Source organism: Gallinula chloropus (genome assembly GCF_964237585.1).
Source record: "Gallinula chloropus genome assembly, chromosome: 15".
NCBI classification, from domain to species: Eukaryota; Metazoa; Chordata; class Aves; order Gruiformes; family Rallidae; genus Gallinula; species Gallinula chloropus.
Genome location: NC_140100.1, coordinates 15119652 through 15249017, shown reverse-complemented (window position 1 = coordinate 15249017; position 129366 = coordinate 15119652). Strand labels below are relative to the sequence as shown.

The 129366-nt window shown below is 48.7% G+C and overlaps 3 protein-coding genes across 3 annotated transcripts in view; 1 reads left to right on the top strand and 2 right to left on the bottom strand.

The window, feature by feature from the left end:
- Window positions 1-4107: 4107 nt before the first annotated feature.
- Window positions 4108-15135, bottom strand: LOC311197438 (ankyrin repeat and SAM domain-containing protein 3-like; the record flags this gene model as incomplete). Its single annotated transcript, XM_084271198.1, has 15 exons — window positions 4108-4291; window positions 4761-4844; window positions 5646-5761; window positions 6916-7088; window positions 7674-7815; window positions 8056-8180; window positions 8703-8870; window positions 10161-10276; window positions 10875-11000; window positions 12150-12308; window positions 12619-12754; window positions 13324-13405; window positions 14124-14245; window positions 14447-14645; window positions 14966-15135. 15 exons carry the CDS (start codon window positions 15133-15135, stop codon window positions 4218-4220), a joined length of 1992 nt encoding a protein of 663 aa, XP_084127324.1. The 3' UTR covers window positions 4108-4217.
- A 7328-nt stretch (window positions 15136-22463) lies between these two features.
- DNAAF8 (dynein axonemal assembly factor 8) lies at window positions 22464-115547 on the top strand (the record flags this gene model as incomplete). Its single annotated transcript, XM_084271211.1, has 31 exons — window positions 22464-22610; window positions 24733-24846; window positions 25639-26124; window positions 28111-28207; window positions 29213-29351; window positions 30289-30435; window positions 31220-31282; window positions 33150-33518; window positions 35334-35484; window positions 50789-50980; window positions 53497-53652; window positions 58032-58226; window positions 67223-67339; window positions 70070-70214; window positions 73792-74092; window positions 76491-76597; window positions 79233-79387; window positions 80573-80720; window positions 83386-83517; window positions 84980-85174; window positions 86469-86795; window positions 88352-88414; window positions 90448-90501; window positions 92613-92782; window positions 98685-98880; window positions 102439-102533; window positions 103649-103769; window positions 106031-106248; window positions 107806-107891; window positions 112282-112351; window positions 115470-115547. The coding sequence occupies 31 exons, from the start codon at window positions 22464-22466 to the stop codon at window positions 115545-115547; spliced, it is 5034 nt and encodes a 1677-aa protein (XP_084127337.1).
- A 10420-nt stretch (window positions 115548-125967) lies between these two features.
- Window positions 125968-129366, bottom strand: part of SBK1 (SH3 domain binding kinase 1) — a 10278-nt gene continuing 6879 nt past the window's right edge. Inside the window, exons 3-4 of the mRNA XM_084271056.1 lie at window positions 129146-129348; window positions 125968-128614 (exon numbers count right to left, since the gene is read on the bottom strand). Coding sequence (XP_084127182.1) covers window positions 127832-128614; window positions 129146-129348 — 986 coding nt within the window. The 3' untranslated portion in view covers window positions 125968-127831. The remainder of the gene's footprint in view (window positions 128615-129145; window positions 129349-129366) is intronic.

The following is a 129366-nucleotide window of genomic DNA, read 5'->3' as shown; positions in this document are numbered from 1 at the left end:
GCGGGAGCGGGGGGAAGCCAGGGCCTCCTTCGCCCCGAAGGAGAGGCTGAGCCCGAACCCCGCTGGCAGCCGGAGCGAGGGAAGCCGGAACGTCCACCGCGCCGCCGGCTCAGAACCTCCCGCCGCTTCCGCGAGGCGCCACCCGAGCGCGGCGCGCAGGGACCCGTCACTCACTGCTTCTGATCACCTCCATCCCGCGCCCGCACCAGCCCGCCCAGAGCTCGGCCCAGCCCGGCCCGGCCCGGCTCGGCTCGCCACCACCCGCAACGGCCGCCGAGCGCTTCCGGAAGCCGCCCCGCCCACTCCACTGCACGTGAGCGCCCACGTGAGCGCCGGGAGGCGGCGGGTAAGGCGGCTGCCATTTTCTGCTGGGCGGTGCCTGGCCTGGGGCGCATGCGCAGTTTGCGGTGCGCCGCTTTCCCCGGCCTGGCGCGGTCGCGGGGCTGAGGGAAGCGCCCGGTCGGGAGCTGACCCGGCGCTACTGCCGGGGACCGTTAGGCCTGGAGAGCGTGTGCCAGCTGCCTGCCGCGCCATCGCGCTGCTGGGCTCGGCCCGTAGCTTCGCTATCCCCCCCCTCACCTTGCAGGGTCTGTGAAGGGTACGACACGGCCAGGAAAAAGCCCCCACGCTCTCCCTCAACGCCGCAGGTGAAGTCGGAGATGAAGAAGAAGCGGCAGCTCGACCACCCGGTGCTCTGCTGCGCCCAGCGATGCCGTGAGCGGCCCCGCAGCGCCGGAGGAGAGGGGCTGCTGGCCGCGGCAGGGGCCTGGGGCAGCCGTGCCGGGGCAGCAGCCACACAGAATGGCTGTGCTGGCACCCGGATCTCGGCTGTGCCCCACCTGAGAGCACTGGAACTGCTGGGGGGTCTGAGGGACACCCGCGCCCCTGCACTGCGGTCCGAGGGGGAGGCGGCACCCCGGGTTGGTACCAGCCACCACCCCCTCGGAAGAGCCTCCCCTTGCTTGGGCTCGGGGAGCTGCAGCTGCTTGTGCTGCTGCCCGCACGCCCTCAGCTACCTCTGCACATCCGCCAGCTCTCGGGAACCTTATCCGCACCGACCCCGGCATCTGCAGGAGGGGGCGCCGGGGCTGGGGAGGGGTCTGGGTGTCCCCAGCAGCAGAGGAGCGGGGAAGGGGTGATGCTGCTCAGCCCGGCTCCGCTGCCCAGACAAACAGGCACGTCCTGCTGCGCCCTGGGCCGTGCCAGCACCGCTCCCATCCAGGGCTTGGCCTTCACGCTCCTCTCTTCTCAGCAAGGACCTTCTCAGCAACGCCCCGAGGGCTGAGACATCCCTCCCGGCACCGTCCTGCAACGCGAGGTGCCGCTTCTGCGCCTCCTCAGCTCCCTCATCACCACAGAGAACGTGGCTTCCCTCCTCCCTCCTCGCTGCTTTCCAGCCGCACACACCCCCGGCTCTCCCCTCCGAGCTCCTCCCGCAGCAGCTGTCCCCCAGCGCGGCTGCCGGGGAGCAGAGCCAAGGCAGCGCACACAGAGACACACACACAAACCCCTTCACAGCAGCGCTCCAGCACTCTGACTCCTGTACTTTCTCTGCGTGTCAAGGGCAGCAGCGCTTCTCCTTGGGTGGCAAGGGAGTAAGAATCACGAGGGAGAGTGAAGGATGGAGATCATCAGCCAGCTCAGAGCCAAGCTGGGAGCTGAGCTCCACCTCACATCCCAGGCCCTGTGCAGAGCCCAGCAGCTCCCTCGCCACAGCCCAGACAGCCATGAAATCCTGGGGGGGAAGCACCCTCAGCTCAGGAAGCCTGGTGCCCACAGGAGATTGGGGGTTTCTGGAGTTCACACCGTTTCCTTTCTGGTGTGGTACCAGGGCACCAGCTGCCCACTCTGGCCAGGTAGCCTGGAGAACTCAGGGAAGCCCAGGAACATCACCACACCTTGGGCTTCACAAGCAGAGAGCGTGAGGCTGTGCAGCGCCCCCAGGCCTGACCTCAGTTCTGCCTCAGCAGAGACACCTTGTGTCAGGCAGCAACAGCGTTTTACAGCCAAGGCAGGCACAGAGCCGACCCCGCGAGGAAGGAGCACAGACTGGGTTACTCACAGACCCTCTTCTTCCGCAGCCGTGGCCCTGCCCAACTGGAGCTCTCCCCTCTCCCATCCCTGCTGGGAGGGCAGCTGCGTCAGGAGCCGGGCAGGGCCACCCCTGGGAGAGGGTGTTGGAGAGGCACCGCTCTGTTCCCCGTTAAAGCACGGGACACAGCCCCAGCTGTCCTGAGATAAAGCAGGGAGCTTATTCCTGAGTCCACGGCCCAGTCCCCCCCCCACCCAGAGAAACTCAGGCAGCAGAAAGAGGGGTTCAGGTTTTATTGTGGGATGGGGACAGCTCACCTTGGCGGAGCACCAGGCTCGCTGCTGCCCTCAGGCAGAGCTGTTGAAGGTCTTGTGTTGAAGGGATTGCCTCCTCAAGGAAACACTGCTCCACGCGCCCCCCTCCCCTCCTGGGCTACTCCAGCACCCTGCAGCCTTTCCATCCAGGCTCTTGCAGCCCCTTTCCTGGGGGGCTGTTTTGCTTCACCCAGGCACTGCCGCCTCCCTCCCAGGCCCCCAAGCATTACAAATCAGGTGTATTTAACCTTACCCCCCCAAAAAACCCACCCCTTTTCACTCTCTGACCCAGCAAGCCAGACCCAGGTCCGTGTGGTCTCTCCTCGCAGCCACTGGCTCCCTGGCACAGCCAGCCCAGCGCTGAAGGTGTTGCTGCCGCGCTGCCCTGCTGCGCCCGGGGCTTTGGGGGAGTTGATTCTTCTACAAACACTTCTCCAGACTCAAGGCCAACGCTCACAGACATCAGGTTGTCATTTGTGTTTTCCTCCTGCCCAGGCCTCAGTGATATACAGGAATGGTCACTGGAAACCATTTTACATCAACCTAGAATCACCAGAGCACTATGGCTGCTCACCCTGCTCCAAGACAGAGCAGTCAGGCTGGGAAGGAAGCCTCTTGCCCACTCTTTGAACACACCCACACCCCCAGCACAAGAATGCCTCAGAAGAATTATTTCCGAACACTAAAGCCCCCCCAAAAGGCAGGCAGTGATTGAGCACCAAAGCTTTGCACTGCAGATTCATCTGGGCTGCAATTTCTTTCACCCATCTCCCACATGGGACGGATCTATCCCCCAGCTCTTGCTCTGCCTTGGCACCGTGCTGCCTGCCAGAGGCACAGGAGGCTCAGGCTCGAGCTCTTCCTTCCCTCTCATGTCCTTCCAGGGGAACATCTGCCTCACAACCTCTGTTGCCATCAGGATCTTGGCACTGACAAACCAGACTGAGTCTCTGCCACAAAAAAACGAGTTCCTGGGGACTGAATAATGCAGTCACAAACAACCCCTGAAGGGAGTGAGACTGACCTGAGCCAGGGTGGGCTGGTTGGAGGGAGAGGTTCTGAAGCACAGATCCAGGATGGCAGAAGGGCAGACATTCCAGCTACAGCCCAGGGCTGCTTGGGGAAGCAAACATCTCAAGCTCTGTGTGCTTTACCCATCCACAACAAGCCAGCCTGCCTTACCACCTCACAGACATCTTCTGGATCAGCTCCTGAGCAGCCAGGAATCTGCAGGGCATCGCAGGAGCTGAGGAGGGTGTCAGGGGCCTCGTAGAGGACAGGATGTGGAAAAGGACAATCAATGGCTGTGGGTAACCTGTGTCTGTCTCACCACCACACAGCCCCTGATGGGCTGCAGGAAGCACAAGGCAGACAAACTTCTTGGGCTCAGCGCTCCTAACCTAACCTTCTGCTGTGAACAACCGCCCTGGGAGCCCAGACAACAGTCAGGCTCAAAGAGCTGCTGGGTGGTTGTTGTCTTCTGGTAAGCCCTCATTCTCCCAGGCATGTTCTCTGGTGGCTGAGACCTTCTTCCAGGTACCCAGCAGCTGCTGTGGCACTTGGCAGCACCGTGCTCCTGCCAGCACAGCCCTCACGCTCATTCTCCCAGGCACACTCAGCTTCCGGGTGGAACAGTCACCCGACGTCAGTCTCCCTGCAGCCAACAGGGAAAAACAACATAAGCAGGACAGTCGCCCTTTCAGTGGGACATGGGGACTATGGATTTTCCAATGGAAAACCTGCCAGACACATAAGGACTGGTTAGAGAAGAGCCTCAGTGCTCGGGACGTGAGGGAACACACAGAAGGATGTCGCCCTCAGTGCCACAGCCCTCTGTAGCATCACCGGGTCCCACTCACCCTCCTGCTCTGCTATGGCTCTGGCCAGCTCTGCCCTGGGGCCTGGAGCCTCTGGAGGTTGTGTGTCACAGTCTGCAGAGCTTTTCCTGAGGATAAGGACAAAGGAACAAAACCCAAGTCAGTGTTATCAACAGGCCAGCAAGCAGCAAGGACCAGGCTGCACACAGCCACCTCTGCCCTCTCCCCTGCAGCTTCCAGTGCCCTGAGCCTGCAGCGTCTCTGCTCTCTGTCTGCCTGTTGCTGGGGCAAGTTCCTGTCAGCAGGACAGGACACAGGCTTTGGGAACCACCTCACAAGTGGCTCTGACCACTGAGAAGGAGAGATGCAAAAGGTGGCCCATACCCACTTCAGCTGGGACCTGTCAGCATAAAATGAGGCAGAAACAAAGATCTGCAGTGAGATGATGTGCAAGAAAATGCCAGCACAGACTTCAGAGCCTGGAGTCTTCCCTGAATGAGGGGTCCCTCCAACCCACCCCTGCCAAATCATCAAAAACCTGCCCAGCCATGCCTCCCCTCCTTCACTTCACCCGTCCAGAATCCTCCCCCACCTTACCCATTTCTCCCACACACTCCTCTAGGACAGCTGACAGCTCAGGCAAGCTCAGGGACTTCAAGGAAGGTGGCCATCCTTCCAGCACTGCAAGAAAGAGGAACCCCACATTTAATCAATCGGCATCCTCCCTGTGACACGAGCAGAGGCAAGGGCTTGGTGCTGCTGTGAAGCATCCACACCCAAAGCGGCTGCAGTTCAGTGTTCTCAGTCACATGCAAAGAGAGCTGGACCTGCTTCCAGAAAACTGAGGGTTTTTTCTGGGAATTCTACCACTTAAGAATGTATTATTTTTTTATACTGGCTGGATCATGTATTAGGAGAATCTCAAAGCATGCAGCAGACAAATCAACAGGATCTCTGTTGGTCTTGATTTTAAAACACAAGGAGCAAAAGTCCATCTCTGGGAGCATGTCATGGGCAGCAGGTCACTAACTCCTCGTGCTCAGGAGCTGGTGGGTCAAGCCTGCCCTGCCACGTGCAGCAGTTTGCTCTGGGGATGGCACAGCACAACCCCCCAGACTGGGGCAGGGAACACACCAGGGCTTGAGTCAGACCTTGCTCCAGCACACAGCGGGATAACACACCCGAGGTGCCCCCATGCTGCAGTGTGGGATGGGGAACCCCCACACCACCTCCAGCTTTGTGTTTTTAGCTACAAACACCTGCCAGGCCCCAAACCTTCCCCCTGCTGAGAAACTCTACTCCAGGTAAAGTCCAAACGTCCCAAACACAAGACTTATTTTACATGAAATTTAAGGGTTTGGGTGCTCATCTGTTGCCAAATCACTTCTAACTTCAGCCTTCCAGGGGTGAAGGCGAGCACAGGGCTTGCTCCAGGGCCTCCTGCTGTTACCCCCGCCCCTCAGGCCCCTTTCTCTTCCTCACCTGGACGCTCCCCAGGCCGCAAGCTCTCCCCAGGCCCCAGCTGTGCCTCTGTGCCCAGCACTCTGCCAGCCGCCTGCTCTCGGGTCAGCCGTGAGGACAGCTCTGCTTGACAGGACCTGCCAGACAAGACAAACACATCAGAGGTGCCCAGGGACACCCATGGAGCAACATGCCGGGCCGTGCGCTCCTGTGTCCTGCAGGTACCTGCTTGGGGTGCCCAGGGACCGCACTTTATGGCCTGGGTTACAGACTGCTCCTTGTGCCTTCCCAGGAAGAGGAAGATGGACCCCAGACAAAGCTCAGGGCACTCTCCACTGTGCCCCATCCCCACAGCAATCTCTGCCCCTGTCCACAGAGGAGCTGTGGGGGGAGAAGAGAAGGAAGGGGTGGGGTAAGCAGGAGAAAGCCCAAGCCAGGGGCAGCACCCGGTTCATCCAAGAATCAAGCCTGAGCCAAGGTTTCTAATGAGCAAACAGAGCTACCTCAGGGCAGGCAGCAGGTTAAAGCTAGAGAGGCACCCCAAGTTCTCCACCTAAGATCATCACACCATCGGCTGGGGGGAAGAGACAAGCACTGGGCCCCTCACAGCAGGGGTACTGCTCCAATCCCAGTTCTCATGGGCTCGGTGGAGACCAGGCCCCATTCCCTGCTGGGCCAGGAACCGCAGCAGTGGGTCCTTCAAGGACAGAACAGCACCCGTGAAAGGAGCTCAATGTAGGGCAGGGAGAAAAGCACCACAAAGGCAACAGAAGATGCATTAGGAGGTGGGGAAGACAGAACTCAAAGGCTGTGGTGTGAATGAGCAGGGCAGGTTTTTCTGTTGAGTGTCAGAGCTGCAAGAAAAGTATTCTTCACTAGTCAGGGCAAGACATTGTGAGTCCTTTGATACCACTTGGAAGTTAGAAACTCTTGCATTCACCTCATCACCAGGTTATACCCTGGTCACTGGCTCTCCTGCAAACACAAAGCACTTAACCTTTTGGTTCCAGAGGAGCAGAGCACCTTTGTCTTTTAGGTGAAACAAGAACACTCAGCATCTCTGAGAAGTCAGGCCATTTGCAGCTCACACATACAATTAAGGCTTCACATCTGCTCATGTGGCTGTGGCTTCCCACTAGAGAGAGTCAGGCAGGATCCCAAATGGGTTCAGATGCCTGGTGAGCTCTCCTGCCATACCTAAGCACCCCCTGCACTGCTGCCAGTATGACCTGTGAACCACCAAAATCCTGTTTCCCAGTAGCCTCAGTGCTGTTTCCTAGGAATGACTTACTTGATCTGATCCAGCAGGACTCCAGCATCCTTGGTGATGGCCTGTGCCTCTCTGAGCTGGCACTGGACAGCGTTCCAGGTCTCATCCCGCTCCATCAAACAGCTCTCAGCCACTGCCCGCAGCTTCTGCTCCTGGCACACCTGGCCCTTCATCACCTCCACCTCTTCACACCTCTACAGCAGAGTGGAACAGAGTGTTAGGATGGGAGAACTGTATGTTACTCTCACGTGTGCCTGCTCCATGATCCTGCAGTTTCATTGGCCTGGGCTGCCAGAGGGTTCCTGCAAAAACACACCCAAGCAAGCAGAAAAGGAAGCTGGATAAGGCCTGTGCACCAAATACAGCTTCTCTCCACTCCAAGACCAGCCCTGTAGTTACAATCCCCCTTTCCTCCCACCTTGCAAAGGTATGCAGCAGCCTCGGGTTCCCAAATCAGCAGAAGTCTGTTCACTAACAGGTGCACAGCTTCACCATAACAATGACACTACCAAAAGAGGGGGTCAGGAATTCCTCCCACTCACACTTGTAACTCTCAGGCAGATGGGAAATGGAGAGACGAAGGCTTCACAAGCACAGAGCACCCACAAGGAGCAGACAAGCTGCACTTCTGGTGTTAGCTATCTGCCTGGCATGACATGTGTGTGCTGGAAGTTAAGTCTTTTTCTTTACCCCAGGCCATTAAGGCACAGCACAGAAATAGCTACTGATGACTTGCTGTGGTCCACCAAGGCACTGAGCAGCTCACAGAGACTTCTTACTTTGTGCAGCTGAATGGCCAGTTCCTGCATCTCAGCCTCCAGCCGGTCGGCATAGGCCAGCTCCAGGGCATCGCTGGGCGGCCGGGCGTTGCTGTGCCAGCGGGCAATGGCAGAAGTCATCTTCCTCTTGGGCCCAAAGAGACTGGGGGGAGAATGAGAAACCCTCAGGGAACAGACACTGCACCACCTGTCCTGAGACCCTCATGACCTCTGCAGTCTGCCTTCCTCCAAGGCAGCCCCAAAACCAGGAGCCTGCTGCAGCCAAGGACTAGGGGACACTGAAAGCGTGGGGGAAACAGGCACAAGAGAAAAGCCCTCACCAGCTAAAGCTGCCCGAGCAGGCTGTGCCTGTGGTTTGTCAGGGGACAGGTGAGACACTCACGTGATGCCTATTTCCTTCAGGTCACTCTCCGTGAGCGTCAGGAAGATCCGAAGGTCAACATCTTGCTCCTCAAACACTTGGAGATACTTCAGACACCCAATCTGCTCAAGGAATGTTGCCAGGTCCTGCAGCCCAACCAAAAAACCACAAACAACCAACAAGCCAAACTTATGTGTGCCCTCCCAAAGAAAAGCACTGCCATGCCTCTTCATCACAAGCATCAGCTTCCTCATGCTGCTGTTACCCCATCATGGGCTCTAGCTGCCATCTGACTTCCCTGGGATAACTGTCCTCTGTAGTCACACAACATGACTGTAGCCATTGCCTCTTCTAACAAGTGCAGGGAAAGCAGACACACCAACATCTAACCAGCACCCTCCACAGCCATGTTTTGTAGCACACCCTCACATTTGAGGGTCTGGAATACCCCTGTGAGCAACAGCAACACCCAAGTAGACATTTCTTCTTATAATAAGTTGCTGTTTCACAAGCATTTAAGGTTGGGCAGATGTTTGGAATCAAAGCAACAACTTCACTTCTATCAAAGAAGGCCATGAAAGCAGCTTAGGTAACCCTGGACAAGCTGCCCAAGGTTGACACAGTGACATGAGCTGCATTACTTCAGAGACAACTTTGTGTGCAGTTACCTGGGGCCCCGTATAGGCAGGGGGCTCAGGAAGGATTAGGTGCTGACCAGCTCCCCCAGCTTGCCCTGGGCAGTGGCTCCACTGGCTGTCACTGCTGCTGTAGCGGTTCTTGATCTTAAAGCTCTTGGCTTGTTTCCTGCTCGGAGGAGTGTTTGCATGGTCAGAGTCCTGAGAGAGAAACAAAAAGCCCCATGAAATGCAAAGGTGAAGGATGACCACACAAATGTGTGTGTGGTTTGCCAGGGTCACTAGAGCTAACAAGTGCAGGATCCAAGTCATAGAATCCCAGACTGGTCTGGGTTGGAAGGGACCCCAAGGATCACAGAGCTCCAACCCCCCTGACACAGGCAGGGCCACCAACCTCCAGGACTGGAGCTACACAAGGTTGCCCAGGGCCCCATCCAACCTGACCTTGAACACCCCAGGGATGGGGCACCCACCCCCTCTCTGGGCAGCCCCTTCCAGCCCCTCACCACTCTCTCCGGAAAGAACTTCCCCCTAATATCCAATTTAAGCCTTCCTTCCTTCAGCTTTAATCCATCCCCCTTGTCCTGCCAGTCTCTGCCCTTTGAACAAGCTGATTCCCTCCTGTTCCTCTGCTCCCTTCAGGGACTGGAAGGCTGCAATGAGGTCCCCCCACAGCCTTCTCTTCTCCAGGGTGAACAAGCCCAGCTCCCTCAGTCTCTCTTCAAGGCTGTCCCAAGCTCCAACTCCAGGCAGCGATCCACAAACCCAGGCAATGACCAAAGCAGCCCTTTTTAGGAAGGGCTGAGTCAAGTGCCTCCCAAGGCAGCAGCTTGGTACCAGGGAACAGCATCAGGCTCTTGCAATCCCGGTTTAGGAAGCAACATGCCAGAGCAATGGGCAATGTTGAATCCTCCCTGAGCCAACACTGAGGTCTCACCTGAAGACAGACCCCTCCCCAAGACAGAGGGCTGTGCCCACCTTCAGCTCTATCACTCTTCTGTACATCAGCCCCAGAGCTGTGTCACAGACCACACAAGCTGTGACTTGCACTGCTGAGTAACCCTCAACCTCTTCCCCAATCCGTGCACCTCAGAAATGCCACTACAGCACTGCTGTACTTCTCTGAACACTACCACATTGCCTGCTGTCTCACCAAGCTCAGGGACAGACCCAGTTCTAACAAGATGTAGCCTTTCTCGATCACCACCTAGCTACAAGTCAGTCTCAAAGAGTTGAGAAGGTGGAGAGAACCTCAAAATCACTGACTTAGCTATCAACACCCTGTTCTAAAGTGAATGTGCTCAGTCAGCTACTAGCCAGAGTTTAAACAAGCAAATCCACATTCTTCAGCTATGGAAATCGGTCTGTGTGGTCCTTTCTTCAGCCAGCCTCATACTACAGCCTCCTGTGGAGGTGGACATGTAGCAGGCTGTAGAAGGGTGACAGCCCTGGCTGAGCTGAAGGCAGAGAAAGGAAAAGTGAAAACCCCACCTCATTGCTCTCCAAGGAGCCTTCACTGCTGACCCCCAGGGCTTTGGTCAGGCACTCACTGCTGCTGCTGCTACTCCTGACGGTTGCCAAGTTATTGGTGAAGAAAACATTATCCTCTAGAAAGGAAAATGAAAACAGAAGTTTGAGGTTGAACTTCCCTACAATCAGTGTTGGCTCTGCTACACAACTATGAGCACAACCTGCTGGAGGTACAAGGGAAGAACCCAGAGACAGGCTTCAAACACAGCACTAATGACAGACAGAAACACCCCACATCTGATCCCAGGCAGTACTCTTTCTCCAGGTGGGTTTAGCACCACAGAGAGCAGGAAGGCAGAGTGTGTTTCTGTGAGGCTCTTCATTACAAGGTGGAAAAGTGGGTCACCTACAGCAGGCTGCCCAGGAGCATGTCCTGTGCCAGAGACTGCAAGCTCTGACACCCTGTCTCAGTGTGCAGTCACCCTCACAGTTAGAAGAACAAAAAGCCCATTTCCTTATGTTCAGAGGGAACCTCCTGTCTTTGAGTTTGTGTCCTGTCACTGCACCCCACTGGGAACAGCCCTGCTCAGTCTGCTTTACACCCTCCCTTCAGATTGTTTGTACAGGTTGGTATGATCCCCACTGAACTCTCTCATCTGCAGGTGAAGCCAAGGGGTCCCTCCCACATCCAGATGTCCACAGCAAGCCAGACTCTTTCCTGAGACAGTGACCTACCCCTACTGCTGCTGCTCTCCACATCCTGCTCGTTAATCGGGGAGGTAACATCCCTGTTCCGGATACCGTCGGCTTCACAGCTGCCATCATCCTTGAAGGTAACGTAGCCCTGAGGAGGGACCTGCTCTGTGTGCAAGAGGAAGGGAGAACCAAGAAAGATTAGGATGCAAGTTACCAGGGAGGCTCCAGCAGGAAGAGCAAGCACTCAGGGATGTGATCGAGTCGGCAGGACAGTCTCTAGAAAGCAGAGAGAAGAGCTGGGCAATGCATACACTACAGCCTCCCTCGTGTCACACATCACCTGTGCTGGATTTAGATGGGTGCACTGGGGAAGAGTCACCTGTGTGGCCTGTCCTAAGGACCCTGCCTTGACAGGGGGGCTGGACTCAATGATCTCTGGAGGTCCCTTCCAACCCCTACAACTCAATTCTGTGAAATACAACTAGGTTTACAATTTGCCCAAATTATGAAAGGGGGAAAATATCTGCTTAGGAGAGCAAGGTGCCAGCTGTGCCTCATCCCCAGCCAAGCACAGCCTGCAAAGCCAACCCCTCTGCATTAACACACCAGTGACCTCCCAGTACTGTTTCAGGAGCTGACAGTACCATTTCAATACAGCCACTGCCTGTGGGATGGGATATGTCTGTATGAAGAGAATGAGCCGACCTTTGAACATGCTTTGAAGTCCATATTCTTGGCTATTCTAGGCAACTAGGTCAGCCTGAGAAATACCTAAGGCTGTGACACACAAAGGAAACAAAAACCATACCACAGGGACAATCTTTCTCTTGGCTTACTGCAAGGGCTTTATAATCTCATTTTCAGTAGTGTTTTGAGCAGCAAAAAACTGAGGTCTAAAAGGTCTAAAGGTCTAAAAGCAGCAAGTTCGCTTTCATGGTCAGTGATTTCTTGGCCTGTGTGACCATTTCCTCTGTCATCAGCTTGAGGAGGGACCTCAAGCCTTTGAGGCTATGTCAAAGGGAAGCTGGGCTGTTCTCAAGAGTCAGGGGAACAGCAATCAAGGCAAGAACAGTGTTCCCTCCACAGAAATGTTCTGCTCAACAACATCACAAGACAATTCCAGAGATTTTGCTTTTAACCCAGAGCTTGGATAGCTTTGCATGATGCTGTTCACTATCTTTGTTTCTGTACAAGCCACACACAAAGCCCCAGTCAAAAGAGGGAGGGAAGAGGAAAAAGCAAAAGGCTGGCACATAAACAGCTGCAAAGCATTTGAGAGATGTCAAAGGACTTCAGGTTTCTGACTATGCTCACCATAGTGAGACTGCTTCTTTCCCCCAATTCCAACTGCTGTTATCTTAGCCAAAGCCTGGGGCCCATCGTGGATGCTGGGACCCTTGGTCCTACGAACAGGTCTCTGTCTCTGGGGAGCAGAACACGACTCGTCTGAGGAACTCAGCTCTTCGTATTTTCCTGCAGTCCAAACAAAGACTGTTAGCAGCACAGTAACTCACCTACTTGATTTGCTATTGGTCCTACAAAGGCAGCAGAAAATAAAATGTTAAAAGAGGAAGGACAAAACAGTTTAACTAGGGAACCTTTTAAAAAAGGGCCAACAGACAAAAGAAGCTGGATCCATGCCTCTTCCACCCTCAGAAACACTGGAATTTCCAGGACAGACCAGCTAGTGCTACTCCATATACAGAGGAATGTACTGTCAAAATACCAAGCACCTTTCTCCAGGTTCTATCTTAAAATGAAGCAGCTAAACCATCTCTGTTACCTGGACCCCTGCAGAAGACCTTAGGGACTGGGGCTGTGTGCAAATCTATCAGCCCCACGATCTTCATATGCCCGTACTTCATGGCCAGTGTCCGTGCTGTGGCTCCAGTGTTATCTCTGACATCTGCCTTCACTCCCTAGAAAAAAACAAAAGCAAACCATGTTTAAAGTGTACATAGCAGAGGGCAGCACATACAGAAATTCAAGGAAGCTGAAGAACCGTTTCAGCTCACCAGAAATACAGGCTAACCTTTGGTAGGCAGTCCAGACTCCATTAATCCCTTGTTGCCTTTCTAATTAGCCCCAGTGTCTCCAATCCCTGAATGCCAGGTAGCCCAGGTACTCTCCTGCATTGCCACAGGGAGCTAGTTTGTTTTATCTGAGGAACGTTTTACATTGCTGCCTCCTTCTGGAAGCTGGAGGCAGATGCTGGGTGGGCCAAGCGTGCAAAACAAGCTGGAGATTTCTGTGATACCTGTTTTTTATTTCAGTCATTATTCAGTTCCATCTGGACAGGAAAAATCAGAGTCCTAGCCTTCAGAGAGCAGAGACTGAGAACACTCCTGGAAGTCTGGGATTTCAGAGGTGACTGTCACCAACGACCAAACATAACACTATAAGGTCTGGTGTCAGACTCGTGGTCCTTCCCCTCCAAGGGCTGGAACCACAGATTCTCAGCTTTGCAGGGACCCATCCAGACACTTACATGATTGAGAAGGTACTGAACAATTATCTCATGGCCAGAAGCAGCTGCTTCCATCAGAGGTGTATATCCATACACAGGCTCCCTAGAGAGAGAACAAACACACACACACATAACCAAAGCTGAAACACGCTGCAGCCTTCACCATCCCCTACTAGAGCATCTCCAGCTTCTACCCTCAGAGGATCCCAAATGGCACCATGCCTCATGTGTTTTACTGCACTCCTCTCTGCCTCAGTAAGACTCACAACAGAGGTTCAGCAAGCATTTCTCTGCTGGCTGCACAGCAACAGATTTCTCTTCCAGTTGCTGATCTGCCTTTCAATAGCAAAATCAGTTCTGCAGGACCTAACACCACAAGAACCCCTTGTTGACCTCTGGCAATTCAATATGCACAAAGGTACCAGCAGGTCCCCAGGCAGGGGAACGTGCTGCACACTTCAGAGAAACACAGGCTGAACTCCAAGCACACAGATATCTCCACAGAAAGACTTGCAAAGCACACTTGAGTTTAGAAGGTGCTGCACCTGCTTGCTTTCAGAGCTTAGCCCATAATTACACAAGTAGTAAATCTACTTCCTCTTGATCTTAGTTAAACAAACAGTGACAACACAGGCAGACTTCACTGTTTAGTTTGCAAGTCACCTGTCCTTGTATTAGCTAGTGCGTGCACCGTGCCTCCTGAGGCACAGGAGGAGAGACACAGGCAGGCATCTTTTCACTGTCTGTGTTCAAACACGTCCAGAAGCAAATTAACTGCTGCTTCCACATCCCAAGAAATTAAACAACAGACTCCTCCGTACTTGCAGTTGGCATTTGCTCCATTGTCCAGTAAGAACTTGACCATCTGCTGATGTCCAGCGCTGGTGCAGTGAAATAAGGCAGTCCACCCATGGATGTCCTTCATCTCCAGCTCTGCACCTTGCTTCAACAGAACAGACAATGTTCTTTACTGCCCCCTCTCTGCCGGATCACTCAGCCACTGCCCTTCCCCACTGTGATCCCAGAAGTTTAAATCTCTGTCAGGAAGCTGAACTTAGGATGTAAATTGCACACTATGGTGTGCAACTGGTGGAGAATTTAAACCATGTAGTGTGGCTTTACCTACTTATTGTGGGATACACACCTGTAGAAGAAAATAAGCAACACTTTCATTGCCACAGCTGGAGGCCAGCATGAGAGGCGTCTGCCCTTCTGGTGTGGGGATGTTCACATTCACTCCTGCTTCCAGCAGCAGGTGCACGATGGTGTCGTGGCCAATGTAGGAGGCATACATCAGTGGAGTCCAGCCACCACAGTTCCTCTTATTTAAGTCCAGGTCTCCACTAAATAACAGAGAAAAGAATTCAGATGAACTACTGTCCCAGACCTGTGGGTTCAGAGCTGCAGACACTGTACCAAAAGGCTGAAGAGTTCTAGCACAAAAGCAGGAACTGGTACCAGCTCAAGAACAACTTCCAGCAAATTACTACAGAGATAAAAACAAACAGCAGATTTTTGCTTTGAAACTTGGCATTTAAGAACCTTTTGGGAGCTGCAGTAATGTCCCCATTGCAACATTAGACCGACCTGTACACCAGCCAGTGGAAAACCATAACTGGCAGTAAATAACTGTAGCCCCGTGCCCTCCCCAGCCCCTCCTTACCGCTGGATACACTCCTGCACCACCTCATACTGCCCGACAGAGGAGGCCGTGTGCAAGTCCAGGGGCACATCCAGCTCTTCCCGACAGATGATCTGACCGACCCCGTGCCACATGGAGAGGCTGCGGCTCAGCAGCTCCGACTCGCTGGCTTCATCGCTCAGCTCCGACATCCCGCCCTGAGCAGCGACAGCAAAGCACAACTTCCAGCTGCTGCTCTCTGCTCTGCTCAGGCCACACCTGGAGTGTTGTGTCCAGTTCTGGGCTCCCTGGGATAAAAAAAAAAGACAGGGTTCTCCTAGAGAGAGTCCAGAGGAGGCTGCGGAGATGCTGAAGGGCCTGGAGCATCTCCCCTGTGAGGAAAGGCTGAGTGAGCTGGGGCTGTTCAGCCTGGAAAAAAGAAGACTAAGGGGGGACCTTGTTAATGTTTATCAATATCTGAAGGATGGGATGCAGGGGAAATGGGCAGCCCCTTTTCAGTGTCTGTGGGGACAGGACAAGGGGCAATGGCTGCAGGTTGGAGCATAGGAAGTTCCACAGCAACATGGGGAAGAACTTTTCCCCAGTGAGGGTGAGGGAGGCCTGGGACAGGCTGCCCAGGGGGTGTGGAGTCTCCATCTCTGGAGAGATTCCAGCCCCGTCTGGACGCCGCCCTGTGCAATATGAGCTGGGGAGCTGCTTTGGCAGGGGGTTGGACCCGATGAGCTCTCCAGGTCCCTTCCAACCCCTGTGATTCTGTGATCTCCATTTCCTATAAATCACCCTACAGTTCCACATTGCCACTGGCTTGGAAGGAGAGGTCATCTCAGAGGTATAGCTTTCAAATTCCTACCTCTGCTTTGATTGCCTCTGTAGCCTGGAGCAAGATGATGTGCTGAAGTGTTTTTGCTGGCGGTTCTTTCTTGCTGCAGTGGACTCCGGGATTCAAATACACTGGAAAAATAAAAGCCAATAATGCTAAAAAAACCCCCATCTTTCAAATCTAATTTTAAGACTTCAGAAGCACTGGCTTTATTTTCCCCCCTTTTAATCAAAATGTGCCTAAGGCAGCTTTGGATACTCTCCTAAGAGACCAGACACCTACTGAAGCACTGATGGCCTGCTTAGTGTTATACAAAAGGATGAAATTCTTGGTCTGCATGTTTTATACTTCAGAGAGAGAATTAAGATTCTCCTGGTCTTTCTCCACCTGTCTTATATTACAGGATGGTCATTGCTTAAATTAAGACACAGTCATTAATAATGACCAACTGCCCACTGCTTTGGAAAGCAGTTCGTATCACCTGAATAGGGCACACACACTCTCCATTATGCCACCAGGTTGTAAGTAGTTTGTTTCTCCCATTTCTTGTTTCAGCACCTCAGAAGCATCCCAGTCCTGTCCCAACACATCCCAGAAGCTGCTGAGACACTTGGAGCAGCAGTGCACCTGCCCATTCATTATCTGGGCATATCCACCATCCTGCAGACAGTAACTTCATTACACAGCTCCTACGGTTTCATGACTGGCTGAAAGGTTTGTTTCCCATGCCTGGCCTTAGGGGGCAATTGCATATTAATCATTTTAACCATTCACAGGAGACCACTCTTGTTCAGCACTTCATAAAAGGCTGTTCCACACAGCTGCAGCTGTCACCTGAGGTCTTCAGCTGCAGTTTTAGGCTACATCCACGTCAACCCAATGGGAAGAGTATTCCCCTCCCTGCAGCCTCATTGCCCACCATCGATCTCCAAAGCACTTCTGGGCTTTGCCTGGTCCCACTACATATTATACTGGGCATCTAAGCCAACAGAAAGTATTCTTTCTTCATCCTGGTAATTTCTGGCCAGTTTAATTCCTCAGAATGACTCATTCTGAGGTCATGCAAATGCCAAATTTGCCATTGGTGAAGAATAAAAGAGAGCAGGGATGTGTTTTTCAGCAGCACTTATTCTTTACATTGCTTCAGTTGTAACATTTCAAAACACTACTTACATTTTCTAAAGAACTGGGAGCCTTTATCTTGCAGGCACCAGCCTCTCTTCCTACAACATAAGCAAAACGCCTTGAATTCCTCCCTCTTCACTCCCCAGCTGGATCCTTTCTCCCACACCTTGCTACTCCTTCTGCACTTTGTTAAGGCTACAAAAGCATCATCCATTCTACCTAATCAGCATGTGCTGGTAATAAATGATTCCTTTCTTTAGATATCTGAAAAAGCACCTATTTTACCTAATAGCAGCAATTTGTATTACACTGGCAACCCAGAGGCCTCAGGCAAGAAGAATATGCTGGGCAGGAAGCAAATGAAAGACCTGAACACCTCACAAGCAAAATACAAGGAGATATAATTGGATTTGAGTGGATTGTAACAAGAAGAAGTAGGAGTGTTTCTCACTACAACAGATTAAAGCTGCCCCTGGAAGGCAAAAAGACACATTCACAGTTAGAGGAGATCAAGTCCAGGGCAGTTTGTAGAAAAACGTTCAGATGTGTGGGCTTCTTTGGTTTGGGTGGGTTTGGGGGGGTTTTATCTCTGAAATTTCACCCCAGCCTGAACTGGACCATAGCCTGAGAAAATGCAGAGGACTGCTGAAGAGAATCTACAGCACAACAATAAGTGATCAGAGCCCTAAGCCTGAAATGGAAAGACTGGATGCAATGAAACCAGGGCTGCCTGGGCCAAAGAGGAGATGCCTGGAGGGGACATTTGATAACAGCCTTCAAAGAGCTTTTCCTTGCTGCAGAGAGGAGGACAGAAATTACCTGTGGTGAACAGGACAGGAGGTAACAGGCTTACGTTGTAGCATGGGAGACTTTGGTTTAAGGCCACAAAAATCCTTATAAAAGGAAAACGAAATGTACTAGGATGGATTACTAGCAGAGGCTGGGGTGCTGTGAAGAAGCTGGACAAACACCTCCTGAACACTTACAGGCTGCTTGTGCTTTGAGGCACAGCAGTTCAGTTGATGTTTGTTAGAGACCTTCCTCAGCCCCATGAGACTGTTACATAGCTAGGTGTTGATGGATTAAAGAGAATTACCAGGATCAGAACTCTGCTGTGCTGGGACTCTGAGCAGGTAGAAAATACCACACTACCCTGGATTCAGAGAGTTTACTGTCTGAGCCGTTGAGAAAACCAGAAGCCAGGAAAGAAAGAAACATGCTATGAGAACTCTGTATGCAAGCTGCAGCAAAAGAGCACCTTGGGAGGTACCTTTGGGAGGCTAAGCCTAAGGAACAAGCAGCAGCAGATGCAAGAGTGGCAGAAGAGCCAATCTAAAAATAAAGGGAAGGTGATTTGAGAAGCAGCCAAGAGAAAAAGGTGCCAACACAGAACAAATTCAACACTGCTCATTAATCCCCACTTGTCAGGCACCATTCAGTGGCACTAGCTAGATTCATTCTCTCACTATCTCTTCCAGAAGCACAAGTCACATCCACACGGGTCCTTCTGGTCCCAGAAGAGATGAGACGCCCAAGATAGCAAGAGTGGGGAGGTGGCTGGAGTTTTCCAGCTGAGCCATCAAGCTGACAACACGCTCCTGACTTAGATCCATCTCCACTACATTCAGCAGTGACCCACTGGGGGAAGTAAGAAGCCTTGTTACATCCTCATACAGGAACAAGTAGCTGTTCCCAGCTCAGTCACAACAAGCATTCCCAGAGCCAGAACATCTCACCCTCATTGACTGTCACCTGCTGACTGTCCAGAGGTGGTTACAGGCACTACAGCTGTTGGAACCACAGCAGTGCTCGCAGGGGACTGGTGTGAGCAAGCATTCCTGCAGCATGAGTCCAGCTGCAGACATCCATGTTTAACCCTATGTATGCCCATGGAAGAGACATCAAGCTCTCCCCCTCTACCACGAGCCTGGCACTCTCAGGAATGTTAAAGCACATAATGTGCTCCCAAAACGACAAGTTTAGAAGGACAAAAGCACCTCGGTGGCCTCACAAGCGAGCACGCTTCCCAGCTGCCGTGGTTTTACCCCAGCTGAGAGCCAAGATCCACACTGCTGCCTGCTCTTTAGAAGAAAAGGAGGGGGTGGGGGGTGGTGAGGCAAGGGAAGGGAAAAGGAAGGGGCAAGTAACAACCCCAAAACCAAGAAACCAAAAGGCCCGTGGGTTGGGATAAGGATAGTTTACTAAAATAACAGAAAGATAAAATATAACAATGCTGACAGGACTTTAGAGCAAAAACTGTATGAAACTGTTGGTACAGGATGCAGTTTCTCACCGAACCCCCAGCTCAGGCCGAGCCACCCAGAGCCGTCCCGGAACCCGACCGTCCCCCAAGAACCGCGCGTCCTGGAGCTGCCCTCCCTCCTCCTCCTGCCATCAGCCCCCTTTATACTGAGCAGGACAGAATTGGCACGGAATACTCTCTCTGGCTGGTTTGGGTCACCTGTCCTGGCTTCACCTCTCCTTTCTCATGAATAGAGAAATATGAAGAGCTGAGAAAGTCCTTGACTGTCTGACAGCAACTAAACCCATCAGGGTGTTACCAGCACTGCTTTCATTTTAACTCCCAAACACAGCATCCCATCCGCTGCTACAGGAGAAGTTAACTCCATCCTGACCGAAACCAGGACCCCAGCAGAGGAGCTGGTCACGGCAGCGGGACACCGCAGCCCCACGACCCAGCGTGGGACCAGCTCCCCAAGCCCGGCGATAGCTGCCAAGCCCGTAACTACCCGTGCGTTACCAGACGTCCCGCAGCTGAACGGCTCCCAGACACGCCGTCCCCGCGCCTCACCGGGCCGCGGCCCCCCGAGGGCCGCCCGGGAACTCGGCCTCAGCCTCCGCGCCGGGGTAGGCCGGGACACCCCAGCGGCGCGGAAGCTCCGCTGACCCCGCCGAGAAGAGTGCAGGCTAACGGCCGGGAACGGCTCTCGGCCACAGACCACCGACCCCAAACCGACCCTCCCCAGAAGCACCGACCCACCGCAGACCACCCCACCCCACACCTGTGCTCCCGGTATGTCCCGCTGCCGGAAGCCGCCCCCTCGCGCAAGGAACGCTGGGAAGCACCCCGCCACTCCAGACTACAGAACCCAAGAGCCTCCGCGGCCGAAAGGGAAAAACCGCCCCTCGCGCCGCTGAGCCAATAGAATTGCGGGGAGAAGACCAGCCAATGGGGTCCGGGTCCCGCGGGAGGGCGGGCGGTTCTAGCGAGCGGGGTGTAGCCGAGTCGGTGGCTGAGGTACGGGGGAAAGCATCAAACTCCCGGAGCGGCTGGGCGGGCGGAGCGGCGGCCGGGGCGGTCTCCGAGCTGATCGTTCCCGCTGACCGTTCCCTCCTGTTTGGGGTGGTGTTTTTTTTTCCTTCAGAAGTCCCACCGGCTCGCACTGCCCCGCTGACAGGGCCCCAGCGCTGAGGCGGTGGGTGCTGTGAGCGAGGGGAAGGGGCGGCTCAAGGGGAGCTGTCGGGTGGAGGCCCCGCGGCGGGGGAGCAGCGCCGGGAACCGCTGGCCGCGTTGCCACGGTGACGGGCGGGCGCGAGGGCCCCTGGCGCAGCTGCGCGTGCGCCGCCCGCGCCGCCATTTCGGTGCCCGCCGGGGTCTTCCCGCGACCGGTCGCCTCGGGGCGTCCGTGCCCGGCCCCGCCGGCACCGAGACCGGGCGGTGTGGCGCGGCGGGCGCTGGGGGCAGCCGTTAGCTCGCCCCCCGCTCCGCGGCGGGCTGCGTGCTCGTCAGGGCCGCCCCGAAGCTGAGGGGAGTTTCCCGCCGTTGCCTTGGCAGCCCAGGCCGCGAGGCGCCCCAGGCGGGCCCGGCGGGAAATGTCAGCCCTGGCTCGGGATGGCACGTCCCGGCTGGCCCGGGCTCTCCAGTCTGCGCTGCAGAGTCCGGAGAGGATGCTGGGTTAGGTGACTGATAAGGCAGCTCTGGTACAACATCCTTTACGTTGGGAGGCTGCCCTTGCCTGAAGGTGGCAGAGCAAGCCGCAGGATATGGCTTGGTGTGGTCCTGTGGGGCTCCTCTCGCCTTCACCAGCGTTCGCTTAACTGTCAGACCGTAGTGCCTCTGCCTCGGGGGTTGCTCTTCACTGCACCTAAATGATGTCGGGGATTCCGCCACATGGCATATAAAGTAGGCATAAAGGCGCTTGCTGAGTCGTGAACTCCCAGGGCATAAGTTGATTTTCCCTTCAGGTTCAGCACAGTGTTAGTGGCCTGTCCTGATGCAAATAAAAGGGGCAGTGTTATACCAACAGGCTGTTCAGTGCCAAACAGCATACAGTTACAAACCTCTTAACTTTCCCAGCCAAACAAAGATGATTTACTCCCACATTTGATTCCCCAGGAAACGATGCAACTGTAGCGTGAAATTTAAAAAGCCAAAGTTTTCCATGAGGCAGGTCACAGGAGGGGATCCTCCCCCTCTGCTCTGCCCTGCTCAGGCCACACCTGGAGTGTTGTGTCCAGTTCTGGGCTTCCTGGGATAAAAAAGACAGGGATCTCCTGGAGAGAGTCCAGAGGAGGCTACGGAGAGGATGAAGGGGCTGGAGCATCTCCCCTGTGAGGAAAGGCTGAGTGAGCTGGGGCTGTTCAGCCTGGAGAAAAGAAGACTAAGGGGGGACCTTGTTAATGTTTATCAATATCTGAAGGATGGGATGCAGGGGGAAATGGGCAGCCCCTTTTCAGTGTCTGTGGGGACAGGAAAAGGGGCAATGGGTGCAAGTTGGAGCATAGGAAGTTCCACAGCAACATGGGGAAGAACTTTTGCCCAGTGAGGGTGAGGGAGCCCTGGGACAGGCTGTCCAGGGGGTGTGGAGTCTCCATCTCTGGAGAGATTCCAGCCCCATCTGGACGCCGCCCTGTGCAATATGAGCTGGGGAGCTGCTTTGGCAGGGGGTTGGACCCCATGGGCTCTCCAGGTCCCTTCCAACCCCTGGGATTCTGTGATTCTGTGAACTTGTTAGTCCCACAGGCCCTGCTGTTTTGTCTCAACTCCTCATGCACACCAAGGAACTGAGGAAAGAGGACGCTTTATAAACACTTCAAGAGGTCAAGATCCCAGAGTGTGCCTGCTCTCAACTGTTTTTATACAAATCCAGTGGGGAAAAAAAAGCAAACATAAATCATTTTATCTACCCTTTGAGCAGTGAAGAGGGGACTGTGAGGGAAATAGGGAAGAGGAATAAGCCCCAGCTGAGAGCAGAGGTGTCAGCCTTGCCTTCGCTGTGTTTCTTCTCTCTCCCTGCAGGCAGTGTGGACGTGGTTTTCTGAGAACACAGATACAAGTCAGCTTGGCTCAGAAAAATGTTCTTTATAGTTGAGGGGCTAAAGTGCAGCCCCTCATAATGGGTGTGCAGGGTGAGCAGGGCAGAAAGCTTCCAATCCTCTGAACTCAGGTGGGAAAGAATGACTCCAAAAAATGCAAATTCTATCATCCACTGCTGACAGTGAAACCCTGAGTGCACATGCTCTGTTCTTGCTTTGTACTGATGTTACCCCTTGTGTTCTATTGTGAGATGTACTTAAGCTCATCTTTCATTTGATTGAAGGGAAGCTGTTGGAATGGCCTCAGAAGGGCAAAGTGAGGATACAGAGCATCCATCTGAGCCTCCTGCAGCTTCTCTGTGGAGTAACAGAACATTTCAATGGGGAGCCATTCTCGCTGCAGTGAAAGACCAGCTCCCATCTCTGGACTCTGATGCCTCCACAGTAAGCACTGGAACACGCCTTTCTTCCTCACTGTCTTTTAGGAAAACCTCTCAAGAGCAAGAGAAGGTCACCTTAGCCAGGTTTTTCTGAGTAGCTCATGTGGCACCCTCGATGGGCTGCCTGTTCTGACTGTTATAACACTGCATGAATCCACAGCCATCTGTAATATCTCTAATTGTCAAAGTGTAACTGCTGTCTCCTCTCCCTCTATTCTTTGGAACCTGAAAATGGGACCAATTTCTCCACACAATAAGTATTTCTAGGTTGGGAAGAGGAGGGTAGTGGCATCTTGCAGAATGAGCCTGTGTTTCCTCTTAGCTTGTTCAGTCAAAAATACAGTATGAAAGAAGCACACTGCTGATTTTAAAGGAAATTACAAGGTTTTGTGCTTGAGAGTGTTATGCTGTTCATTCCAATAATGTACTTGCCAGACAGTAGGTCAGTTAGTATGTTTTGCTATGTATGAGGACCACAGGAAAGTGATATTCCTGAAGACTTTGTGGTCCTATGGAAAACACATTTGGCAGATACTTCAATCCTGGATTCTACTGCTTTTCCCTGCCCATAATTCCTCACAATCTGTTACCTTTTTGTGCTTCAGTTCTACCTGCACAGAAGCATAATGCCACTAACCTTTTAATATAAAGCGTAAGATTGATAGGCATTGTGTAGTATTCTTCACTCTTACAGGTTTTCCACTTGCTGGGTCTTCGTGTCTGGGACAGGCTGCCTCTTGGCTGCTGAAGAACTCTGTTCACAGGACAGCAGCAATGCAGTAGAAATAATATGACTGCCTGCCTCTCTAGTCCAAGATGCTGGCTCTGGCAGTGACTGTAAGAAGGACACAGAACTCCTTGGAAGAGCCCAGCACGGGGCCACCAAAATGACTGAAGGGAGTGGAACACTTTCCTTATGAGGAGAGGCTAAGGGGGGCTGGGCCTTTTTAGTTTGGAGAAGATGAGACTGAGGGGTGACCTCATCAATGTCTATAAATATGTAAAGGGTAAGAGTGAGGAGGACAGAGCCAGGCTCTGCTCAGGGATGGCAGTGACAGGACAAGGGGCAGCGGGTGAAGCTGGAGCAGAGGAGGTTCCATGTGAATAGAAGGAGGAACTTTTTCACTGTGAAGGTGGCAGAGCCCTGGGACAGGCTGCCCAGAGAGGCTGGGGAGTCTCCCCTGGAGACATCCTTGGGGTCCCTTGCCATTCTATGATTAGTTAAACCAGATGGAGAGAATTCTCCAAAGTGGGAGTTCCTGAAAATTTACACTTGGAAGACAAAGGGGCAAGTGGGAAATCTTGGTCCTGACTGCTGAGGGGTTGCTTCATCTCACTTTGGTGTCTGTGCATAAGGATTCATTTCAAATGCATATGTTGTGTGTAGAGACAGATCTTCAAAGATGTTTCAACTCTGCCCAAGCAAACATAGATACAGCTTTGCATTCAGAATGGTGAGTGTCAGGGTCCTGATTGCAGTAAGCCCTGAGCAGCCTCCCCTGCAGCTCCCACACACACATCCAGCAGCTGCATTTAAGCCCAGCTCTGGGTCTTTACCTGGAGTTTGAGCAATGTTGGAAGGGTGTTGGTTTCCAGCTATAGGCCTGCTTGCTCCAGGCTTTCAGCTGTGCAATGACTCTCTGACCTGCCTCACCACCACAATGCTGCCTTATGATCTGGGGTTTTGTCTCAGTCTGTTCACTACACTGGTCTGTCCTGCTGACTCCTCTTGGGTGCTGTAGGACTGGCTTTGGCCTGATGAGGCCTTTCCCTCTTTGGTTACATGCTCCCCTTCCCTTAGGGAGCAGCCCTGCCCCTTGGTACTCTGTAATAGACTTGTGGAACTTGCTTGCTCTTGTCATTGGTTAGTACAGAGGGATGTTGATCATCACCTTCCATGGCAATTCAGTGTTTTACATGGTTTTTATAACTGTAGCTTGCTCAAATGTGAGGCTGCTGTAAGACCCCTGAGTGTTGGGCTATCAGTCTGTCTAGTGAAGGTGGAACTGCAGAAAAAATTGTCATCTCTGAACTTCAGTCAAGTAGTGATCATGTAGGATTTGTCACTGCAGAATAGCTGTTTAGGGGAGTGTTACAGTGTCTCATGTAGTTTTGTTTGTTTGCAGTCTGACTGTGAGAACGATGGGGAGCTCTTCATCTTCCAGCGGGAACAGCCAAACTTAATTCCTGACCTGTCAGAAGAACTGATGGAGTTTTCCCTGGAAGACTCAAACATGCAGGTTGTTGACTGTTGTGTGCAGGCTGTACTACTGTAACCCCACCTTCTGGCTGTCTCTAGTGTGGTAGCTGCTGTTATTTCACCTGGTAGATGGAACTGGGTGATAGGAGAGCAATCGAGAACTCCCCAGTACTTCCCCCTGCCCCAGAGACTAAATCCTTTTCTTTATATAATGACCCTTTCAAGCTTGATCTGCTCTTTGAGATTTTTTTTTGTCCTATCTCTTTGCAGGTTTCTATTACTGTTTCTGGGGCTTTTTCTCCTTTGCACTAACAGGAACACTGTGCAACGACTCCTGATTTTTTTCAGGGTGAGAAATAGTTTCAGCCCCCATTTTATGTATGTAGAAAACACAGGGTTAGCTGGAACAGTGTAGTAAGGAGTTTATCCCTCATACAGCTTTTCTGACATAAAATGATTATATTGTGCCTGCAGAGATGAAGATTAGCCATCACAGGAAGCTGGCAGAGAAGCCAGCTGACCTTACTGTTTCATCATGGGAAGACTAACTTCCTGCACTGCTTTCCCATGTGTTTAGCTCTGTGTAAGAGATGTCATACAGTGAGCAGATGTAAGGCAACTTCATTTCAAGGATGTTTTAATACTTCCTGAAGTTAGACTTTGAAAAGTAAACAGTCTTACTGTTTCCATAATGGATATGGTGTGTGCTGTTACCAGATGGTGCCTGAGTTGGAGCTGCTATCTGCCAATCACTTTGTTTTGGTCTGCTGTCAGCTTCTAAGGCTTAGGGAGGTGTGACTTTCTGCATGCAAGTTATTTTCTCTACCTGTAGCAAACCCAGGAAGCAGAAAGAGACCTATGGAAGATCTGGAATGAAGACCTAGACAGTTCTGGCATCCAGAAAAAAACAGATGGTGCCCAAGTCATTGCAAAAGAAGAGGTACAAATGATTAGAGATGTAACTTCCCATCTTGCCAGCCGTGCTGAAGACATTTTGAGTCAAAAGGGAGCTGTTCTTGAAGAGTCTCTTGCAGATTCCACACATCACGTTGAAGAGAAAGAATCAAGCAGGGAACAGGCCAGGGAAAGAGGGAACTCTTGGTGTAATACTGTATTGTCTGTGGAAGAGCTGAGCAATCACAAAGAGAGAAGAAAGCTGATAGAGACCAAGATACTCTCCAAGATAATCCTGGAGCCGTCACCAGGCCACCCAGAGCTAGATGTCAAATCTCCCTCACGTGGTGTTAGCAACACAGTAGAAAGAATTGCTAAGAAAGAAACCTCAGATCTTCAAGAACTAACCCACTTGTCACTGCAGGTAAGTGGTCCTAATAAATGGTCTTGGGGAGTGCTGCTTGTGGGGTAGAGGGCACAGCACACTGCTCGCAGACTCCTACTAAAGAACTGAGATGCCATACTTTGCATCAACAGCCTTCCAGAATCTTGGAAGCCATGCACTGTGGTGTAATGCTGGAGGTGAGAAGAGAAGGTGGTTAGGGTTGTTCCTGAACTCTGGAATCACTTCTGCTTAAAGCAGGTCCTTATGTCTGTGGGATGATGTGTGCTTATCTGGTATGTGGCCCCATCATGGAAAGGTGGTTCACTTCAATGCTGCAATAGCAGATCTCTGCTGACTGTAGTGATTTATAATGTCATTTGGACTTAATCAGCAGAGAACATGAACTTGCTGTTTCTGTTCAGAGCCTTCTGTAGAATCAGAGTACAGAAGTACTTCCCCTTCCATCTATACTCACAGAAATAAACTTTTTGGTGTCAGAGTGGTTCTAGTGTAGGCAGAGAATGCAGAAGCTTGACTGTCATGGTGGGCTTTGAAATTGTGCTGCATCATTTAATCATGCCATTTTTGGAGGGCATCGCTTTCAAGTGGTTCTAAGTTTAATTTCCATCTTGCCTTGTTTAAGTCAGTTGCTCCATTAGTTCAGGAGGCCTGATTTTCCTCTCAGAACCTTTGATATCGCTGGCTTCAATGAGCTGAAGTCTGCTGCGTTTGAGTGAGTGCTGAGACCAGGCTCAGTGTATTGTCCCTTCCCTAAAGGGGGAGCAAAGCTGTGCCCTTTGTATGCACGGTGTGTGTTTGGATTTGGGCTGGTTGTCGCTTCCCAGCCCAGCAAGTACCTCAGATGATGTCAAATAAAGCTGCTAAACTTAGTACAGTATCTTCTTGATTCTAACCATATCAGTTTGAAAGCTATTTTTTCAAGTATGTTTAGGTTCCTTTTTGTGTTAGGAATGGAATTGTACAGAGCTTTGTTCCTCCTTCTTCTGAACCCTGTACTGTACCTCACAACAGTGCTGTTCCTGTCCAGGATTAGGAGGAGAGAGCCTTACTGCAGCAGATTACATGGTAGTTTGATCTTTTTATTATACTGGTTTGTATTTATGTACTATTCTTGGGGAAAAAAGCTTTTCCTAACTGCATCTTAATTAAAGTAACTACATACCTTGTCATTCTTTTCAGGCCGTTTGATAAAACGGTGCCTGTACTGACCTGTGAATTAGTGCTCAGTTGTCAGGGTCTTCACTCTTCCAGACCAACACACCTCAGTCACGTTGTTGAACCAGTATTAGCTTTGTGTTGGTGTGAAAGGCTTCAGCTTGTGACTCTTGTCAGGCTTTTACCTTTCATCAGCCGCAGCTTGTAATATTAGAAGAGATCTAATCATGGTTCAGGTATGTGTGAAGATTTAATGATCTGCAAAGGGTATTAAATGGGAGGGGAAGGTGACAGGCTTTTACTAAGTGAAACTGCATGTTTTGGAGGTTGCTTCTGGTTTTATAAAGCTCTTGAGTGGTCATATGAAATGCATGTTAGTTGTAGTTGTGACATAATTGACAGCCACCTTTTCCTTTAAAAAAATCATGAGTACTTCTAAGTTCTGGTGATTGTTTTTTTAGGTGGGGAATGAGGAAATACTCTTACTTTTTATATATTTCAGTGAGCATCAGTCAATCCTTCACTGGTTTCTCTTAGTAATTGTACTGCACTTGCCTATGCTAGATGTGCAGAGCCTTGGCAATGATGGGAGGCAGAGTTCAAACACTCAGGATCCTTTTGTCAGTCATGCTGATTGAGGCTCCTGCTGAAGCAACTGTGTCCAGAGTGACACACTGGTTCATCTACTCACAGGTGATGGTGGCCTAGTACTAGAGATAAGTATGCCATTTGTATGTTTAAATGTGCCAGAGGAGTCTGGAGTTCCTTCAAGTCACATGAGTCAAAGGGGCTTTTGAGATGGAACATTCACTCCCAAAAGACTGCTACATTTCAGCTGTCTTCTTTCAGAATATTGAGAAATGGGATCAACACAAGAGTCTTGAGGAGCTGAAGCAGCAGAAGGATAACACTCATGCAGAAGTTGCTTTCTCCTCAACAAATCATGGTAACATTGCTAAATTAATACCAAATTTGAAAGTTGTCGTGGTTTCACCCCGGCTGGGAGCCAAGATCCACACAGCTGCCTGCTCTTTAGAGGAAAAGAGCAGGGGAAGGGGAGTGGATGTGTGAGGCAAGGGAAGGGAAAAGGAAGGGGCAAGTAACAACCCCAAAACCAAGAAACCAAAAGCCCGTGGGTTGGGATAAGGATAGTTTACTAAAATAGCAGAAGGATAAAATATAACAATGCTGACAGGACTTTAGAGCAAAAAATCTATGAAGCCGTTGCTACAGGATGCAGTTTCTCACCGAACCCACAGCTCAGGCCAAGCCACCCAGAGCCGTCCTGGAACCCAACCGTCCCCCAAAAACTGTGTGTCCGGGAGCTGCCCCCCCTCCTCCTCCCATCAGCCCCCTTTATACTGAGCAGGACAGAATTGGCATGGAATACTCTCTCTGGCTGGTTTGGGTCACCTGTTCTGGCTTCACCCCTCCTTTCTCATGAATAGAGAAACATGAAGAGCTGAGAAAGTCCTTGACTGTCTGACAGCAACTAAACCCATCAGGGTGTTATCAGCACTGCTTTCATTTTAACTCTCAAAAACAGCGTCCCATCCGCTGCTACAAAAGGAGTTAACTCCATCCTGACCAAAACAAGGACAAAAGTATATCAAAAGAAATAAAGCTCAGGCTCCTGTGGTTATTCCCTGCAGCATCATCTTGAATGTTGAAATCATATTGGGTTTTTTGATGCTTTTGTACAACTGTTTTAATTTGCTTCCCCCCAAGGTTTCATCTTGCTTTCATAGCTTGAAACCAGTGCTTTGTGGTCTGTGATTTGGGTGAGATGGATGGGGGGTTGAAGTGAGTTAGAGCCAGATAACAGGATCTTTATCATTCTCCTTCTGACAGGCTGTAGAGTAAGGGACAGTGTGAAAATGAGGAAGGATGTATTGGATAATCCCATGGCAGAAGAACACAACTGGTGATTATTTTTGTTGCTCTTCCATAGAGACCTTCAGGAGTAGGTCTGAAAACGAGCTAATGGAAAAGCTAGAAGAGCTGTGTGCCAGACAGTCCAGGACAGTATCTCCACACTGCAGGTGGCCATCACTCAAGCTCTCCTCCTTTACACAACAGCAAGAGAACAAGTAGGTCCTTTTATGTCCTATACACTAGGCAATCTTGATTGCCAGTGGGGATACCTGGAAACTCATGGTGGTCTAGAGGTGCTTTTCTCTGTAGCCTCTGCAGGAAGCTGATAAATGGTTGGAATATGCTATGGGGTTGTTAAAAGAAAAATTAAGACTTGGTCATTCCTATACATTTGATGATAAGCAATCAGTATCTTGCTACACTAGCATCAGCATAGTGTCTAGATCTTATGAGACACTTGAGGCAAATGGGAAAGGCAGGAAAACAAGGCTAAGCAGAATATTGTGGCCACCTATTTTGTCATCTAAGTGTACTGGTGTCTCTTACTGGTACCTCAATTTAGCTAAAGCATACAGGATAATTTTCATGTAGGTATCAGTGGAACTGTCTGTGCATCGTCAAGGGTTCTGTGTGGAGGACGTGGATTTCCAAACTGTTTGGAGGAAACAAAGGTCAATGGTGGCAGCACAGAGGAAGCAGAAGTGAAACAAGCCTGTGAAGGGGAAGGAGCGATGAGGTTACTTTTCCAGAGCAGGGAGAGCCATGAAGGGGACCTGCATTTTGTAGCTCTGGAAGGTAGAATGGAATTGCAAAAAAAAGTCAAGAGGAAAAGGGGACCCATTTTTACTGACTGACACTGAGATCTTAAAACTTGTAAGCTCTTTGGTACCATAACTGCTTACTTTTGTTCTAGAGAGTGATTTGACATTATCAGTTGTAAGAATCATGCTGCCTGTGATCTGTATTCCTTGGGGGAAGCTGAATCTTTGAGTTCAGGTTTGTAAGGTGGTGGAGAGTACGCAGAAGTAGAGTTTGAATCTGCCAAGAACAAAGTTCCTTTCACAATCCAATTTTGATCATAATCCACACCCTGCAGGACTTCTTGTCTGGCTAAGGCAGAGGACATGCTGAAACAGTGTTTTCTGTACTTAGGAACGTTGCCTTCCCATCATCTTCACAAAGTTCTCCAAGGATGGACGTGGTGAGATTACAGTGCCTGCCAGAGCCTGTAACTGTTTACATGGATTTGAGAGATGCTAAACCACAGAAGCCAGCAACATCCCCCGATGAGAAACAAAGGTAAACCCTGGCTTTATTGGTAGTGAGAAGTAAGTAACAAAAAGTAGGAAACTGAAACCTTTTCTCTGAATCTCATACTTGTGAAATACAAATTTAAAAGTGCTTTCTTCCACCCCTGTGACCTTAGCAGGAAGACTTGGCCTCTCACAGAGCATAGACGGATTCTCAGGAGAGAACAACTTCTCTCAGAACAAGTAAACTCGTGGAGATTCAGGCAGCACAGAAAGGACATGCAAATCATCCAGGAAATAACATTTAGAAAGCTTCCATCTATAAGGGAGTAGGCAGTGACTGCAAATCAGTGCTTGGAGCTGTCTGAGTTGGGCTAGCATTCTGACAGCACTATGTACAAAATGGACATCCTTGACTACATTCCTGGCAAGCAACTGTGGTGCTGATTTCTGTCTCCTGTGTGATAAGATGACCTTATATAGTCAGTTATGGGATGCCAAATTCTTCTCAATCTGCAACAGATTTTGGCAAACGTCCTTTCCCCTAGAGTTAATGGTGTCTGAGGTAGATGTTTGCTCCCTTGCTGCAGCAAGGGGTTGAAGAAAACGGTCACCAGAATAAACCTTGCAACTAATTAACAGCTAATAGTTAATAAATGACTAATGCATCTTGATGGAGTTGCTTGTATTTGTTTTGCTAGAATAGTGTGAAGAACTGGCTTTAACACCTGGAAATCTTTCCTGAAAGTATTTTTCCCTTTTTGATAATGGTGATGAAAAGCCAACACCCAGTTGGAACAGAGTTACCTAATATGATCTAATCTGCTTCACAGTGCAAGTGACAGCTCCGATGAAGAAGAGGCTATGATGATTAAGGAGCAAGCAGAAGAGAGAATGTAAGAGTTCAAATGCTACAATGCTTACTTTTTATCTTAAACTACTTGTTCTAACAGCAATTAGAGTGAGACCTTCTCTAATGAAATATCTTCATTCCTGGTCTTCATAGCAAAAAAGTCCTGTAAAGAAAGCGCTTCAGCCTGGTACCAGGAGATCACTCTTTCCTGTTGCATGATAAAGATACCAAAGGTAGAAAAAGAGCTGTTGGTGCTTGAGGCAGTAGAGCACCTCACTCCTGTGTAGCTGCATGGAGGAGGCTCAAAAGACAAATGGAGTAGACCTGGGTGGCTGGGAAACCTGACTGGTTCTCCAGACATGTTTGAGTGATGTGAGAACTGTTTTTAAATGACTCAGAACTAAGCTTTGAAAACGTTGTTGTAGGGAGTTGACTCAGACAAACCTTTATTTTTAGAAGTAATGAAATAGGCTAGAATGGATGTTGATCTAAAGAGAATATTCAATACAATGTGTGGGCAGGGATGCTCTCAATTCTCCTTAATTGGAGAGGGAGGAAGGGGAAGAGGAGACAGAATGATGGATGGAATCCTGAACTGTAAATTCTTCAAGAGGCACAGATGTCAGCCTTTTCCTGTTGCTAAACTCAGATCTGATTCATACCCATAGGTTCTTAGACACCTTTTTAACGTGGAACAGATATGTCAAGCTTCAAACATCTTCCTGCATTTAGGCTCTGGATTACATTTAGAAGTCTGGTGTGTGTGAGTTCACATTACAGCAGTGCAAGAGGACAAGCAGAACATTTGTATTGTGCCAGCCAATTACTCTTTTTTGAGTAATTTGAAAAAATAAATGATAATAAATGAATGATTTGACAAGGAATGGAGCCTGAACACTCAATATAATTTAGAACATCTAACACAAAACCAGCATAAATCAGGGACAAGATGATGTTTGGGGAACTCTCACTGGCACTGATGCAAACACCGAAGTTGCATCACTGTAAATCTGGAGTGATGGAGACCAGAGTTTAGTTGATTAGATTTTGATTTGCTTTAATGTTGTTAAAGAGCATATGCAAATGAAATGCCTGGTAAATGTTACTCAGTTCTGTTTCTAAATAAGAAAGACTCCTGGTCTCAGCAGGGTAAGATTCTCATCTCATGAGGGGTCTATATCAGTTTTTATGGGCTTATTAATCCCATATTCTGTAGTACAAGATGCTTACCCATTAGGGCGTTGGAGGGCTAGTTGTCATGGTCTCCAGACACTTAGCCTAGAAAATATGCTGGGGTTTTTTTTCCCTGGAGTATGCAGGTAGTGTTGCATCTCTAGCACTGTGTCATAAGGCTGCTCTCCAATACAGGGAGCTCTCCCAGAATTGCCACCACTTAGGCATACTTCCTTCATAGTCCAGCCATTGATGTCAGATGTTGATTTGATGGCCCCCTAATATCCAATTTAAACCTTCCTTCCTTTAGCTTTAATCCATCCCCCTTGTCCTGCCATTGTCTACCCTTTTAAAAAGTTGATTCCCCATCAATCTCATTAACTTGGAGGAGATGGATGAAATGAAGTCAAATGCTCAAAAATCCTAAGAATTATTAGAAGAACTTTTCTTCTGTATGTATTTGAATCCTAACCCCTGTATCCAAAGGGGACAAAGACTCTAATTTCTATGACATTACATTTGTTCAGGGTTCTTCTAATAGGTGTTTGTTATGCCTGAAATTGCAGAAGGGGTAACTAAATTGCCTGTGTGCTGGTGCTACTATTACTGATAACTATTATTTTTGTAGACACACAGACCTTGTTTAGAGCTGTCACTCAAAGTGAAGTTCCTTAGAGTTTAAATTTACTCATATAACACTTTACCTTGATTAAATCAGGTTTTTATTTTCTTTGCAGGAGGAATTGCTCAGGGAAAAGCTGGCTGCTGCAGCAGCTCCGTGCAGCCCGAAAAGAAGCCTCAGAGCTTCTTCGTAAAACGTCCACCCAGGCTGAAAAATGTGAAGACCTAAAACAGGATCCAGAAAGTCTGGAAGAGAAAAGTTCCTCTAAGATCAGGCAAAACCAAGACTTTAATGTGAGGCAAGAGACAAATCAGGTGACTGCTGGGACACTGGTGAGAATGAAACCAGAGAAACAAAATACCTCTTCATCAAGCCATGGGGGCAATGGAGTTGGCATAGAAGAAGAAAACAAAATACAAGCTGAGAAGGTTCCACATTCAGAAAATGCTCCAAACTCTCTTCTAATTGCAACAGAATTGCCAAGGTATTGCACAAGAAAAGAGATTGGTGGTTTTGATTATGATTTATGTAATTGTCTAAGATTAAAGAATGTTACTTATCCCATCTGTAAGGTGGAGCAAAAGGATGTGCCTGGTTTTGTTACCTGGGAAGACAGCCCAGCATGGCCACTATTACTTAAAGTTTTAGCAGCAGCCAGACTTAGCAGATCAGAGAACTGGCCTGGGATTGGTACTTCTGACATGATAAATTTAGCTATTTAGGTTTTCCTCTATGTAAGAAGAAGATGACATGGTGTTGATATCCTTTATGAAGGATGGTAATGGTATGTACTAAGCATAGCCTCTTAGGTCTGGATGGGTCTGTCTCCCTGTACCAATAGAGAGTAAAGTAAAATCTTACCCTTTCCTGCAGAATTTATATATAGCTTGGTCTTGAAATTCTCAATGGTGAGGATTTCTTGACTCCCCAGGTAGTACATTTTGCTGCTTAATTATCCTTACAATTGTAAAGCTTTTCCTTAAGTTTAAATTAAATTATTCTATCTCAAATTTAAGCTTATTTCTTGTCATATTCCCAGGACATATGGAAAATTGTTGATTCTGTTTCTTGGTATAAAATGCCTTTTACAAACTGGAAGATGATCTTGTTTCACTTTTTAACTTTTTCCCCAAACAAAGCAATTCTGACTCTGACATCAAGGGAAGTGCAAGAACTTAGAGTGACAAAGTATACTCATGAGGAACAGGTTATACCACAGGAATATCTTGGAAAGCTTTTAAAAAACCACCAGGTATTGGTTGAGGGAATAGCAGAGTTATTTGGGCCTCTGCCCCTTTGGGCTTGGTTTCACATAGTGTATTCTGCATAAGGTCTAATTTTAAAGTGAAATGAGGTGGTTGCCTTATGCACCTGCCCAGCTATTTGGGGGAGTTCCATTATCCTGACTTCTCAAAGGTTATATTCTGCCTGCTATTTTCAGAGTGAAATTTAACATTTTGACTTTGACATATGAGCCCTTAAAAGAATTAGAATCTGCCTGCTCCAGAGACTATTACTTTTTCAGTGTTAAACAGTTGCCTACCCTGCCTCTTAGACACTTCAGCTACTGTGTACATGGTTTAAATGGCAGATGGTTGGTTGCAGGGGTTTTTTTTCTCCTCTGTGGGATTCCTGACATTAAAGCTCATTGCTTCCATCAGTTCTATAAAAGTCCATTTTGTCTACCTGTTAGCCTGCAGATAGATGGCTTGGCAAGAGTCTGTGTTATTTATTGTTGCTGAGTAATAGCTGGCAATGATTTTAATGAATTTCAGGTTTCTTTCTTGCTATTCTAATTATTGTCAGGGCACCCAGGGCTTGAAGGATTCAGAAGTAATTGAACTTAATATCTGCCATGGAAATGGCAGATGAAATTTTTCTGCAGATGTCAAAATATAGAAAGATGGAAGCCTGTGGTTCAGGGGAAACTTGTCCCTGTATTGTAGCAGATAGGAAAGGAAATGGAGTTACACTGAGAGTGTTGGAGGGGAGATGGGGAGTGAAACATCACAAACACGCCTCTGCTTAATGGAGTGCTGGTCTCCAAATAGATTGTTGCCACTTTGAGGTTTGAGGTCTGCTCCTTTTCTTTGGACCTTTTTTTTTTGACAGATGATTTTCTCCAATGACAAGTTCTTGTGTCCCCCCACAAACACTTTCTAGGTCTATTTTAGCCTATCTTGTCATGATTCACTCTCAAGTGTGTGGTATAAGGAAAAATAAATGCAAACAGATGAACAAGAGTGCTTTTTCTCCCAAGTGGAAAGCTCAAGCAAAGCAGAATCTGTGTATTTTTCAGGACAGAAGAAAGTAAGAGAGAGCTATCCCAAAAAGAAGAACAGATGAAAGAGAGACACAGATTCCAGGAGCAGCTGGAGAGACTGCGGCCTCAGCAGTCAGTAACTGGAATGCAGCCCATGGCAGAGAGAACCCCTGTTCTGTTCCATGTGGTTAGTAGTTCAGTGTGGGACTGTCCTCACCATGGCTTCCTGGCCAAGTGCAAGTGTGATCCTAGAACCAGAGAGTCCTTTTCATTGTGTTATTTGGAACCCATTTGTTACAGAGCACCATCACCTGATGAGATAAGCAGCCCAACAGCTCTTCTCTCATGCTAATAATGTTTTTCTCATCTTTCCTGTATGGGGGTGCTGCCCACCAGGCCTGATGTCTCAGGGGATGGCAGGAGTCCTGGCTTGCTGAAGTCGCTTGGCTCAGTGTATTCTGCTTCACAGGAGCCAGGCTTTCACATGTGATTTTTCCCTAACTTTTTTCTAAGAAGTTAATTATATTTACTGACATACTTCTCAAGCAAAGCCTTTATTGAGTCCTGTCTGGTTGTCAGTCCCTACCAGTGTTGTATTTCAGTTTTGTGGGTGTGTTTGAAGGACTGTGGGTTTAGGAATAGGTTTTGCTGTTGACTGATGCCATGATTAATTCGGTATGAAATTATCCTGATTATTTTTTTTTTTACACAGAGCCTAAAATATGGCTCAGAGGACAGGGCTGGTTTTTCTCCTGAGGAGATTTGTGTATGTAGCTCTAATCTGTCCTTGCATTGGTTTCACTAAACATGAGGCCCGCTGAGAGAAGGTAAGAAGAGATGGGAAACTCTGGAATTTGAGTCCACCATAACGATTTACTTATGCAAATAGAAATAATAAAGGTCCTCAGTCAGTACAAAAGTTAGAAGACCTTACAGCACTAACCAGAGGATGGATCATTCTGATTTCTTTGGCCAGTAGGTCTGGAGAAGTGATTGTGCCCCTGTACTGGGCACTGGTGAGGCTGCACCTCGAGTGCTGGGTCCAGTTCTGGGCTCCTCACCATGAGAAGGACATTGAGGTCCTGGAGCGAGTCCAGAGAAGGGCAACCAGGCTGGGGAAGGGGCTGGAGGGCAAATCCTCTGAGGAGCAGCTGAGGGAGCTGGGGGTGTTCAGCCTGGAGAAGAGGAGGCTGAGGGGAGACCTTCTCCCCACCTCCCCTGCCCTGCCAGGAGGGTGCAGAGAGGTGGGCGATGGTCTCTTCAGCCAGGGGACAGGAGATGGGACAAGGGGCAATGGGCTCAAGCTGTGCCAGGGCAGGCTCAGAGCAGATGGGAGGGAAAAGTTCTGCCCTGGCAGAGTTGTCAGGGCCTGGCCCAGGCTGCCCAGGGAGGGGCTGAGTCCCCTTCCCTGGGTGTGTTTAACAGACGGGGAGATGAGGTGCTCAGGGATCTGGTTTAGCTTAGGATGGGAATGGTTGGACTGGATGATCTTAAAGGTCTTTTCCAACCTGGTGATGCTGTGATTCTGTTTGTAAGCAGTTGACTAGTGTATTTCTGCAGATTAAAAACTTTTTTAATGTTGGATTAATAACTGCTGAGAAATACAGGACTAACAAACCAAGGGCTGAATTTCCCTCTCTCAGCCCACTCTGGCCAGGCCAGTGTGCTGCACAGAGCTCTGTTCTGAAGGGGGCAAATCTAGTCTTGAGATTTTCTCATTCTGCTGGGAGGTCCCACCAAATTCCAGTTAGCTTTTATTAAGATGCAGGCACTTCCTCACTCATCAGAAATAGATGAGTTTGTGAACTCATTCCTCACAATGCACCAAGAGATTGCTGAATTGGTCTGCATCTTGGGCATTTCCCATATTTGCTGTGCTGAAGCCAATAAGACAAAGATAACTCCTTGGTACTGTGCTTTCTCCTCAGTATGGCTCAGGGTGTATCTGCACCACAGCCTTGCTGTCACTGAACCTCAGTGTAAATATACCTGTGATAGCTGTAATGGTATTGAAGCTACTTGTAGCAGCATGGTTACTGGCATAAGCTACCCAGCCTGGGTAGCATCTGCCTCTGATGTTTGCAGAAACAGCTTACCAGTACCTAAGCTGACAGTCTGCTTAAGGGGAAACTTGCCTGAATTTACGAGGTGCTGTTGGTAGAAACAAAATCAGCACAAGCCATAATAACTGTGTTCTGTGGGCAACTTTTCTTTTAGTTCTTTATGGAAATATTCATTATTAAAATTAAGACTGAAAAATGTATCAGCATCATCTATCAAACACAACAGTCATTTATGAGATTACTTGAAATCCAGCTTGACAGCAGCGTGTTTTCTTTGAATTAGAACAGGTTTTTCTTTTCTTTCTTTTTTTCCTTTGCTGCACATAGGAAGGCAGAAAAACTTGGATGTTTTGACATTTAAGACTAAAGAAGCTGTAATTTGGCAGCTGTGTCTCTCAGTGAAAATATCTAATATCTATATATAAACATGTATATTCAAAGAACAAGCCACAGTGTTTGACAGAGTAGCACACTTTCAAATTTGTTTTTCAAGTCCTTTGTTTTGGCAATGATAGATGTTCAGATCTGGAACACTTGTCATAGTTTCCAGAATTCCTCTGACCATTTATAATGTACATAAATAATTGAACTGAATAATAATCAGAGGGAAAGTTTAGAAACTGCAATTACTGTAGCTGAGGTGCTGGGAAAGAAATGCAAAGGAAATTAAAAAAGCTGCATTAGGGTTACATTAGAGTTCTTGTCTGGAAGCACTGAAATCCAGATTTAATGCTGCTGCCTTTTTTTCTTCTTCTTCTTAACCTAGTTCAGTCAAACTCTGTGCTCAGCTTCACTCTGTGGGAAGTACTAATGTAAGAGAGAATCAAGTTTGGGAAGAACACTTTCAAAATAGTGCATGTAACTTTGGCTGAAAGTTAGTTCTTAGCCTTACTTGAGCATCTAAAGAAGGGGCTGGTATGTCCAGTGCTATTTGCAAGTCATTGCAAGTACCAAGTTTCCCTAGAAATCAGTGGGTTCATGCTAAGAATTATGTGTGTCCAGTCTGTGTCTTTAGGTGTCTGAACACTTTTGCAATCTGGCCCACCTCTTCTCAAAATTGCATAGAATCCCAGACTGGTTTGGGTGGGAAGGCACCTCAGAGCCCTCTCAGTGCCACCCCTGCCATGGGCAGGGACACCCCTACCAGCCCAGAGTGCCCCAAGCCCCATCCAACCTGGCCTTGAACCCTGCCAGGGATCCAGGGGCAGCCCCAGCTTCTCTGTGCACCCTGTGCCAGGGCCTCACCCCTTCCCTGGGAAGGATTTTTTTCTAATGTCTAAATCTCCCCTCTTTCAGTTACTCTTTGTCTTATCACTGTACCCCCTGATGAAGAGCCCCTCTCCAGCTTTCCTGGAGCCCCTTTGGTGTTTGGCAGGCTGCAATAAGGGCTCCCCAGAGCCTTCTCTTCTCCAGACCAAACCAGCCCAACTCTCCCAGCCTGCTCCTCATAGCAGAGCTGCTCCAGTCCTTGGATTGGCGGCTGCCTCTGGTCTTTCTTGAACAGCTCAAAAAAGAGCCTGATTTAAAAAAATAATAATTCTGCTCTTCACCACCACCCAAACATTCAGTGAAACTGAAGACTGTCCTGGGTTGACCCTGAAAATGGGCTCCTCAACCACATTTAACCTTTTGATCTAATTCAGAAGTGATTTAAGCATCTGCAGTTCTGCTGAAAGCCAGCAGAGTGGTGATGTGATCCCTGCTGTAAATCCAGGGTGAATTAGAGGGTTTAGTGTAAAATGCCCAGCGTTTGTTTCAGTGTTTGAGCAGAGAGTTACTGACAAGGGAGACAAAGGAGGAATGCTGTGCAGTATGTGAAACTGTTAAGTGGAGGATGTTAAATGAAATGGGTTTTATCTGTCATTCATCTTGTGCATTATGATAGAGTAGCTTAGTACTAATGTCGATTTCCATATCACATTCCCATTAGATGGGATCCAGAAAATAGCTGTTACTTTTACCGGGCTCATATCAGAGTTTTATGTCTGGGAGCAGCACAAGCAGGTTACTCTAAGGGAAGACAAGCCAGGAGCTGGAGGTGGCAGCAAAGCAGGCAGGGGCAAAGACCTCACCAGCAAGAAATGCAGTCCCACAGAAAACCAGAGCAGGTGTGGTAAAGGTAACCAGTTGGGAAGTCTGTGGTAATGAGGTAGGTCCAAGATCAAGGCTGGGAAGTCAAATCAGGGCCAGGACTGGGGCCAGTGACACAGGGTCAGCCAGTAGCTGGTGATCACCCAGGAAGTCTGTGGTGGTGAAGTACGTTGCAGATCAAGCCACAAAGTCCAATCAGTTAGTTAAGGGCAGGGTTCAGATGGGTGAAGTACGTGGCCAGGCAGAGGTACAGCTGCAGTGTAGCTCAGTCAAGGACCAAGGGCAAGTGTCTTGGCTTAAACGCCGCTCTCAGGTGATGGGGGGAAGGACACAGCAGGGGCTTCACAGCACTAGTGTGAAATGACATGCCTGAGCTTGTGTTGGAACTGATCCTGAACACAGGTTGCTAAACCACGGCAGGGGTGGTGCTTGTGGCCATGATACTTCACATCCAGCTATGGGATTAATTTAACAGACAGCAAATAGCATTTAGCTTTTATTAAGCTCTGTGATTGGAACAAAATAGGTATTTTCAACAGGCTTCAGCTGGAAGCTTCTGTTGCTTTATCATGATATGGCAGAACAAGATAATGTAGTTCAAAAGCTATTAGGAACCACCTTGTTACCAGTCCCTTCTAAACACTGTTTTATCTACCCTGTACAGCCAAACTGTTTGGGAAATGAATGTGTTGACTCATACCGAGACATCTAATTTTTCTTGGCTACACAATCACTTTGGCTAACCTTGTATTAGTAATTATATTACCATGGCCATCATCTCAGTGCAGCTTAGCCTTACAAAACAAAAATACCCAGGCATGCAAACAAGTCATTCTGTCTTAACAGACATATTATACAGATATTTTCTTTTCTATCTTGAAAACTTAGACTCTATCACCTTTCTGTCAAAATTGAGAGGGTCTTTTATATTAACACACCGTTGACTCAGCTCACTGATCTCAGATAAAATTCTCAATGAAAATATTTTCTTGCATTCCCACAAAGCTAAAATTATCAATATACTATGGTCAAAATCTTCCTTGCCCTTTTACAGCCTTATGCTCACTTTGATGTGATACCACTTCTCTAGGAGAATCTCTGACGGAATTCCTGGGTCGTACTTACCACCAAGACAAACACCAAAGCGTTGTATGTTTGCTTACAGTGACAGCCACCCTGGATTAGCACAGTGTGACTGAAAGTAGAGATTGATTTCAAAACTTGTGGAAGTATTTTTAGTTCAATTACTAGCCCTATATAGTGGGGGTTTTTTGTAGTGGGTGCCTTGATCTGCACGGTTGTCAGTGAAATGCTTTTGATTCTTTACCTGTCTTGCTAAAATAAGTGTCTCTGAATTCCATTACTGTTGCACTGGTGTCTGGATCTTTTTAAGGCAGTGGCATTAGCATCAACATTGGAAACTGCCTTTTTCTTACCTGTCACCAGAGCACAAAGGACTCTTCAAGGACGTTGCCCTGGGTCCTGGCTCCCAGGATCTTGGACATCTCACTAACTCAGTTGTAGAGCTGCTTACGTGAACACACTTAAGCGATGTCCTAAGCAGTATATAAACATTCTCCATTTTTACGGCTGCTTGCAAAATGTGTAAAGGAAAAGAACTGTAAGACTGAAATTCATGTCTCAGTAGTAAGAGCATACAAGGCCTTGATCCATCAGTTGTGAAAAGCATAGGCTTTGTGCTAGTTCTGCATGGAAGTGTCAGTTTATCTCCAACAAACGGGTGCAATATACTTATTTGGAGAAGCTGAGGAAAGCTGTTAGGTCTTATTTCAGTTATAATGACCTTGTGACACAGTAATTGACTTTTTCTCTATCTGTATTACTCTACAACTGATCTGGTACATGTAAATCACCCTGCCACCAAATGTTTCAGTTTACACTGAACCACACCAACTGCCCCTGTGCGATTGTAACCCAACACAGCATTTAGCCTTCACTGTTATTTTATTACAGTTTTTTAAAAAGTCCATTAATTGTTATAATTTCAAAGTATTTCCTACACTATTTTTTTTCTGGCATCAGAGCTGAATTTGCCTTGGGCTCCCTTTGCCCTGGGTGTTTGGGCTCCCCGACCAGCGGTGGAGTTGTGGGAGCAGTGCTGTGCCGAGCAGCCAGCAGATGGCCCCTGGATTCCTCCTTTCTTCTTTGCAGTGAGGTATTTAATGAGGTCCTGAAACAAGATTAAAATCTCTTGTACTTAATGAACCTGCTGCCTCAACTCAAGAAAGGCTTAAAAATAAACTAAGGCAATTAGAGATGCAGTTAAATTTAGCATGCAGAAACAGAAGGCCAAGATTCCTATTTGTACCACCAGGCCAGCACACAGGATTCAGAATAGCATGGAAGTTCCCAAGAAAATGTTTTTCTAGCATAGACGACTGATAGCTGGCACAGAGCCTGTGTTTCTGGCCTCCTCTTCATCTTCCCACTTGGTATCAGTGAAAGCAAATGGAAGGGGGGATTTTCTGGCACGGTATTCTGTGCTTACGTTGAGTTTAGCTGGTTTATGATGTGACCAGAAGAACTGAGGCTGCTCCTGCCTCTGCCACGGCCCAGGATGGCCCAGATCTATCATAAGGAATTGCCTTATTAGGCAAAGCAGAGAATCTGGGCCTTAAATGTCTCTGTTATAAACAACTTCCTTTACACAGGTGGAGTCTGCCTGCTTGCTCTCTGTGTTCTCTGAGTAAGAGATGTTCTGGAAGTGTGTGCTTTGGCACTCTTAGGGCACAGATTAAAGCAAGTCGGGAGCTTTACAGCCTGGTGACCGCAGTTGTGCTCATATCACCAGAGCAGTTTAAAAATGACACACCATAATCCTGCTTTAAAAACCTCCTGTCTGCTTCGGTAGGCTTCTCCTCCAAATTGCTGCATTTATGCTGGGAACCAGGAAACTCACCTTCTGTCCCAAATGCAACAGAACCACCAAAAAGCCGTAGAGAACCTTCCATTTAAACATCTGTGTGGAGACCCAGTCTAAATGGTTTCACTGGGGCTCCCACCTATGCCTGCTGCACTTCCCAGCTATGGAACGAATTGAACAGTCAGGTCTTTTTGAAGAAATGACTGCTTTCAGTGCTGTTTCTCTGATTGGAGTCTGAAATGGCCCCAGGAAAACGTGAAATATTTAATCCTTTATATTGCTTGGCATATCTTGGAAGTGATTAAAATGAGTTTAGGCTTATTCTTGAATATACTTATGTATGAACTTGACAGATGGGAACATTCGTTTCTGTTGCTTAAGGGAAAGGTTAATATAAGTAAAAAGAATATAGTTTCCAGAATAACATGCATGAACTTGCTGCCAGTAGAGGTCCTAAATACTCCTCCTTTTGCATTAGCTGGATGGTTCAGACTAAACTTGAAGAGAGGACAATAATGTAGAATGTCCATGGGCCAAATTCCATTTCTCATTTAGATGAGGGTGCAAGGCAAAACCCATTTGTTTACCTTTTGCCTCTTCTGGTCTTGCTCTTTGACAGGTCCTGTGTTTGTCATCAGAAGGAATAGCTGCCCTAAGATTGCAATGTGTATGAATGAGTGCCAGTCACGTTTAATTATATAGAGACATACTTTCTGCCATGCATCTCTTCCTTGGAATCCAAATAGACCTTCTAACTCCTGGCCTTACCTCAGGGCTGTGATCAGTGATGCTATTTGTAGATGAAAGGAGGCTGAATCTATCCCTCTGTTTTTCGAAGGGGCTGCACAGGCTTGTCTGACACAGCCACGGTACTGTTAAAAGAGCTGTATAATTTAAACTGTGTTTCTATTTTTTCTCATGCCTTCCTGTTTAGTGTTGACTTTGGTTGGGCTACAGTTCCAAATCTTAACACGCCGGGGGATGTTTGGTCACAACTTGTAAACACATTATTACACAAATAATAATGATGGAAACATTATTCTTAGTGGCAGGGAATGGAATTTAAGGCTTTATCTGAGATTATGGAGTGGAAGTATCATGCAGTTATTTTTATTTTAAAAACATAGAGCTCTGTCCAGCTCTGTGCCAAGCACCTGGACTTCCCACAAGCTTCAGCAGGCCTCACAAGCACTCATCAGTTCTCAGAATAACAAAACCCCTGCATTTACAGCCTTGGAGAATTCACAGGTGTGAAGAGTTATCTGCATAGTATTTTGCAGATCACAGAGCCTGTATGACAAACTGGACACAATCTGTTCCTACACTGGAAGCTGATAGTGTGAAAAGCAAGCCACTGGAGCTCTGGTAAAACTTCCCAGTAAGACAGCTGAGCATAGCTTGCACTCCCATCCCCCACTCCACCCCCTTTTATTTTTTTTCATGGGGGAATTTCCATAGAGTTGATAAGTATACAGAGAATTTCCTGGAGTATCAAACTAGAGCTGTTTCATAATATTTGAAGACAACTATGAGCGTGTGCCAAATACCGGCCTACATTTCAGACAGGCGAGGCCTAGTTCCGTGCTCTGCGCAGCATTTCGGAGGGACCCCGTACAGTTGCATTCTGTGCTGTGGGTCTGGGAATTGTGGCATCCTTTATTTGTGAGGCACTTTGAAATCATTTGAAGACCAATGCTATGGACGATACAGATACTACTTTTTGGGGTTTAGAGGCCTCGGTGCTGTTTTGGGAGTGTAAAGAAAGGGAACAGAGATGAATTCCAAAAGTTTCTTGATAATCATACACTCTTCCTCTTCAGAGTGTTTTACATGGTTTTGTTAATTATTCCTGCTAGGCAGGGACTAAACTAAGGAAACATTATCCTCACTTTACAGTTTAACAGATAAATGCTCCATTGCAGAGCCAGGACTGAGGCCCAAGCTCCTGACTCCCAGTCTTGCGCTCCCATGAAATGTGTAAGCAATTAAACTTCATTTTACTTCTTTCAGCTACTTCTCATTAACCAAGAGTATAAACTCATTAGAGGAGGAACTTTTTGTTACATGTGCAGAGAACACCAGCACAATGAGGCTGTGAATCCTTCTAAGCCTCTCTAAGTGTTACTGTAGTGTAAACAGCAATCATGGAAAAGGCTCTTCTCAGTTTTAATGATTATGTCTCCGAAAGCAAACAAAATCAAATAGGATTCAATGTTACTTTGATGTCAATTTTACTGCAGTGTTCAGAGAAGTTCTTTGTTTACCTGAGGAGTTGAGCCTTTGTCAGAAATTTTTCTAAAAAATATAGAGGAAATTTTAAGTAAAACAGCTGCTTTTCATTGGTTAATGGAATGTTTTTTAGCTGTGCTCAGACTTCTTGTTAAATGGCTTCATTTACAGTTTTTCTTGAACATATTTAGGTGAAAATACCTATTTTCAAATGCTTTTGGTTATTTTACAACCACATGAACATTCTGTAGAATTATGTTGGCATTGGTTCTTAGTCATCTGAAAGCTGAACTGGTATTTGACACATGCTTCTAGTTGGCTTTAAATACTGATTAGAACATTCCATGTGCTAATGAAGTAATTTCAGAGCAATTCTATCAAGGAAGTCATCGTTGCTTTAAATGTGCTTGTCTATCTGTGCTGAATGATAGATATTCTTGTTTCATTCATAGCATTCTGGTCTCAGGAACTCAGACTGACTAGAAAGGTATTGTCCAAAAAAGAACTTTGGTTGGTTGTGTCTTTCCACTAATAATGATGTTGCTGGACAGGACAAAGCAAGGACGTGCTGGGCTGTGCAAGAGAGGCTGGGCAGTTCTGTGGGCTCACAGCAGGAGTACTGGCAGGACAGGCAGAAGAGAGCAGGGCAGGACAAGGAGCAGACTCTGGGCTCTGAGATGCTTCTTATTCAGGAGAAAATGTTTGATGCCATAGAGTTGTCCTTTTCATTGCAGATACCAGAATAAACACATGTTGAATTTTGGGCTGTAATACTTCCTGCCTGGGTGATATGGAGTGATCTAATGTATTCTATGGGCCAGATCCTTTGACTCATGGCAGAGGAGTTATGTGTATCTTTGATAGCACAGATGAGCTGTTAATTCTAGAGCAGCAGTTGAGAATTCCCTTAATGCAGGCTAAAGCAGAAGTGGCTTAGAACAGTGTAATTCACACCGCACCACATCTCTTTATGTCTTCATTCGTGTTGAGAGGGATTATTTATGGGATGAAGAGGGATTTTGGTAGAACACTGACTGTCCTGACCCAGATGTGTAACTGATCCTAGCTAACCTTAACTGTCTGCTGTGTTGGTACTTTAAATTGCTCTTGAGGCTGACCATGCTCGGCTGGCAGCAACATGAAAAGGTGTAGAAAGTGAATTTTGCTATGCTTGTTTCCTGTGCCCAGCAGAGCTCAGCTCCTTTCTGTGCATCACATCTGAGCTGCACTCCTGTCTTTGACACTTGCCCTCTTTAAGCTCCAGCAGAGATGCTGCCTAGCTTTAGCATGCTCATACTGCCACAGATGGAAAAGTGGTTTCTTCTGAATCAGGAAAGGTTATTTTCTTCATGCCCAAGACTAAGACTAACTATCCAGAACAAGAAGATAACTGCCAGCAAAAAAATTGTCTTTTTTCTCCCTTTTTTTTTAAACTCACATGATAAGTAATGCCCTAACTGAATTGGAGAAATACAGAGTTCACAGCAAATAATGCTCCCATTATGCAGCTCTTTGAATTCCTACAGTCTTGCTTTGGCAGAGTTGTCGGCTTTGGAGGATCATAACTCCTCCATTTTAGCTCAGTCCAGATCAGAAAATTTCAGTAACATCTTGCCACCATCCTATTTCTCAGATCCATAACCTCAACATGTTTGATACTCAGAAAGCTGTTAGTGCTGTAGAGAGTAAATCTACTACAAAAATGCATTAACAGAAAGACCATTCAGCCCATTAACATCAATCGTACTCTGCCTTCTGTTACTAAATGTTGCCTTCCTAATTACAGTGTGTTCTGCCAGTTGCATGCAGGAAATGCAGCTATTTTCCTTGTTCTTATGCATTGCTCCCACTTTGGAATGATAAAGCAGTTCTTTGGATGGTTTCAGGGTTTGTTCCACAATTTAATGTGGAATTTCAGATCATCTAGCAGATGGCATTGTCATCATTTTTTCTTCCCCACAGAATGAAAATGAACAAACACTTGACATTTCCAATATGTCTTCATCTAATGCAGGAATTTTTAGAAGCCATGAAAGAGTGTTATCTGCTTTGCCTTAGATGGACAAAATCATTACATGAGCCCTAACTATCTCCGCTCCTACATTAGCAACACAACTGTGTGGAAAATAGATGTATAACCACATAATCAACATGCTTGCTTTTTGTGCTGTGAACTCTTGTCTATAACGAAGCCTGAACATGTGATGCTGGAGCTATTTCAGCATGAGCGTAGCATTTTCATTAGAGAAATTAGCTGGAGCTGCTAAAGCACCTAGAAATCAGCTCACATTTACAGACCTACAGCAGATGCATCATTTTGCCAAAAGATTTCTGCAGTCAGTAACTTGCCATTCATCAGGGATTGCCTCTTAATTCTGTGATCCAAGCTGGGGTGTGGATGACATAGATGGATAAATTTAGATGTGGCTGCAAACAATTATTTTGATTAAGCCTCCAGCCAATGAGAGTAAGATTCCTCCTGATCCTCCCCTTCCCACTCACCCCCTCCAGTAGAGAAGGAGAAGGCTGTGTGAGTGTCACTTATCTTTGTTTTACATGCAGTGGATGTTTTGGTTTAGCTCTTGCTGTTGTAGTCTGTTTAGCACAGTAGAATGGTTTTTGACTGAATATGATACCTTGCATCTGTTCAGTTACTGTTGGAAAAGGTGTTAGAAGGGAAATGCTGAAGTCCTGTTGCCCTGCAAAAGAGAGACTGCATCTGTATTGAAAAGGTTGGCTTTCCATGACCCACCCTTCCCTGGGAGAAACACTCAGACTGGGTAAGCTGATGCTGCTGGGAAATCCTACCTGCTTTCTTAGGTCAATGTGATGAAATGAACTTTTCCAAGTGTGTCATGTGGTGTAGCTCCCAAACAGCAGTTGACAGCAACTGTTCTCACTTGCCATCAGTTTTCTACCTAGCTGGAGATGAGCAGCAGAGTTGTCACTGGTTCCTCTTGGCTCCTGAGGTGCTGCTCGGTCATTTCAGTCTCTACCAGTTTTGCTAATGGTTCCCGGTTTTCAGGCAACAGAGCTGTTTGTCCAATCTAGTATGCAGGTACAGGACAAGCCCTGCTAGCTAGTTTTTTTGAAAACCATCAGCAAAAGCAGCATTTACCCAATTAGAGCTATTTTATTAGAAACAAGACGATGGTGAGCTTGGCTGACAAATTTATATCCTCTAAGTGTAACTTCAACACTGCTGTAGCTGAAAGCCAGAATATATAGGTAACCATAAGATGGGGTCTGGACAACCTTGTGTAGCTCCAGGCCTGGAGGTTGGTGGCCCTGTCTGTGGCAGGGGGCCTGGAACTCTGTGATCCTTGGGGTCCTTTCCAACCCAGACTAGTCTATGATTCTATGTCTTATAATTCCTTTTCCCTCATTTATTTTATGGTGTGGATTGGAGGGGAGGTGATTCCTTCACCACTTAGTGTGGTTAGTGCTTCTACTTGCATTGTTGTTTTGTTAGAAAGGTGGTCAAAGTGAGGGGTGGAGGTGGTTGGAAAATTGAGCTTGGAGTGCTGTAAGTTGCAATACTGTAAACTATAATTGCAAAATAAAATAGCAAGCACTTTGGAAATAGGGAATTTTATCTTATTTACTCTATGGTAATTGTTGGTACTTGACTACAATCAGCTCTGAGCCTGTTTGTGATTGACAGCGCAATTCCAGCCAGAGCAACCAAAAATAGCCCAGCATTTGAGTAATTTTAGTCTTTTTATAATCTAATACTGTCACAAATAAAAACCAGTGTAACATGTAGGCAAACTGAACTCTCTTCATAGGTAGACTAGGGTAAATGGGGCACTGCTGTGGGAAGGCATACTGAGGAGGCACTGAACGTATCCTCAGTGATTCTTACCCAGAATTAAATAGGATTAACTCCTTTTTTGTTTATTAGACTTAATGTTCCTGAAATTGGTTAAGTTCTATTATGTCTAAATTCTTGTTGGGCCAAGGAGGCTGGCAGAGGGAGGAGGGGGAAGGACCGACATTGATCAAAACCTCACTTGTTCTCAGAAAGAACTTGAAGTAAAATTCTTAGCTGATCTTGTTCAGAAAAGCTATTAAGCTCTCTCCTGCTGCTGGGACAAGCAAATTGTAACATTTCCCTGGGATAAAAACATATCCCTGGGATAAAAAAGACAGGGATCTCCTGGAGAGAGTCCAGAGGAGGCTATGGAGATGATGAAGGGCCTGGAGCATCTCCCCTGTGAGGAAAGGCTGAGTGAGCTGGGGCTGTTCAGCCTGGAGAAAAGAAGACTAAGGGGGGACCTTATTAATGTTTATCAATATCTGAAGGATGGGATGCAGGGGGAAATGGGCAGCCCCTTTTCAGTGTCTGTGGGGACAGGACAAAGGGCAATGGCTGCAAGTTGGAGCAGAGGAAGTTCCCCACCAACATGGGGAAGAACTTCTCCCCAGTGAGGGTGAGGGAGCCCTGGGACAGGCTGCCCAGGGGGTGTGGAGTCTCCGTCTCTGGAGAGATTCCAGCCGGTCTGGACGCCGCCCTGTGCAATATGAGCTGGGGAGCTGCTTTGGCAGGGGGTTGGACCCCATGGGCTCTCCAGGTCCCTTCCAACCCCTGGGATTCTGTGATCTTTTGCTGGAATTCTCCAAGTTTCTTTTCAGGCCTCTTTGTCAAAGAATTACGATGGGAGGGCCAAAGCCCCTATCAAATCCTTTCTCCTCCCAGGGCTACAGTACCATTGGTAATACAGATCTGCAGCATCAGAAACTTCTGCGTGGCTCGTTTTCCTTTTTTACTAGTTGCAGTTTATATTTGGTACTTGTAGACAGTGCTGTGTCTGTGGCAGATACTCTGGGACCAAAACACTGGGTGATGCAATAGACCTGCTTGAGGTGGTTTATTAGTGTGGTTTTGATTGGTTTGGGGTTTTTTTAACCATTGTCAGGAGTTGTGTCTTTTGAGGACAGGCACAAAAGTCAAGCTACATTAAATTGTCAAGTGGATTAGTCATTAGACACCTTTGTGAACATTTTAATTTGGAATTAAAGTTCCTTTAATTGGGTTTAGCTTACATTGCTTCCAAAGTAAATTCAGGTAAATCAAATTAAGGTTAACTCAGTGTAAAGGCATGGGCAGGCATCCTCATTAAGGGCTACCTGGAGCCCCAGCAAACATAACTGCTTAGCTGCTCCTTAGCACCTTCCCCTCCCATTGTGTTCCACAGCTCAGCTCCCAGAAAGGGGGGCTTGCTCTACTACAGCATCTTATTTCAGATTAATTCTGCTCACCTTAATTAGCAGTTTAGTCTGTTGGCTGATTGCATTGACATGCACAGGAAATGCAGTTGTGTTGCACTGTGCTTACTCTGCAGTGGGGAGCTGATGCTCTAACAAGTAGCTTGGAAGCCTTAGTTCCATAAACAGCTCCAGCTGTTTCCCAAATGAGCATGTGTCCACAAGTGTAGGATGCCTGGGAGGGTGAGGCTGGGGGTCCTTATAAAAGCTTCATAGCTGCTTAGGAACAATGCTCTTCAGCATGGTGGAGAATCTTGGCAGTTTTAGAGACTAGCTTAATTTACAAAAGAAATGTCAGGGGCAGCAAATTGAATATAGCTGGGAATAGCAGGCTGGGTAGTAACTGCAGCTGCAGCTATTGCATCTTGGGGAGAACAAAAGTGAACCCATAAGCTGTAATCTCACAGTTCAAGCTGGAGGTTGGTTCTTAAGGAACAGGTCTCTTAAAGGAGAGGGAATTTCATCCTAAATAATCAAGATTCTGGACTAGAGTGAAGAAAGGAGATAAGCTCCTTGAAATGTAAAATCATCTGTGGTGATGTGTGTTAGACAAAGCAGAAAATGATGGAAGTTGTGATGCTTCTGTAAGGCTTGTTTTGAGACATTTCATTGATTAAAGAAACAATATCAACAACACTGAATCTGAAAGAATACAGAATAAATTCAGTCACGCTCTTTGCAGCTGGGACCATGTGTGATCTTCCCTTCACCAAGAAGTGTCTGACTAAATGAAGACCCAGGTGATGCCCCTCCAAGCAAAATTGAAGTGCTCCAGAAGGCATCACTGATATAATGTCCTAGCTTTTATAGCTCATGCTTCTTCCTTTCTAAATGCTCGCTGGATATTAATTGCCCCTCCTGTGATGGCAATGAATGTAATTCATTCATGATGATGAATACAGTTCCAGTAATCCACATGACTTCCACTTTCATACTACTTTTTTTTTTCCCAACAGGAAGCATCTTATTTGCCAGATATTGACACGTTGCCTAGACCACATAGTATGAAAAATGAGGTGTTGCTTATGACCATTTGGCTGTCAAGTTGTGGCCAAGTAGCTATAGATCAGTGTGGAGAGCAGGTGCCTAACATGGTGCAGAGAGCAGCCAACACCTACCAGGCCCTCGTGACGTGGCTTCTCTCTCTGGTGAGTACGTGCTGTGACACTAAAAGAAGGTTTGTATGATTAAGGCTGTTTTCCCCTTTAGTGAATATATAATCATTCTTGAAATCTCCTTCTAGCAGCTATAAAAAAATCCCCAAACAACCAAGAAAAAAAACCTACCACCAAACAAAACGACCCCAAAAAGCAGTGGCTGAACAAAGAGGAAATATGCTCTAACATAAAGTCAGTAAATAAAAGTCTTTCTAAAGCCAGTGAGAGCTGGATTGTGCCTGTAGTTTATAAAGAACAGAGCACAGGAAGTGAAAAAACTGTTGAGCCAGACTGGCAGAAGTCAAAAGGGACTCCTGGAAGTAGTGGGCTGTCTAAGTATTTTATTTTGTGCTTGGCAAAGGAAGCAAATGGACACAGGTGCCTCTTTCTTACCACTTGTGCTGAGAAAGAATAGCTCTTTCTGATAGTTGAGAGGGCTATAAAAGAGGAGTGGTCTGTTTCATCTTAATTGCCCTTTGGATTGCATATTTTTTCTCTTCTAAAGAAATCATCTTTTCCTCGCTCTTCTCATTCATCCCATATGAGCCTTTTCCTTTAGGGAAAACAGGAGATGTGTGCTTTTCCTCCTTCATTCTTTTCCCTGATTAAAACCATTGGCTACCAATACCAATCCATGCACTCCAGGTAGATTTCACCCTGAGTGGACAGCCTGTGCAAGGCTTTTAAGTCACTTAAATGCCACTTAAACAGTATTAATTGTTAATGATGTTCACACTCCGTTAAAATATTGCTAACATTCTTTAATGTTAGTTCAGTGCTAATGAGAATTGCCACTTGAACAGCTCCAGAGTCTGAATTTTCCATTCAGAAACCAGTCAGCTTGTGACCAGCTGCAGTGTGAGCTTTCTTCCCTTGTGTTTTTCCCATTTTAAAAAAATCCTGAGCTCTGACTTGTACCAGCTCTCTCCAAGCCTCAAAGGGTATCTCAGCTTCCAGGGCTCAGTGTCACTCCACTACACTATAGGGTCAGATGTTGTGATGGACTTTGTGCCCAACAGAAACCAGGGTAAAATCCACTGGTTTGTTTCACACTGGTTCTCAAGCAGCAGATGGATAGCAATGAAAATCTATGTTTCTTGAATTAAAAAAGTGGAAGGGTTGAGGCATTTTTAGACCAAACTGTCATCTCTGTAATTCCACTGATTTGCTGCTTGTGTAAATCAATGTATCTTTATTGATTTCATTGGAGAAATGCTGATTTCTTCCAGGTGAGAGTATGGTCCTCCTCATGCAAGCACTCCCCAGCAGCAGAGCTGCTACAGAATTTCCCATGTGAAACCAGTGTTCAAAGCAGTCAAGGGCTTGGTCATGCTATTTTGAGTGCTGACCTATGCAACAGTTTGAAAATCCACTCAGGCCCTGTTTTGAGAACATATTTCTAAAGGCATTTATCTCACTGTAAATAGCTTGGTTTATATATGCAATAAATAAGAGGTGTTAATCTATCTAGAGATCACGGTGATGGTAAGGACCATGAGAACAAGACTTAGTGGTTTCTGTATTCACCAGAATCCTGGGAAGGAATTACAGTCCTGTAATTCAAACTTGCCTGTCTCTTCATATAATGTGTGATTTGGTTTGAGCACCTGCCTCACACGGCTGCTCTTCCTTTCTTGTGGCTCTGTTGGTTGCCTGTTTCTGACTTTCTCATAGCCTTCTGCCCTATTTCACCTGCTACCCAGGTTTCAGGAAACTTTGCAGCACTGCAGTGCCTCCCAGATTGTGTTTCATCCTGTTTCTCATGTATTCTGTAAGATAAAGTGCATTATGTTTCAGCCTGACTTTGAGCAGCCTTATAAGCCAGTGAGTGGTCTGTCCTCTCTGGAATGAAACTGATATTCACAATAAAAGTTGTCCAGTGTTCATCTTGGGACTGGCAGAAGTCACTTTTTATCCTCTTGTTTTGGGTCAGATATGTATGTTGGAAAGCAGAATGTTTACCTCCCACATGTATGTGCACACAAAATCTCTGTCTAACTGAAAGGTGTATTCACTGGGTGGGGACTGGTGAGGGTTTGGCTAGTAGCAATCACTGACAGGGAAGACAAAGGGTCATTAAGGAAGCCTGCACTAGCTCCTCAGAATCACTTAGCATTGATTTCTGATCTGAGATGGGATTGATCTCATTGTCGTGCCACGTGCAGTGCAGTGCTGATGGGGACTCTGTTCTAATTTCTTGCTAGACTAGGGAACTAATGAAAGTCCTGCCTTTCACAGAGTGAAACTGGTGGAAGTCAGAGCTTGCAAGTCCTCATTGAGAAAATAAATCATATGGCTTTTCAAACCCTATATGTTATTCCTATTTAATTTGGTCTTTATTGATTTTTCTACTGGCTAAACCACAGCTAATCCACTAATCAAGCGAGAGTGCTCCCTGGATTATTGGACGGGGCTCTACTCAAAAGCAACAGCCCAAGAGAAAGGGTTATTTTCAGTCTCTGAATGCATCCATCTAAAAATGAAATTATGTTCAAATGGATTTACAGGTGTTTCCTTTGAAAGTGAAAAGTGGACCCAAAGCTCCATTTCAGGTGATAGGACTGCAGCAGGCCTGGCAAGAGGAGGGCTTGGCCCTGTATGCTTGTCTAATGCCCACAGATGAGACTTCAGCCCAGAGCAGCACCAAGATCCAGAAGATGAAAGTGAGTATCAGCATTTACACTTGCTAGGAAACTATAAGCACTTACCACTGTTTTTTACTAAGGGCCAGGCTTGGATATGCCAATTTGAGATCAAATTTCACCGAGCCAGGACAGAGCAACATAAGTGCTGCTCTAAATTAGAATGGAGGAACAGCCCAGTACTGTGGGAACTGAAAGATTGCTTACAGCTAATTGCCATCTCAAGCTGTCCCTGGTTATGCTGAATTTAGATTACGTGCAGATGAGGAGCTGTGTCTCTGGTGTAGTCTTTTCTCCCTGCTGCTTGTTAGCTGTTAAAACATTTTTGGTGGCTGTAGCCTCACAGTGCAGAAATTTTACTGGATTTGGAGGAGACATATCTTTGGTGTGTATTATGGGTTTTGCTCTTACATTTTAACCACATGAAGAGGGTGGTCCACAAGAGGGAATATTGTGTTATTGAGCTCCTAGGAATTAAGGCCCAGAGGTAGGACTTGAGATTCTGCTTAACTCTGTTAGACCAAGTCCGTGCCATGTGATGAAACACCAAGCTGAAAGGTCTAGCACACAAGCTGTAAACCCAGCACATGTAGGTGGCACCATGTAGTGTAGGGCACGACACGAGCTTGTGTCCTGAAAACAGCAAAGCAAAGAAACAGCAGCTCTGGGCCCTAGTTTGTTGGCTCTGTCTCTTCACAGAACTAATACAATGCAGCTTGGTACTCTGAGCATCTTGGTCTGTTTTCATTTTTGGAGACAGCTTGTTGGCTATTAATTGCTACTGTCATCTGATATGAATACCTATCCTACCTGTGCAGTATAGCTGGCTCTTCCTGGAGAATGTACCCAGGTGTATCTGTGGGGAACATCGATGCCTGTGGGCTGCTCGCTTGGTTAACTATGGTGTTACTGCATAACCTGTGAGATGCTGGCCCTGCATTCTACTGAGGCTGGTGAGGTTCAGGTGTCTCAAAGCAGCACTTGTGGCTTCACCCCTGGAATGTGATGATAGACGTTCTTGTTCTTGACACCTCATCTACACTGAGAAGACCCCATAGGATGCACTAGCAGGTGGTCTCAGGAGGGGGCCCAAGTATCTCAGTTGCACCTGCTGGACACATTGTGTGAAGTTTAAATGGAGGAGGAGGTGTAAGTGTGTTTTAAAAGCATGTTTAAGCTTCCCCTACTCAGCTGCAGCAAGCATTCTTCACTTGCAGCTGCCTGCCTGTGAGCACTAAAGATTAAATTTCCCATGATGTATCATAAAGCCTGGAGTATGACAGCTGTGGCTCCAGTGCTCCTGCACGTAAATGATTGATGCTGGCAACAAATGTCGTGATTAAAGTGCTACCAAAAAACCCAACCCCAAAACAATAAGCAGCCCCTCTGTTACTATTTGAGCACCTGTCAGCAGAAGCAGCAAGTTGGAGACTAAGGCTGCTGGACTGGCTTAATGTTGGTTTCTGCCTAAGGCAACTAAATTCAAGATGCTTGCTCCCTAGACCGGATAGAATGGAGGAACAAACTTATGTGGCTTACTCAACTGACCTGCCTTCTGCCCACTTGCCTTGTTGCTCTGCTGATTTTGGCCAATGAGTTGGCCAAGGGGTCAAAATTGCTGAGCACTGAGTATGGTGAATATATGTGTCAGGTGTCAGGTAACTGAACGCACTTCTGTGGTGAGTTACGGGCTCGGGCTGCTCTGAACGTTTAGCTGGAGCTGGGAAGGGCTGTGCCCCAGGCTGGCAGAGTGAGTGATACAGTGTCTGATCTGCATAAGAGCTGTAAATGCTGTTCTGCTGCCCCATTCATGGTTACTGACACTGCTGTCAGTTTGGATGGTTTGCAAGGCCTTGGGATGGTGTTCCTCAAGCAACACTATGTGTAACTGAGGTTTCCTCTCATTAGAGGCTCTACCATATGCCTTTGTGGTAACAATGACTTTTGTCAATGTTGCTTTCCTGAGGCATTTGTAAAACTGCTGCTCTTTCCCCAGCAGAGATCTAAGCTGACAGGATCAACAAAAGTCTTTCAGAAACGTCAGCCGCAGCCAAGACAAGGAAAACAGCACAACTAGTCCTACCTCCCATTCCTCCCCTTGAGCAACTTCAGCCTTTGTTGGAGAGAAGTGTGGTAGATTTTCCTCTTTACACTTAAGCCTGTACAACCTCTATGTACCAAAAGGCAAGGTTTCACTGTCCCCAGCTTGCCCCCTGTCAAATCCCAGCCCTACCGTGACTAAACACGCTGAGTGTGTATTTCAGTCTCATTGCCTTTGATGTTGTTGCCTGCTCCAGGTTCACAGCTCCAGTGATGGTGTACAGTTCATCACCAAGAACTGGACCAATGCAGACTGCTAGTTTCATAAAATCATAGACTGGTCTGGGTTGGATCACAGAGCTCCAACCCCACTGCCACAGGCAGGGCCACCAATCTCCAGGCATGGATCTACAGGGCCCCATCCAATCTGGCCTTGAACACCCCTAGGGACGGGGCACCCACCCCCTCTCTGGGCAGCCTGTTCCAGCCCCTCACCACTCTCTCTGGAAAGAACTTCCCCTTAGTATTTAATTTAAAGCTTCCCTCCTTTAGCTTTAATCCATCTCCCTTGTCCTGCCATTATCTACCCTTTGAAAAAGTTGATTCCCCTCCTGTTTCTTTGCTCCCTTCAGGGACTGAAAGGAAATATGTGAGAGAAAAACCAGCAGTTTAGTTCATGTTATAGGGTGTTCTGGGGGCCTTTAGTTGGTTTGGTTTGTTGTCGTTTTGTTTGTTGTTTTTTTTTCCCCCCAGTTACTAGCAACTGGAGCTGAGCTACATCTCAGACATCTGAGCCATCAACATTTTATTTACTGGCCACTTCACTGTCATCTGGGTGTTTTTCATTATTTTTCACACTTTATTTCTCTGTCCCAAGGTTTAATGGTTATGAACACGAATGTAATGTATCTCTCAAGGCAAACACTCTTGTCCTTAGCAGATCAATAAGCCTTTTGGATTATTCAACTAAGATACTATCTATTCCTATGTCAGGTGGTTCTGCTATGCTTCCTCCCATTTCTGTCAGGTTTTGGGGGTTTAGGTTGGGGTTTTTTAAAATTTCTATACTCATCCAGACAACTGATAGAAGTGAGGCAAAAGTGAACGTCCCTGCATGGGTTTGGTTCCTTGACTTCTTGTCAGAACAAATGCTTACACACTCACCTCTTGTAATTCTTGTATGCTGGTGGGCAAGCTGCAGTTACAAGCACGTCTGATGGGAATTAGGTTTGTACAGCATATGCTTTCTCAGAACCTACTAAGCATTCCCAATTAGGCACAGTAGCACTGTGCAGAGCAACATGGCTTTTACCTGTACACTTCGATCACTTAACAGTTTTGTGGTGGCTCAGAAGAACTGAAAATCTCTCTTACTAGATTTAGGGCTTTTTTTGCAGACCTTTCCTGCTTGAGCTCAAATTTCTAGATGCAATAATAGCTGGTGTAGAGAAAATGCATAATTGTTGATTCTGTTCATTTGTAATTGGGTCTCATCGAGGTCACCAATTTTGTTCTCTGGAAGTCCTACTAATTAAGAATCAACCTGTATGAACAAAGGGGCTTAAAGGGGAGAAAACCTAAATTTAGCAGTGCAGTAATCAATATGAATATGTCAATATTAATATTAGGATTTATTAATTTCAAGACTGAGACTTTCATTTATATGCCTATGAAATCCATCATAAATGAATGTTACATTGTGTTGGGCTGCTTTATGGGCCTGTTAATGGCCTTTTCCCCCCTCTTGAAGTGTGGTATGTAATCTGCTTCAGTACACTATCTGTTGGCTGATGGATATAATGACCCAGTTAGTTTATGACAGCATCTTGCAACCAGCTGAAGGTTGCTCAACTCACCAGATGTCATCCATGTTGGAGTCTTATAGCTGAGCAGCCTGAGTGTGTTGAGAGCTCTGGTGGAAGGGTGATGCTGCTCATCTTCCCAGCACCTTCACCACAGGCCAATTTGATTCAAGTCAATGTGGAGTCCTTCTGCATAGCTGATGGGTGTAACTGGCTGTTACAAGCAGCATCTGCTTTTGAATCCCACCTCCTGGGTCAGGAACCCCAAGAGCTTCAATTCTATCTTTGGACCTGGGAGTAGAGACTTTGTGGAGCGATTCCAAAATTGTGGGAGGATTGTGCTTTCTGTGGGTGATGGGACAAGTTTAGAGCTCTGATTGCAGGGTGTGATGGCTGGGAGGGCTGAGGGGTGTAATGTTAGGAGGTTCGTTGGTCCAGGTGCATGAAGCACAAGCCTGAGATGATTGCAGGCAGTGAAAGAGCTGCTACATGTGCATGTACATAGCAGAACATTCCTGAGGCCAACACCAATGCTTTTTAACCATTGACCCTTTGCAGACTAAAGAAGAGCTACAAGGCACATCTGTATTTTACCAGAAGATTTCTGCATTTCTAGCCTGTACGTGGCTTCCAGATGTTATCTGGTGGAGGGCAGAACTGGCCAACTGCTTCCAAAACCAACTGTGTCCACTTCTTCCTGAAATTCCTCCTGTCCTGCTGAGTGATGTCACTGCTGTTAATCCTGATCCTCAGGTACTGTACAGAAATGCCTGGACTTCTGGTTGGTTTGGTTCTCATTAGGTTCAGTAAAAGGTGGTGTTGTTCTGATAGTAACAGACATCCTCATTTCCTTCAGGTAAGGATTTCAACAGAGTTGGAAAACAAATACTTTTAAGCAGCATAGATTTCTACTGCAGTGAATGAGGTTACAAGGACCTCTTAAAATCAAGGGGTTAAAACCACTTGCATGCCTTGAGATGTCTGCAAGAACATTCACTTCACAGTGTCTGTAAAGAGACTGAGAATTACCTGTTTCACTTCTGCCAGGTTAGCAAGTGTCCCATAAGAAATATCCAAGTGAATGAAGTGTTACAAGAATTTGTTATACTTATGGGGGCTTATTCCATAAGGGCATCCAATGTTGCTTTTGGGCCTGTAACAGCCTGCCCTACCTCACTGTAAATATTTAGACCAGGTTTTCAAAGAAGCACTGAACATGACCTGATTTTCACAGCTTTAGAGGGAATGTTCCTATTTTTTTTTCCTGTGACATCATCAGCTTTTGGACAATCATGTTCTTTTCCCAATATTTCTAAATCCACAGCATCCCTAAGAGACAATTCCAGGGAATGGTGAAGACTGCAATTCTGCTTCATAACAAAATTTAGTTCTGAAAATAATGTTGCATGAGAACTTTTCTGCAATTTCAACCAGATTTGGGGATTATTCTTCTCTGTGAGAATCAATGCCATGAAAGCTGAGGGGCTTAGCAGTGTGCTTAGCAATTTGCCTAAAGGTTTATCCCACTTCTGTGGTGGAAAAGGAGGCTTAATGTTGTTGATTTGCAGTTGCTGTAGCTTTCAAGTAGAAGCAAGTGCTATAAAGCAGTCTGACGTCCTTGTAAAAGATAAATCTGCTGTACACTTTTGAGGCATAAAATAAGGCATCATTTAAAACAGTCAGGGCTTTTATGCAAATCCCTTATTAGAGGAATTATAAATCATTACAAATTGAACAGCAAGATAGCAGGCACTCTGGGGGTGGATCTTTGCCTCGATGCCATAGGAAAAGTGAAGTCAAATGAAAGACCACATTCTCTTCAGAAGTTCAAATGCTCTGTGTCACCCAGGTTCCCAGGCCTGAGTCCCACTGAGACCACTACGTGTCGTGGCTTTTTGATAGCTGTATCTTGCAGTTAAGCAGAAAGGGTGATTTCTCAGAGCAAGGCTCAATGAGCCAGACTCTCAGCAGGCAGCAGCTTACCCTGTCGCCTGCCCTGAAGCTTTACAAAGTGGTACCAACTGAGAATGTTCCCAAGTGTCATTAAAATACAACCAAAAAAGCTCTACATAGAAAATTCAATATCATTTTCTTTTAACTTCTTTGGCTTGAAGATTATGTCCAAGGCCAGTGATCCATGCTTGCCTTTTATATATTTACATGTGTTCTGCAGTGGTGTATACAAAGCTAAGGAGACCGAAAAACTTGCTACTACATGTTGGAAAAGCAGGCACTGAGCACCTATTTTTGCTCCCTGTAGCTTAGTCTGAGACAAAAATCCTGATGGGTTGATGAAACAAGTGAGTAGGAGCACAGTGAGAGGGAACATCAGGTAAAGTTGCTGTCTGCTTGTGTGCAGACTGGCTCTGTGTATGATTTGACAAGCAGTTGTTATCAGTAATTATAACAACCCCTAAGCCTATTGTTGGTTAGTGCCTGAGCCAATGTCTTGTTTTCAGTCAGTTTATTTAGTGTTTTTTCAGTCTGTTCTGGGTCGCAAACAGATTGGTTTTCTCTTGCTATTTGTCTCTTTGAGGCTTACTTATTAATGCTCTGCATACAGCCTATTAACCTGCAGGTAATTCACTTTTGATATGAAGAGCAAACTCCAATGCAGTCATTAAAACCCCAGGTTAGGTTAGGAGTGGCATATTCCCTCTGGAAGTTAACTGCAATGTCCCTTGGCGGCACAAAGAGGATTGCTTCATTTTAAGATAAATGTGCTTCCTCCTGTTAAGCCTTGGGATCCAAGTGTTAACAGTAGGGATGCAGACAATGCATGTATCCAGCATTGATGCCTCTTTTCCTCTTCTGTTTGTTCTGTTGAGGCATGCTAGATGTAGAGTCTTACACCTGGGAAGAAATAACCATTTGATTCAGTACAGGCTGGGGGTGACCTGCTGGAGAGGAGCTCTGTGGAGAAGGACCTGGGGGACCCGGTGGGGGACAGGGTGGCCATGAGCCAGCAGTGTGCCCTGGGGGCTGAGAGAGACAATGGGATCCTGGGGGCATCAAGAGGAGTGTGGCCTGCAGGTCACAGGAGGGGATTCTCCCCCTCTGCTCTGCCCTGGTCAGGCCCCACCTGGAGTGTTGTGTCCAGTTCTGGGCTCCCTGGGATAAAAAAAAAAAGACAGGGATCTCCTGGAGAGAGTCCAGAGGAGGCTGCGGAGATGCTGAAGGGCCTGGAGCATCTCCCCTGTGAGGAAAGGCTGAGTGAGCTGGGGCTGTTCAGCCTGGAGAAAAGAAGACTAAGGGGGGACCTTGTTAACACTTACCAATATCTGAAGGATGGGATGCAGGGGGAAATGGGCAGCCCCTTTTCAGTGTCTGTGGGGACAGGACAAGGGGCAATGGCAGCAAGTTGGAGCATAGGAAGTTCCACACCAACATGGGGAAGAACTTTTCCCCAGGGAGGGTGAGGGAGCCCTGGGACAGGCTGCCCAGGGGGTGTGGAGTCTCCATCTCTGGAGAGATTCCAGCCCCGTCTGGACGCTGACCTGTGCCATATGAGCTGGGGAGCTGCTTTGGCAGGGAGTTGGACCTGATGGGCTCTCCAGGTCCCTTCCAACCCCTGGGATTCTGTAATTCTCTTGCTCTCTCTCTCAGTTGTTTTGGACATTGGGACATTTGCCCAAAGGGTACAACCCCTAACGCTCACCCTCTTTTTGGTCATGCTCCGGAGTGCCTCCTTGAACTCCCCACTCGTACAGGTGCCTGCCGTGACAGAGGAGTCAGGGCAAAGCCATGCTGCCTGGGTAACTGTGTCAGTGAGGTTTCAAGGAAGAGGGGGAACCCCCATTCCCAAGACAAGGTGAATGAGAGTGTTTTTTTCTTTTCACTCCAGAAAATGGATTATTTGCTGCACCTCTTGGTGATCAGTTCTCTACTTGCTGCTCCCACAGTTAGTTTCGCTGCTGACTTCCTGCACAAATGGTTTGTTTTTTTCTTTGAGACAATGGAACTGATTAAGAGCAGGTCTGCACTTAAGAACTTGATCCAGGGAGCTAAATTTGCCCTGATGTTGGAAGTCAATGCTGCCAAAAACTTCAAACAGTACAGACTGAACTAACAGGAAGCTCAATGTATGGGAGGGGACTTGCTGAACCTACAGCAGCTCTTTAATGTGGTGTTTCGACTTCTGGGATTTCCTTGCTACAGAGTTGATGGCAACTGTGTTACCAGAGAAGCTCTACATGTAACACACAGGTATACACAAGGTTTGAAAGTTGCAAACCTTTTTTCTCAGAGACTGAGATAACCATGTAGCAGAAGGACTATGCCTTGCTGGTCAAAGTCCAGATCACTGTTCCATGCTCTGGAAAAGCCGCCTGGGTGCATCACTAAATGCTTTGTGCACTTGGGGTACCTAATACAGGAATGTGGTTGGAACTAGATGATCTCTGAGGTCCCTTTCAACCCAAAGCATTCTATGATTCTATCTCTGTACAGTCTCTGAAGAGGGAGTGAGAGCTATTGCAGAGGATCTTTCAGATCTGTGGCTGTGTTTTAGCACAGGCTCAACATCATGCCTGTGAGCTTTAGAGTTTGTTGTTTCATCGACAAGCGTCCTGGCTTTAGCCCAGCTGAGTGGCTTCAACATCTTCCACTAGCTTTTACTAGAACTTTTTTGAAAGTCAGTACCAGTGTGAGGCTTGCTCAGAGAACTGCTGCTTAGTACCACATCAGCTTTTCACCCAACACTCTTCAGGCCCTTGGCTGTGTGGGCATCTCAGATTGTCGTAACTGAGCTGGGGCTCAGTGGTGTCTGCAATTGTGTTGGTTTGATTTTGGGATTGTTTCCCCAAGTGTTCTGTCTTTCTCCTGTCATGCAGTGTCCATACACTGTACAGTCTCAGATTAGTGTATAGCTCAAGGCTGGGCTTTCCTTCTCCAACGCTTCTGCTGAGCCCAGTGCCAAAGCTTGAAAGACTTCATAGTTGAGCAGCTGAAGGGAGCATTAGGGGAGAAAGAAACACTCAGAACACCACCTCCACACCTGCTTCTCAGAGCAGAGCCAGCAGGATGTTGAGACTTGTAGCATGGCAGGTGCCTGCCCCAAGACCAGCAGCCTGCTGGTTTGAAGTCCAGGCTAAAGTTGTACAACAGGAGATTCAAAAGGACAGATTCATCCTGCCCTTTGCTTTCCAACTCTTGCTTCTATCTTGTCTTTATCTGAGTTAGTGCTAAGAGCCAGATCTGACAGGTCTCAAACCCTGCATCTGCTGTGCAGCCTGATAAAGTTGTATCAAGAGCTTTGGTGAGAGCACATCATCTCACTGATGATTCCATATGGATATATGACTCATCTGTGGGTGAGATGTTTGTCCTGGGACCTCATCTATATGAATTTATAGAAGTTAATCCATAGCTGGAAACATGGACCAGCTGGGTGGCTGTATCTTCATGAGGTAGAAGGCCCTACCTGAGTCTCACTGGAGTTTGTCATTGATTTTAGTGGAGCCAGGAGTTCAGATTGTCATTGCTGTTTGTAACTGAAAGACCCTTACTACAGAGAAAGGACTACAGTGATGCCTACCAGAGTTGGCATAAAGTGCTGCCTCTGCTGCCCCTGATGTGGTCAGTGGAGCTGAAAGGGAAAGGTTATATGCATACAGGACTTAGAGTCTGTCTCTGGAGGTAGTGGAAGATGCAGCCTCTTTCTCCAAAGGATTTGAGTGTTGTCTCATAGTGATAATGCCTCAGCAGATCTTTACATTGAGAAGCACCTTCCATGTGAGGAGATGAGATAGTAGAGTATGTAGAAATCCTTCCTGCAGTTTTTGTTTTCCTGCTGTGGCTGGGAAGCAGTCTAGAAGACTCATTGCAACTTAAAAGACTCTCTTAGATCATCTGACAGCAAAAGCTATTTCTTTGTTGTCAGAAATGAGGACAGAATACACTGTAAGCAAGGAGAGAGGGTGGATGTGGTCATATTTCTGTATGACAGTTAAAGATTCATGGCTTAGCTGCATGCAGCTCCAGTCTTCTCTAAAATGTGCTTATTCTTGTTTCTGCTCATTGTTTTACAACAGGTTTTTGTTTTCTTCCAATAACTGTCTAGCTTCATCTCAGGAATATTGTGTGAAACAAAGGGTAGTCCTGGATTTCTTTTTAACACTTTTTGAAAAATGGTGCACCTTCAATCCTAGCTATGGTAAAATTTGGCCTTTTCCAGTGTCTTAAGGCATCAGAAATCAGAATTTGTCTCCAAAAACAAATAAGAAAAAGGATGATTGACAAGAAAGAATAACTACAAGTGGGAGGTTCAAGACATGCCATCCCTTCCTGCTCTTTCAGGTCATGGCAGCATGAGGCAGAGGGTATCAGTGCTGTAAGAAACCATGCTTTCTTACAGTGGGGGGTGGGGGAGACAAACAGGTAAGTGGTTGTGTTTAAATGATTCTGGGTTTTGAAGCCTATCACAGAATAAGGCAAAGTATTCCTGGGGCTGCAGTAGCTGCTGTTGCCTGACTGTAGGATATCTTTCCTCCCTTACTGTGACACATAAGATTATTGGAGTGCTCTGGGTCTGCAGAGATTCAGAGAAGAAGATTTTTTCAGGTAGGTATCAAAGGCTGGACTGCCCCCTCACCATCCTCAGCAGTGCATGGGGCAGGAGTCTCCTCTTCTCATAGACTCACAGACCGTTAGGAGTTGGAAGGGACCTCAAAACATCATCTAGTCCAAGCCCCCTGCCAGAGCAGGATCACCCAGACTAATCATACATGGGGTTGTATGATTGTCTCCCTGCCAAGAGACAGGTCAGTGTTCAGAGATGATTTTTCAGCTCTCCTGGGGGAGGGTCTCTGAACTGCTGTGTTCACACAGAAGCATTACAGCTACTGGGATGTTGTTGGAGACATGAGAGGAACCAGCCCTGAGGTGAAACCAATACAATTCTCACAGCTACCCTCTCTCTCCTTGGGGAGCATTAAAAATAGCACCAAAGTAGTGTGAAGTAGTGTCAAAATCACCAAAATGACATTGGGAAGTGTGGGGTCATGCAACTGCCTGCTCAGGGTCACTCTGCAGTGTGTGTCACACAGCTTGTCACAACTGACCAGGAGCACTTCACTCCTATGTTGAGAAAGTTGCTTTCTGCCTATTTGTTGTGTGCATCACGTAGGAAGGCAGAGTCAGGAGTCCTCCTCCAGCTGCACTGGAAAAAGCAGAGACTGTCATACCAAAGCCATTTAGGTGTATTTTCTTACCTGTGAAGAAAAGGATCTTCTAGGAGAACTGTGGCTTTTCAAGCTTCATTTTCTATTGCTTTGTAAAATCACATTCAGTTTGGCTGCTAAAAACCAGAACCTGACAGATCAGAGTAACAGCTTTCCACAGGCCTTGATTCCCTGAGAGGTGTAGCCAGATCCCCGCCCTGGCAGGGAGGGAGGGGCCAGTGGTGCAGCAGTGTGCCTGGGATCACACCTGATCCCCACCTTACACCATGGGATTTCCTAAAGATCAGGCAAAAGCCTTATATGTCCCCTGGGCGTCCTAACGGGGGCTGGATGATTACAATGAAGGTCTCTATGAAATGTAAGCTGGAGTTGGTTTGATTGCATTTGTCCCTTCTTTCTTCCTTCTCCCTGAAAGTTCATAGACTTGAGGATTGTTCAAGGAACAGCTTGAGCCCCAGAAGACCGGGGTCTTGCTGTTTTCCCACTTCACAGGGCTTGTCTGTGCTCCCTGCAGGCAGGAGCAGGCAGCAAACGTTGGAAACAGGAGATCCTCTGTTCCCTTAAATCAATGAGTTCTCACTTTTCTTCTGATGCTGTTTTCCACAGCAACCAAATGTGTTATCACAAGTGGAGGCTGGTGAATGATGAATTGCAGGACAAGAAGGACAAATCCATTGAGAGATGTCAAAGCTCTTGGCTGGGTATACTGGGGGTGACTGGAACCGGGTGAAAAGTGAAATCCCCTGTTCTGCTTTCAGGCAAATATCTCATGAAGCACAGGAAATAGAGGAAGGAGAAAACAGGTTACTGAAGCAGAAAGGCAGATGTCAGAGGGTTCTTAATTATTCAAAATTATTTCCTTTCCTGGTGGTTGTTTTTAAACATTTGCAGGATGACATGAAGTGCCTATCTTGTAATTCTCTTAGGTGATTACACAATTAAACAGCATTATATGTACGTCATAACCCAGAACAGACGCTTCTTCATGCAGTGTAGGTCCATTTTCTATCCATAATAAAAGTCCTGATGAGACCATGTTGAAATTTAATTGCTTTTTTTGCTTTTTTGAAAAGGTCTGTCCCCATGAGATGCAGACAGGTTAATGACTGCTGTGAATGAGAGGCTGTGAAAATGGTGAAGCTTCTCTGATTTTTATCACCTGAGCCTATGTCTCAGAAGTGACAGTTGGGCTTCTTTTAGGGTGAGGGGTTTTTTTTCCAATCTTGGAGTGAATTCTGTCCAATGTGAACTCTGCCAAAGTGCATCCAAATTTCTGGAATGCCAGGTTGTGGCATAGCCACAAGCATCACTTCTTCCCAAACCAGAACTTGACAGACATGAGTTAGAAGCTGTGCTTGTTCCTGCACTGCATGCAGTCTCAGCCAGTTCTGCTGAGTGACACATCCTTAAACTTGCACTTGTGCAAGTTGCTTGCTTGGCTGCCCAGAAATTGTATGAGAAACAAAATAAGGTGCTGAGGTTGGGAAATGCTACACTTGGGTAAAGCCCTGACCTAAATGCCAGAGACTTTTTGCCTGTCTGTGAGTATGTGGCACAGTAAGGTTTACAGATATGTGTCACTTGTGGTGACATGAGCACAGGAGAAATGTCCTATTTTGGTTACAGGCACGTCACGTTCATGCAGTTCTTTCCCTACTCTTCCGTTTGATTAGTTAATTAGAGCATACCTTTAATAAGCCCTTTTCTGCTGGATGCTCAGCACAGTTGTGGGGAATCAAGGTTTTGAGCTGCTAGCCTGATCCCACAGTGCCTTTTGCATGCAACTCCTGTTCGTGGTGGGTCAGTGGGTTGGACCCTGGGAACGTTTGGGCTCTTGTGAAGCAGTTGCAAATTCATATTCTTGGCATGTCACTTAATTGGAGCTACTGGTACAGTTGTGAGAAAGCAAATGATAGATTAAAAACACTGAGCTTAATCCGTTCACATCCATCCTTATGTGCTCTGTAGCCACAGACTACTAATTTTCCCTAGCTCTGCCCTGGTCAGGCCTCACCTGGAGTGTTGTGTCCAGTTCTGGGCTCCCTGGGATAAAAGGGACAGGCATCTCCTGGAGAGAGGCCAGCAAAGGGCTACAAAGATAATTAAAGGCTTGGAGCATCCCCCCTGTGAGGAAAGGCTGAGAGAGCTGGGGCTGTTCAGCCTGGAGAAAAGAAGACTAAGGGGGGACCTTATTAATGTTTATCAGTATCTTAAGGATGGGATGCAGGGGGAAATGGGCAGCCCCTTTTCAGTGTCTGTGGGGACAGGACAAGGGGCAATGGCTGCAAGTTGGAGCATAGGAAGTTCCACACCAACATGGGGAAGAACTTTTCCCCGGTGAGGGAGCCCTGGGACAGGCTGCCCAGGGGGTGTGGAGTCTCCATCTCTGGAGAGATTCCAGCCCCATCTGGACGCCGCCCTGTGCAATATGAGCTGGGGAGCTGCTTTGGCAGGGGGTTGGACCCCATGGGCTCTCCAGGTCCCTTCCAACCCCTGGGATTCTGTGATTCTGTGATTTTGAGGGATCAAGCTAACATTCAGGTAAGAGATGTCCTTCGTGCATTTCAGGCTGTGGAGAAGGTGTTTGCAGTGCCAAGTGGATTTTACTGGCAGACAGTTGAAACTGATGAAGAATACTTCCCTAACAGCAGTGACATCCAGGGTTGTGGAGACACAGACACTGAGGTAAAAAACCCAAATCAGCCCCTGCTTCCTGACTTTGGGGTATGATGTGGGAAGTTGTGAGACGATTAAGTGACCTGGAATATTTCAGTCTTGAGGTTTGGTACAAATACTGATCTTGAAGTATTTCTCACTCAGACCTAAATAGATCTGCTGAATATTTGGTGTCATCAGTATCAATGTGCTGATTGCTCTGAGCTGTGCAAGATGAAACTGTGAAACGTGCAGGGTGAAGAAATTGCTTCCAACTGGGTGCAAATCAGTGGCATTATACAAAATGTTGATAACCCCACCCTACTTAACTGCAAGCCATTATACAACATAACTGGTTGGGGTCTTTAAACTTGTGCTCAGAAATATCAAAATAAATTTGGAAGTTTCTGGTAGTATCTGACTGACCCACAATAACTGTAACAGAGTAAGAAAGAAGTAATTCTACTCCTAGGAGAAGAGATGGGTAAGGTAAGAAATTAGCTGATATTTACCTGTTTAGGAGTGCATATCCAAATGTACTGGGCCTCTACCCACGTATGGTAACTTGCTGCCTGTGGTGCCTCACCTTCCTGAGCTCTTGTGCAATGTAAAACGTAGCGTGTTTGATCTGACAGAACTCAGTTCCCTGTCAGCATGGATTCAGGGGGTGCAGAAACACTGAGCTCTTCTGAACGTGCAGCAAACCCAGCCGGTTGCTGAGGGTGTACCAGGCCTGCTCCTGAAAGATGCTGAAAGTCCACAACTAGGAGCTGAAGATACCTGGGGCTTGGCACCCAGTTGAAAACACCTCATGTCTTCATTACAGGTCCTCAGCTTGCCCCAGGAGTGCCTTTAGTGGGGCAGTGCAGACCCCCTCACAGCGAGGGCAGAGGGAAGGCGAGCTGGGAGCTGAGACGGGCAGCGAGGCAGGCAGGGCTGGTGGCCGCTCGGGCAGCATGCAGTCCCACAGTAGCTGAGCACGAAGAGCAGAGTGGGTCCAGCAGCAGTAACTGGGGTCAGCCAAGAGCCAGTAGTGACAAGGCCAGGCCAGAAAGTCAACTCAGCCAGTTAGGATGATGGCCAGAATCGGTGCTGTAGGAGACAGGGCCAAGGCATACGTACAACAAAGCTCAGACAGAGAGCAAAGCCAAGTGCCTGGCTCCAAAGCAAAGGGGAGGCAGGCAGTGACTGAGGTCTCTCAATGCTGGACAGCTGAATTGTTCAGGTTGGCCCTGAGCCTGGGCAGCCAAACCTCAGAGACGCTTGTAGCAGCTACAGAAAAATACTACCTTACTGGCTGCTGTGAATATTGGGTTAGTATGAGGAGAGCCCGAGCTAGATGCACATAAAGAAATAGAGCTTTTATTTCTAATTAGACCACTTTTTTTGTCATTTAAGTAAATTTATATCTTCATTTATTGTGATGGTATAAGTCTCATAATGTGTTTATGGGGGAGTAGCATTTCATCTAAAGTGTCCAGTAGTGGTGATGAATGAATTTGGCGTTCACCACAGTCATAAAGCTTCTTGCTGGGCATAGCATTGTCTTGCTTTACATCCAGGAGAACCACGCACCAATTTGAAGCCGGCACAATCACAGCACAATCACACTTGTCTGTTCTACAGCTAGACAATTTATTACCCACAGCTCCGCACAACTTCCTCCCAGATAGTGCTTGAAATGTTATGTTTCTTCTGGTGGGAAGGTAGTAAGAATGTGTGTCTGTTTTGGATATAGACATTCATTCTATATTGGAGTTGGAGAGGGTCCAGAGGAGCCACAAAGATGATCAGAGGGCTGGAGCAGCTCCCCTACAAAGAGAGGCTGAGGGAGCTGGGCTGGTTCAGCCTGGAGAAGAGAAGGCTGTGGGGGGACCTCATTGCAGCCTTCCAGTCCCTGAAGGGAGCAGAGAAGCAGGAGGCAATCAGCTTGTTAAAGGGCAGATAATGGCAGGACAAGGGGGATGGAGTGAAGCTGAAGGAGGGAAGGTTTAGATTAGATATTAGGGGGAAGTTCTTTGCAGAGAGAGTGGTGAGGGGCTGGAACAGGCTGCCCAGAGAGGGGGTGGGTGCCCCATCCCTGGGGGTGTTCAAGGCCAGGTTGCATGGGGCCCTGGGCAGCCTTGTGTAGCTCCAGACCTGGAGGTTGGTGGCCCTGCCCGTGGCAGGAGGGTTGGAGCTCTGTGATCCTTGGGGTCCCTTCCAACCCAGACCAGTCTGGGGTTCTGTGATTCTGTGTCTTCCTACATGCCAGGATGGGCTCAATTGAATTAAACTGGTAAAAAAGACTTCAAAATACAAATTTGGGACAGTACCAGGGATGTGTGTGTGCCTTTTGAGGCGTGCTTTTAATGTTGATTTTGGCTCTTTTGTAGGTATAAAGAAACAACCAGTGTGTCTATTGTTATTTAACCATCTTTCTGTAGTATGCAAGATGAAGCAGCAGGAGTGATACACTCCAGTGTCTGCCCCAGAGACCCTGCAGTTTTTTTACTAGTAGGCTTATGTGACAAAAGGTACAATTATGTCATCAGAAATAGATGCAATCATAATTGTCATTGATAGTTATTTAACCTGGAACAAAGGGCCTATTGTGGTGAACTGCTGCATGTAAACGTAGACTAAGAGAAAACCTCTTTGTAGCTCCTACAATGTTGATAAATCGTGGAAATTCAAGGTGAGCATAAGAGATACAGCTCTGTGGTTGTTGAGGGCTGGGAAGCATTTGGCTCATTTCTCCAATGTGCTCTTGCTGTTCAGGTTGCCATGGTGTTGCTGTTTGAAACTCTCTTCCAAAGTCCCCTGGCTACCCATCACATGTTGCAGCTGGTACTTGGTTCTGGTCTGGATGTCTGTGGACTCCGCCTGCTCTACCCTCAGCAGGATGTGCTGCTCTCCAGCTCAGGTGAGCTCTAGCTTTCCTTTGGAGATTCCATCATGTGGTGGTACTGAGGTGAAGACAAAGATCTGTAAGTGCACTAAGGTGAAGAGTGACCTAGTGCTGTGGGTACAGGGGAGAGGGTATGAGATTTGCATGTGTTGCTTTGTTGATGATCCTATATCTTCCCAAAAAGAAATGAGAAAAAGATCTTGGGCTGAATACCCACGAGCGGGGTTTGTAACCCTTCATGTATTTTTGTGTCTCAAACTGCTTTAGTTGTTCCTTCACAGCAAACTTCCTGATGGCAGTGCTCTGAGCTCCAGGGTTACACTTGTGTGAGTTAAATACACCAAATTAGTTCTCACTGGTTTTCCTGAAGGTTTTAGATACAGAAAATCCAGTCTTCCTCTTTCTCAATCCCCTCTTCCCACTGGCTATGGGACTTGAGAAGTGTGGGCAAAGAGAAAGTACTGATCTAGCCATCCTGTAGTTGCATTGCCTGATAAGCTGTTGCCTAATTGTCATGTTTGCCAATAGAAGATGGTTCGAGACAAGAGACTGAGGAGATAGGACAAAGAAAAGTTGCATAGGTCTCTGAACTCAAATCACAAAGTCTTTAATGTTAAACACACCACTGTTTTCAAATATTGGCCCGTGCCACTCAAATCTTTATTTTTTTTCTATTTGTGAAATAGAGATGATGAAGCTTGTCATCACAGGATCACAGCATCACAAGGTTGGAAAAGACCTTTAAGATCATCAAGTCCAACCGTTCCCATCCTAAGCTAAACCAGATCCCTGAGCACCTCATCTCCCCGTCTGTTAAACACACCCAGGGAAGGGGACTCAGCCCCTCCCTGGGCAGCCTGGGCTCTGCCAGGGAAGAACTTTTCCCTCCCATCTGCTCTCACCCTGCCCTGGCACAGCTTGAGTCCATTGCCCCTTGTCCCAGCTCCTGTCCCCTGGCTGAAGAGACCATCGCCCACCTCTCTGCACCCTCCTGGCAGGGCAGGGGAGGTGGGGAGAAGGTCTCCCCTCAGCCTCCTCTTCTCCAGGCTGAACACCCCCAGCTCCCTCAGCTGCTCCTCAGAGGATTTGCCCTCCAGGCCCTTCCCCAGCCTGGTTGCCCTTCTCTGGACTCGCTCCAGGACCTCAACGTCCTTCTGATGGTGAGGAGCCCAGAACTGGACCCAGCACTCGAGGTGCAGCCTCACCAGTGCCCAGTACAGGGGCACAATCCCCTCCCCAGACCTACTGGCCACACTATTTCTGACACAAGCCAGGATGCCATTGGTCTTCCTGGCTGCCTGGGCACACTGCTGGCTCATATTCAGCCTGCAGTCACCCAACACCCCCAGGTCCTTCTCTGCCTGACAGCTCTCCAGCCAGTCTCCCCCAGCCTGTAGCGCTACAGGGGGTTGTTCTGTCCCATGTGCAGCACTCTGCACTTAGCCTTGTTAAACCTCACCCCATTGGTCTCAGCCCATCAGTCCAGCCTGTTCAGGTCCCTCTGAAGAGCCTCCCTGCCCTCAGGCAGATCAGCACTTCCTCCCAGCTCAGTGTCCTCTGCAGACTGACTGAGGGAGCATCCAATCCCTTCATCCAGGTCATTGATAAAGATGTTGAACAGAACTGGACCCAGGACTGAGCCCTGGGGGATGCCACTCGTGACCGGCCTCCAGCTGGATTTGGCTCCATTCACCCTTTGGGCCCATCCAGCCAGTTTTTAACCCAGCTGAGGGTCCACCTGTCCAGCCCAGTGGCTGCCAGTTTCTCAGTCAGAATGCTGTGAGAAACCATGTCAAAGGCTTTACTAAAGTCCAGGTAGACACATCCACAGCCTTCCCCTTGTCATAGAAGGTGATCAGGTTAGTTTGACAGGATCTACCTTTTGTAAACCCATGTTGACTGGGCCTGATCCCCTGGCCATCACGCATGTGCTGCATGATAGCTCCAAGGTGACCCTCTCCATGATCTTCCCCAGGACTGAGGTCAGACTGACAGGCCTGTAGTTCCCCAGATCCTCCTTCCGACCCTTCTTGTGTATGGGTGTAACATCTGCCAGCCTCTAGTTAAGTGGAACTTCCCCAGTCTGCCAGGATTGCTGGGAGATCATGGAAAGGGGTTTGGCAAGCACATCTACCAGCTCTCTCAGCACCCTGGGGTGGATCCCATCTGGCCCCATTGACTTGTCTTAAAGCATGTACAGAATATTATCAGTTGCTGATGTGCAACCCTAGAGGTGTTACATTATCTGCAAGGTATAACAACTGCCTCTGCAGTACAGTATGGCTTGTACCTCAAAACACAGAGCTTCTCATGGAAGGTTTGTATGTGACACCATCACACATACAGGCAATCCATTTCTCTTGGAGAAAGGTACAGCTGGACTGAGAGTCAGAGAAACAGGTTTCCTTTTCCTCAGGCAGAAGGTGACTGAAGACCAACCAGAGAAAAACTCTCCAGTCTTTCTGCCCCATTTTTACATTTGAAAACGATAGGAACAGGCTGCCTTAAAACTGGGATTGCCACTGTAGTTGTCTCAGCGCTGTGCGCTTTATACATTCATACTGATAGCTGGAGAAATGCAGGAGGACTCCAGAAATGAATAGGAAAACCAGACAATCACCAGTCATTAGGAGATGACAGGCAGCAGATCTGCTTCAGTGCTCTGCACTGTGCACCATTATTTAGGAACGTTTTGTATGAAGAGACAATTCATTTGAGCTGAGAACTGCTATGCAAGCTGGTAAATGAGATTTTTCCCCTTAGCTTGAAAATGTTGAAAATTATTATTTGAAATATTTACAGCCAGTTTCTCCATTATCTACCTGCTCTGGAGACTTCTGTTCTGGCTTCTGATTCTTATGCAACAGATGATGTAACTGAATATGTTTGTAAACCTCGGGGAAGAAAATGACACACTTTGCTGCTTCTAATATCTGTGGTAAAAACTGCAGAGGAGCCAAATTGTCTCTTCTGGGGTTACTGGGCCCAAATTTTGCTGATAGTAGACGTGGAGAAAGGTTTGCCAGAGACATAGGAAGAGGTGTTGTAGGACAGAAGGAAAGCCACAGTTCAAGTCAAGGCAGGGAAATGTTAAACACGTGCCTAGATATGTCATCCTGCAAAATGGGGAAGAGTCTGCATTTAATGCAGAAGGAAATGATCTAGAAAAGATTCCTCACACTTCCAGTTTGTGATCCCCTTCCCAGTTTCCCTCAATCTGATGAGAGCCTGTGCTCCCAGGCTGTCTCCCTTCAGGCCCCCAGCCTTCCTTGTGGGCACAGACAACCAGCTGCACGGGGAGTTGAAGTGCTGACTTGTAGCACAGCAGCAGCTTCCTAGTAACTGCCCCTGCACACGCTCCTTTTGACAGCAAATCTGAGGCAACCGACTCCTCTTTCTTTAGCAGACTGCCCTGAGGAACCTCAGGTTTACTGTTGGGTTACACCATGAAGCTGGCTGCCAGCGTGTCATCCGCAGGACGGGCAACCAGGAGGTTACTTCATCTATGATCTGAAAAGAGCACTTGAGTGGATTGAATGACCTGGGGTGGGTTGTTCCACGTTTTAGTCACACCTATGTTTGTCTTTCACAGAAAAGCTGCCTTCTTCCTATACCTCAGAGACCGGCCAGGTGCCAGCAGTGCTGGCGTTAGGTGTGAGAGGCCCCAGAGCACGCAGCACCCTGCAGAGTATCATCGGGCCGCCTGACCCGCAGCTGGCGAGCGTGAGGGACTGCGCTTCCATCAACGCCATCTACTGCCAGAGCCAAGCCGAGCCTCTTGTCTCCCTGCCCCACCTGGAGAGCTGTGTGCACAGGGAGCTGTGCCTCTGGTTTGGAGGGAGGGCTGCTGCTGCAGCACTGCGCCCCGCTTCCCTGCGCAACGACAGAGCAAGGTGATGGCCCTGGGTCTCTTTGAGTGATGGTTGTTCTCAGAGGGTCAGGGTGACGCGGAGGGTGGGCAGGCATGCAGCCAGCCTGCTTTGTCTTTATGAATCAGTCTTCTGGTAAAGGTCTCGCTGAACAGAGCACAAGGTGGGAGCAATCCATCTACTTTAACATTTCCAAACTACAGGTAACTGGAGTCTGCAAAAGTCCCTCTCTCACAGGACCGTCTTGTCTGCAGCACCTCACAGATGTGTCATAGTGAGGCCTGTAATTCATACACTTGCAGCATCTGCTCTTGGGACCACTGTGCCTGAACCAACTGTTTCGAGAACTCTTTTAACTGTGCCTAGTGCAGGAGAAGAGTTGCCAGGTTGTGTGCCACTGAGCTGCCCTTGGCTAGAAAACCTGGTCCAGCTTTGCCCTACATCCATTCCATACCAACTGATTTGAGTGAGGGGGCTTCAGCTGGAAAAGATTCTTTGGAGGATTGTGACAGGAGTGTGTAGCAAACAGTATGAGAAATGCAATTGAAGAATTATTGCATAGCAGTAGGGTGCCAAAAAGTGACAAGGGACATTCAGGGAATCTCACTGTCACGTGGGTCTGGATATGGCTGCAGAGGGCACTGGGCTTTTAATCCATCACACGAGCTAGAGCATCTGTGCTCTGCTGTGTCGTGCTATGGGGAGGAGGACTGCAGCTCCCAAAGACTCACTTAGACCATCTTGGACAGAAATGGGTTTACCTAACGTTCTTTAAGACTACAGTTGTTTGGTTTATAGCCCTGATGTCACACTGCTGGGATGCCTGCTATTGGCCTCACTCAGCAGAGCAGACGTGCAAGGGAAAGGGGCAGAGAGCAAAGCCTCAGCAGCTCTGTGGAAGTCGGTGCTGAGCAGCCCTGCAGAGGGAAGGCTGGGTCAGTAGCCTCAGTGCTCTGTTCCCAAACTTCTCTGTCGCTTTTCCTTGATGAAGATCAGTACTTTCTATAGCACAAAATGATCGCTTCCTCTCTTGAAATTCTTGCAAGCTCCTGGGCAGACTCAAACCTGAGGATGCAGGAATCTTGTGTATGTAAATGAAGGGCTCTGCTGCACTTGGATGTCCCTTTACTCTGGATGGCCAGAGTAGACTGGCCTGCAGAAGGAAAAGAGCCACTTGTTTTGGGATTTTTTTGGCTCCTGAAAGACACCCCTGTGGTTGTTCCTAGCACAGGTGGAGCTGTGGCTTGAAACATTTGGTTTACAGTGTTTTTTTCAAAAGATTTGGCCAAGGACTTCAAGAAATTTCCACCAACCAGGAGAATATCAAGCTATGTATCTCCTCTCCCCGGCTGTCAGGCTTGTCACACAGATGTGTGTAATCACTTGGGATACCAGCTTCTGTGCTGGGGTTTCCAGGCCCTGGGCATCTCCTCATAATGTTGTTGGCCTCAATAAGTGCTGCTGTGGTGAAAATCCCCTCCAGAAAGCTCAGACAAGGCCCTGCACCTGCAGGTCCAGGAAAGCTTTTTAAAGATCCCTTCTGTTCCTGGGTGCTGGGTGGGCTCCTTGTTGGTGGCAGCAAAGTTTCATTTTCTTTATTTATTTTCCTTGGGGAAATATCTTCTTATAAAGAGATAAATTCTGCTCCTCTGGTATATCTTGGCCAGTCCAGAGCAGTGCTACATTCTAAATAATGCACTTGCCTTTCTCCTAATGCTGGTAATTTGGTCCACTGGGAGACAAGAATACAAGTGCAAGTCAGATTGCAGTTTTCAGATTATACTTGCAGATGCTGTGGTCTCCTGGGAGAGAAGCAGCAGGACGGATTCCAGCCGGCTCAGAGGTGGCAGGGGATGAGGCAGGCAGGTTTGCCTGCACAGCCTGCACTTCAGACCTAGCCAAACTGTTTGACAGGCTGCAGCTTGTGTTGCTGTCAGTCCCTGGCTTTCAGAGCCACACCTTATGTTCACCATGCCTGTGATTTGGTCCTTTTGGGTATGCAGGAATGTTGTAGAGGTTTCACTGCCATGAGTATCTCTGACAGACTTGGTTGTGCTTGTTGCCCAACATGAACCTTTAAAACTGGTTAAACTCTGGCTAAAGAACCAAAAGGGAATTGCAACTGTGATGTATCTGTGGGTGGGAAAAGCTCTGGTAATACAGCCTGATGTATTTCTTGATTCCTAGATTTCCTTGCCAAGTTGGCTACTTTTAATTGAGCACAGAGAGCCCTGGGAGGAGTAATATAAAAAGATGTTCAGTCAGATCTTGATGCAGCTCAAGTCATGGACAAAGGATTGAAATAGCTTTTCCAGTAAAGCAGTTTTACCAGAGAAGCTTCTGTGGCCTGGGTTTTTTGCAAAAAGTAGGTTTAAATCAGAACCTGGTATAACAGCTTTTAATATCTGTTGTTTTTCTTTAGCTCTCGGAGTCCTTCATCAACTGAGACAGAAGCAGATGAAGAAAAGGTTGTTCTCCAGGGCATAGTGCCATCTCGACCTCCAGCCATGCTTGTCTCAACCACCAAAGGTCAGCGTTAGGAAATGACTCTTGAGGTGTTATGGTTCTCCTTTCCTTATTACCTTACTTCACTTTCTCCAGTCCCACCTGCTTCAGGAAATTCTGCCTCCCTGGATGGCTCAGTGCTGTGACCTGGCCAGTTCTAGAGCCAGGGATTAGTTTCTAGTGAAACACTGTTACCTAAAATGAAGTGACAGAGGATTGTTACCACCTCCTGTTCCTGGGAGTATTTGCTGGAGTCCTGTAGGCTGCTTGGGTTTCACTGAATGGTAAAAGAAGAAAAAACACCCCACAGGAAATCTCTGCTCAGCAGAAAAACAGGCATGTGAGGACCTAACTGTGTCCTTAAACTGCATGTTTATTTGATTAGAGATCATTTACCTCTGCTGGTGAGGAATCACAGGATCATTGTGGGTATGAACTGGTTAAGACTTCATTCAGAGCAGGGCTGACCATGCAATCAGAAAGGGAAGTGCTTCATGGGGCTAATATTAACTGGCTGTCACCTGGTTCTACCCAACTCCCTCTCTTCCCTTTGTAGGAGTAGTCTTCCAGCTTCCGAATTTGTACAGCAGCAAGCTGACTGTGCTGAGGGAAACCTGCCAAGGCATGCAGCCTTCTGACTGGCTCAGAGGGAGCTGTGTGGTGTAGGGGTGTCTGCTGCAGCAGGCCCACGTGCTGACAATCTTCTGGAGCAGGGCCTGGCACAGCAGATCTCAGGCACAAGTGATTTTTAGACAATGTTATTAGAGCATTCGTTTCTACTCCCACAATTGAAGAGTTTCCCAGGGAGGAAAAAAGAACCAAACAACAAAAACCAACGAACAACTGAGGGGTGTGGAAGCTCAGCAGCTGTTGGGGAGATGGCAGAAGGAAAGCAGGGCTGTGCAGGCATAGAAGGAACACACAGAAAATTATATTGCCAAAGGAAAGAAGGTATGAGAAAAGGATGAAGGTGTAAGCCAAGAAGATAAAAGGAGGGGAAAGTGACAAAGAGAAAGAAAATGGAGCAGGGAAAAGGAGAAAAAGTCTCACCTTTGAGATACTCTTCCATGTAACTGGGCATGTAACCCAAGCAGCTTGGCAGACAGCCATTGGCTCTGTGTTATTTGGGACTGGTATCGATGGCAGCTGGTTGCTGCTGATGGAATGAGTCACATTTTCTGCCTCCCCTTCCTTTTATGGCCATTAATGATTCACATTTGATGTGGGCTGCTGAGCTACACCACACCACGTTCCATCTGTATTTGGGCTCAGGAAGTCACTTTCAAGCTTTGCTCCTCAGATAACTGTATCTTGACTCTCAGAAGAGAAGCTGAAAATCTGGTCTGGGAGCAGACACCCCATAGGGTTTTAGAGAAAGGAAACATTCACTGACTCCTCCTCTCAGGTCTCCAGCAGCTTCTCTTGGAGACAGAAAGATGGATCCATGCAGAGCGTGCAGAAATAAATACACTGCTGCTCCTGCCAGGTTTATCTGCCCCTTTCTCAGGAATCAAAGTTTGACTGTGCCTGGCAGGTATTCTTGTTGGTTTGGGATATGTGTATGTGAAAAATGCTTTTTGAGAAGTGTTATCAACTACAGAGAAGAACCAAAATCTTACCATCTGCTACCCTGAATTGTGATACTTCACTTCAAATGAACGTGGCACTACTGTCAGTCTGGCTCAAAGCCTGCAAACTACAGCTGTAAAGCCAAACAGAAAGTTTAGGCAAAGAAGAAGGCTGCCTGTCCCATCCTTAGGAATAAGTACAAACTTCCCCTTCTTTTGTTGCCATTGCTTTGAACTACTGGTTTGAACCCCTATCAGATTCTTGAGAGGACAGATATCCATATCACAAAGGCTAAAACTAAAAGAAACATTCCCTGCTCATAGTTCTGTCCCCCAAAACAAGTGGAATTGGCACACAGACTGAATAACAATGTTGGAAGCGTTTTAGAGCTAGGAGAAATGAATGGGAAGCTGTAGAGGATACCAGTATAGAAGTGATACTAAGGATTTCTGTTCAGAGCTCTTTCTTGGCAAGTTGGGGAGATCTAGTGTACAGAAACAAAGCAATGTTAGGGCTGGGACAGTACAATAAAAGAGGAAGCAGAAGGTAGTGCTGAACAAGATGTAGAAGCTACCTAGAGGCTAGGACCACCAAAAATAGTACAGAAGAATGGCTGAGTTGCTTCATGTGCTTTAGAGTGAACAAATTGCAAATTGGTCTTGTTGGCCTTCAGTTGCTCATCGGTGTGGCCAGATTTATCAGGTCCTTAGCCCTTGAGGGAGCAAGCAGCTGTCAGGGGGTCAGCTGTAAGGGTAACAGCTCAAACCCAGCCTGGCAGGGGCTGACGCACATCTAGTGCCTGAGCTGAGAGCACAGATACCTCCAAGATAGATGAGCAGCTCACAGATAGCTAGACAGGCCTGATAAGACAGGCTGTCTGGGGTAGGTGATTCATAAAGATATTACTGATGATGCCATAAGCTTTTCCATTCTAGGTTGACCTCCAGTAGCAGTCATGAGCTGGATAGAGCAATTTATCCCTAAAATCCAGTGTCACCATTTGGGATGCCCCTGTGAGAGTTGCCTTGCATTGATACCACAGCTCCCAGGAAAATAACACACTGCTTTCCTTGCCTCCTTTCTGATCTAGGGGATGTCATTTTGGTGGTATCACCTGTGGTGTCTCCTCATGCCTACGGTAAGGTGATTTCAGTCTGCACTCGTCGGGGGTTTGTTCTGCAAGGAGTCGGCCAGCAGCAGCTTTCACCCCAGCAAGGCCTGGTGCTGAGCATGACAGCCAGTCAGGTACTGGACAGAGCACACAGCTCAGCTGCATACCTTGGCTTACCACTTGTTCTGAAACTAATTATGCTGTGAGCTTGTGGAGGTGTGAGCCAACACTCCTCTAGTAAGCGTTCTCAGGGACGTTTGTTCTCTCTTTACTAACTAGCCAGCACTCATGTTCTCCGTGCTCCTGTGAGCAGTACTCTGGTTGTTTTCAGTGCTGGTTTCCTCTTCAGTAGGGATATTTCACCAGGCCTCAGACTCTTGCTGAGAACAGTGGTGTAAATTCATAATTGGGCTGCCTCCTACTAAGGCAAACATGAGTTTTACCATTGATCTCAAAATAAACAAGAGCAGGCAGTAGCCCCGTGGAGCAAAATAAGAATTTCTCATCTGCAAATGTGTATCCAGGAGAACAGTCTCCATCTAACAGACTGATGTTTGATTACATGTTCCCTAGTCCCTCTGGGACTTCTTATGGCCTTTCAGCATAAGTCCCCCAGTTTCATCCATTCCAGATGGGTTGCAAAAAGAGCTTTCCTATTGTCAAAAATCACTTTTTTTCTTCTTCACTGAAGCCCTGTCTCACACGGTGCTGGGTCTGGGTCTGAGTTAGAGTGCAGTTGGCATGTTGACAAGTCAGCCTAAGGAAACAGCAGAAATGAGAAACACAAGATTTCAGTCAAACTTAACATATGCAAGAAGCCCAGCTCAGCACTTCTGACTTGATAAACCACCCAGGAATCATATGACACTTTGTCTTACAAAGGAGTGGACCCCTAGGGTTGTTTGCTATGTCAATGAGGAACTAAACCATTTTGTAAATTATCCTGTGTATAAACCCCCTCTTTTCTGCTTGATCTGTGATCAAGCCTGAGGAACAACACTTTCCCTGCCCATAAATTTTGTAGAAGAAACATAACTTCTTTATGGAATGCTGCAGCCCAAGTAACCAAATGTTTGGAGCATGCTCTTAAATGGCCATTTAAGCAGTTAACAGCAGTGGCAGGGCAGGACACTTCTGTTAAGCCTTTTCCCTGAGGTTTCAATTCTTGTGAATAGATGAGACCCAAATACCAGTTATAGGAAGTTCCTACGGCTCAGCTGGAGCTCTGTATGTTATGTCAGTGTAACTTAACTGTTTGCTCAAGCCCTGTTGTGATTACATCTGGATTTAGTAGTTGAATCTGGCCCTCTCTATTTCAGATTGCTGTCTTTTGCCCTAGCAAGATTTCAAGTTCACCTGACAATGGTTGTACCAGAGGAGAGCTTCCTGCTAAACCCCGCGTGCACTGTCTGGTTCTGTTGCTGAGAAAGGAGAACGCCAGTCATCACGCTCCAGCACTGGTAACAGGTAATGCTTTCATTGCTCCACAACCTCAGAAGGGAAGGTTTGTGCTTCAGTGCATGCAAGCTAAACATGAATGGCCTCACCACAGCTGTTACACTGCAGGGGGTGTTTACTGAGAGTATCAGGACCTGCTCATTTTGCTTTACGTGCCTCCAGACCAACATGTCAGTCACTCCTACGTATCCAACAGAGTCACTTGATCTTTTTAGCACTGCAGTCCTCTTGAACTTAGAATCATAGACTGATTCATGTTGGAAGGGACCTCAGAGAGTCTCCTGTCCAATGTCCTGCATGATACAGCATCAGCAGTGGATTCAGATCAGGATGGTCACGTCTTGAAAGTCTGCAAGGATGGAGATTCCCTGGTTTCTCTGGGCCTTTGTGCTGATGCTTGATCATCCTTATGAGGAACCCTGTTCCTCAGGGAGGTTCCTCCCCTTATGTCAGGTTGGAACCTTCCCAGTTGGAATTTGTGAGCTTGTCTCTTGGCTTCCCCCTGTACACCTGCATAGTGGGCCTGGCTTCATCATCTCAGTCACACCCTCTTAGGTGTTCTTCTTGCACAGAGAGGTAGGGTAGCACAAATACATCATCTCAATAGGATACTACCTGTTCCTGTCAACCTCAGCCCGGACTTCTGCGTGTTTGTGCCTTCCAAGCATCAGAACTGCATCTCATTCTATAGACAGGGACTGCCAAAATCCAGACAAGTTGCCACCTCAAATCTTACTCAAGTCAGACTCTGTTCAGAGGCTTTGGTTCAGGAAAAGTGTTATTTAGGTTTTCTTAAGGATGGCTGACATTGGTCTCAAGTGGGGGAGATCACAGGCCACAGCAGTGATCAGTAGGGAACAAAGAACCTGCTTGGCCTGCTTCCTCCTGCCTGCGTCTTCCTGGTCTGGCAGTGGGCATGTTGCCTGCAGCAGGAGAATCCAATCCTGCATCTGTTTTCCTGGAACCTCCCCTTCAGACACCACTGCTGTGAGAAGAGGATCATTGCTGTTGACCCCTCCATTAACACCACCATAAATAGCTTGTGATGGAGACATTCATCTGCTGCCCTTTAACCAATCCACAATAGAAAAGAACCTTCAGAGGTTTGGGGGTGTGGGAGGGGAAGACAATTCAAAAAGTCCTCTTGTTTTTTTCCTGAGACTATGACAGAATGTTCTGAAAGCATGTACAGACACAGTGGATTAATCATGGCAGACACAGCACCCTGTCACCTGCTGCCTGGAGACCCAAGGAAAGTTGCTCATTAAAGAACTGCAGTTTCTGCTGCTTTTCTCAGAGTGCCACAGGTGGTTTACAGTGTTCATGTTCTGCATGGGGAAATTTCCTCCAGAAAGAGACAGGTGGACACTGGAATAACAGCTATTCCAGAAAGGTTAAATGTTTTCCCTTGTTGTAGAGCACTTGGGTTCTTTTTATCTCTGTAGACAACTCTTGCAAATGCCTCTTTCCATGTGTTCTGTTGTTACTTCAGAACTGATCCAGGGAGAATCCTTATTCCACACTCCGGTGTCCTTCTGAGGGGGAGCTGACATTCTTGCCCCATAAGCTTTGCTGTGGCCTCTGGGAGGTGTAGAATAGCAGGAGGATTTCAGGAGGGTAAATACCACACTGACAAAGTTTACATTTTTAATTGATACTTGAAAAGCTGTTACCCCTTCAAGGGCTTGAACACTGTTCAGTTTTCAATCGATCATTACCAGCAGGTAATGCTGCTGTGGCAGTGATGGGGCAGTTTTATTTCCTCTTGCCACCTGAATTTTGAAAAGCAGACATGATTGTCAGTGGTACAAGCTCAGATCCCTTGTCAGTGCCACGTTTGATGTCTGAGGTTTGCCATCAGCCTCTAGCACATTTCCCATGCTGCACTAGAGTAAATTTTGGCCAGGCTTGTATGGTAGAAAGCAATCAAATGTACAAAATCATTTGAAAAATAACAAGTCTTTAAAACGGTGCTCTGAAATACTATTACAGAAGGCTGAACTGATGGTTGTGGAAGTGCACTGTAGTGTGTACCTTAATGCACTGCCTGGGCACAGCTCAGCCCTTTGGAGGAAAGACAGGAACTATGAGGTTGGTAGTTTCAAGCACTTAGTGTCTGTAGAAGTGCCGTGGAATCTGCTGTTTTCCGGGCTGGGAGGTATATGAGCAGAACATGATGTTTCTGTTCAGATCTGCAAGGCTGGCAACACCTCTGTGGCCACATGGTGCTGTGTAGGATGCAGGACACTGGCCTTGCTGCTTTCCTCAAGGGCCTGAACTTGAGCACAGGACTCAGGATTTGTGACTTCTCTTCCTTGTGTACACCAATTTACTGCAATCCAGGAGCTGTGCAGCATCTTCTATGTGCATGTTCACATTTCAATTCAGAGCAGGAGTTAGAAGGTCATAGACGCAACTGGGGTGCTGGCTACTAAGCAGAGGACTCTCCAGAGAAAGCTGTAGCCAAGCCTCAATTTTCAACAGCCACTTTTCCCATCAGAAGTGAATGAGAGGGAATGATTGAGCTGCATTTCATGACTTGGTAAGCTTGATGTGACCGACATTGATGTCTCCGTAATGGAACTGTGGTCCGATGAATCAAGAAGAGCGTTTGCATCTTGGACTGCAATGTGGAGCTCTGTGTTCCTCACATTTTCTTTTGTTGTGTGCACAGGGCTGATGGATGAAGTGGTAAAGCAAGGCCTCCTTGGCACCAGGCAGAGCCGCCTGCCTGCTGCTGCCGGGCTGGACCCCTCCGAGTGTTTCCACGTGGCTCCGTACACTGAGCCCTTGCTGCAGGTGCTGGGTAGGTCAAAGAAATGCATTGCTGTGGCTTTTATAAGGAGATTATCCCCCTTATTAGAGGATTTACCTGAATAAGAACATTAGGGATATGTTTGTTGACTATAACAATTCATTTAGTGTCCTGCTGTCCGTCAGTCATAGCAACTCACATTGGGTGTCTTCGGTTGCTGGGTAATAAGTGGAAGAACCAATAGAAAAGCTAAATGGAAACACCCTGGTTTTAATATATAGATGGAAAAATAAATTCATTAAATGTGGCATGATAACAACCAATTAAGCCTTAACCCTGTCTACCATAATTAAAAGATCAATATCCAGGGAACACATAAGAATTGCTGGAGTTTCAAGAGAAGCCAAAATATCAAAGGAAGACATTGGTGGTTAAACATCCAAAACTGGAATTTGCTGAAGGGATAAATGTTGGCAGCTGTAGTTTCTGTAGGTGCAGAGAAGGCACTTTTTCATTTCAGTTTACTCAGATGTTCTTAATTTTGGTTTATACAGTTGAATTCACTTCAGTAACTCACTCATTCAAAGCTGGGAAATTGGGAGGACTTGAAAAACCAAGTAAACCTGTTTTCTGTTATACATCTATGACTGGGGTGGGAGAGTCTTCAACCTCCTACTTCTATACACTTGGAGGTCATGGTAATCAGATGTTTATTTTAGTAACTACAGGGAGTATTGTCTTATGTGTTCAACAGATTAATATAGTTTTATTTAATTTATTTTAAATGCTGGGTATGGGGATCTTTAATTGAAGAATATTGCCCTCCAAAATCAAATTCACACTGAATCATAAGGAAAAATAATAACTGAGGGCATGTTGTTCACCATTCTCTAGCAGTATGAAATATTAAGATGTAGGAATAACTAAGTCAATAAAATTGTTAACTGAGTTAATCTATGTCATTGCTTAAATAGTCGTGTAATGAAACAGCATGGGATCAAACATAGGTTCTGATGGGCCAGGAATTCTGCAGACTATACTGTTCCCAATAGGATGGTGCATAGATGCTTGGTATTCTAACAGTCCCTCAATTAGCTCCTAATTGTATGCTGTGTAATCTCCCAGAAAGCAAAATGAAGTATCAATTTAATGTGAAGTCAGTCATTAGTTATTGATCTGAAACTGATGTTGTAAATCGTTTTGCTATAGATCTACCAACTCTGCTTAACAGTGTGAATAAGGATATCAACATTGGGATTGAATATATTTCCTTTACACGACAATAAGTAATTCCACTTAAGAAGTGTGACTAATTAGTAGAGGTTTGCTGTGACACTGCTCCTCAAGCATGGTTCTCTTTCTGGCCATGCTGAGCTGCAGCGTGAGGAGCAGTATCACCCCGAGGCACTGGCCGTTGCTCAGTTGAGGATTAGTCGGTTCCCTCACACTAAAAAAGATTGGAGATTTGGTTTTTGGGGGTAACTAGTTTTCTTTTGATCATCTCCCTGAGTAGGAGGAAACCTCAGTGCAGTGCCAGACCCCCCTATCGTGCCTCTACATCTTTTCTGCTATCAAACCTATGCTTCTGATCCTGATATGGAGCAAGTTGTCACACTGACGCTGGTCGGAAGGGACACTATGAAGAGTGCTGGAGAGATCCTTTGCCAGATCCTTCTTCCTAGGGACAACAACCAATCTCAGAGCGCAGGTGATCCCGGCTCCTGGGGCGGGCAGAAGTGGGTCAGGAAAGTTTACTCTGTCCTGGGTATTTTTATCACAGCAGGAACATTATGACCTAGGTGTGAAAGGGGCCTCAGGCAGGAGGACAGGTTTCTCTGCTTCCCTGCCTTGAAGCACTGATGAGTTCTTGTGGCCGGTCAGTCACGGGCAAGGCCCCTTTTCATACCGCACACAGCTCAGGTGGGCATTGTTTCCTTCAGAGTTTCAAATTAGTTCAAAGCTGTGCCTAGGCTTACTAAGCCTTTTATGTAATGCAGAGCATTGTGTCTCTCCCTGAGTACTGGGAGATAAAGCAGCTGTGTAATTGGGGCACAGCAACAGGAATTCAGAAGTCACAGACTCCATTGTGTCCGCTGACATCCTTTGTGATCAGAAGCAAAGGACTTCACTGCTTCATGCTTCATTTCCTTCTGCACAGAGGAGGACTAAGACACTATCCCCCCACGTTAAATGCTTACAGATGCATAAGGAGTGCTGTCAAGGGCTAAGCAGGAGGATGACTTTATATAATTTCATGATACAAATTGCATCAAGGTGATGGAAGTGTACTGAGGACAGAAGTCTGGCACCCTGACTTACACTATGTTGTTTCCTACTCTCTTGAAACAATACTGTGGAGTAAATTTTGTATCACAGTAGGTAGGGAGGAGATTCTAGCTGACAGAAACTTCCAGCAACATACAGTCATGAATTGAGCCCCTGAGTAACTCGCTGCATTGGAAACTAAGACTGCTTTACAAACACGACGACAGTTGAGCTACTTTAAAGACAAATCAGCATTCAATTGTAGCTTATTCCTATAATTAAGATATATAATTAATATACAATAATTAATATAATTATTAGTGTAATGAGAAGTGGTAAAGGATCTTTAGCGATGGATTGTGCTGTATCAAACCACCTTGTTATCAGCGTAGTCTCAGCATTTCCTTTCAACTCTTCCCCATTAGCTGTGTTCTCTGGTCAAATCATGGCACTTACTCTCTGTGGCTCCCTGTTGAGTTCCCAGATAGCCCATTTTTTGTTTTCACAGTAATATAATTTCTTAGCACTTTTATCTTGTGGTTGTCCCCAGTACATTTCTATATATACATTACAGACCATTTTGGATGCAACGGGGCAAAGTCAAAGCAGCTTTGGAACTTGTTGTCTAGTAAAAAAAAGTCAATGTGAATTTAGAACACTTGTCTCCAAAAGGAAGCACAGCTTCTATGAAACACATGCTGTCAACTCGTACTGAACAGATTTTTCTTGACTTGCAGAAGGACCTGATTTGGGATTTGAGCTCCTGGGACTGAAGTGGTTGCCGCATCTCACTCAACGTCAGGCCAAAGAAATAACCCCTTTTGAGGTTGGAGAGACCTCCTGGCTAAGAAGCCTTGAAACACTAATGTCAAATCCAGTCCTTGTGTGCGTGTTACGGCGCATCAATGCCTTCAGAGTTCTTGCAGATGCGTTGGAGAGATTAACACACTGCAGGGAGAAGCTAAGCAAGAGTGGCTGTCTTCTACAGACAGTAATGGCCTTGACCCCAGAGGTGACATTCAGACAAGCCACCCTCTTCTTCACAGAGATGGATTTTGTAACTGGTAGGACATGTTTATACTGCTTATAATGTTCTTGGATATAGGGGTGCTTGGGAATTTGTTAAACTTGGACAAAGGAGTCCATGGCTGTGGGCATAGCTGAATAATAGTGAGGGATATTAAATCAGCAGGAGCCAGTTGAAATCATCTACATGTTGGCCTATTAATTTGCTGTGGCTGTCCACAGCCTGGTTTCCTTTCTGAACATCTCAAGGTACTCCATAAATACTAAACAGATACTACAGCAGTTGGCAGGACCACTAAATAATACTATGTGTTTTGCCTCTGCATATAAGAGAAACTGAGAAAGAGAGATCGAGATCTTTCTCACATAATCTGGGCATCTAATTGCAGTGCCTAACTTGTTGAAGCTAAATGCCATGGCCTTGCCTTCTACCCAGGGAGACAAAGGTACTACTGACCTGCAGGAGCTGAAAAAAGCAGATTTCCTGAGAATTTCTTTTTATGCTGCAAGAGAATGATTAGCTCATGAGGAACTGAGATCTTTGCTGTCAAAAGCTTCTCAGGCTTCAGTGATATATGCTAGCATTGATCTTCCAGCATAGTAAACCTGCTCATTTCCTCCTGTAGCAAGAAATGTATAGCCACACCTCCTTGAACTAAATCACTGTGCAGGCAGTGGTGGTGTTGGTATTGGATGCTTCATAGCAGCAGTGTGTGACCTCCCACTGTTCTTTTCTAATGTCAGATGTATTGGCATATCACCTCTGCTCTTGGGGAAGCCTGGCTCCTCCACAGCTGCAGTTAAAGCATTTAGAGCCTGATGATTTCTGATTGTTTAGAACCAGAGATAAATCAAGGCTGTGGTACCAGCATGTGTCAGCTGGGTAGGAGTGACACATTCATGCTGTGTAATGTATAGCACTTCCCCTATCTTTCTGTGGGGAAGAAAGTTCTCTGTTGTCAACACAAACGTAGATGCTTGTGTCAAACACACAGTGCTTATGTAGTATGGAGTAGTAAATTGGTGTTACTGAATAGAAAGAAGCAAATGGGATGGTGTCAGGAAAGAGATTCTCATTCCAGCCTCACAGAAAGTTATATTTGACAGTGAGCTACTTGGGTGTTTTATGTGAGATTGGAGACCAAGAAGAGGAGGTCTTCAGCAAAGAAGGCATCAGACATCCCAAATTAGCTTGTAACTGTAAGAATTCATGCATTGCTGTCCTTCATTCATGTTATCTTGAGGCCAAAAGGCAGGATAAGAGAAAAGCAGAACGGTGAGATCAGTTTCCTGATGTGGGCTGTGATGGCAATGCCAGCCTTTCCCACCACAGCCATTCACAAGAACAAAGGAGTGTAGGTGAAGCATGACTTCAGCACCCTGCACTCTTTTATGAGCTCAATACCATTTCTCCTCTTGTTTTTTGTTTTTGTTTTTGCTGTGGGAGAAAAGGAGGGGTATTTGTGCTAGGAAACAGCTCTTCAATATTATGCAGCTGGTCAAATGTCTGCTGTTTTCCCTGCTAAATAAAATGGCCTTCATCACCCCCCACCCTCCCCAAACACTGAAGGTCACCTTCTCCTTCCTTTTACAGATGCAGAACACCGCCCTGCTATGAAATACCTGCCACCACCTGGCAAGAGGTCCAGGGCTGAAGGTAAGACCAGAAGTATGCAAAAGTTGTCTCTTGGATAAAAATCAAATCATTTTATACTCTTAAAATAGATCGAAGAAAACTGGAACTCTTTGTCCTCTGTTAGAGTGATCAAAATGGGAATAGGAAACCTTCATTTGGACATCATCATCATCCCAGGCAATTAGGAAGAAAAGGACAAATGGGTCTGCTCAGTACTGGGGGAAGGTGGTAGAATTGCCAGATCACCTTCTTCCACACTGTTCTGGGCATGCCTGGATGGTCTGTCTAGGGCTGGTGTGGAAAGTAGGCTGGAAAACTCATTAGTGCCAGCTCTTTAGCAGCACTTTTCAGATGTATGATCCTATGTAGATCTCAAAGATTATGAGTTTCTTTACATAACTGATGCCTAAAGAGATGAAATGTGTTGATCACCATTGCCCAACACTCAGATACCAGAAATCAGAGCAGAATGGCCGTTTCCTAAGTCTCAGATGGGGCCCCTGGTCTTTGTGTTACAGTGCAGGTCACTGTGAACCTCACAATCCTAGTTTTTTTTCAGAGAACCCCAATACTAATGAAATAACCTGGTACTGTGAGGATGTGAGCTAAAAAGTTACAAGGCAAGGACTTCAGAGCTGGTTCCACCTTCTACATGTTCTCTTGGTATTCTGGCACAATAAGAGACGCATGTGTGGGAAGAGAAAAAGGTCTCACTGAAAGAAAAGAATGCTTTGGCTAGATACCTTCCAGATACATTGCCCTGGGAAATGGCAGTACCTGTATTTCAGACAGGAACCAACAGAAAGGAATGGTAATGATTTTGTTATGACAACCAGATTTTAGTTTTCTGTTACCTGCCTTGTGTGTCAGGCTGGTTAAACTTGCCAGTCACTGGAAAAGGAAGATCTTTATCATGTTCCTCATGAGGAGAGGCTGAGGGAGCTGGGCCTCTTTAGCTTGGAGAACAGGAGACTGAGGGGTGACCTCATTAACGTTTATAAATATGTGAAGGGTGAGAGTCAGGAAGATGGAGACAGGCTCTGCTCAGGGATGGCAGTGATAGGACAAAGGGCAGCAGGTGCAGCTGAAGAAGAGGAGGTTCCATGTGAATACAAGGAAAAAAACTTGTCACTGTGAGGGTGACAGAGCCCTGGGACAGGCTGCCCAGAGAGGCTGTGGAGTCTCCTTCTCTGGAGACATACAAACCCCAGCTGGATGCATTCCTGTGTGACTTCATGTAGGTGATCCTGCTCTGGCAGGGGGTTGGACTAGATGATCTCTCGAGGTCTCTCCCAACCCCTGACTTTCTGTGATTCTGTGATCAATGTGATACAAGCTCCTCTTCATTGCACCCCAGTCCTAGACAACTTCTCAGCTCGGTTTGCCTTGAAGTACCTTAAATTTTCCTCCCCTCTCCAGGTCGCTGCAGGTGTTACATTTTCATATAGGCTTTTGTCAGAAGCTCTGAGTCACTTATACCAGGCTCCTTTTACACTGCTCTGCTTTTATGAAGAACCACTGCTCTTATGAAGCAACTGTTCCTGGCTGCTTGGGGAATGTCAGTCAGCTTTTATCAGCAGAGCTGAGGAAAGGACTGAACTGGGCTCTGTAGGTGTGCAGTCAGAAAACACGGTGCTCTGCTTCCAAGGGCACAAGAGGGGACATTAAACAAAACACCCCAGTGCCTGGGACTTGTACCAGAAGTAAGGCAGCTTTTACCTCGACTGTGAAGTATCAGGCACACAAATGTAGCTTAAACCCACCATTAGCCACTCCCTGAAACAGGAAAGGAAGCCAAGAACTAACACGATTTAGTACTTCCAGTCCTTTTCAGTATATGCTAGTGGGATTACTGGGGAAGTGGTGAGTATGACATCTCCCAGGGTGTCCCTGTACACCTGAAATCATGTCGTGCCTGTCCCAGGATCACATTTTAAACTACCAGTGTGTCATAGCAGTGAGCAGTGTTGGCTGTCCTGTGTGGCAGCACTCTCAAGTTACTGTCCCAGCACATGTGTACCTCTTACTCAAATCTCTCCACTTCTCTTATTCAGTGCTGGAGAGCCAGAGGTGCCACGCAGAATCCCTGTTCACCTACTTGCAAGCAGGTGAGAGAAGAGCAAATGGAAAAATATGATTTGAAGGACTTTGTGGAACTGACTTGTCTGGATGCACCAGCCAAAAATAAGCAGAGGGATTATACTGACTTCCTTAGGCTTGAATGCAGGCAGTGCTATACACTCTCTTTCCTGAGTGTGCCAGGAAATCTGGTATTTGCTTCTCTTGAGTTTACACTTATTTTAAGCCACACACATATCTGAAGTATGGCATATAAATAGTATGTAGAATAAACAGCATTTTTCACAGTTACAGGATGAAATCAAAACTTATGTAATATTTTTTGGGGAAAAAGCAAAAAAAATCATTGGCTGTGAAGAAGGGATCTAAAAATACTACAGAGCAGGAAAACATAACAAAGACCAGGCAACTTGTGCAAACCTGCAAAGGCTGCTAAGCAGAACCAAAGCTGGAGATCAGGCATGTTTGAGGGCTGCCATGAGGGTGCCTCAGCACCTCCTGATCGACAGAGACAGTTCCACTGAGAGATAGCAGCACTTTCTCCAACCATTGTCACTTATAATCACCCAGGAGAGAAAACCAACTCTAGGTGGCAAGGTGTTCCACCTGTTTTCAACACTTGTCTTGGACCAAACCAAATTGGCAAGGTGACATAAGACAAATCCCTCCTGAAGCATCCCCAGTACCTAAATATGCAGCATGTAGTGATTCACATTCCACAAGAAGGAGAATGTTTGCCCAGAAACACAGCAGATGGTGAGTAAAACATCTTGAGGACAATGAATGCTTATGTAAGAGTATACAGGCGAGCTTGCCTGCTGCCTTCTGCATGCGAGCCGCTGAGTGGATCCCAGCCGCTTCCTCCTGCACTCACAGGCTGTTGCTATGGCATTTAAACCTTTCTGTTCAAGAATGATGTGAAGAAAATAGCAGATCTTTCACAGGAGGGCTCCCTGCACACCAAGGGTTAAGTTTCCATACCAAGTGGGGAGGCAGGAATCTTGCATGTTTATTTGTGCTCCCTTATGTCTCCATCATGAGTCAGCAATGTGCTTCTTGCTGCTTGACAACAGCACTGTGCATTATGTTATATGTGGCATTGTTGATGCTTCATTGCATCAACATCTGTGTAATTGTAGTGGGGTGTACAGGAAATGTAAAATGACATTTTATGGACACAGACAGATAATCCTGGGTGAATTTTAGCAGCCTGCAGTACTGTTACCTCATGCTTCGTGCTGATTGACATGGTCAGGCACCAGCTGTTAATGGGTCCTACCTGGCTGGTTCCCACACTACAGTTGCCAATACATCTCCAAAGGATGTTATTAGGATAAAATCTTAATTATATTCCTAGTAATAAGGTACTTCAGGGAAGCTAATAGTTTGAAAAGGATATAATTTAAAAATTAAATATATGTACTTTCTGCCTTTTAATATATTTTGTAGCATCAGACAGCAAAACTCTCTTGGTCTGCTTTGTTTTGTGTTCCTCACAGCACACTGAATGCTGCACCTGGCTGGCAGCTCTTGCTGGGAGAGCTTTGTCAGGAGCAACACGTTGTTCCTGAAATTTCAATTTTAGTAAACACAATTCTATTCCTAATAGGTTTATAACATTAATTGGGGCCTGTCATACTTGTTAGTGCCTCTCTGAAACATAGCTCTGGCAGAGAGATACAGAACACTGGGAGATAAACTGGAAGAAATCAGAATTTAATAGCTGCCTTAAGGATTATGTCATGTAATCACTGTAGTTCACATGAAAAATGTAAGAGGGAATATTTTATCCCTCTTAAAACATTCATGTATAATATAAAGGATTGAGTCTTATCCTACAGACCTGCCCCATAAACTTTTTGGACTCAGAGCAGATTTCCTGGGGGAAAAAAAAAACATAATCTACAAGCCTAGACTGTTTTAGAGGTATTTCTAAACTAAAACTCAAACAAAACCCAAAAAATCCTGTATGCCCAGGGATTTTTTTTTACAGACTTGTTTTGTTCAAATTTTTATGAACTTCATGCCAGATTTTGGATAATCCTCTTCTACAGATGTCTGTCCAGGCTAGCAAATAAATGTATGTTTTAACTCCCTTTTTAGGAGCAGCACTGGGTTTCACTAGTGTGCTTTGTTCCAGGAGCCCAGATTCTCTGCACAGTGCTGCTGATCAAACCTGGTGCCTGGAGCCGGAATCTTGCAAGGATCCTCCGAAAACTAGAGCTAGAGAAATTCAGCGTGGTTGGGATGAAGCACATCAACCTGGAGCCAGACATCGCCTTGGGACTCCTTCCTTCTGAAGCCAAACAGGTTGGCTAAAGGATCGGCAGCTCTGTGGCTGGGGTAGGGTTAGAGTGAGGAGATCTGGTAGCTGGAGAATAATCCGTTCCTGGAAAAACCCAGCCATTCCCATCCGGGATTTGTGAGCCGTTGTCAGAAGTGAGCTCCCCAGAACAATCCGATCTGTGCCGGGATCAGACACAAAGGAGCTGCCACGCTGACGGGTTCTTTTATCGCCTGCCATAAAGAAGCAGACCTGCTTTCTCTAAAACACAAATCTGGAGGGTATGAGCAATACAGACCTCCCAGGAATCTGTTTAGCTCCTAATTTACAATGCTGACTATACTGCAAAGCAGGTGTCCTCTCTTTCTTCTCCAAGGTCATCCCGGGTAGGGCACGCTGAGGGAGCAATCCAGGTGCTCTGCACACCTTCCTTCCAGGTCCTTAAACCTGGAAGCTGGGCAGCACTCACTGAGGGTACCTACCTCCTGAGCCCTGCTCCATGCATCACATCACATCCCCAGCTGAAGCTCTGTGCCAGCAGCGTGTTTGAGGGTCTGTAAAAGGGACCTGCATAAAGGGAATTGTTGTCATATGTAATAGAGGATAAAGAGGGTTCTTAAATCTTGGGGTGTGCCAGGCTTTTGGTAGCTAAAAATCAATTTCTGTTTCTGCCTTTTTAGACCATTAGAAAGATTTTTTTTTTTTTTTTCTCAACCTGAAATACCCTGGGATGACAGGAGATCCCTGTAAAAACATCGTGACAGCCAGGACACTGAAAGCTGAGTCTTTCAGAGGAGTTAAATTCTTTTTTCCCCTTGGTGGGAGGGGGAAATCCTTGTTCTTTGATTGCTTTCATTAAGGCATTTCAGCAATTAATGCTTCTGGAAAACAAGCCTTTGTAATCAGTATTGCTCTTGGGTTAAGTTGGGAGAGTTTATAGCACTGGCATGTAGGAAATTCTTAATAGAGACTTCCAGAAGACAACAGGAACATGCCAGGACATAACCATGGATCAGGAACAATTAATACTTTCTGCATGACAGCAAAGCAATGGAGCACAAGCATCTGATTTTTAAATACTTGCAGAGCACTGCTAAGAGGGAGACAGTGGCTATTGGGCTTGCTGAGGAGGTGCTTTCCAGTACAGTTTTTAACCGTGCAACTAAATACAAAGATGTTTAGTCCATCATCTGAAACAGAAAACATTTTAAAGAGAACCCAGAAGTCCACCTCAGGAAGTAATGTAGCTACATGGGAGGTAAACTCGAAGAGAGGTTGCTTCATGAAAGTTTTGTCTTGTTTTTTGGAGATCTCTAGCTCACTAGAGCAGCTGTTGAGCATCAATTTAGTTTCCTTGAAGAGCTGGTGACTAATGAGTTTAAAAATTACAGACTGTTGGGGTTTTGTTCATGGCAAAAAAAAAAAATAATCCTATAGAATCCCAGACTGGTCTGGGTTGGAAGGGACCCCAAGGATCACAGAGCTCCAATCCCCAGCCACAGGCAGGGCCACCAACCTCCAGGTCTGGAGCTACACAAGGTTGCCCAGGGCCCCATCCAACCTGGCCTTGAACACCTCCAGGGATGGGGCACCCATCCCCTCTCTGGGCAGCCTGTTCCAGCCCCTCACCACTCTTTCTGCAAAGAACTTCCCCCAAATATCTAATTTAAACCTTCCTTCAGCTTCACTCCATCCCCCTTGTCCTGCCAGTCTCTGCCCTTTGACCAAGCTGATTCCCTCCTGTTCCTCTGCTCCCTTCAGGGACTGGAAGGCTGCAGTGAGGTCCCCACACAGCCTTCTCTTCTCCAGGCTGAACCAGCTCAGCTCACTCAGCCTCTCTCCATAGGGGAGCTGCTCCAGCCCTCTTATCATCCTTGTGGCTCCTCTGACCCCTCTCCAAGAACCCCACATCTTTCTTGTGCTGGGGCCCCAGCTCTGGACACAGGACTCCAGCTGGGGCCTCCCGAGGGCAGAGCAGAGAGGGACAATCCCCTCCCTGTCGCCAAACCTCAAAATCCCAAAACAGGTTTTGAAAGTGAGAAAGCAGAGATAACAGCCTGCCTTTGGCAAGGGGGAATGGACAGTAGGAAATGCTTTCTGCTGTATGGGGGCTTCTCCTCGTTTTTAGAAGGTGTATGTAAGTCTCTCATTCGCCAGGGCTGCAAAAGGCAGAACTCCCAAGAGAAGGAGGTAGATTTTCAAAAAGCCTCAGCATGCTTCAGGGCCTGGGTTATTTTGAAAATCTGGCTTGTAAGTGTTACAATGGCAGCTGGTGGGGGCAGAGCTGCTTTTCACAGCTGAATTTCCTCTAAAGCTTTTGAATTGGAGCGATGTTCATTGTCCCCTGAACCGAGAAACAGATCGACAGCAGGACACGGTGCTGTTTATAGAAGGTGGCTCTTAATAGGGGGGCAAATTGCTGAAATTTAGCCTCTCCCATTGAAGAACATGGAGCCAGTGTGTCTGATCCTTCTAGAAACTCTGTCCAGGGCTTTTTATCTCCTTCCTCCTTACCTGGAGCTCTGGAGAACTCCCACGTGTGTTTTGTGTACATAGTAATTGATAGTAGATTTGGAGTTTATTCACTGGTAGCAAGACTACTGAGCATCATCTCTCACATGGTTTATTTACACAGACTTTGACAATTACCCTCAGCAACATGACTTCAGGAACATGATTGCTGTTTCATCTTGAATACTAACGTTCTGTTTCTAAGTAGCTTTTGGCCTTTGGCATATGATAAATAATGGATTGGGCTGCTGTTTGCTGAGGTTATCTAATCATAGGAGCCATAATGCCTGTTATCTGATGTTTAATAAGAATTAAAAAAAAAAAAGGGTCAGATAAATAGAGCTGATGTTGTCTTCTCAACTCCCAGCCTGACCTGATCGTGTTCAGGGTGTGAGAAGGGGCTGGTCCCAGAGGGAGCTCTGCCGTTGGAGGCTGTGTCTCCTTCCTGTGGATCTGGTCCTGCAGAGATTTAGTTTTGGCTGCTAGCTAGAAAGCTTGGTATTTTTTTTTCCAGTGGGATCTGATGCTCCTGTTGGGGATTACCTGCCATGCTTGCCTGCAGTAGCAGGTTGCTGGACTCAGTAACTTGATGGGTTCCCTCCAGTCCTACCTTGTGACTCTGAACAGAAGAGGCAGAAGGACAATTTTGCTGCTTTTTAATCCTGTTAGTGCTCCAGAGCCAGCTCACAGCTGGAACTTCCTCTCCGTGAGCATCAACAGAATTGCTCACTGCACTCAAGTCACCTGCACATGTGCCATCTCGCCGCAGCTGCTGGGGTGGCAGCAAGGACACGGCTTGGTGCGGAGGCAGGATGCAAATAAAGGCATCTCTGGCTGGCAGAGTCTGGAGCGGATGTGAGGATCTGTCGGGAGGGAGGAAGTCACCTTGGCTCACTGACGCTGTCGGTAGCGATTAGAAACAACATCCTCTTTAAGTCCTTAACCCAAAATCTGTGTGTTTACTGGGGAATCACCAAAAGACAGTAAAGAGAGACAGAAGAGCTTTGCTACACAGATCACAGAATCCCAGGAGTTGGAAGGGACCTCAAAAGCCCATGGGGTCCAACCCCCTGCCAAAGCAGCTCCCCAGCTCATATTGCACAGGGCGGCGTCCAGATGGGGCTGGAATCTCTCCAGAGACGGAGACTCCACACCCCCTGGGCAGCCTGTCCCAGGGCTCCCTCACCCTCACTGGGGAAAAGTTCTTCCTCATGTTGGTGTGGAACTTCCTATGCTCCAACTTGCAGCCATTGCCCCTTGTCCTGTCCCCACAGACACTGAAAAGGGGCTGCCCATTTCCCCTGCATCCCATCCTTCAGATATTGATAAACATTAACAAGGTCCCCCCTTAGTCTTCTTTTCTCCAGGCTGAACAGCCCCAGCTCACTCAGCCTTTCCTCACAGGGGAGATGCTCCAGGCCCTTCATCATTTCCCCAGCCTTCTCTGGACTCTCTCCAGGAGATCCCTGTCTTTTTTATCCCAGGGAGCCCAGAACTGGACACAACACTCCAGGTGGGGCCTGAGCATGGCAGAGCAGAGGGGGAGGATCCCCTCCTGTGACCTGCTGGCCACACTCCTCTTGATGCCCCCCAGGATCCCATTGTCTCTCTCAGCCCCCAGGGCACACTGCTGGCTCGTGGCCACCCTGTCCCCCACCAGGACCCCCAGGTCCTTCTCCACAGAACTTCTCTCCAGCAGGTCACCCCCAGCCTGTACTGAATCAAACAGTGGGTTTCTCCCTTGTTTTCACTTCTTCAAAAATTGGAAAAAAATAAATATCCATGGGTTGGTTCTGGCAGTGAGCTGAGCCCCTTGCTGCTCGTAAGCTGTACAGAGCAGGCAGTGCTGGCACGGAGCTTCTCTGCAGCAGGGGCCTTGCTGCGCTGTCGAGCACGTGGAGGCAGAGCTGGGTGCTGCCACTTTGTTAAGATGAAGGGGGATAGAGGAGGCAGCCTGCAGCTGCCACAGGCACCCTGACCTCCCACTCTGTGCAGACAGCTGCAACAAGCCTGGCTTTCCAAGGCTTTGCTTAATTAAAGCAATCACCCAGGCTGTGAGTGCTCCTTTGCCCCACTGGCAGCCTTCTGCCCCAGGCACTTGCTACTTTAGCCCTTGTGTCTCAATCATTATGTCTGGCTCCAGCCTACAAATCAGCTTTCTCAGTGGCGTAGGGGTTGCCAGTTATCATTGCCACTCATCCTTGGTTATAATAAAGATCCTGGTGCGTTGTTCTTCTCTGGATAAGAGGAGGCTGAGAGGAGACCTTATCACTGCCTGAAGGGAGGGTGCAGAGAGGTGGGCGATGGTCTCTTCAGCCAGGGGACAGGAGCTGGGACAAGGGGCAATGGGCTCAAGCTGTGCCAGGGCAGGGTCAGAGCAGATGGGAGGGAAAAGTTCTGCCCTGGCAGAGTTGTCAGGGCCTGGCCCAGGCTGCCCAGGGAGGGGCTGAGTCCCCTTCCCTGGGTGTGTTTAACAGATGGGGAGATGAGGTGCTCAGGGATCTGGTTTAGCTTAGGACAGGAACGGTTGGACTTGATGATCTTAAAGGGCTTTTCCAACCTTGTGATGCTGTGATTTTGCGTTGTGACCTCCACAAGAGGAACATCTCTGCTTAGAAGTGGTCACAGGCTGAACTGACAGCACTTAGGAAAGAAGCAAAGGTAGAGAAATCTGTCACAAAGCACAATGTGCCAGGGTGGACTGTCTTCTTTCAGCCCCCTCCTAGTGCCCTGTCCTGAGCCTCCTTGTCTTAGGCTCACTGTTGTTGTAATCCTGATCCAAACTGGTATATGAAATTCTACCATCCCCTGGGAGAAGCTGGGCTGTAGCAGCAGGGGGTGTGTGTTGGGGGGTTCTTCCTTTCATGAATTCAATAAAGAGAAATTCTGATATTTGTACTCTCTTTTTATGTGGCTCCTTATCCCAGAGCGTTTATGGCCCTGCTGATATTGCTAAAGTCCTCTGGTCCCACCAGAAGGTGCTGTGAACAGGGTATTGCAGAAATCAAAAGCTCAGCAGAAGCCAAATCAGCTGCAGAGTAGCGATTTGGTTTTGTCCTTACTCCCTGGAAATGAACCCCACCTCCAGCACCAAGCCTGTACACATACACAGCGCAAGTCCCAGCACAAGGCTTTGCTGGGGCTGAGAAATAGGACTTTGTTGCCTTTCTTACTAAAAGCTGGTGGATACCTGGTGGATGTCACATGAATACTGGCTTGGTGGCCACAGTACATGCTCTGGAAGCTCTGCCTGCAGAGCCCACTAGCACATCTGTTACAAAGAGGGGAGAAAGGAAGGAGTGACAGCAGATCTTTTTGCTTCGAACAGGATGGATCTGGCCAGGAAAGCTGGGGTGTACACAGTGCACACCAACGCTGTTCCTTATAACCTGTTCCCTCCCTGTTATTTCTCTACAGGATCCTGCTGCTCTAGAAGCTCATTGTACCTACCTCACTTCAGGCACTGTGCTCGTGCTGTGTCTTCAGAGGCCAAATGCTGTGAAGAAGCTGATAGATTTACTGGGGCCAGAGGATCCTAAACTAGCCCAAGCACTCAATCCGCTCCTCTGGAGGGCTCAGTATGGCACCAGCACAGTCCAAAATGGATTTTATGGTAAGTTTTTGTCAAAGAAAAGTCTGAAGGCTCAGATATGCCAATGGAGAAAAGACATTATGTACTGTTACCTCCTGCATTGTCAATAGATCTAGCCTGGGCAGGTGGCAGAGACCATTACTCCCTACAAAACTTCCCTTGTTTTCATGGTGGCTGAGCTGGGTATGTCTCCAGCTATGAAATATTCTCCCAGAGGATAAAGAAGTGTTTCTTCCCAGAACAGCCCTAGATCTGAATCCCATCGGAACAGATTTCCTTTGATCTTGTCACTGCTTGGTCACTTTGTACTTTTAGCTGTGTTATTGTGTAATTATCCCCAAGAACCCATCTGTCTTCTATCTGCCTCTGAGTTCCCTCCTGAGAACTCCATAATCCATTGGCTGCCTGTGACCAGATTTGAGATGGATAGAAGACCCTAAGATAAGGAGTTACTTTAACATCTCAAAACAATAATATCTTGGTAGAGAGTGGGGATCAAAAATTGCTCTCACTGAGGAAAACAGGTAACCTTGGCTGTTGTCTGTTCAGTCTGATGTGTAAGCAGAGGCACACCAGCCAGTCAGCATCCTCAGTGTGCTGGACTAGTCACAGTTCATCTGCCAGCAGGGGAGGGAAGGAGAATGTTGAGGTGTGTATGTTGGGTGAGTGGGAGGGGAGGTAGCTGAGAGCCTGGGAGAAGGATGGCAAAATGGGAAGTACTTCTTGAGAGCGGGGCCTCCAGAGAACCAGGGGAATTAACAGCTGGAGGGGGGCTGGGCTGCTGCCACGAGTGTGATTCAAAAATGCATGAGGAATCAAGCAGCACCAGTTTGGTGCCTGTGGATAGTGGTTTTCCTCGGTGTGGTACTGGTTGGGCTGTATGTAGTTAAAGGAATATAAAAGTAATAGAAGCAGTAGTTTCTATAAACACAGGTGAGCTAGCAAGCATGATATGTCTTCAGATTCCAGAAGACCTTTCCTGTCAAGATCCATTGGATTATTTGATTCTTTCTATTGTATTCCATGTTGTCAAATCAGTCCATCCATAGCAAGTGGTCCTTTGAGGAGAACTGGTAGGGAATGACATAGCCACAATATACAGCTTGGAGAAGAGACTCAACCCCTTCATGTAGAGTCTTTTTTCTTTAATCAGATAGGATCATAATCCTTAGGACCGAGAATAAACCAGGGGAGGTGTCTCACCGTGATTACTCACAGGATGTCATTCATGGGAACAACTGAAGAGCGGCATCTACCCACACAAGAGAAATGGTCAGGGCTCTTCAGCCAATACTTTTCCACTGTCAGCCTCTGCTTTCTCTGCTCTTCAGATTAACAGATTGTTTATCCAGGTTGTCTCAAGGATGCAAACTCCTCAGTCGTGTCTAGGAGTCATGGCTAAGAGTACCCAAAGCTCCAGGTACCCATGCTACAATTAGAGCATCTCTAGCACAACTCAGTGAAAGGTTAGTTTGTTCTGGCAAGAGAGGCTGAGTCTCATGCTGTCTTTCCTTGGGAGTCACAGAGAACTCCCTGTGTTAGAGAAGCCCTCCAATATCTGCTCAGGGATTCCCCTCCATTCCCCAGCTTCCTTCAGAGATTGGGCTGAGCACGGAGCTGCACTAGTTGCCCACTGCTTGCCCTCTGAGACCCGACTGTGCATTGTGTTGGAGAGGCAGCTGTGTTGTCATCTTCACACAGCCAAGGAAAACGGATGCAGCTGTAGGCAATGTGCTCAGTGATTCTGACTCGGTCTGATCCAGCTGCTATACCAGGGAGGTATCTGCAAGGAAAGGGGTGTTCATAACACCCTGCACCTCCACGAGCTTGTCCTCCAGTAAGGGTGAAAAATTTACCTACGGAGTAAGCAAGAAGAGGTTGATCATTGCTTGAGTAATTGGCTGGGGGACTGTGGAAGACCATCTTCCCTTTCAAGGAGGGAATGCCCAGTTTTCTCAGTGTTACTCCAGCTGAGGAAGGTTTCTGGTTAATGCCATCTTGCTGAAGCAGAGCAAACTCTAGTTGTGTGTTTACTCCCAAAGTGAGTGGGGAAATTCAAGTAAGGTGAAGACCAGGTTCCAGTGATACACTTGAGCCAAATGATGCAGTTTTAATACTCTGAGGCTCAGCTACAGAGGTAACCCTGCACTCATCTCTTCTGGGTCTTCCTAAGTCACCATAGTCTGCCTTTCCTTGAATCCAGAGAGCTCTTCTACCTGCATCTTGTACAGTCTGGTACCTTGAGTAAAGTGAGAGTAAAATGTTGCTAGCTTTGGGAGTGTTTGTGTCCTCTGTAATGCCATCAATGATGTAAACAATGAAGATTTGACACATTGGTATGTGAAGGACATGGCACAACTTACAGGCTGGTGACTTATATGACCTTAGGATTGTAAACTACTTCATCAGGCTCTGGCTCTAGAGTACCTAGAATTACAATGTTCAACCAGGGCTGAGTGCTCCAAGGCAGTGAGACATGATTCTCTGAATGGGTAGCCTGCAAAGGTGGTAATATTTCGAAGGATATTTGTGTTTTGTGTGTTTGTATCCCAGGAGTGTGGAGCTGTGCCAGCACAGTGGCAATCTAGCTGAACCTCAGTTACATAGAAATAGCTTTTCCACCCACAAATCTCAAAGCATTCCAAGTAGTGCTTTATAACACTCTTGCTTTCTTTATAGGGAAATATTCAGATGCCAAACCTGGAGGGACTTCTTAAGCCACTGAGTTCAGTTAATTCTCTCACAGACAGCCCCATCATGTATTCCCTTTCATAAACATCCACCCCAGTTGGGTGGTTGTTACTGAATTTCGCTGCTCTGACAGCTAGAGATCTTCTTATGTTTTCAAACTTACATACAGCTTGCACCCAGTTGTTCCTGTGCCAATACCTGTGCTTTAAGCAGGTTTGGTTTTTCCTTTTCTACCCTGGATTCATTCTCAGCTTTGTGTCATGTTGGGTCAAACAAACCAAAGGCTTTTAGCTCTTCAGACGCTTCTCCAGTCCTTCCATGATCTCCATGTTATCTCTGTACCTGTTCCAGTCTCAATTTACCTTTCTTGACCACAGGTGAACAGAAGAACGTGCTGCTATCAGCACTGTCTCATACTAGTTCAGATTTCTGTTGTAAATCAGAGCCTCCAACATATTTAAAACTTACTTTATTGTTACTAAACACAGTTGTTCTACTAACTAGCATCTCCTTCCCATTCCATAAGACCAGCCTGATGTGATCCAGGAGCAAGAGGACAACAACGGAGGATTGGAGCTGGTATCAAAGAGTTTCACAGTCTCCTTAATGCTATTTCCTTGACTATGCTGTTAGGAAATAGAAGGAATCTTGTTTACATGAAGAACAAGCTGAGCAATAATAGGACAGAATCAAAATACCAAGAAGGCAGTGCAACTATTCTAAATATAATGGTTTTGAATGTTTGCTATTACTGTACAGAACAGCTGGCCTTTAAAGCAATTACTTCAGTAAGTTGCACATCATCAATCTCTCAGAAAGATGAGTGTGAGTCTACAGAATGTTTAATTCATGGCCTGAGAGAATCTTCTCATTGTATTTATCTCTCAGGCTCCAAATCCTATCAAAGAGCTGTCCAGGATGTGAAGCTGTTTTTCCCAGAAGGGCTGTGCTGCGCCGAGACTCAGACATTAGAGGAGGAAGAGGTAGGATTCTGCCCTGTCCTGAGAACTGTCCTGCTGTGTCAGAGCAATGGCTTCAGCCCTGCTATCCCCTGACTTCTTGTCCATTATGCTTTAGGCAATGCTCGTTTTGCTGTTCCACCAGCTGCCAAGGTTTCCTTCTCCTGTGGCTGTTCCCACCATTGATAAATTTGCATTGACAGCCTGAGACAGCCAGTCTCGGTGCAAAAGCACTTTGTTCCAGCTGTGTGTGTTTGGTAACCTGTGCTGTAAATTCAGGAGGGCGCAGCAGGGCTCATGCTTGGGAAGCAAAGTTCCCAGCCAGAGTCACCACTGCTTTGGAGGCAGGTCATGGGGAGGGATAGCAACATCATCAATGATTCCTATGACACAGTTGAGCATGGCACACCCCTGCTTATCCAGCCCTTCATGTGATGTAGCTGCTGGTCTCTGCTTCAAACCTCTGTGATTTGCCAATGGTTCAAATGAAGCAGTAAGTATATCCTGCACAGCTAGTGCTCTATGTTGTTTCCCCTCTGATCACTTGTTTTCAAAACCAGAGTTTGCAATGATGGGGTTATGCCCATCAAAGGGGTGGAAGGGTTGGAGCCTTGTTATGTCCATGTGGTACAGAGGTGACCCGGCTGAGTTAGTTCCAGGAAAGGAAGTGGCTGACCACATCTTAATATGCTTCACTAATATGTTGCTCTTCCTCTGCAACTCAATCTGGAGCATCATGACTGTGCTGTGCTGGGATGTGTGGATGTACCAGTTCATTCAGAGACAGAAGGGACCTACTACACTCCAGTGTGGTGCTGGATAAAGTTGTCAGACACAGTCCTTGAGTGCCTGGCCTTGAAAAGCTGGGAGCAGAGACCTTAGACAGATGCCTGGGTACGGGGCCTTTAAACAGATGACAAGATCCTGTACTGAATTAAGCTCCAATAAAGAATGCATGAAAAATGTTTGTGTATCTCTAGACAAGCAGGTGGTTTCTAGGCTGGTGATGGCAGAAGTAAACACCACCAACAAAAGCTTCACAGCTTGCCTGGATCAATACTTCAGAAGTGTTATCCTTCCTGTTAGGTGCTGGCGCTCACGTGGCTTGCCTCTCTCTCTCCCTCCCTCCTCTCCCACAGATCTATAACCTGAAACGTGACCCCATAGTCAGTGTGGAAATCAGCAAGCGGCGCAAGATCATAAAGCGTGAAGCAGGAGGGCAGCTCGATTTGTCAGGCTCTGAGCAACCATGCAGCCTTGGTAAGGAAATGCGTAACTCTTGTTATAGATTGAGACTCTTATTGATTAATTGGACAGCAAGACAAACCATCTGGTGGCAGCAAGGTTTGATATTGATGTTCTTTCAGAAGGGAGAGAGGACTCTGAGCTGCAAACAGCTCCAGTGGAGTCCAGCCGTTTAACCGTTCACCTGCCAGGCCTTTCCACCGCCAGCGCCTCCGTGGCCTTAAATGTAGGGCTGACCTTATCACCAGGAGAAGAACAAGCACTGCCAACACAGCTAGCATAGGCAACAGTGCACACTTCTCTGCTGAACTTTCACAGTGCCTTTCAGCAGCAGCTTGGCATGGGTGGCTTGCATGTCCTGCCACAGGAGAGGCCAAGACATGATGGGTGACTGTGAGACCGTCTGTTCTGTGAGGAGATAAATACCAGTCTGTGCAAGGAGTGCTTTTGGCAGTGTGGATGCCTGACTCTCAGGAACTGGACTGACATCTCATTTGGTTCCCACTAGCTGCTGAAGAGTTGCCAGCTCAGAATGACATGTTCAGAACCGGGTCAGTCTCGTTCCTGTAGAGTTCTGATGTGGCTGGCAAGCAGGAGGGTGGGGACCTGAGAAAATGTCCCTGCACTACACCTGATGGCTGTGGTGGTAAATCCCAGCAGTAAAACCACAGGGTTGTTGTGGACTGGCAGAAAGGTCTGCTAAAAGTGCTAGAGAATTACAGGCTGTCACCTCCCACCACAAACCCTTGCTGATGTGGGACCTCTGGGCATAGACCCCCTACCTCGAGAGCACATGTGAGTGCAGGAGGGTTGGTGGGAAGTCAAGACCTTTGTCTTATGACAGCATAGCTGCTCAGCAGGCACCAAGTTGCTCTGTGCAGGGGGTCTCTGGAGGAGGACTTTTCCTGAGGTAATTACCAGTGAGTTCCTGTTGGCTTAAGGCTGTGCCCTGCATGTGCTTTATGATCATTGCAAATCCTCAGGCAAGCTCCTCTTCTTACCTTGCAAACATACATCAGAGACTGACTGCATGAAGGTTTAAGACTTAACTGATGCCTGTGGTGAGGGGTGAGGCCTATCTTGCAACATCATTCATGTTGCCCAGCTGATGTATGAGCTCTGAACAAGAGCTTAGCAACTTACTGTATGTTTGAGCAGCTTTTTTGAGGTGACCTGGCTGTTGTGCATGTAGCTGTCTGACCTTCTAGTCCAGGTAGCTGCAGAGATGTGATCACATCAATGTTTCTGGTGGGGTATGTCAACTCAAGCTGTGTTCAGAGCACAAAGCTGCAGGGAGAGGAGACATGCAATTGTTCCCATCCAAAGTGTTGTTGCTGATGACAGACAGGGTGTTTCTCCCATCAGCTTACAGCACAGTGGGAAAGAACCAGGTCTGTAGCACAGGTCTGCTGTGACTGAAGCACTGCTTGATTTTTTAGAAGAGATTGCAGAAAAGAAAATAATTTTTAAAAAAAAATAGCTTGTTGTGGAGGGAGCACAGGTGCTCTGCAAGCTTTGTGCAGCCCAGTGGTGGGAGCAGAGCTCAAAATAACATGCCCCTAATTTCCTGCTGCCTGAGGATCTGTTTGCTTTGAAGATGCCGAAGGAGAGTAAAAAGGAAACCAGTGTGCAGCTCTGATGTGTTTGTGTCTCAGAAAATGTTTTTCAAAGAGTTACTGTCCTGGAAAAGCAAGGACACGTGATCTGAACCGTCAGGCACAATGTAGTAAGTGCCTCCGGCGAGCCAGACACATCATTCACTTTATGGTCTCATCTTGAACACTAGAGGTAGCTCTTGCACACAAATAAACCTCTCTCTCCAGCAAATAATTATCACCAAGCTGCTGCCTAATGGACAGGCAGATTTATCACAAGGAAAATATGAAATACACTGAGTCTTCTGTACGCCGCTCAGAATCCCGCTCTGGATTATAAAAGCAGCGGGATTAACAGATTCCTTTGCTTGGAAGAAATGAAAGGGAATGGTGTCTCCTGTCGCAAACCAGCAGTTGTCCTTGCCTGACTCCTGAAACGGGGTCACTACTGCTGTCTTGTGATCTCCAGATACATACACGTAGGCATCCAGCAGTTTGACAGCTGAGGATGAGCAACTGCCTCTGCGAACATCCCAGACGCTGTAACGATGCCCCGGTGCCTCTGCCCTTCCAGTTACTTGGCTGTGGCAGGGGAGAATTACTTAGAGGGCTAACGGGTGCAGGGGGGGGAAGGATGGATATAAAAGAAGCATCTGTTGTGTTTTGATCTTTTCCCATCAGATGGCCCGTTGCTTGATAACCTTTGCCAAACCACTTGCCTGGTGTTGCCTGGGATAATCCTGCGGGGTTCAGAGCACCCCCCGTATGTCGAACTGCTCGATCGGCTCATTGGCAGAGGTTTCAGGGTGACCGGAGCACGCCTCACTGTCCTGGATGCACCACAAGCTCTCTGCATCTCTGAGACGCTGAGCAGAGCCAAGTGCAGTGTTGCAGCAAAGGTACGAAGCAGCTGGAGTTGTGCTTTGCTTCCTTGGCACAAAAGAAGAGCCTTTTAATGCCATGCTGTGCTAAGATACCCAGGCTGGCTCTGAGCAAACTTGCTTTGGTAGCACTATTAGCGCAGCGCTGCATCTGAGCCCTGGTACCGCTGGTAAGTCATGCGGGCAGCCTGCCTCGCTGGCGAGCCCCTGCCTGGCGTCCCCACCCACCGACACCCAACCTTGACATCATTATGTGTGAGTGGATCCTTCACGTGAGTAGCACATCCCCATCAAACATTTCATTCCCCTCACCTATCAGCACACAGTTGCTGCTGTTATGTATGTTCTGCTGCTGTATCCTGTTCTGGTTTATCCATATAAATACCGTTTCTATTAATCCTCTTCTACAGTGCTAAATATGCCTTCCACTTTTTGGGCTGTGCCCTGGAGTCCTAGGCAGAGATTTCATTTTGCTTCTCATTTAGCTGGTGCTGACAGCTCGAGCTGCAGCCCAGGATGGGGTTTGAGCAAGGGCTCACGGGGCTGAAGCATGAGATGTGCTTCTGGGGTGAGCAGATAACGTTGCCTTGCGTCAGCGGAGTATCTGGCCCAGGCTGTTTTTCTCTTTGCACTTGGTGGAGAAGCCCGCTGCTTCAGGAGCATTGCTAGGGCAAAGCTGTGAGGTAGAACATGCAAGAAAGTGCTGTCGGGAGCAGAGGTAGAGTAAGCAAAGGGGAAACTACTTATGCTGGAAGTAGCAGTCACCAAAGGGCTGTCGGAGACATGCAGCAGTTACTCTAAAAAAACACAGCCAAACATTTGTGCTTCCAGCCTTTCAGTTAGAAGAGACTTAGGTGTTATCCGTAATAAGAACAGGTAAGATCTTTTCAGGTTGTGATTTTTTAAACTGACAGCATCCCTTTGAAGTGCAGCTGTACAGAACAGCAATTACACCTAGCATCCAATTAGTCTAAGCACTACTTTCTTCTCCTGCGGTTCCCCTGAGGATGCCATCTCTCTGCACAGGGGAATGTGTGCAGCTCTCTAGGAAGGACAAAGCGAACCAGCGTGTGGGAAGGAGAGCCATGGCAGCAGCACTGCTCTCCTGGTGATGGAAACACTTCTTCCTGTCTGAGATGAATTACTCTGGGCAGAGCTGGCGCGTTCCCAAAGGGCCTGGCACTGCCGAGCCAAAGGTGAACATGACAGCATTTGCTCTCCCCTGCCAGAAGGGAGATGGGCTTCTTCAATAAGTGTTCCTACTGCAATATCTCAACATTTACAGCTGTCTCTGTATTCCTGCTTCCAGCAGACTTAGTGACTGAATAACATGCCTAAGAAACCTGCTTATTTTCACTCTGAGAGAAGGGAACAGGAATAATAGTATGCCATAGGAGCGGGGTAACTAACAGTTCAGCCGTGATGCTCTTTCAATTTGAAAGTCTGTTGCTTTGTGACTTTCATCCCCTCAGCACACAAGCCGTTATCTGTGCTGTCAGCGGTTCATCAGCAAGGCTTACAGACTTAATTTAAGTGAATAGCAACACCAAAGCTCTGTTCTTCCCTCTCTTGCAGTGTTCCCTCTTAATGGACGGTTTGTGTCTGGTGCTGGCGGCGCAGCGAGACGGCGCGGTCATTCGCTTCGACTCCCTGCTGGACAGGTAAGTGAGGACAACCTGACTGTACCAGTGCTGCCTCAGCCCCCTGCTAGAGAGCGGGGGCCCTGAAGGGGGGCAGCTGCCTTCCTTCTCCATAATTCACTTGCAATTTGGACTCCCAGGAGGTCAGATGTCACTCACAGGCAGCCTTTTCTTCCTCAGTTACGTTGTTGTTCGTGGGTCGACAGCTCAGGGCATTCCCCAGTCGTGTGTCCCATACTGGAAACCTTAAATACAGAGTTGTGTTGTTTGCTAAGGATGTTCACAAGCATCACGGAGATCAAATCTGAACATCCCAGTTGGTAGTTGGGACACCTTGGAGTGTGTGTGAGGCCTGGTGGCATGTTTCTGGAATACAGGGAATTCTCTGCAATGAGGGCTCACTTTGGGAGCAGACCTGCTCCATCAATACAATTCCTAGGAGAAATATCTTAGCAGATCCTGTGTTTTCAATGAAAGAGAAAAAAAATACTCAAAACAAACACCAGAGAGCAAAATCAAAACTGAGCCTCTTAAATAAATCACCAGATATGCTGGGGAGAGGATTTATAAGCCTGGTAAAACAAACAGAACCCTTCTACAGGGACTGATTAGTGAAACAGAATGATTATTGGGCCAATTAACCCACTGTTCCCCAGAGGGAAGGTTTCCTTGCACAGGGGCTGATTCGGCAATGCGATTTGTAGATCATGCACGTGGTTTCCTCTGGGAAAGGAAGCCAGGGGAGTCTTTGTTCTGACACCTTGGTGAAGAGCAGTCCAGCAGCCACATCGATAGGGCTGCAGTGACTTTGGCTGTACCATTGGAGGACTTGCAGATAACACTGTCAATGGGACAGCAATAAGGGATTCAGGAGTTCACAAGCATCACGGAGATCAAATCTGAACATTCCAATTGGTAGCTGGGACACCTTGGAGGTCTTGTACTTCAGTGAAACATTGGGGTCCTCAGTCACAAGAAGAATAGTCAGAGCAAATTTCACTGGGAGCTTTTCAAAAGTGTTTTTAAACATTTTGTAATTAATCATAGAATCACAGAATCACAGGGGTTGGAAGGGACCTCAAGAGCCCATCAGGTCCAACCCCCTGCCAAAGCAGCTCCCCAGCTCATATTGCACAGGGCAGCGTCCAGACGGGGCTGGAATCTCTCCAGAGATGGAGACTCCACACCCCCTGGGCAGCCTGTCCCAGGGCTCCCTCGCCCTCACTGGGCAAAAGTTCTTCCCCATGTTGGTGTGGAACTTCCTATGCTCCAACTTGCAGCCATTGCCCCTTGTCCTGTCTCCACAGACACTGAAAAGGGGCTGCCCATTTCCCCCTGCATCCCATCCTTCAGATATTGATAAACATTAACAAGGTCCCCCCTTAGTCTTCTTTTCTCCAGGCTGAACAGCCCCAGCTCACTCAGCCTTTCCTCACAGGGGAGATGCTCCACTCAAACTTTAGATATTTCTCCCATTCATTTAAAATCCCACCCTTGGGAGCTGCATTCCAAACCTTTTACCTGACAAGGTACAGTGCCAAGGGGAAGGAAGGAGCAAGTTTCCCAGGATCTTGCTGATGAGTTTCCTTCTGCTCTTTCCCCAGTTTACAGGGGGAAAAGCGAGCTGTTGGGAACCCCAGTGGTCATTGCTGAAGGGAGTTCTGAGGGAGTGCCTGTCAGCACAGCCTCTTCATTTTTCCCAGGCTTTAGCTCATCAGAGTTGAGTGCTGTGTAACAAGATCTGCAGCCCCGTGTTTCCCTCTTCAGTAGGCTCAGCATGGTATGTTTTAAGATTGCCAGTGTCGGGGCAGTACCCCCAGAGCAAACCTTGCAGCTGCTTCTCGTTGCTATTTGCAGCAAGCCAAGGGGCTGAGAGGGAACCAGGGAGAAATAGGTGTGGGTTCAACCAGTCTCAGCCCAGGCTGTGGCAGTATGGCTGTCTGGGCCATGGACAAACTCCCTCACCAGACAGCAAAGGCACATGTGTGAATTCTGGCTGTTGGGACACACTCCCACACAGCAGGATCCGCTCTGCCGCCTACCCCGTGCAAAATGATGTATCTGCCTTCATGGTAGATGAGTCTTGTGGAAGGGAGGGGCAGCAAGGTGTGCCCAGGGATGGGGATGGGGGAGCCTCTCATCCTGGGATGGATCAGCTTCAGCCACCAGGGAACCGTAGCCACAGTGTATCACAAGCCACCGCACCACCTAAAATCCACTCTGCAAGTACCTTTGAAACTCTAGCCTGACTGAACTAGTGTCTCATAAGGACACTTCACGCTAAGACATCCTCATTGCCTCGTTTATAAACATTTCAAAATAACATCTGAGGTTAATTACACTTATGACTTCACCAGCAGGAGCCACGTGACCCATCTTGTTCTGAGTAAATCCCTGTGTGTTTATTTCACTCTTGCTGCCAGGGCCCAGGATTCGTGTTGCACAGGTTCCAGCCTGCATTTCAGCTGCCTTGCTGAAGTACCAGGGTGTTAGAGATTATCTCCCAGCCCTGGGAGTTGATTCAGGGCTGAGCCACATTACTTAGGCTTTGTGCCACAGGGAGAAACGTCACCATCTGTATAGAAGCCTGGGATGTGATGTCAGAGATGGGCTGTGATAAGGAGGAGGAATCAGGTGTTGAGAGGAACAATGCCAGCTCTGCTAGTATAGCTGCTCGTAGTTCAGAGCCTATTAAAGCTTTCCTAAGCCAGCTCTAGCAGAGGCACATCAAGGAGAGACATTCAGTCGCTGGAGGACGCGCTGTGCAGAGCACTTACTTGCCTTAAAGACCAGTACAGGCCCTTGCAGCTGTAGTGACTGTTGCACAGCAGCAGCAGTGCCCACTCTGCCCGCTCTCTGGATATCTGTGAAGATGTTATTTCTGCACCAAAGGGCAGGAAGAACGGAGAAGGGGACACAATTTATGCAGGTGGGGGGCACAAAAGCAGCCTGTGAGCTTGATTGACTGCAAAGAGTGGAGCCAAAGTAGAAATCTGGGAAAATTTGGGAGGGTGTCAAGGGCAACTCACAGGGCAGGGCAAAGCAAGCATTTGGAAGAAAGAGGTGAGGGGAAGCTGAAGCAGTGGGGACTTGGGGTGGGGGGCAGAATCCAGAGAAGTGACCCTATCCCATCCACAGACAAGAAAAAGATCTAAGACTTACCTTTCTTGCTCTGTTGGCATCCAGCTGCCTGGATCTCCAGCAGAAAGCATTTGAATTTTCCCTGTCATAACTTGTTTTTACAGCCAGACTTCCTAGCTGCAGGGTGGCAGAGGGAAGAATTTACAAACAGATTCAAAGCAGCTCCTGGAAGAAAGGCTTGCTCTGCTCTTTGTGCATGACAAACTAGATTTAGCTGCCTTAATAAGCGATATTGATCTAATAGCGATTGCTCCTCTGTGGTTATTGGAGCTTTTAAAAGGTACTTTCAAATGCCTGTATGGTTGGTAGGACCTGAACTATACTGTATGTGGTTCTCAGGAGCTCCCCTCCTTAATGTTGTACTGAACTTGACCAAAGCAAGCCAAAAACTTGGCTGCCTCAGAAGAAAACCAGGGTGCAGGCCAGGCCTTCTGCCTTCCTGCTTTTAGACAATGTAATGCAATCAGAACAAAAGTCAAGTGTTAAGGAACTTAGCTGGATGTTATTCTCTCTGATGAAACATTCTTACCAAGCGTTAATTGCTGCTAGCAGGGAGTGATGTTATCCCTATAGGAAGCTCATCTCTGGGAGCTTTGGAGGGAAAAGAGGTGTAGAAATCAAAAAATGAACACAGGAGATGTGAAATCTGAGCTGTTGAAAAACCACCAAAGGGAAAACTGTTGCCAAGCACAATACCTGGATGTGGGGGCAGGGAGTGATTTCCAAAGCCTCTGGAGGGTTTGCAAGCCTAAGGCTCTGTTGAGCAGGGAGTTAGTTTAAAAGGCAATTTTGAAGTTTATGTCTTACCTTTGAATTTCTCTTGTCTTTTGGTCAGCTCATGTGGCTGGAGGTGGGCTGGAGCAAAACAAGGAGTAGCTGTGCAGGCCCTGCTGCTGAAGGCAGCTCAGAAGGTCCCGGGCTTTAGAAAAAACATCCCAGAAAGTCCTGGACTCTGAGTTATCTTTGTTGACAAAAACACCCTGCACAGAGCTACCTATCTACGTTTATGTGTGTTTCCCACTGCCCCAGAGACCCCATTATGCAACAGGTCATTACTGTTTGTTTGAAGGCTTACATTTTAAGAATCCAAATCCATTTATACAAAGCTTTGTAAAACCCAGGATTTATCTGTGTAAAGAAGTTCAGTAACAGATGCACATGGCCAGAGCTGCTGGCACAGAGCGTGGTCCTCCTCAAAGCTAGGTCATCTGCAGTCTCTGACAGCTCTGATGGCAGAGTAACGCTGGTTTCCCTCTTTCTTTACCTCCAGTGTCTGCTGGCAGAAGCCGTCGGTCCTGGACACTGCACAGCATCTCCTTTATCCCCAAAATGAGAAACAGGCAAGTAGTGAGCTGTATGCCACAGTTGTATGTCCTTTGTGTCATGCAATGAATGGAACTTGTCAAAATTGTTTGAATTTTAGTAGAAAATTTCAATTTGCTTGAACCAGAGGTGGTGCCTCATGCCAGCCCCAACCCTTGGCTCACACTGAGAGCCCAGCACATGGTGGGCAGTGGGACCAAAACCCTGTCAAACCCTCTTCCCCATGACACCAGTGGCACTGCAGTGAGTCAAAATATTTGGGGACTTTGATAAAGACTCGGTATTTTCTGTAGATGTCAGTTACTTTTTATGAAAAATCAACACTTCCTAAGATAGCTGTGCTACTTGTGCAAAATAAGTGGCAGGAAATGTTTGTTCAGCCCTACTGCCAAGCTGGCACATGTCCTGTGCTTGGGAAGTTATGTTGGAGGAGCCCAAGTCCAAATGGAAAATGAAAACAAAACCATTAGCTGTTCCAGGGATGGACTAGCTGAATATTCTCTCAGTAGATTGTCTCTGGAAAGGAAACACTGTGCTCCAGGATTTTAAAGACAAGCTAATGGGAATAAACTACATAAATACCTTTAAAACTCTGGCTGTAATCCCCCCAGTTTAGTACAAAACAACTGAGATTTGGATACAGGAGGCAGTACCTAAAGAGTTAGGACTAAGAGGCATAAAAGAATTGGGGAGAATGGGAAATGGTAGCAAGTGGACCAGCCTCTCCTGGGGTCCCTTTTGCTCCCCAAGAAAATCCAGCAGGAGAGTGAGAGAATGTTTGTAACATCACATAATGCATCAGAGCTGCTGCCTTCAGTGCTAGTGCTCCAAGGGCTGAGCCTGAAAAGACACAGAGCCTCCTTTGAAGTCTGTTCCTGCTTTTAACGCAGGCAAAACTACCCAAAAGTCCTTATCCAGCTGCTGTTCTCAGCAGCTTCCCTGAGGCTCAGTAAGATTCTCCCTGGGCAGAGCTGGGCTTGTCGGCGCTGCGGTGCCTGGGAAGCTCTGCACGGCTCTGCCATCGCTGCAAGGCTGTCACAGCACTGCTGGCTGCTGCCAGGCTGTTGCCAAGTAATGTGACAGGGCAGCGAGTCCAGGCTGCCTTCTGATTTGCCTTGAAAAGGACGTTGCATATCTCTGCCTGACGTGAAATCCCTTCTGCTTCACGGCTCTGGGGAAGGAGCCTGTCACGCGACACTCGGAGTCCTTTCTGGGAGAGAGAAGAGAAAAAGCACATCAGGTCAGCCCTCCTCCCCCCTCCCGGTATTCCAGGCCCCAAATCGAGACCCTCTGGCGCTGGTGGAAGCGGAGGCCGCTCGCAGCAGTTGGGAGTTCAGAGCGTGGGCACAGCAGCCGGCTGTGGGTGCAGCGCTGGTCGGGGGGTTACGAGCAGCACAGTGACCAGTAACGTTTGTTTTCTAAATGGGCCTTTTGCTCTGAAGTTCAGGGTAGGTTTAGAAATCACAGAGCAAGATCAGGGCCACGAAGATGATCAGAGGGCTGAAGCAGCTCCCCTGCAAAGAGAGGCTGAGGGAGCTGGGCTGGTTCAGCCTGGAGAAGAGAAGAGAAGGCTGGGGGGGACCTCATTGCAGCCTTCCAGTCCCTGAAGGGAGCAGAGAAACAGGAGGGAATCAGCTTGTTAAAAGGGTGGATAATGGCAGGACAAGGGGGATGGAGTGAAGTTGAAGGAGGGAAGGGTTAGATTAGATATTAGGGGGAAGTTCTTTCCAGAGAGAGTGGTGAGGGGCTGGAACAGGCTGCCCAGAGAGGGGGTGGGTGCCCCATCCCTGGGGGTGTTCAAGGCCAGGTTGGATGGGGCCCTGGGCAGCCTTGTGTAGCTCCAGGCCTGGAGGTTGGTGTCCCTGCCTGTGGCAGGGGGGTTAGAGCTCTGTTATCCTTGGGGTCCCTTCCAACCCAGACCAGTCTGGGATTCTATGTTTCTAAGATCTGAGGAGCGAACTCACCGGGGAATGACTGCACCTCAAAGGATGTCCCTGGAAATGATGTTTGATCCTCTGATCTCTTGCTAATGAGTTTATGAAATGTCAGCCAGGCTTTCCAGGTCAAAGCTAATGAGCAACAACATGATATGAGGCAAAGTTCAGGAGGGTTAAATGAACATATATTTCAGATCCTCGTGCACTGCACAGCTGCAGGGTTTATTGATGGAGTCGAGCCATGGAAGTGAAAAGGAATTTCATACTTGCTCCCTGGCTGATTTGGGACAGGCAATTGGATGGGAAATTTCAGTGCTGATATCTGTGTCCAGGCCAGTTGTCTTGTCTTCTCCTGCAGTCACTCAGAGAAACATTTTTGTAGCCCTTTTCACCTGCCCTATTTGAGACAGGTACCTGAGGAGCAGATGAATTCATGCTTTGGAAGCTCCTTGTTCTCCAGCAGTGACCCTGCTCTGCATGCAGACTTCTCTCAGGCACAGGTGGACCAGCTCACATCAGGAAGTGACAGAGCTGTGCTTTGTTGGTGCCACCATTAGGGACTCTTGGGCTTCCATGTGGACCTCTCTGAGGCTGTCCCAGATGTCCCTGCACGTTACCCAAGCTGGAACCTCCCCAGCTGTCAGGGAGTTGCTTTGCTCAGCCTCAGGGCTGGGACATCATTGACCTGCCACCGTTAGTGGGTCAGAGCTGGGAGAAGGGCATGCTCTGCACAGCCATTCTTCAGCAAGAGCCCATGAACATGCAGCTGACCCTCCTCTGGCAGGCAGTGCTAATCCTGGAGACCCAAAACTAATGCCAGCAGCCACAATGGCAGCTCCACCATCACCCTCCCTGCAGAGACAGCTGAAACCCAGGGCTAGAGCAGAGCAACATGGAGATAACACATCCCAGCCACTCTTGGCATGGTCTGTAGTCCCTCAGCAGCAGGCAGGATTCCTGTAAAAGAGACCTAAAAACCTCTGAGGAGAAGCAAAGTGCTGGCAGGGGCTGGACTGTCAGCACACTGTGTAACACTTGAGAGGAACACGGTAACATTAGCATGGTCAGAGTTATGGGCTGAAGCCCTGGGTACTAAGCTGGCGTCAGCACCTTGGGAAACCTACCTCTGAAAAGAAGTTTCTTTGTGATGCAGAGAAATCACAGCTCTCCCCCTACCCCTTCCTTCTTTTCTCCCCAGGCCCAAGAGCTGCTCTGCTGCCTTTTTGATTCCCTGACATCAGAGAGCATCCACCGAATTGAATCCCAGGATTGCTAACCAAAGTGGTCAAGGCTCACAAGCAGCCCACAGATGGATGCCAGTGTGGGACTCCCAGCCCCTAAGAGCTCCAATGTTTCTCATTAAAACATAAAGTCTGAAGTATGGTGTGAGCATCAGTGAGGTAAATGAGGATGGTGGGAGGAAGGATCAGTGCCCAAAACCAAATCCCTATGAACCACAGCTGTGGGTTCCAGCTGAATGCATTCAGAGACAATCTGCTTGTGTTCATGGAGCAAGGTTTGGAGCATTCCTCTGGCTGGGAGAAGCTCAGGAAGTAAAGTAAATAGGGGGAGGGGTTTACTGCTGTTGTTTTCTCAGGTGCCTGGGGACTGCATCAGGCCCCAGAGACGCTATGGAGAGACTCTTGTTTGCTGTGTTGTTCTGTGTACCAAAGACAAAGCTGCAGTAACTGACATGGAAATAGTCTGAGGGAAGGTTGAATACCTGGAGAGATTGGTGCACCAGGTAGGGCTGATTAAAACCTGGACAGCTTAATGTTTCCTCGCTCCAGCATCCCTGTTACCTGCCTCTGTGCCCAGCCTCAGCTCGCTGCCCTCCCACAGACACACAGCCCTGCCTCTTGTTGCTCCTTCTGCAACAGCCACTGGTCATAGTGCAATTCCTCTTTGGCCAGGTCCTGTCCACGTGCTCTCTGGCAGCTCAGCTGGTGTTACTACAAAGTTATTCAGTCTTCCTGGGACCCGCGGGGCAAATTCTGCTCCTTTTGTGAAGACTTTTCTCAGCCCAGGCAGTCTCGTGTTCCCATCCACCCTGCTGAGGTGAAGACTTGGACATGTGTGTGCATCCAGCTCCAGACATGGCAAGAACAGCCCTTGTGCTTTCTCTAAGTGGCCTCTGGGTGTGGTGGGCAGGGTGAAACCCTTGTGTGCACAGCCTTTCCCTCCACAACAGCCTGGTCCAAGTCCTTCTCCTCCCCTACAAGGTCCCTGCCCACTTTCAGACTATGCTGAAAGTGCCCAGGATGACCAAAAGCTGTTTGAGGTCTGGTGCTGCAAGCTCTGCTTCCCCAGCTGGTGACAGTCCTGGCACAGTGTCCCCCTTCTCTGAGCTACCTTGAAACAGAGAAAAAGAGACTGGCCTGGTCAGCAGGGCAAAGGGGGGACACGGACAGGGGATCTGCCCTGACCTGGCACAGCAGTTGGTGTCAGGATATGGAAGTACCCACCAAAACTCTGCTCCCCAACACCGTTCTGCCTGGATAGGCTGCTGGGCTTTACAGTGGGACAAAGACACTCTGGAAACACGCACCCCTGAGGGAGGCTGGCAGCTGCCCCTGTCCCCTGGGAAATGGGGTCCCTGGAATCAGCGTGATGGAAAAGCTCCCACTGCTCCTGCAGCTCAGCAGGCCATTTCCTGCACTCCAGGCACATTCTGTCATGCTGGAAGCCATGTGTGGCTGTGAAACAAAGGAAAATTAAAAGGGTCCATCCCCAGCACTCAGGGAGTTTGATCTGGAAAGGAGCGAGTCAGAATGAGGTGCAGCTGGCTGGGAGCTGGCAGGGGCTGCAGGGCTGTGGGCAAGGACGGGGTGTGCGGGGCCAGCAGCAGCCCTCAGTCTGGCCAGAGTAGCCACAGCCGGGCCACCAGCTCTGCATCCAGCCCCTGGGATGGCAGGGAACTGGGTCAGAGGCGATGTGCTGGCGGCGGTCAGCCTGGGGAGGTGACATCCCCTTGGGACACCCTGGCCAGTCTGTGAGTGCAGAGGCTCTCCCTGCTGCGCAGTTGGACTTGAGACCGTGACTCCTGATTTGCCAAGTGATAAACCAAGGGCCTGGCACAAGAGGCACCCCTGTACCACATGCCCTGCTGAACAGCCCCCCTTCTTTGTGAGCCTTCATCCTCCAACACACAAGGACCTGTGCCTCAGTTTCCCATGAGACCAAGGTACCAGCTCCTCCACGTCCCCCAGACACACCAACATCATAAGAATGGGGCATCACCCAGATTTCTTTGAGCGAGTGGCTGCTGCAGGATCTTCAACTCCTCTTTTAAAGCCCAGCTAATTACTCTCAGCGTAACGAACTAGCGTGCCCTGCACAGAGCAGGGGAGAGAATCATCCTCTGATATTTCCAAAATGCCAGGATTCCATAAATAACCCATCCAGCCTCTCCTCCCGGAGCATCCCGCTCCTCCCCGGAGAGCTGACAAGCAGGAGCACCTCAGACCCTGGCAGGCATCAATCCCAGCACCCCGCTGCCAGCTCCAGCTCCATCGAAGGAGCTGCACTGCTTTTCCCTGCAAACCACCACGAGGCAGCCGGGATTAGCTAATCAGAGCTGAGGAGCAAATTAAGGATTGCTGGAACTAGGGGAAAGGCAGATTGGATCGGAGATTGCCGGCTCTGCAGCTGGCTCCTACTTGCAAACAATTCATTTAGATTATGAAAGCAAGAAATTGAGTACAAAACCCCTTAGATTGTTTGCTTCCTAGAGAAAGAAAAGAAAAGAAATGGAATTTAGATTAAAAATTATGCAGAATAGTATTAATTCCCCACCCTCTTGTGCCTCCCCTCTTGCTGGAAAACCGGAGCTAATCAGAACTTAGCATTGTTCTGCTGCCAGTGTCAGAGCTGCCTCAGTGGAGGAGAGACAAAATACAGTAGGTGGCATTTGGCATTAACTCCTTAGGGCCCTGCCAGAGGAGGAGACAGGAGTGCAGTGCCTGCTTGTCCCTCTCCCATTTTCCTGGCGTGCTCTGGCGTTGCCTCCCCTGGGTAGAGCGGTGCCTCGGGGTGTGGAGCATCTCCCCATGGCGCACGGAGCTCATGGCTGCGCCCCAGCGAGCACCCTCGGCTGTGGGCACGGGGTGTGTGTGTGTGTGTGTGTGTGTGTGTGTGTTTCCAACCATTCCCATCCCAAGCTAAACCAGATCCCTGAGCACCTCATCTCCCATCTGTTAAACACACCCAGGGAAGGGGACTCAGCCCCTCCCTGGGCAGCCTGGGCCAGGCCCTGACAACTCTGCCAGGGAAGAACTTTTCCCTCCCATCTGCTCTGACCCTGCCCTGGCACAGCTTGAGCCCATTGCCCCTTGTCCCAGCTCCTGTCCCCTGGCTGAAGAGACCATCGCCCACCTCTCTGCACCCTCCTGGCAGGGCAGGGGAGGTGGGGAGAAGGTCTCCCCTCAGCCTCCTCTTCTCCAGGCTGAACACCCCCAGCTCCCTCAGCTGCTCCTCAGAGGATTTGCCCTCCAGCCCCTTCCCCAGCCTGGTTGCCCTTCTCTGCACTTGCTCCAGGACCTCAATGTACTTCTTATGGTGAGGAGCCCAGAACTGGACCCAGCACTTGAGGTGCAGCCTCACCAGTGCCCAGTACAGGGGCACAATCTCCTCCCCAGACCTACTGGCCCCACTATTTCTGACACAAGCCAGGATGCCATTGGCTTTCCTGTCCGGGGCACAACCAGGGCACACCTGCAGTCACGTCATAGCTCTCACCACGTTCCCCTTTGCGCCAAGGACAGCTCTAACTCATTACCAGTTAGGCCCAGAAATGGCTGCCTGGCTGTGAGCAGCAGCAGCAGTGGGATGCTGGTGATCCCATGCTGGGTGAGCAGAGGAACTGGCAGCAGTTCCCCTGCCAGCGCTGGGCGAGGCACATGCAGGTCACCGTGCGATTCACAGGTGGAGGAGCTGAACCGGCTCCGCTCTGCCGGGGACCTGAAGAGCAGCTCATCCCCGGCGAGCATGTGCCGGCTGCGCCCTTCTCCAGGCAGCTCGGGGTCAGCGTCCAGCCGCTGACAGAGAGGTGGGTGACATCTTGTGACCCCTTTCAGCCTCCAGTGCAGGCCCAGCAGCTGCTCAGGGGTTGTGCAGTTGGGCCAAATTGACTCTTTCACCCACCTGGAATTAAAACAACAGGAAAACCCCAAAATAAAATGTATCAGCTCGGAGCAAAAGTTGCCGTTGGTGATGGCCCCATCCACCGACCTCCTGCTGCGGGAGCAGGTGTGAGAACACACAGCACCTGGAGCTGAACCACCCCCTAATGCCAGTGTGGATCTCATCTGGGCCAGAATAGCCCTTGCCCTTTTCCTTTTGTTTTCCCTCTCCCTTTTCCTTTCCCTTTCTTCCCTTTCCCTTTCCCTTTCCCTCTCCCTTTACCTTTCCTTCTCCCTTTCCCTTTCCCTTTCTTCCCTTTCCCTTCTTTCCCTTTCCCTTTCTTTTCTTTCCTAACATTTACATTCACCCCCAAGACCTGTCTCTGCTCCAGCCCTACACACACAAGCTGTGCTGAGCAGCAGGATGTCTCACATCACCGCTCTCACTTGCCAGCCACAGCCCGATGAACAACGCAGGCATGGTCCAGAAATTGGGCTCTGGTTTCCATCTCTGGAGGTCTGCGGCTGGCTCAGGAAGCGGGAGGAGCTGCTGGACCTGCTGGAGCTGTCCCCATCCTGGCCAGGCTGGATGATCCTGGTCCACACACTTCCCTTGCTCTCAGATACTTGCCTTGCTCTAGCTGGCATAACTATAAGCACCTCTCTCTTGACCAAGAGCTGCTGCTGTTGGATCTCCAGGTGTCCCTGCATCTGGAGAGCTTGCTGGGACACCACGCAGGAGACCTGGATGTGCCAGAGAGCTGAAATGCTTTGGGTGTGAGGCCAGTGCCTGAGATGAGGTCCCCATGGGGGAAGCATGTGCCTCCCCATTGTCTTCCTGGGGTGGGATCGGGAGCCGGGCTCTAGTCCCAGCTCTGTCCCATTGGGTGAGCCATGGCCCCTTCTCTGTTCCTTCTTCCCCATCTGCCCAGGGCACTATCTCCCAGGCCCAGGCGCAGCAGGAGACGCTGGTAATTGGTACTTGGCAACCCTGTGTTGACAGGGGCTGACGGAGGACAAAGGGCGGTTTGTCTGCAAGGCTTGGATACAGCGGGGCTGGGGATGACTCGGATGTGGGTCATTAAGCTGGTTGGAGCAGCAGATGGTTTGGGCTGAAACACCAGCCTGGCATGAGGAGCTCACTGAGCTGCTCTAACTGGGTCACACAGGAGATCGGTGCTGGCAGCACCTTGTGTGGGCTCACCTGGTCCTGGCACGGCCATAACCCAGTGGCAACACCACTCCCTGTCCCAAAATCATCCATGTTTGCTCTGTTACAGCAGGGCAGAGGCTTGGTCAGGGCAGCATCACATGGTGTGGGGTCAAGCTGGGGCTGCTGGTACTGCAAGTGCCTCTGGGGAGCTTGGCCTGGGGGCTGTAGTGTCTGTCTGTCTGTCTGTATCTATCCATCCATCCATCCATCCATCCATCCATCCACTCACCCATGAATCCATCCATCCCCAGCCCCTCAGCAGACCAGATGTGCCCTTTGACTGTCCCTTCACAGGCTGGGATCAGCCCAGGACTCCAGGACTCCTGGCCGGTCCCCTGCTGCCCTGCCATAGCCACCGCTGCTGTGAGGGGTATATAAACCCTCGGGGGGCAGGGGGCTGCTGGGGCTTTGCTGGGTTCCTGCTATTGTCCCTGTCCCCACCTTGGGGCTGCACCCGGCTGCTCTGCTGGGTGACTGGGTGAGGGTGGGGGCTGCCTCTCAGTTCCCCCTCCTCAATAGGCCTGTGTGGTGGTTGCTGTTTTCCAGGTGTCAGGAACCTCCTGAGACCTTCATGAGCTCTCAGTGATGAGGACTGGGCTCTGCAACCAGCCCTGATGGACCCACAGTGACCTGCCCAAGGCTGATGCTCTGTGTTCCTGCTGCTGGCACTGCCCTGGCTGTGAAGCTCTTAGGGCACAACTGCATTGCTGTGCTCCAAGCAGTGGCTAGGGGTGGGGGGCTCCCCTTCCCAGTCTGATGGGAGATCCTGAGCTGTCTGTGGCTGCACCCAGGTGTTGATGCCCTCTCAAAGCTGCCTGGCTGCTGGATGTCTGCCTGGGACCCGGGGACCAGCTGCTCATACCCACAGATCTGGTCCTTGGTGGGCTGGGTCCACCCTGCAGAAGAGCAGCGGGGGCTTTGCCATGTGTGAATGGCTCTGAGAAGGGCTGGGGGTCGTCTTCTCCAGTGGGTCACGACTGGGTCACGCCTCGGAGCTGGACACTTCATGCTGCTGGGACTTTGCTGTAAGACTGATGCAACTACTGTGCGTTAGGTGACTGAGGAGCTCTGCAGAGAAGCCACCTGAGAGCCCTGGTCAGGCCAAGCCAGACTCCAAAACTGGACCTGGGCCCCCTGGTTGGGGAAGGGTGAGTCCCTCTGGTGGGTGCAGGCGTGTCACAGGCTGGAGCAAGCCGGGCTGAGGGAGCCTGGGGAGGCTGATGGAAGGGATCTAAATCACTGCCTGGGATCACCTGGCGCTGGGGAGCTGCAGAGCTGGGGGGTGAAGCTTCAGCGGGGGATGTGCTGCTGCTGCCAAGGAGAAGCTCCCTGGGCAGGTGGTGTAGCCCTGGGAGGGTGCCTGAGGCCGGCCTTGGGGGCTGCCCTGCCTGAGCAGGTCCCATTGCCCCACCAGCCCCTGCCCTGTGACCACCCTGTCACCTCCATCGTGAGGTGGCCTTGCTCTGTTAACAGGCTCCTGACCCAGCTCCAGCCCCAGGGGCTCAGAGGTGGCCCAAATTCTTCTGCCTTCATGCTGGTGGGAGTTGGGGGGGGGGGACACACACTTGTAAATCACACCCCCATAAAGCAGCAGAGGGATGAGGTGATCCTCCTGTCTCATCAGCAACCCCTCCTCAGGTCTCTTTGGGGCTGTGGGGTGATTAACATCCATTTTAAGCATGTTCCAGGCACGTTCCGGATGCCTTTAAGCCCCTGAGGTGTTACAGATGGCTCACGAGTTGGGCTCCATCAGCGGTTGATTCGCTGTTTATTAAAGCCTCTATTAATCTAGCGTTAATGCTTTTCAGAGCAGCCCTTTCAGGAGGTACAGCACCCTCCAAGGTGAGGGGCTGAGCTTCTCCAGAGCCCAGCGCCACTGACACCAGCGAGGGTTTACCTCTGGATCTCATCCGGCTTGGGGCTGAGGTCCTGTGAGGCTGCTGACAGTGAGCAGCCGCTACAACGATGCTCTAATTAAAGTGGGGTAACGCTGGTCCCAGAGATGCTGGGCAGCTGGGGTGATGGGGGGCTGCAGTCCAGGAGCCCGTCCCTCCACCCAGGGAGCACAGGAGGGGCGCAGGGCACAGCCCAGCAACACAGGGATGCGCAGCAGAGCCAGAGAGCGCTGCCCGCAGCGCTGCGAGACGGGCACCGGCTCAGCCATGGCACAGCCCGGCTGCCGAGGGCTGCTGAAGGGGCAGATCTGCAGGGGAGAAGCAGAACCCTTCTCCAGCCCCGTGGCACTGGGTGGGCTGGGGAGGGAGGGTGAGATGAGGGGCAGCGGGGACCAGCACCTCGGGGCCGGTGGGCAAAGCTCGGCCTGGGCTCAGGGGGCTGCCGGTGGCAGCGCTGCCTGTGCCAGCATCCGGGCGAGGCAGTGGCGGGGATGGGTCTCCCGTCCTTGCCGAGGCTGGGATGCTGCAGTTGTCATGACAACCGGGAGCGAGGCCTGCAGAGCGGGAGCCTGTAACCCAGCCGTTTGGAGGGCGGGGAGGTGGAGGTGCACGGCTGGGGGTGCTCCCCATCCTCTTCCCTGGGCCTCACTGCACCCCAAAATAGCGATCGGACCCACCCATTTTTCACCTAAAAGACCCTGACAAAGAAAACACTGGGAATTCAATGGGAAGAAACATCTTCAGGTGAAAAAAGCTGCACCCAAACCCACTGCAGGGAGCAAGTGGCCAGTCCAGAGATGCTGGCAGCTCCCTGTCCTCTGCCCCATGCTGAAATCCTCCCTGATGGCTGAGGCTGCAGCGAGGGCAGTCGGCACCCGACAGAGTTTGAGCCAGAGCCCTTCCCTGGGGATGCTCATGGGGCTGTTTCCACCGAGCAGGGACCTGCCTGGCCCATGGGACAGGGACAGATGGAGATGGATGGGGATGATGGGGACAGACGGGGATGGAGATGTGTGGGGATGGATGGGAACAGACATGGATGGATGGGGACGGAGATGGATAGAGGTGCAGCCAGCTCCGCTCCCCCTTTCTGTAAAGGCACAAGGTCACCTGTCCCTTCTGCCACCAGCCACAGCCCCGCTGAACCATCCCACGTGGCACAGGGCTGGATTTTTCCCCACCTCAGGACAGCTTTTGCTGCCCAGCTCTGGCAGCTCATCCTTGCAGGGACCCTCAGCAGCTGCCAGGCTTTGACTGACATCTGTCCCTCACCTCCCCGGCGGCTGGAAGCGCAGACAGCAGAGGGGCCCTGTGGAAAGGACAGGCAGGGGACAAGCCCAAGCTGCATCCTCTCTGTAGGCGGCTCAAGCTACATCAGAAGGGCATCGGGCTGTGCTGCCCCTGCAGAGCCGGGTGTCGCAGGGTCCCTGCGCAGCGGCTCAGGCGGCTCTTCCCGTGCGGTGGCCTCGAGCTCCTCTGGCCCCAGGTAGCACATGCACCAGGGTTCCTTCCAGCACCCATCGCAATTCCGTGCCGTTGCTATTTTTGGGAAGTCCTGGAAGCAGATCAGCCCTAAGAAGCATGTTTGATGAACTGCTCTCACCATGCCGGGCTCACACCCCCCCAACATCTCCGCACGGTGCCTGGGGAAGCCACTGGCAGCCCAGACCCCCCCCACTCCCCTCCCGGCTTGGGATGCACAGGAGTGTCTGTGGCAGGCCTCATCCTGCAGCCTGTCCTGCTCCAGGGAGCTGAAGCTGCGTCCTGGGGGGAAAATCTCCCACTTAGAAGGCCTGGGCTGGGGGTTGGGTTGGGGGTTGGGTTGGGGGACGTTGGGCTTTTTGCAAGGCTGGCATTGATCGCTTGTGCTCCAGCTGAGCAGATCGTCCTCAGGTATTTTTACTCTCAAGCTCCAGCATTTCAGCTGGGGCCGCAGCGGCTCGCTTGGCATCTTGGCATCGGGTAAAAGTCACCTCTGGAAATGGAAGGCTGGATGAAATTACAGCCAGGCAGCTGAGCACCATGGGCAGGACCTCTGGCCCTTCCCACCCTGCAGCTTGGGAAGGACCCGGCTCCACAGGACCCTGGTAGGGCTGCACCCGCCGTACCCATCCCCCATGCTGTGCCCACGCCACTTTCACACCTGGCACCGTCACAACCTCAACCCTGTTACCCATCATCTTTCAGAGCAGCGTCTGCGCTGCTCATCCCTTGCTCAGGGACTGCCCAAGGTCAACAGCCTGGGTGGCCACCTTCCTGGCCAAACCCAGGGAGACGCGGGCAGGCAATGGCTTTGCTGGGCAGGGGATGGCTTTGTCAGGCAGGTAGTGGCTTTGCTGGGCAGGGGATGGCTTTGCTGGGCAAGGGATGGCTTTGCTAGGCAGGGGATGGCTTTGCCACATCGCCACTCTTACCACAGGGTTGGGTTTTTTGGGTCTGAAGGTTCCACCTGGAGATGGGCAGCTCCCCCCTCCCCCCAGCGCTGCCGGGCTCTCAGCATCCCTGACCTTGCTGGGATAAAATTAGCCATTTCACTTTGAATTAAAGACAGTTCAGCTGAAAGCCACCCGAGTGGTTCGTTTCAGAGACGTCAAATGGCAGCGTTTCCTTTTCTGTCTGCCACCAGGGAGGGGAGGGAAGAGGAGGGGAGGGTCTCTCCAGCCAGCGCCTGGTGACAATGACATTGATTTCCCAGACCTTTTGGTGTGGCCAAATAGGTATTTTTAGCTGGGGGAAGAAAAAAAAAGAACAAAAGCCACCAAATATCACGTGTCAAAGAAATGCTTCCCCTGCCCTGATGAGGGGGAGAGAGATGGAGCCACCGAGTCACAGCTGTGGAGAGCTCGCTGCCCTGGGGGCCGGCACTGGACACGTGCTGCAGGAGCCACCCCTGCATCTTCCTGGGGTCCATCCCAGATGCTGCCCCCCTGGCCATGCCCCAGCAGCCCCCCGCTTTGGGGCTGGGGACCCAGAGCCCACCCCCTGTGATGGGGGTCCCATTGCTGTGGGTAGGCAGGACACACACACCCCGATCCCACAGCATCCCATTCCCTCAGCATCCCCTGCAGCCATTTATCTTCCAGGGCAGGTGCTGCCTTCATCCCTCCTTCCTGGACTCCTCCTCCTCGCTCTCCCCCACCCTGTTCTCATTTCCCCAAGAAGACTTTAATGAAATCTGCCCTTAATTAAATCCACATTCATTTGCATAATTACCAGGAAATTGAAATTAGCCTGCGGACGTGGCTGGAATACAGTTGGCATCAGGCAGCTCTGCCTGGTTGGGTTCCACCCCCACCCCCACCCATGGGCCTCCCACCCAGGGGTGCCTGCAGCAGCAGCTGGGCTTGGAGGGGGGGGGAGGGAGGGGTGTGCAGTGGGGCTGGGGGTGAAAGCAGGTGGTGCCCCCCACCCACCCCCCACCCCATCATGATGTCTGGCCCCAGAAAGAAGAGTCTCCACGGCCACTGGGAATATTTTTGTCGCTTTTATCACTAGGGAGTTTGTCCTTTGTTGTTGGTTGTGTCGTTTCCTGGTGTGGTTGGTTTGGTTTCTTTTGTGGTTGTTGTTTTTTTTGTTGTTGTTGTTTTGTTTTTAATCCTGTTGGACAGTGACAAACTGAGGTAACGCCTGTGACACTACAGCCTCTCCTACGGGAAGAAGGGCCGGAACCCAGGGAAGGGAAAATAAAAACCCAACAACCTACCGACACAGCCACCGCGACGGGAACAGAAATCACACCCGGGCACTCCCCACCCCTGGGACACACCGCTGGGGGGCTGGAGGGGGGGGGGGGCACGGCTGAGCCCTCCCCGGGGGGCGCGGCTGGGATCCCGTATCTACATTATTGCACGAAAGATCGAGGACATGGAGGGACCTAAGGCAAAGAGGAGGAAACACGGCGCCTAGTGTCTCTACTGCGGGGCAATGCTACTTCTAAACCGGCCCTGGCACCGCGGGCGGGCGATGGGGCAGGGGTGGGTGCTGTGGGGATGGGGACAGGGGCAGCGGCGGCAGCGGGGGGGGTCCGGCTGGGCACCCACCTGCTGTGTAAACTGCTGCTGCTGCTGAATAGCGTTATAGCCCTTTGTGCGGGAATTGGGGGGGCCGGAGGGGACGGGGACGGGGGAGGGTCCCCGTGGCACCCGCCCGAGGGGAGGGAAGCCCAAACTGTGCCAGGGCTTTGGGTGCTGCCACCCTGGGGTGCCCTGTCCCGCCCCCAGCAGGATGAGCCCCGCACCAGGTGCCCAAAACCAGAGGGGGTTGCGACGCCCCCCCGCCCCCCCACCGTGTTACCCCATGACCTTGTCACTAAGGTGCCACCCCACCACCGTCCCGCTCCGCCGCAGCCGGTGCCAGGGGGGATTTGCCCCGCTGCATCCTCCCCGCCAGCCCCAGGGGAGAGGAACCGGGATATGGGAAGGGGGTGACAGTGAGGGGAGGTGACAGGGACAGCATGGGAGCCATGGGGACCTTCAGGTGGCCCTGTCCCCCACTGCCCAGGTCCTGCCCTGTAGATGTGCTCCCATCACCCTGCCTGGCCCCTGGGTACCAAAGTCAGCAGAGGGGGACAAGGGGACGCCGCCACGGCAGACGTCCCGGTCCTGAGCATCCAACCTGCCGACAGCCGGGGCTGGGGGTCGGGGGGAACGGGGGCTGCCAGCGGCTGCGGCCGGGACGCACAACGACGACACACAGACGGGGACACTTGCTACATCGATGGCTGCCAGCACCTCCCGTGGCAGGGAGGCAGCCGGGGCTGCCAAGGGTACTGGGCTGCCCACAACCCCCTTGGCTCCCCCTCGCCAGCCCAACACCCACCTCCCTACCTGCCTCAGTCCCCACCAATGGGGCAGGGACAGGCAGAAGGGGCACGTCACTGCTCCCACCAAAACCTCCCCGAAGGCCTCCTCCACGGCACAGGGTCATCGGCCTTCCCTCGCGTGGGGTGGGGGAGAGCCCGGGGGGCACTGGCTGACCTGCCCCCGCCCACCCCCAGAGCTTTCCCCAGCTCTTCCTCCCTGCGCTGGGACACCCCTCATTGTGTCACCCTGGGGGAGCCTTGGAGGGGGCCGCGTGGCTGTGGGGGGAGCTGGGGGCACTGAGGTTCCCCCCAGGCAGGGGGAGGGGGCTCAGCATCCTACAGAGCCCGACCAGTTTTGTCCTTTTCCTCTTCATTTGTGTTTCTTTTTGCTTTGCTTTGGGAGCCCTGGAGCCTGGTCCCAGCTCACACCACCGCCACGAGCGACCCCCCATTCCTGTCCCCAGTGTGAGGAGGTGGGGACAGGATGGGACAGGACGGGACGGGTGGCCGCCGCACGCCGCCCCGGCGCCGTCAGACGCAGATCTCTATTGCTGTGGCCAGGACCATCTGCCCTTTGCTCTTGTCCTGCCGTCCGTCTGTCCTGCTTGCCGTCCCCGGGGGGGCCACGTTCGGCTCGGAGCCGCGGGCTCCGCTCCCTTCGGTCAGGACGGTCCTCTTGAGCGGGGCAGGGGTGCAGGAGCCGGTCGCCTCGTGGCGATGGGCCCCGGCCGGGAGCTTGTCCCCGGCGTGCTTGCGGGAGCGGTAGGAGGGTCGCCGCCGCACCTCGGCCATCAGGTCGCACTTGATGAAGTAGAAGACCTCCTTGACGGGGCAGCGCTTCTCGGGGTCGAGGGCCAGCAGGCGCTGGAACATGCGGAGGGCGCCGTCCGTGAAGCGCCGCCACTGGGAGGGCAGCCCCCCCAGCCGCCCCTTCTGCCACCGCACGAACTCCTCGAAGAAGGCGTCGGAAGGCGCCGCCGCCTCCCAGGGGAAGTTTCCGGTGAGGACGCAGAAGATGAGCACCCCAAAAGCCCAGACGTCGATGCTGGTGTCCACGGCGAAGCCTTCCGCCCGCCCGGCCTGGCACACCTCGGGCGCCGTGTAGGGGATGGTGCCGCTGATGCGCTTGACCCGGCAGCCCACCTTGCGCGTCATGCCGAAGTCGGCCAGCTTGACGCGGCGGCAGTCGCGGTCAAAGAGCAGGACGTTCTCCGGCTTGATGTCCCGGTGCACCAGGCTCTTGCTGTGCATGTAGTCGAGGGCCAGGCCCAGCTGCTGCACGCAGCGCTTCACCAGCTCCTCGGGGAGCCCCACCTGTGGGTGTGGGGGACACAGTGTCAGCCACCCATCACCAAACCCCGTGGTGATCCCACCCGGCTCGGGGACCGCTGTATCTGTATGGCATCACACAACCAACATGGTCATGTCTGGTTTATCTGGGGTGCTCTCTGTGGCAGGGAGATGGTGGTGGGTCCCAAGCACTGCCCCCCAGGGATGGGTGATGGGTCTCAGGACCCCTAGGGGAAGAGTGATGGGTCCCAGGCCACCCCCAGGGATGAGCGATGGATCTCAGGACCCCCAGGGTAAGAGTGATGGGTCCCAGGCCACCAGTTATGGATCGCAGACCACCCAGGAGATGGGTCCCAGGCCACCCAGGTGATAGGTCGCAAGACATTCACCCTAGGGATGGGTGATGGGTCCCAGGCCACCCAGAGGACAAGCGATGGGTCCCACACCTGCTTCTGGGCACTGCAGATGCTCTGCTATGTTTGGGGCTGCCCCATAATGGGACACTGGGCCCCCACACCCCAAACAGGCTCCCAGGGGAGGGATGGGGGCTCCCACCTGCGGCGGGATGATGTCGAAGAGGTCCCCGCCGGGGGCATACTCCTGAGCAAAGACGTAGCAGTCCTCGGTCTCGAAGACCACGTCAAAGACCTTGATGATGAAGGGGCTGGAGGAGAGCGTGTTGGTGATGCTGAACTCCCGCAGGAAGTTCTTCAGCTTCGTCTTGCTCTTGTTGACGAACTTCAGGGCCATCTTGGTGCCTGCAGTGGGCAGGGGAT